Raw genomic sequence first — 126,659 nt, 5'->3', positions numbered from 1 at the left:
GTAGAACTGCGTAATTGGAAGAAAATTTCAGGAAACATATATACCCATAAGCATCAATGAACTCAATTGATCTTTGGAATAGATGTGCATTGATTTTTTTTTTACTTAATTTATTTTGATAGAAAATACACTGCTGATTTGTTCATTCTGATATATATTATTCCTGCTCGAATCATGGCAAGCCCAATATTAGGATTACAGATTTTTTTCTGCAATTCCTTATAGTAGCCCTACTTAAGCAATTAGGCATAAACTGCTAGTTTAGGTAATAAATTCTGATTGTTATTCATGGTTGTCCACTATTTGAAGAAAAAGATGCCGTTTGGGTGTTCCCTGATAAATAGATTGTAAAACTCCTTTGTTACGATCCTGTAATCCCTTAATTTGAGAGAGTTGGGGCGACTGAATGGACACAGCAGATATTTTTTCTTTGCATTCTAGTAAAGAAACATCTCTAGCTACCTAGGATTGAACCCTCAACTTTCCGAGTGGGAGGCAAACACTAGGCCCCCACACTGCTCTATAAACAGATGGCAAAACTTATTTTAATACAAATGCAGATAGCCATCGACTTACAATCACAATTGAGCCCAAAATTTATGTTGCTAAGTGAAACATTTGTTAAGTGATTTTTGCCTCATTTTACAACCTTTCTTTCCATAATTAAGTGAATCACTGCAGTTGTTAAATTAGTAACACAGGGTTGTTAAGTGAATCTGGTTTGCCCATTGCCTTTGCTTGTCAGATTGTAAAAGGTGATCACTTCAGTGCAACCATCATAAATATGAGTCAGTTGTCAAGCGTCTGAATTATGATCATGTGACCATGGGGATGCTGCAATGGTCGTAAGTGTGAAAAATGACCCTGTCACTTTTTCAGTGCCGTAACTTTGAACAGTTGCTAAATGAACTATTATAAATTGAGGACTATCTGTACTGATTCTGTGGAAAATATGTTTGTACACTACTTCTAAATCCAGCTTGGTGGTTCCTGCCAAGCACTTTTGAGACTGAAATATGACTCCTATTTCAGCTCACTGCACCAGCTTCTTGAATGTCAATATGGCAAGAATGGCTATCTGCTTTCTGTATATGGGTACTAACAGCATTTTCTCTCTGCTTGGTACAGGAGACATCTCTCATTTTTTAAAGTATACATTAATGTATCATAGTTAAAATATTTTCTAAAAGGAACTTACTATTTTTCCTATTTGTCCCTAGCTAAGACTGGGACAGTTGCTTAGCTGAAATATCTATCATAGGATGTAAAACTCAGTTATGTGATAGCTTACCTTTTTATTAGTTCATAATTTCTTATCACACCAATCTTCCAGATGGCAATCTCTTATAATCCTAAACAGAATCAAGCAGTATTCAGGACAAGAAATAAAAAGGGTAAAACAAGTTTCATTGTAGCAGAAATTGAAGATTTCTGGTGAAAATGAATTAGTCTTCCAAATAATATATAGAGTAAAAAAGTATGCAATCTTCAGTGACACGAAGACACATCCACATTTGACTTGGGTGAAACAAATTATGGAAAAGCCAGGGTCCCCCCTCCCACAGGTTTTGGACCAGTTTTCAGTGGGGAAGGAAAGTCAGTTCTGGAAATTTATAATGTTCATCCAAAGAACCATATTTCTAGATACTACCGTATAATATTGCTGTCTGTGATCAAAACTGTTGGATGAGTAGCAAACTATATATCTAAGGATATCTGTTTATAACATGAGAAAAGAAAGTATGATCTTCCCTATGGTAGCTCTTGGGGTGGGGGGTGGGGGGGCATGAAGTCCCAAACAATGAAAGTGAGTTGCAATGATCTCAGGGACAGTTCTGAGAGTCTGGAGGTGTTAATGGAGGTGTTCCAGGTTCTTTAACCTGGAAGTGTTTCAGGGGCAGCCTTTCTCTACCCATGAATCCTGGATGGATTGGATTGGATGGATGAGTGAAAAGTGATAACAATGCTGCCTCCTAGGAGTCAGTGGGGATGTTTAATGATTTACAGGGGAATGGTCTTGGTGGTTATTGATTCAGTAGATGGGATATTATCACTGGCTTTTGTGATCAGGATGGCCTGTAATAAAAATGTTGCTTATATCTGTCCAGATTGTGATAGGGAATATAGCCAAAAAGGCATATACAATGCAGAGGGAGTATGATAGATAAGGCCAGTATTCCTCTCTGCACAAGCAAGATCCTGATAGCTATCAGATCTTGGAAAAATATATTGTCCAAGCAATGTTGATGAGTTTGATAGGAGTTTCTGATGTTCTGAAAATATATGAAGATGGCAAGAAAAGATGATCAGGTTTGATACAAAGCAGAAGCTTGATACCTAAGTAGCCTACTAGATTCTGGAGAAAGCCCTGTTTGAAAGTAGCCAGTGGATTTCTACTTTAGATGTGGAATCTCTCCCTAGCTAATCATCTGTCATCTGATTCAGAAACTGAGAAGTGGTAGCAGGAGCAATTCCACTGGTATTAAGGTTTGCATTCCCACTACAAAATCTTGCATCTGAATTTCAGATATTACTAATTGGCTGGCATACTTGAACTAGGTGTATTTTCTCAATCTTTTTCCTTTTTTTCCCCTTGGGTGCATCTGCAGGAGCATCTAAGTTCCACTTTGACATCCATCTAGTTTTTCCAATCCATCTGCAGATAACTTGACTCACATTACATGGCAGTTCCAGGAAAGCCACGCAAGGCTAAATCTAATCTCAGGTTCTGTGTTGTTGCTACTTTCATTTGTGATATGTTCTCCTCAGAACCAAGAAGGAACAAAACTAATTGCATGTGCATCAGTGTTCAGGCAGTTAGCTGCTTTTAGGTCTGCTCCTAGAGCTCATGAGTGCAAAGCTTGTTTTTTCATGAGCCTGTATCATGAAAGCTTGACAAATGGGTAAGATTTTATTATAAGCTCCTTTCTTGGGTACACCAAGAGGCTGGATCATCAGATGAAGATTCCTCTCTCATCATCCCAGTATTTCCAGAACTGGGAATTTCTGGCATTCAGAGCCTTTCAATATCATACATGAAAATGATATTGCCAAAATGATATACTGTTTGTTCTAAAAATAAATGAAAAAAATTGAATATCAAATAGAAAGGAAACCAAACAAATGCAGGAAAAATCTTAATACTTTTTAAGAAATACAGATAGCACTTTGAAATTGAGCTGAAGAGAAATTGAGGGCATTAGCCAGAGCCGTGCCAAATCCTGTGCAACTTCTGAGGAGCTGCAATTCCTCCTCCTGATTGAAGTGCCACAGATACTCCAATTAGATCTCTCAAAGACTGGATGAAATTTTAGGCCCTTTTCAGAGAGCAAATGTATTAGGATAAGAATGGGAGCAGGCCTCTGGAAAGCATACTGCTATCATTCCCATCCAAAAACTTCCCCTCAAGCTCTCAAAACAGCTGAAATCGTGGCAGTAAAATTTTGTCACTTTTGTCATTGAATTCTGGCAGTAGGGGTTAAATTGTGGGGCTGGCCCCATGTGCATAATAATAATTAAAACCAAACTGAAGAATTTTTAGTAATGATTTGCACTGAATTTCTGTAAAGGCAGCACAGGAAGAGGCTAACATTAAGAGAAAGGATAACATTATAAATTTGATGACATTTTCCATGGTTTGGCATTTTGGAACAGTGTAGAAAAGAAAGCTCAGAATTGTGCAGTCATAAGGTTACCTGAATTCCTTTTTGGTTCTAATGAAAAATGTTCAGTATGATTTAATAGAGGTGAGTTTGTATCATGTTTCCATAATGAAAAGTATGCTGTCCTTTACTGAATAAACACAGTTGGTTTAACTTTGCATTAATTGTAGATAAGAGCCTTAATATATGAGGTGAGGTCCACACAATATATTAAATCTTCAATGGCAGTAATTTCCTGGTCCCCATGCTCTGTATTGCCATTGGTAAATTTGACCCTAAAGAGCTGGTGTAATAATTAGGATTAGCTACTGATAGAGAAATGGAGGAAAGTTACCCAAGCCTCTTTATTTTTTAATTTAACTCCATATTTTTGAGATGAGAAAAGTCAGCTCTAATAATGGAGATACTGCTTCAGGGGTATTTCCATTTATGTCTGCTCCTAACCTCCACCTCATTTTTGGGGTAGGGAAATGCTTAACAATAGGCTAACCCTTTGTGGTAGATTCACAACACATGGAGCCATATTTGACCAGATCAGCCAAAACCAAGAATGGCCACAACTCTAATATTAATATTCTGTCTTAAGAGTCTCAACTATTGGGTAGATACTAATGATATCCACTGCCCAGCTACAGAATAACTTGACATTTTTTTTTTTTGAATACATTGGGCCTTAAATTCCACTGACACGGTATAGCTAATCATATTTGTTCTATGATCTCTTACATTGTAACTATGTGATAAGTAATTTCTAGTGTCAGAAATATTGCCCTAAACAGATGTTGAAAAATGCTTCCTGTAACATAAAATAAGCATTACCATGTATTATTAAAAATTAAATATAAAAGGTACGTCTAGCTTCCTGTTTATGTTGATGTATAAAGTGTTTTATGCCATGTGATAGGAAGCTAAAAAGTGATAAACAGTTGTATTAATAAATAATATGGAACACTGTAGAGGAAAAGAGAATTCTCCATTAAATCCAGCCTAGAGTTTTATGAAACTCCAAAATGCCCTCTGCACCCTGAGAATTTTTTTTTTTTTGGGGGGGGGGGGATTAATTTTTTCAAAAGAAATATTCTTGCAGCAGTGAAACTTGGCTAGTCAACAAGATGGCCACTTTTCAATCAACTCAAAAGCTAAAAGACATCCTCGGCCACAACAGAGAAAAAAATATTATATTTTAATGGCAGGGCAGAACATTTCTACCTTGGTAATAAAAGGCTCAAACAGATCTGTAACATTTTACATAGGTTTATAATCCAATTCTAGCACAGAATACAGTACTTACCAACATGAGATGCAACTAGATTACTGTGTAGAATGCATGCTGAGTGCTAAAATTGGGCCTGCATGTATTTTTAACATAAAAATATAAATTATTCTTTTATATGAATGCATATAAATATGCAGTTTCCACAGTATTTTTCCCCAAAAGGAAGAGGAAAATGCTTGTTTTTAACAACAACAAAAGATAAAGACACTCATAAAGAAAGGACTTTTTCTTGTAAATTTATAAGGCAAACGTTTTATATAATAAATAGGATACAAGGGTAGGGAAGGATTTTGGTGGATTTCTTTTAAACATATACATGTACATTCAGACGGATTTTGTTATTTTCTTACTGAAATTATACAAATTTTCCTTTATTAAATTTCTTTTTTCTTCTTTTTTTTAAATATAGTCAGTGCTTTCAGTCTTTTTTTTTTTTTTTGGCTGTAGACAAAACCTACAAAAAGAGCAATCAATTTTTAAGTTTTATTAAACAATCTACTCAGAATTCTTAAAAGTAATTGTCCCAAAAATGCATCAAACAAATGCAAAGTGTGGTTAGGAAATATGGGTGGGGGTACACAATAAAGTATATATTTTTAAAATTCTTCAAAAGAGCCAAGGAAGCTCTACTTAACCTCAGTGGAAAGTTTCTTAATATTTATTTTCCTAAAATTAGAGATTTAGCATGGAAGGATAATTAATATGGATCAACTGTGATTTTTCAGCATTAAAAATATTAGTGGGGCAATCCAACGTAGACCCCAACTAATAGAGTGCTAATTATGATTTTTGGAGTTTCAATGCATTCTTCTTTAAAACACCTATGATGCTAGATCCTGATTTGCTACTTTATTCTTCTCCCCTTAATGGGTGTTCAATGATCTACAGAACCACTTTCCTTTTTTTCCTATATTGCCTTCTGGTGGTGGATTATTAAAAATGAAACTTTTATGAAGTTCCTCCTGGGTTTTGTTTTATGTTTTTACTATTGCATTCCTGCCAAATGAATGTTTCAATGAAGGAGTCTAAGCATATTCTAATTTCTTTGATACACTGACTTCTGGTAATAGATTATTAGAAATTGAAGCATACAAAATACCCTGGGAAGTTGTTAAAAAAATTGCCTAAACTACCCCCTTCTCCCTACTGCCAATGGTAAGACAAAAATAAAAGCATATATCTTTCCTCCCTTTTAAAATATATACATATATTTGACACTCACATTTGAAGCATTTGTGCCTGGAACAATTACTTTACAGAAATGTTCACGATACATACTCGTGGACCATTAAAATAAACACACACACACACACACACAAAAGGTTTTCATTGACATTCCTTTTTTCAGGGTGGGGAGATAAAACCCTACACACGACGAGTCTCAAATACCACAGTCCTTTTCTGTTACATCCCCCCTCTCAGAAGAAAAAAACACTATTTAAAAGAAAATAAAAAACAACTCCCACCCCAACCCCAAATTCTGTGTCTCTAGATTTTATTTTTTTTAAAGAAATGTCACTGGGTAGAGAGTTAGTTGGCTATGTGAGGATTAAGAGCTGTACAAGGTAGCAAGCACTCAGCATACATTTAATAACAGTCCTTGTAATATTTGGTCTTATAGTGATCACTACTGAATTGTGAAGCAGAAGGAAGTTGGTTTGTTCTTAGCGGCATGTTGATTTATGGAAGCAGGAGAAAGGATTTCCCACCATCCCTCTGCCTGTACAATAAAGGGAGGAAAACCTTTTTTTTTTTTTTTTGCACTCATAAAGAAAATCAATTGATCAATGTCCAACTCTTCTGCCACTTCATGCAGAGATAACACAACCACAGTAAGTACTGCTCATCTACATGGCTTGAAGAAGGAAAACCATAACTGGAAGAAAATTTTATGTATGTCAATTTATGGATTGAGAAATGTTCTTCCCCAACCTGTTAGGAAGAATATAGTAACACTGTCCCTCAGAGAAGTGTAATCTATGCTCTGTTTTTGCTTTTGGAAGAACGGCAATTTTAAGCTGCTACTCTTGAGCGGATATTGCTGATTTCCACAACTTGCAAGTGAAAACTGGCAGACAGGAAACTGTCATATTTGGTCCTCTTTCTAACGGTGCCTTTTGGGATATGATGAGAACTGTGTTAGTAAAATGCTAGCAAGCTATTTTTATGCTTAACGATCTGCTTCCAAACACATCAGCCTTTGATTTGGTGAATGTTACTTGAGCTGTAATGTCAAAGATGTCAACAAAATGAAAGTTTTAATACAAAATTATTAAGGGTGACACAAACTGAACATCTCAGCAATCACTCATGCAAGCATAAGCAACACTAAGAGGAGAAAGGGCAAAGTCCAATTTGAAAAACTTGATAATTCATTCTCTCTGAAAAATACTGTGAAACATGTTTGATCAGTAGGAAAAAGTAGTGCGAGTCAAATTCAATACTTCTGCCACCCAAATATTTGACATGTCCCTTTTTTGTTCACACTTTTTTCCTTTCTGGGATCCACATCTGGATGCAGTGTGACACTGACCCATGAAGGTAGAATATCAAATCCAGACATGATGTCTTTGGAAATCAGACCTAGATTTTTTTGCTAAACATGCAGGGAAGAGAGGCGAGAGAAGTAAAGATAAGGGGCAGGTTATCAGCTAAACAAGGGAACATGCTATCGTGGAGTGCTTCCAATTTATGCCAGATGGCATGCAATGCACAAAATGGAGTAGTAGGAGAAATATTAGCTTTAAAAACAGTAGAAGTGGGAGGATGAGAAGCCAGGTAAGAACTTTGCTATGAAGAAAATGAGGAAGAGCACTAAGAAGTTCTGTTTAGGACCAATAGCAGTTTTCCAAAAATTACACTACAGACTAATTGAAGTAGCCATAACCAATAGAGCTAAGTCATGCCAATAACATTAGTTAGGCTCTAGTTAAACTGAAAATATTTTTAGAGAGGTAAGTCACAATACAGACCAAATACTCCACATTTTCTTCATTTTATCTTCCTAGACCCAAGTCAATGCCCTTCCCCATAAGTAGATTTGAGTGCAAAAAAATAAAATGTTGACTATATGTGACCATCCTGTTATTTTTCAAACCCATTGAGCAAAAAGAAAAGAAGAAAAGAAAAGAAAATCCCCTTCCAAAAGTGTGAGACCAGCCCAACTGAATGTATCTTCTGTTCTGGCATTTACTGGCAGACAATTGTGAAGGATGTTTTCTTTTTCCTTGCTATGATACTGAAGATTAGGAGTAATAGTAAAGAAAACAACATGTAATAATTTCTCAACAGACCATACCATACCATTCCTTGCTTGTCAGTCTGTTATCCTTATTTGGTAGTGGTGCAATAAGCAGAAAAAAAGCTACCCCTCATTTATAATGCAATATACAGATATATAAAATTAGACAATTTTTTTCTGTGTCTACTTGGTGCCTTAAAAAAAAACACCACACACACACACAAAACAGAAATTAAATCCCAAACAAAAAAGATTTAGATCTAACGTTAAACTCTACACATTATTGGATAATAATTGAAACTGACAAGAAGTTTATTTTCACTTGACACAGAAACATCAGGTGGTTCACAATGCTAACAAGGTAAATCCCTCTTGCACAGTCTCTCAAACTCCAGGCACTATCCACATGTGTCTTCAGGATGAGCTGGGTGGAAGTGGGTAGAGCTAGGAGCAAAGATAGTCACTTTGTATCCCTGTAAATAAGCAGTTTGCCAGTGAAGCTACTACTGATGTAATGCACTCTGGAAAAGCAGCTAGTTCCAACAGCATCTTTAGAAGGAATGGTGGGAAGAGGCCAGACTTCTACTCCTGCTCTACTTTCTCAATCCTTTCTTTGGGTTGAACTAGATTTTGGTGGAAGACCCAGGTCTGTAATCAGCTGCAAAGCGGAGCAAGACGAATGCCATATGCAGCAAAGAAATGTTCATGTGCTGGGAGGAAGGCAGGGAGTCAGAAAAAAAGCAAGCAGAATTAAAACTTTTTGCTTGCCTGCTGCTTCTCTGGTGCAAAACTGCCTCTCTTACAATCACTTTGTAGCAATCAAGCAGCAATCCTGGTCTGCCTATAAGGATCTAGTTTGGCTCTTACTGACAAAATGAACCTTCAAGTTCCCACCCTACATCACAACTCAAGGAAGGGAAATAGTGTAAAAGTGTCACCTTTTGACTTGTTTGGAATGTCAAGACACATGAGATTTTTAAAAAAACCCTGTCATTTTACAAGTTTTTCAAATCCAGGTAACGATAGAGTAGACTAAGTACAATATGATCTTAGCTGATATATGGGTACTGGTATTCTAATTTGGATTTATGTTTCAAATTCCATACATGTTCATAGGTATGCTTAATTAAAGGTACCCCAAAATCTTAATGTTTGAAGCTTCTAATATCCCCATCTGACCCCATATTAAATTTAACCCATTCTTAAACTATTTGCAAGACATTGTTAAAACCATGTGATCTCAATGGGCTTGTGGCTCTACTGTCCACCCAAATTGGAAGAAAGCAAGAAAGAACATTCTTCTCTCTTGGCTTTAAAGTGCATTATTCTCCCCCATGAAAATGTTTTTTTTTTAAAGAGAGGGGGAGGTATTTCCATCATGAGGGCAACTATCTGCCTCAACAATGGGCATCAAGAAACAGCTGGGAAAGAACATGGCAAAGGGCTGCCACCTTTTTATATAAAGCAGTCACCTATATCTTTTGAAAGGTACATGGCTAGGGGAGTGCCAGAGCGCCTCTTATGGTAGCAAAAGCTACAATTTTAAATGATCTTTGCCAAATAAGTAGGAAGGCACAAGGCTTTCGATACTCTCAACAGTAAACTAAAGATCATCTGTCTATGGGTATATGTTAAGTTCAGAAGGTTCAAATGCTAAAAACTTCAAATGCTGAGCATACTTCCTGCAGAGCTACAGCCCCATTTGTAGTCTCAGCTATACACTACAGTATTATGAATCCTAAAAAGACATTGGAATGCAGCAATACCCTATATTATAGGGACAGGACTAAACTGACACAACACGCTTGCTTAGCCATAAGCTTGTTCTAATGTCTGAACTGGAAATGTGGTTCCCATGTTTTAGGGCATAAGTGCAGGCAGCTACATAAAGCAACGGTCTCCATGTCTGCTATTTCCTCCATCATCCTCTCCCGAAGGATTTTTTCCTGTCCAACCTAATTCCTCTTATTAGAATTCTTCTGAGAAGAATGTGTGTATGAATGAAAATGTTTGTGTCAGCAGGTAACCAGTCAGCTATTGGGGGAACAAAAGATGAAGGCATTGTTACACATTGTAACACAAGCTCCACTCATGTACAAGTATTGTGATATTGCACATATGAAAGGGGTGTAGCTTGCATTGTAACAGTGGCACTCTAAGCCCAGCTTGAGTATGCTTTTCATCCTGCAAACACCTATATATATCAGGCTGTAGGAATAAACTGCAGGAAATAGTATTTAATCTATCCTCTTCACATGATTTTTTAAAAAACTATAAACAGGTTGGTGACTACTACATCCAGTTTAGGGTTCAGTTATAACCCAAACTGATATTTTTTTAAAAAACCCCAATATTCCAATTGGAAAGATTGCTATCACTATTGTTTAATCTTGATGTGGCTGTATGTTTCAAGTTGGACAGGCTAAGGAGCTGTTTTACCATGATATTCTTCTGTGGAAACGTTCGTGATGTGTATCTAAACTTCGACTTCCAAGGATAAGTGCTCTGCAAAACTCACCCATGTCAAATTGTTATCTGTCACACTTTCAACTTTGACATATGTCTGTATATGTTTACTATTTTTACAAGAAGTCCCATCAGAAGTGACCCCAAAGTGGAATGAAATGTAAGGTTCTATTTCATTTACCAAAACAATCTCATAACTTAGAAAAATTAATACATGATAGGTTGTCTCTGCAAACTTAGAAGCTTGAGCAAGAGGGACAATAATTCACTCTAGATTTCTCAGTCAAGTGCAAAGCCTTAGAAATTCTCAAATGCATCCCCAAAGCGTACTGCATTTTTCCCATCTCTTTTCCACAGAGTAGGATATTTACTGTGGTTTGGAAAACTGTAGATGGGAGACCCCCCTCCCCTGCCAAAATAAATTTGTGCCTTTTTTAATATTGAGGAAAAGCCCTTAAAGAGTTTAAATTGTTGCAAAGTAATTTCCTTTTTTCCCTTGTGCGTGCTTCTTTACATTTTCTATCAGGTTTCCATATGTACTTCTCAGCACAGAGACATCATTCCAATAAATAATGAGCTAGTTTCAGATAGTTTATGCTTTCGGGTAGAAAGGGAATTCATCATTTAGCCACAGATTGTAGCCCAAATTCTAATGATTAAGAAAGAGGCTTGGTTTTTATTCTCAATAAAGAAAGAAGAGAAGCCAGCCCCAACCTTATTGCAAATCAAGGAGAAGAAAAAATATATCAAAATTTCGGTTCTGATTATGCTAAAGAAGGTAAGAAAAAAAATAAATCCGTGTTGCTGCAGGGCTAAATCTCATCAGTCTTCCCACAAATAAAACTAAATATTTTTCTTGTGAACAGAACATATTCTAAGGCTAATAACTTCACTTTGGCTGCTTATGCACAAAGAATTTTTATTCCAATGTCTGGTACATAGGCAAGAACAGAGAAAAGTCATTGTCTATGCTAACGAGGCTCTCCAAGGTCTCAAACAGACATGACTCCTGAGAGCCTATGTATGTATGTATGTACATATGTAATTGCAGGAACTCCAATTTTGCTAAGAAAAATATGTAATATTCCTCCCTCTCAAAATAATTTTCCTGTTGTAAATTTTGCCCTTCCCGCAAGCAAACTGCTATACTTGAAAGAGGAAAACAAATGCCATTATAGGAATCTCTATTTTTCTCCCAGTAACAACTAACAAGGGTCAGAGGGCACATATTTAAAAAGCTACTGCTCTGAATACTTTCTCACTTTTAGAGTGCAAACTTTTTGATGAAAAAAAATTATCATAGATATCAGGATGTATGTCTATTAGGGTCCTCAAAGACTTTAATGAAACAAGATGGGGCTTGTTTTATCATTTCACACCACTGGAGGAAAAAAAGATATTTAAGATAGCTACTTTCTGCCTAGACTTTGACTGAGACCCAGACATTCTTTCTTTCTTTCTTTCTTCTTCTTTGCTACAGTTCAGGAAAGGTAGGGAGAGACACTAGATTACCTCTGCTACATATTCACTTAAATAAAAATAAGCGGACTAGCATGGCCAATGTCCTGCCCCTTCTCCCACTGAGTGCTGTTTTCTGCTATTAGGAAGGAAAAAATAGACCTTAATTGCAGACATACACAATAAAACGCTACACTTCTGCTGAGCCCTGCTTTCCTGCGGAGAGAGGCGATATGTGCTCAACAGCCTTGGAAGAGCTTGGTTGCCAACTGTAGGGAAATTATTTGAAGCAACTAGGCTTCTCAATTCAGCCATTACCATGTACCAATCCCACAAAGAATTACAGGTAGTTTTACACACATTGGGCTACTTTCCTGAACAAAAAGTAAGGTGGAGAGGTGAGCCAGTGTTCAGTCCAATGCCCCATTTGATACACACAGGCACACACTGTACATCCTTCGCACCACTGCATCCCCCCCCAACAAATGGACAAAGGCCTCCATTAGTGCAAACAGTTTCCTAAGCTAACATCATTGACAGTAACTGGAAGAACTTCTCTTTTTAACGCTTAGCATGTGACAAGCTCACACACACATGCCATTCAGCACACTCAGATTGTTTCAACAAAATCAAAGGCCTCTCCTCTCAGGATTGACACAGGAAAGGAGGACATTAATACAAAGCTGCACCTAGTATCCCAGTGGTCTCTTAGCAGCAGAGCTATTCTTGGGGGGAGGGGGGGAGAGGTTATTCTTCCTAATTGCTGGCCTAAATGGCAGATGAGGGATATTAGTTCCCCAATATACCACAACCCTATTTCTCTCTCTCTCTCTCTTTCATGTGTACACATGTGCACACACCCTACTGAAAACTACAGAACTCCAACTAAGACTGGACAACTACATTACATGGCACTAGGGAGGTGGAGTGGAATACACACATGGGCCCCTCTCCACCTGATCTGTTGATGGGGCCTCTATAATATGGAGGGCAAACAGGATCAGGGCAACAAGCCAGAGTTTGAAGCTATTTCTCCCCCGCCAAACAGCTTGCCTTGTCAGTAGTATTCTCAGCAAAGCATGGCAGAAGGAGCCAGGCAGATGGGGAGAGGGAAGAGTGGGCCCCAGTTCTGTAGAAAAAGTGCAAAGTGGCTTCCAGCCCTGGGAGGCATGTTTCTGTACCCCACACTGTGCTTGTCTGTATTAAAAATGGGGGGAATGAGGGACACAGAGGGATAGTTTGGGGGTAAGCTGATTGATTGAAAGCCAGGGCATTGTGGGAAAAGAGAATTCTACCCGGCAGCTGCCTGGAGTCTCATTTGGGTGTGTGGGGCTGAGAGTGCCTGTTCCTCTCTTTGTTACCTCTGGCGCTCACTTGCTCATTCACCCCCCGCAAAGTCAGCTGACCCGCTCTGACACAGGTGTCCTGGTGTCCACGGCCTCGTCCCTGTTTGTAGGCCGGGACAAGGCCGTGGAGGACGACACAGTATCTTTGCGCTCATGTTTGTAGGACACAGCTGTGCCACCAGATTGAGTCTTAGGTGGCTCTTTAGGACAGCCATCACTTTCTGGAGCCCTCTCCTCTTTATAGCTCTTGCTGCTCAAGTCCTGGGGCTCAACTGGAAGGCTCTTGCTGTCCTTAGGGCTTTCAGGGGACTGAGCAGGGGAGGTGCCCTGGGGCTCCAAAGATGGCTGATGGGGAGGGAGGTGCTGATCCTTCTTGCCAGGAGAAGAGGAAGGGGCGGGGGTTGACACGGCATTGCCACCCCGCCCTTTAGGGCTGCTTTCTTTGCTGCGGCGCCCTGGGCTCTTGGCAGCCATTCGCTGTCCTTTGGAACTCCATTCCCCTGTGTTGCTTGGAGGAGGAGGAGTTGGCTTGGTGATCTCTATACTGACAGCCTCACGTGTCTTACGTTTCTTGATAGGCAATACTGTCTCCCGGACTGCCTGGATAACTGGCTCCTTGATTGTTTTCTTTTTAGCTTCGGCAATAGCTGCTACTGCACTGCTGCCTGGCTTTCGTCCCCGTTTCTTAGGTACAGCCTGGGGATCCGATTCAGGTTTCCGTTTACGTCCAGGACGCTTGATAACCATGACCTGTGCTGAGGTGGTAGCCCCACCTGTTCCTTCTGCCTTTGCTCCCATCGAAGATGACTGCAAAGGCATCTTGACTAGCAGCTTTCCCGAACTCTTCTCAATTACTCTTTTCACCTGTACACCTTCTGAAGCAGTTCCTCTAGGTTTCGTAGAGCCGCTACCTTTAGGTCGACCCCGTCCACGGCCTGTACCAGGAGATTTAGGGGCTTTAGTTTTCTTAGGAGGCTTCTGTTCTCGTCGTGAGGGGCTCCCACGTCCAGTCACCGTGAAATCAAAATCATTAGGATCCAGCGAAGTGTCTCCCACCTTCTCAAAGTAGGCGATGAGCTCAACTTTAGAACGAAAGGCTTTGCCTTGGGGGCTGCAGTTTTGGAACCAGAAATATGAGAAAGAACAAGGAGGGGGAGGGGGGCAGGAGAGAAAATTAGTGGTAATTCACCAGAGATACACAAGATAGATTATCACATTTTTTTAAAAAAACCCTCATCTTGGAAGAAGTTGAAAGAGTTCTGTGCAATGATTCTGTAATCTACAATATACTCTATGCATCAAACATCACATTGCAAATAACCACCAATAAGGGGAGGTTTTAAGATTTTGCTCTGGTGTGACAGCTAATAGAAACATAACGGAGAGCAATTAATAAATTGCTAATTCGGATTCCCCCTAATATTTTTAATCATAAGAGCTTTGAAAGATGGCTCCTAGAGCTAGCACTCAGAAGACATTATGCCACTGTTCTGCCTTTTCTTTTTAATGGGAAAATGAGTTACAAAGAGCAAATGAAAGGCATCTTAATATCTGAGCTTCCCTGTAAATTTCTGTGAAAAAAACAATGTGAACACATTATCAAAGTTTTGCCTAGAAGTACAAGTAGTCCTTGACTTACAACTTCTTGTTTAGTGACCATTCAACATTCCAATGGGGTGGGGGCTAGTTAACAACCCAACCCAAATTTGAAGTTACAAGAGTCACATGACTGAACCTTGGCCGCTCAGCAAAAAGGCCATATTTACAGACACGTGAAGTGCTTAACTTCATTTTATGACAGTTTTATCCAAAATCATCATTTACTTCCAATTTTCAGTAAAACTGAGTCCATTGTGAACCAGTGGCTTGCTTAACCACCTCAGCAGCTGCTTAATGATTGGTCATAAAATTGGGCTGGTCATGTGGCCAACCAATTTTACGACAATTACAACTTACAACTGTGATAGATAGGCTCCATTAAATCGAGGATTTCCTGTATTCTTGGTTCCTAGTCCTATATCTAAAATAGCATCATTTTCCTCAGAGACTGATCAGTGATGTTACAAAGAAAAAGATACACAAAATCTATCTTATGTTTTCAGAAAAAAATATAGAGGAAAAAGAAGCAGGTTCTTGTCATGTGATCTTGGCGAAAAACAGCATTATCGAGTCCCTGAATTTATAATGTGTTAATATATGTATTGACATGTATGTCATCACAGGTAAATTCCCTTCACCTACATGCTCCCATGCACAGTATGAAAATTCAGATAGGATGAGGTTGATAGAGCCCTTGCTAAATAATAACATTTTGTTATCCTTGTTCTGTATGAAGAAATTCCTTCAACACTGGTTTTATTTAGTTTCATTATTAAAAGTAAAGTGTTTTTTTTTTAAAAGTTCCTGTAATAATCTCTAGTTAGGGAGACAAAGCTCTAAGTCCACGCAGCAAAAGAGAAGTAGAATAATATATTTACCCTTTCCTGACTGTGGTGAAGTATAAATATTTAGCACTATTGAGGCATTTTTCCCCTCTGGAAGCATAACTATATATATACATACATACATACATACATACATACATACATACATACATATATATATATATATATATATATATATATATATATGGGAAATGGGCCATTTGCCAACTTCCGCTGGGACCAGAAGTCCCGTTTTTTGCTGTCCCCAGCCTCCAGAGCCTTTCTAGGAGTCTGGGGAGGGCGAAAATGGCCTCCCCCCCCCCCGGAGGCCCTCCAGAGGCTAGAAACAGCCCATTTGCCAACTTCCAGTGGGACCGGAAGCTGGCAAATGGGCTGTTTTTGGCCTCCAGAGGGCCTCCGGGAGCGGTGGTGGGGGAAGGCCGTTTTCACCCCCCCGCCAGGAGTGGGGGGGCAGGGGGGTCGCACGCACATGCGAGGGGGCACGGCACATAGAATTATGGGTGTGGGCACACCCACCCACCCCGCTCCTGGCACACGATGGCAAAAAGGTTAGCCATCACTGGCCTAGTGTATTGTTGTTCTATTTTCAGAAAATAGCATAAGGCCTGCTGTCTGAAATCAAAGAGAGGTCTAAAAATTAGAGTGAAATTGTGCACAAAAAAACATATACAGTACAATATATAAATAAAAATAAATAGGATAATTAATGTCAATATAATGATAAAATAAAAAGAGCATAGATTAGACCTTAACATGCAGAAAATCAGTGAGAGCTATGATCTCCTAAATCCCACAAAATTCAAAGGCTGGTTATAATTACACAAGAACATAGAACATACTCAAATATGTTCTCCCTCATATACTCCACTGCTGAATCCTGATCCAAATAAGCTCTTAGACCAGAATGTAGTAAGCAAGGGCCACTGTCACTCACTTGATAAGATAGACATCATACTTCCCCGCCGAGCGCCCAGATTTTCTCTGCTTGAGTTTGCGAGTCCAGCCCTCAGGCAAAGTGGGATCATCATACATGGGACCACGATCTCGGATGACAGAACGGCGTTGTTTTGGAGATGCAGAGGCTTCAGGTACAGCTGGAGCAGTTCCAGCTCCTTCCGACATTTCTGCCTTGCCTGCCTCAGCTGGCTCCACAGAGGGCTGAGCATGCTCATGTTGCTTTTCTTCTTTCCGCTCTTTCTTCACTTTTTTAGATTTGGAGGATTTGTCCTTTAGACCCTGTAAATCTTGGTCCTCAGATTTTTCTTCCCTGCAATAGAGAGAGAAAAAAAAGATCTTGAATGTGTAGCATATCGTACAATATATTATCAGGATAGATAGGTGGAATAAGAACTCACAAAGTCACATTCATAAACTCTCTTTAACATACATATATAGTATACCTTTCGAACTTTATTTTGGGACGATTTCAATAGGAAGAAGGAAAAGCAATGTGTGACTTTTGAAATTCTTTCCAACCCCTTAAATGATAGCTGTTTTGAGCCACGTGACAAAAAGGTGGAAGGGGTTTGAATGCAGCAGTTGCCTATCTCTCTTTGACACAAGGATGCAATAGAAGAACTTTTCTGGATTTTCTTGTCTACAGTCTCTGACTTCAGATGGTCACTTGAAATGTTTGTATTTTATTTTGTAGACTTCTCCTCTCATATAAATTTGGTCCCATTCCATTAAGTTTCTGAGGATCTATCCATAGGTAATAATTTTTTCCAATACTTTATTGGGCTGGGCAGAATTAAAAAAACAAGCGTGTTGCATACTTTTGGAGATAGCAGAGGAATACATTTGATTCAGTGGTGCCATAGGTATATCTATGTAGGACTACAATGATCTGTGGTGCTCTTTTTGTTAGTTAAACATCTCTCAGAGGTCACATACGAACATAACTATATTTTTCTATGTGCGTATTCCAGAAATATCTTCCCTGAAGAGCTCCAACTCACAGACAGGTTTTATAATTCTACAGCTGGTTTAATTAAACAGAGGAAGCCAGAAATTACTATTTTTGTCTGGTATGAAAAAGCAGGAGTTCTTGCTAATTTCATATGCAGCAATATCACAACACATAACCCAGTCAGTTTTTAGATTCTATATAAAAATACACTTTTTTCACTTCCATTCAATTATGTCTGATGCTCGGAGACTGCCTGGACTTGTCCACGCAGTTTTGTTGGCAATTTTTTTTTAGAAGTGATTTGCCCTTGCCTCCTTCCTAGAGCTGAGTGTGTGACTAGCCCAAGGTCACTTAGCTAGCTTTAGGAACACACAGCCTCCTGGTTTTTAATCTGATGCCTTAACCACTACACCAAACCGGCTCTCAAAGCACACGTTACTCAGTTTTTATTGAATATAGATTCGTGATATTTCTCAACGTTCTGTCTTCCAGCTGTGGCACAGATACTATTTATTGCCATTACAGTTTGTAATGAAAAAGAAAATAATACATTATATCAGCTTTCTCCAATGTAGGATGATAGGAAATGTGATATAATTCTGGAAATCATTATGTTCCTAGTCTGGTAATGATGAAGCTGACCTCAATTCCTGATGATTACAAGGACAAAAACTATGCAGCCACTGCTTTATTTCAAGATGCTTTTTGACAATGTAGAGTAACCTATTTATTAACATTTTTAAAACAACTGTGTTATTGGGTTTGTAATGTATATTAACTAAACAGCAATATAAGCAAATTATGCAGAATATTGCCGATCTTGTTTCTTCTTCAGTTCAAGAGCTGCAAGTTGACAAATTTTGTTAAGCCAACCTAATAAGCATTCTTAATGTTTAATATCCCACCTGCATTATTTTTATAAATAAGGTGGCAAAACATATGCAACACATCTTCCTTCTCCTATTTTCCCCACAACAACCCTATGAGGTGAGTTGGGTGGAGAAAATGATAGGCCCCAGCAGTGAAATCTACTTACCTTCACTACTGGTTCAGGAACGTACGAGAGCATGCACACACTACAAAAGAGGCGCTACATGTGTGTGTGCCTCTTCTGCACATGCACAGAGTGACAAAAACAGGACGTAATGATGTCCCGGCAGGTGGGCGGAGCCTCCCGCTGCCGGCACTACCAGTTCATGTGAGCCGGATAGTCCCGGCTGGATTTCACCGCTGATTGGCCCGTTTATTGAGCTGGCTTTCATGGATGAGGCAAAACTAGAACTCATACATTCCAGCTTTCTAACCTGGTACCTCAACTTTTTGGACACCAGGGACCAGTTCTCTGGAGAGAGGTTTTTCTGCACACCAGAGAGGGCATGGTTTTGTGTGCTGCCTGCATCCCGCAGGTGGGGCTTCGCTTGTTTGTGCCGACTGGTTTCTGGCATGCTGCAGATTAGTGGTGGTCGATATACCGGGATTGGGGGATCCCTGCTCTAGACCAGCATGTATTCTTTCATGAGCATTTATGGACTACTATGAAGAGCTTTCTGTCTCTAGTCTTTTAAGAAGAGATTAGATAACCTCCTCTCATATATGGTTTAAATGGTTTTCCAGCACACTGCAACATTTTGGACTTAAAAGTTTGGACCTTTGGTCCCTCCCAGCTTTATGATTCTATTATCTTTTTGCAACAATCCAAGCTTGATATATCCAATGTTCTTTATACATTTAAAAAATCCAGATATAGCTGAATAAAATATTAGTATCTTTCACCCTTAACTGCCTTCCAATAGCCCAATTCACCATAATGATAATCCAATTCTGATCCATCCAATAGGAATTATAAGTAGACACAGCTGTAACGTATATTACAAATTCTTAAAATTTATTAATGTCTCCAGCACAGAAAGCCAATCTGTTTTAAACTATCTTTTAATTGGTCCAATAGACTATAGAGATTTTATTTATAAGTTTTAGGTTGTAAGACACTTATCAATTTTTTTTTTAATCTGAAACTATTGCTTGGGCAATATCAAATATTCCAATTTTTAATAATTATATGATTGTAGGGCACTTTGAAACCAGTCTAAGTACGAACAGATTGCCAAGCATCTAGATCCTAATCACATGGCCATGATGAATTATTATGACTTCCTGTATTATACATGAAGAAATACTTTACCAAGTGTTAAGAATTTATCTTAACTGTAGATGAATGGTAATTAAACCGCTCATTGTTAATTGGACAAGGACTTTAATTAACCATGGCTTTTCAAATAATTTGAAGTTCCATTGTAGCAATTGTTTGACATGAAGCACAATTTGGATTGGAAACTACTGACCTTTCTGCTGGCAGATGTCTTAAGAAGAAATAAAACATAAAAAATACATATAAAATGTAAAACAAAGCCATACTCAGCCACACTTGCTATCCCAAACCAATGTTTATCCTGGCATCCCAACATCAATTGAAATACAACTTTTCTTCTTCCCATCTCATTATTTCACCATGTATAGGTGCTTTAAAGGAATTTGGCTAGTCACATAACTAGAGGATTTTGGATTAACTTCCTTGAATTTCTCCCTGAGTTACGGTAATGGTATCTTCCAAAGTGCTTACATTTTTTTACTTAAAAGAAAATGTGTGCATCAGGTGTGGAGTATGCCAGGTCTTTACAGTATTAACAAAAGAGGCCTGCCTTTGATAAATGATGGAAAATAACGCAAAAACAACAAAAACCCTTATGCAAACAAGAATATAAACTTTTTGGGAGAAATTACTAACTCCTTGATGTGACATGTATTTTTTTATTATTATTATTATTAAATTTATATTCCGCCCTTCTCCCCGAAGGGACTCAGGGCGGTGAACAGCCGAGAATTAAAATAACATACAATATAAAAGTTAAAATAATTAAAAATAAATTAAATTAAACGGCCGCCCCAATTTAAAACCCCTAGCAATACAATTAAAAACTAACCCATAAAACCTATTCAGGCCAGGCCGGCTTGCTGAAATAAAAACGTCTTCAGGGCTTTACGGAAAGTGCGGAGTTCCGGAATCAGCCGTATTCCGGGAGGTAGCTTGTTCCAGAGGGCGGGTGCTCCCACAGAGAAGGCTCTCCCCCTGGGGGCCGCCAGCCAACATTGCTTGACCGACGGCACCCTGAGGCGGCCCTCTCTGTGAGAGCATATTGGCTGGTGGGAGGTTATTGGTAGCAGCAGGAGGTCTCGTAAATACCCTGGCCCTAAGCCATGGAGTGCTTTAAAGGTGAGAACCAACACACCTTGAAGCGCACCCGGAAGACCACCAGGAGCCAATGCAGCTTGCGCAGGAGAGGTGTTATATGGGAGCGCCATGTCACTCCCGTGATCACCGGCACGGCCGCATTCTGGACCAGTTGGAGTCTCCGGGTGCTCCTCAAGGGGAGCCCCATGTAGAGAGCGTTAGCGTAGTCCAGGCTATTTATTTAGTCATGTACGCTTTGTCTTTCTTTCACATATATAACTCTTAACAGTTAGCAGCTTCTTGTTTGGCTGGATTACAGTCTCATTCTTCAGATTCCATCAAATGTGAAAGCCATTTTGTTTAATTACGTCAAAGATTTCAGGTCTATGAGTCTAAATTCTTAATGGAAGCTGATGGGAAAATCTGAGTATGTTGAAAATTGTTTCAGGAACAACAGCCATTTGTTTAAAAATAAGTTTTTTATAAAGTCTTTGGCAGAATTCAGATTCAAAGGGGTGGCAATGAACAAAATCTAAAAAGCAGTATGATTTTATGCTGCCCCAAAGAGTTTTGTTCCTCAGAAAACAAAAATGAGAAAATGCTTGAATTTGAGAAAGTTATTCTACCTTTGTTGATTTAGAGATACAGTTTCTCCTAATTTAGCAACTTTTGAATTGTAAACCGTCCAGAGTCATTGACTAAAATGGGTGGCTATAGGATTTGAATAAACAAACAAACAAACAAACTGCAATTCAATCATGTGACTGAGAGAAGCTGCAAAGATTGCTAGTTTAATAACACCTATAGAAAATTATTTATTAATTTATTTATATCAATGTAGAAAGCATAACAAATGACAATAACTTTATATATTAATTCAGCAGAGTTGTATTCTAGTATATAGTATACTAATAAATGTGAATAATAATGATGATGATGATGATGATAATGATGATGCTGTTCATTGGGAGTGACTCAAAAGCTTTCCCAAGCAGTTTTTCTTGGAGCAACTTTTGAAATAGTTGAAATATAAGTAGCTGAATTTATTACCAACTGTCAAAAAATATTTTTATTGCTTAATTAATAACAAAGAGTGCTTAAAAAGTAAAAAACATGACAAAGAAAAAAATGGTGATAAATGATTTCCACAGTAAACAATTATAATTGTATCTACACTTATGTACAGGGTGGATAAAAATTTATGATTTTTTTAAAAAAAAATCAGATTTTTTAAATTTAAATCGGATTTTTTTTATTTTTATAAAATTTATTGTAATAAAATGCTTTTGGACTAAAAATCTATCTAAAGTTAGTTTTCTATTTAAGATATATTAATAATTTAGTTTATTCAGCGTGAAATGGAGCTTAGTTATGTAGCATGAGGCTGTATATTCTGCAATACTGGGACTGTCAGTGAGTCAACAGTGGGTCAGAGGAGGAGCTGCTGCGGGGCAGAGATGACAGTTGCTCTTTAAAAAGTATGATTTAAATTGAGTTGATTTAAATCAAGCCTTTTTTACTAGTGATTTAAATCATGATTTAAATCATGATTTAAATCGACTTGACTTAAATCAAATCCGCCCTGCTTAATATGAATATTTTTTAAATATATATATATTAAACAATACACTGCACTGGCCCTTTAAAATTCTTAGTGGTAGATAAGTTTTTCTTAATTATCCATTATAAATTTTGTAAACTATACATTACATTTTAACAACCATTCCAATACACATACACATGCAATGTTGCCTGCTAACTCCCTCCTTAACTCTTTACAGGATGAGATGACTGATCAAGCTACACCTAGAAAGTAACCTCTCACCTCAGGATAGTTAAGTTGAATAAAGGACAGATTCAGTTATGGCTCAATATTATAAATCAAATGAGTTTATTACAGTTCTGGTACAATAAAATAGCTAACACTAGAACTGTTACATACCCACACAAAACAGAAAATCATATGTTTAATAGGATCTAATATGGATTAAGAAGAGATATAATAAAACAGAATAAAAATATTAGTATATAAAATTCCAAGCTTAATTAATGGTGTGGAATATTGTATAGATGGTAGCACACAAAAGGGATACTAGGGAAGATAATTTTGAGTTGTTGTCTGAAAGAAGTAACATTAAGTAGAAATCACATTCCCCGTGCAGAAGATTCTTCAACATTGGATAAATGAAATTCTGTCTAGAGTCCTTAAACAAGGAACAGCACAGTAGCATGTGGCTTAGTTTCTATTGAGCTATCACAACAGGGATGTAACCAAAGATAGGAGTACCCTTAAAATACCCAAAATGGTCTGCTGAGGGCAATGAATGCAGCTGGCTAATTGAAGGCCTTACGATATTTCAGAATTGTAATTGATGACAAATAGGAGGCTGGAGCAAACCCCTTTGGAAGAATATGATAAATATTGGAGTACTGCACAGGGTGGATAAAAATTGATGATTTAAAAAAAAATCAAAAAAATCAGATTAAAAAAATCAGATTTTTTTTATTTAAATTGGATTTTTTTTTATTTTTATCAAATTAATTTTAATAAAATGCTTTTGGAGTAAAATATATATCTAAAGATAGTTTTCTATTTAAGATACATTAATAATTTAGTTTATTCAGCATGAGATGGAGCTTAGTTGTGAGGCATGAAGCTGTATATTCTGCAATATTGGGACTGTCGGTGAGTCAATAGAGGGTCAGAGGAGGAACCGCTGTGGGACAGAGATGACAAGTATGATTTAAATCGAGTTGATTTAAATCAAGCCTTTTTACTAGTGATTTAAATCAACTTGATTTAAATAAAATCCACCCTGGTAGAGTATCTTGCTTAAATTTCTTTGGATTTTCTATATCTATAAAATTTGTTCTTTGAGGGCAATTCTAGCATTATCAGAATCCAATCTTATTATAATGTAAAGATATGTTGTGTGACAACTGTCCAGTAAATAAAAATAAATAAATACCAATATATCAACATTCCAGGATAGAGAAGCAAGGAACCACACTGCAAGATATGTGTGCATCTGTTCAATCTGAATCCCATTCATTTGCCATTGGTGAATTTGATGATAATATTGGGCAAATACTAAAACTTTGATTTTCTGATATTTATTGGAAGCTTTTCTAAAGTATAAAAAGAATGCCCTAAGACCTTTTCTCATTCCCAACTGTGAAGTACATATAAGTACCTCATTGGCCTACAGTAATGCTTAAGTTGCAGTCAGCTAAAATAGGTGGGCAAAGGGCTGAAAGAGCAAATGCTTAGATTATTGGATTTAAATACATATTAAAAAGTAAAAGAGCTAATATCCAACCTTATACCTCTATAAATTGGGACTACTTTAGATAAATGTCCTCAATTTTCAGTAAGATATTTGAGTAAAGAGAAGTAGCCTAAAGCACACACACTGCTAGAGAGGTTTCCTGAGGATGAGTTCCAGTTTCTGAGTCCGAAAGCTCGTAAGACTAAACCTCTGGTCCCATTGTCCAACCCAGATTGGATCCTACAACATTATCCTGGGACGCATATATTTGCTTTCATTTATGAGTTCACTTAGTGACCATTCGAAGTTACAATGGCACTGAAAAAAATGACATGATAATTTTTCACACTTATGACCATTGCAGCTTCCCCTTGATCATGTGGTCAAAATTCAGACGCTTGGCAACTGACTCATATTTATGACAGTTGCAGTGTCCTGGGGTCATACGATCACCTTTTGTGACAAGCAAAGTCAATAGGGAAGCCAGATTCATTTAACAACCGTGTTACTAACTGAACACCTGCAGTGATTAACTTAACAACTGTGGCAAGAAAGTCGTAAAATGGGGCAACATTAACTTAACAAATGAATCGCTTAGCTACAGAAATGTTGAGCTCAACTGTGGTCATAAGTTGAGGACTATCTGTACAGTAAATAAACACTGAAAAACCTTGCTAGTGAATGGGAAGAATCTTATTCTCGAAACGATATCCTTTTTCCTTAAATATCTGCACTTCACATTTTATACCACAAGATGGTACTGAAGTCATAAAGAAACAATTCTATCTTTTTCGTATCCAACATTATAGAATACATTCAGGCCCAAAATACAATGACGAAAGGGGTGGGGGGGAAAGGAGGTATCTTCTCCCATTCATTTTTAAGTGAATTATCAGGTCCATATGAAAACTATAAAGAGTAGAACACTTTTTCTTTCTTTTCCTTTTTTAAAATCATGACAGAGAGGGAGAGGGAGAGAGAAGAGAAGAGAAGAGAAGAGAAGAGAAGAGAAGAGAAGAGAAGAGAAGAGAAGAGAAGAGAAGAGAAGAGAGATTTATAAAATATAGGAACTGAGTTAAAAGAAGTGGTGGTTACACATTAGAGGAAGACATTCTTCCCAACTATACAGATTAAAAAGTCAGAAAAATAGGACCTAATTCACATGTTATCCTTCAAAAATGTGAAAAACCAGAAAAGGGGGGGGGGGGTTGTTTTATGTTTTCATTTAAAAAAAGTTCAAACAAGAAAAACTGCCACCAAAGCTGTGACTCTTACAATATAGTTGAAAGTCACTACCGTATTTTCCGGCGTATAAGACAACTTTTTAACACATGAAAATCTTCTCAAAAGTCGGGGGTCGTCTTATATGCCGGGTGTCGTTCTCCTGTAACCAGGCAGACTAGCCCGAAAGGCTCTGACGAGCCTTAAATGGCTCTGACGATCCAAGCCCTGACGATCTGCTAATCAGGCAACTCAGTTGGGATTGCCAGAGCCATGGAGAAGGAAAAAAGTTTTCCTCCTCCAGTTTGCTTACCTTAGCTGCTTGCCTTGCTTCGCTTGCCTGAGTCCATTCCATCAGCAAGCAACTCCCTGCCTGCAATCAAGCAGGCAGGGAGTTGTGGACTTCAACTCCCAGAATTCCTCAGCCAGCAAAGCAATGCTGGCTGAGGAATTCTGGGAGTTGAAGTCTACAAGTCTTAAAGTTGCCAAGGTTGGAGACCCCTGTTCTATTGGGTAAGTTTTTTCCCCTTTGGGATCTTTAAAAAAAATAGTTAATTGGGGTTTTTTTAGTTGTTCTTTTTTAGACCTAGCCATTTAAAGTTTAGGAAGTTTTAAATTTAGCTTTCATATAAAAATAAAAATAAAATAAAATAATATTTGTGCAGCTTTCTGAGATTTAGTATGTTTTTGTAGTGTTTCACTCTAACTACACAAACACACAAAATCTCACAAAGCTGTATGTGGAATTTTGTGTCTGTAAAGTGTAAAAGTTGTTTTTTTTGGGCTTTTTGTGGCTGTGTGAGGTTCCTGCTTGTTTCGAGGGCCATTTTGGGTCTAGCACAGCTGCTTTTACATTGTGGGTGAGCCAGTTGTGTTGTGTGTGTGTAAAGTGTGAAAGTTGTTTTTTTGGGCTTTTTGTGGCTGTGTGAGGTTCCTGCTTGTTGCAGGGGCCATTTTGGGTCTAGCACACCTGCTTTTACATTGTGGGTGAGCCAGTTGATATTTTTTAATTTTTATTTGGTGTGCGTTGGAAGAGGGGTAGTCTTATACGGCGAGTATAGCCCAAACCCTATATTTTAACAGGAAAAGTCGGGGGTCGTCTTATACGCCCAGTCGTCTTATACCTGTAAAGTATTGTTCAATATTACATGAACAAGCCATAGCAGCCTCATACCCATATGTTCCCATGTCTTCCTGGCAGTAGAGCTATAAAGATGAATCTGAAGTTTCTATGGTTCTTCCCAAAGGTGCTTTTTCAAAAGAAAACTGGACTTTGTTTTTCCTTGAAGACATTTCGCTTCTCAACCAAGAAGCTTCTTCAGGGAAAAACAAAGTCCTGTTGCGTTTTGAAAAAGCACCTTTGGGACAACCATGACCTGAATGACTGAAAATTTCCATAGACATTTCTATGGATCATTCTGCTGTATGAATCTGATTAACAGTGGTTTATCTTTCCAAACGATAGCTAAAATCAGAGTTTAAGACATATCAGAGTTCAATTTGCGATAGTGGAGTAAAACTGTAAAAGCAATTTCTTTATTACTTCACAACTATGCCTTAATGGCTGGAATAGATTTAGCCACAGGGTGATTACAGAGTAATCAGGATTTAATTGTAGATCTCTGTGTAATATGCACTATATTAAATTCCCATTTTTTAAATAATTGGATCATAATATTGACTTTTCCACCAAATTTCTGCTGATAAGGAAAAAAAGCTTAGGATAACAAGACTTTTTTATGAAAGGCTTGTAAGATGAGTCCTAGCACTGTAAACAAAATTCCTAATCTAATTCACAGACACTCTGCTCTTTTATTAATACGCCTTCTGCATCTTCTTCTTGTTTGTCAATCTGACGGTACTAATCCCTAAAAAATAAACATTTGCTGTTTTCATTAAGATTGTTAATGTTGCTCATCCATAATTGCTACCCAAGCGGGGGAAATGATTAGCAGTCAGATATTTATTTGATCAAACATACAGCATGGCAGTTTTATGAAAGCTTGCCTTTTAAAATTGTGTTCTTCTCTTAATTATTTTAAACATACTTACTTGACAGGCAAATTGTTCCTGATTGAAACAGGAGTATATTAATTGGAATAAACTGAGGTTAACAAGAATATCTTTCATTAGAGAATCAGGTACAACCATTGATTGGCGGCATTATATGCAAATAAAATCTAGATACAAGACAGATTTGGCACAATTTGGATTTCAAAAGGGAACATATGAATTAGATAAAATTCTTCATGGAACAGAGGATAAATTGATTAAAAAAAACCTATAACTATTTATTAAGATACAAATTGGAAGAAGAGGCAGTTAAAGAAAATATGATAATTTGGGCGAAACATTTTGGATACAGTATTGAATTAGATAAATGGGAGAAACTATGGAATATAAATTACAAACTAACAATGTCTGTACTCTATAAAGAAAATATGTATAAAATGTTTTATAGGTGGCATCTCCCACCTGCCAGATTGGCGAAGATGTTTCCAAATACCTCCCCGCTATGTTGGAAATGTAAACATCAAAAAGAAACTTATTATCACATGTGGTGGTCCTGCCATAAGGCAAAACAATTTTGGCAAACAATTAAAACACAAATAGAAGAAATCAGCAAATAGAAATGAGGCCAGAAACTTTCTTACTGGGAATAATTACCGGGTCATGTGAAAAAGAAATAAGATACTTAATTATTCACATAATTACAGCAGCACGAATAGTTTTCGCCCAAAACTGGAAAAACAATGACATACCATCAGAAGACAAGGTGATTAGAAAAATTTTGGAGTGTGCGGAAATGGATAAGCTCACAAAGGAGATACAAGAAAAAGATGAAACAGAATACTACTTAGTCTGGGAGAAATGGTATAAATGGTTGGAGGAGAAACAGGGAAAAAAAGGGAGGACACAAACAAAAACTAAACAATGGTTAAATTAGGTAGCGGAATATGGAAACAAATGGGAAGATATAAATTGTGGAAAGGAAATTAGGTACCAGTTTATGTTAAATATAAATAAAATATTTAGATTAAGAGAATATATAACAACGGTATATATATATATGATATACTAGAAATATATGTATAAAAGATATATTAAGAAAAGGAGAAAATGTATAAATATGGATTACTGATGTGAAGATGTTGAAAAGAAGATGTAAATATCTGTTTTTGTTTGTTTTTTGTTTGTTTTTTAAAATTGTTTAATAAAAATTGTTTTAAAAAAGAATATCTTTCATTCTGCAATATTTGAATGTGTTTCTGATTTCTCTTCTAATGATTGCAAAGACGGAATTTTGAGCGCTCTTTAATTTCTAAGTGAAAACAAGAAGTTCAATGTTTAAGGTAAACTGCTGATAATGATACAAAAGGATGATATTTGAGCACACTTCAATAAGTTTTAAGTAGTCTTTGTACATGAGTAACTTCTTCTATAGAGAACCATGCCCAAAGCTTTTCTCTGTATAGTAGATACAGATTCTGTCCACTTGCTAATATAATCCTTTTGTTATCTCCACTCCACTATTTGAGGTTCCACTCATTTATAGAAGTTGTGCTTTCTCACAGTGGCCCACCAAATATTTCTGCTCACAAATAAGTGACACTGTTAAACTCCAAATCTTTTTTTTGGAAAAATGGGCCCAAAAAAGCCTTGAAAACGGGCCAAAAAAGCCTCAAAAAGAGGCCCAAAAAAGCCTCGAAAACAGGCCAAAAAAAGCCGAAAAATTGAGCTGAAAAAAGCCTTGAAAACAGGCCGAAAAAAGCCTGAAAACAGGCCAAAAAAAGCCTTGAAAACGGGCCAAAAAAAGCCTTGAAAACGGGCCAAAAAAGTCTCAAAAATGGGCTAAAAAAAGGCCCAAAACTGAGGTGTGTGGAAGCCAAAAAAAATTTTTTTTTTTGTTTTCCACTTCTAAATTTAGGTGTGTCTTATAGTCCAAAAAATACGGTAATAATTTTTCCAGGTTAACTATATCATGCATGAAGAAGTGTTTCCTTTTATCTCTTAAAATATTTTCCAGTCAGCTTCAAAGGATGCCCCCCTCATCCCAATGTTTTGAAAAAGAGAGTTTTCTCAATCCACTTTCTCCATGCCATGCATTATTTAATATATGAGCCCCCACTGAGTTGCCTTCCTCCCACCAAAAAAATCCCTGGTTATTTTGGTTGCTCTCTGCTGAAGCTCAGATTAACTTCATTGAGGGAAAGAAATGGAGAAAAATGTGAAAAAAGAGACAGAAAATGTACAGTACAGAATAACAGAATTGGAAGGTCTTGGAAGTCTTTTTGAACAACCCCCTGCTCAAGCGGAAAACCTTATACCAGGGGTCCTCAAACTTTTTAAATAGGGGGCTAATTCATGGTCTCTCAGACTGTTGGGGGGGGGGGCAGACCGGCTGGGTGGGCGTGGCTAGGTGGTCATATGATTGGGTAGGTGTGGCCAATTTAACAGTCCATTAAATAATGCACACAGACTAAACTTTAATTTGTTTTGCTCCTGGGGTGTTTTATTTGCTTTTGTTTGCATGTTGCTCTTTTGGTTGACTTTTCTTTTTACTAGATCGTTTTTTCAGTTGTTTAGGAGTCTAGTGGTCCACTTCAGGAAACTCAGTTTTGCAGCAATTCTTCCCAGCCCAAAGGAGCTTACAATCAACAAGTCTGTGTGTGTGTGTGTGTGTGTGTGTGTGTGTGTGTGTGTGTGTGTGTCTTTCTGTCTCTCTTTCCCTCCTTCTGTCTCTCTGTCTCTCTCTGTATCTACCTATCTCTCTTTCTCTCCCTCTCTGTTTCCCTCTCTCTGTTTCTCTCTCTCTATTTATTTTCTGGAGGCGGGGGAGGTCAACAACGGGGGCGCGGACGTTCCAAGAGGCCTCTGGACACTTCATATTTGGCCTGCAGAGTGCTACTGGAGGCAGGGGAGGCCAAAAATGGACCTGTTTTTTGCCTCCTCCCCACCTCCAGTAGCACTCTGCAGGCCAAAAATGGACTAAAACGGGCGCATGCCCTGTCTTTTGCCTCCCCCACCTCCAGTAACACTCTGCAGGCCAAAAATGTTGGCCTTATCTTCCAGTTCCAGCCCGCAGGGCTCACAAAGGTAAGTCCTGTGCTCAGCCGATGGGTGGGGGCCAGTGGGTAGGTGGGGTGATGTGAGCGGGGCAGCCTCATAGTCCTGCATGGGCCAGATTAATGGCTTTGGTGGGTTGCATGTGGCACACAGACCATAGTTTGAGGACCCTTTCCCTATACCATTTCAGACAAATTGCTGTCCAATCTATTCAAGCTCTCCAGTGATTTAAGATGTTTTATATATGGTATATAACTCCATCAATAATTGACAATATAGACAAATCATATAGTAATAAATGTTGGAAATGCCATAAGATGGAACAATTTGCCGCATGTGACAAACATGTAAAAAACCCTTAAAAGTACTTGAAAAAAATACACAGTACTATTCAGAGAATTTTGGATTTTTTTCAAAAAAAAGCTGTAATAAAACCATTCTTTTTACTAGGCATATTTTTTTTAAAAAAAATCACCATGTGATACATGTTTACGGCAGCAATAATACATTTAGTACAACACTGGGAAAGAGATAAGTTGAAAACAGATCACACTAGGAACTTGGAGAATGGACATTGACTTACCTGAATGTCCTTTTTCGGAACGCTGCGTATACACTCCAGCATTGGGAAAATCCTCTTATCTGACAGCAACTGAGAGAACTTTTTTTACTTATCTACCTACTCTGTGCTCTCTCCACGCCCCCTTTTGCACCCGAATCCCCAGTCTTGAACGAAGACACCACAGGTGAACCACAACAAATTTTATTAACACAAAGAACAACCACAAGTCAACAGACAAAAAAAGGGGAGGGAAATGGAGTGTATACGCAGCGTTCCGAAAAAGGACATTCAGGTAAGTCAATGTCCATTTTCCAGAACGCTGCTACTACACTCCAGCATTGGGACATACCCAAGCCTAACTTCCAGGGTCGGGCAAAACACTAGTCACCTCAGGAGACCCAGACACCACTGCTTGCAAAACTCGTCGCCCAAAAGACGCCTCAGCCGAAGCGTAGGCATCAATCCGATAATGTCTTATGAAGGGCGACAAAGAAGTCCAAGTAGCCGCCCTACAGATGTCCAACACAGAAGCCTGGGTAGCCCAGGTGGCCGAAGTAGCCGCACTCCGCGTTGAATGAGGCAAAATGTTTCCAGGAACAGGACGACGCTGATTCTCATAAGCAGAAGCAATACAGGCCTTAATCCAACGACCAATAGTGGTCGACGACACCTTCTGACCCATGGATGCAGGATGGAACGAAACAAAGAGGGCTTCCGTCTTCCGAAACGCCGTCATCCTACGCATGTAACATCTCAACGCCCTGCACACATCCAGGGTGTGCCAAAGAACCTCATGGTGATGTCTCGGCGATGGACAGAAATCCGGAAGCACTAATTCCTGCGCCCGGTGAAACAACGAATTAACTTTGGGCATAAAGGCAGGATCCATCCTCAGGACCACAGTATTAGCATGAAAAATGCACAAGTCTTTCCTGACTGATAAAGCAGCGAGCTCCGAAATGCGTCTAGCCGACGTGATCGCCAGGAGAAATGCAACTTTGAACAACAAAAACTTAAGCGAGGTGGAACCCAGCGGCTCAAACGGAGACAATGTGAGAGCCTGCAAAACTAGAGATAAATCCCAAGAGGGATAACGATGAACTGTAGGCGGTCTCAGGTTCGTAGCTCCATGAAGGAACCCCTTCACCCACGGATGATGAGCCAAGGAATTGTACGGCGGACAGGATAACACAGTGGCCAGGGCCGCCACCTGACGTCTGAGAGTGGCAGGAGACAAACCCCGTTCCAAACCCGCCTGTAGAAAAATGAGGACATCCTGAATCGTCGCAGACGTAGGATCCACATGAGCAGTCGCACACCAACGGCAAAAGGCTCTCCACGAGGCTTCGTAGATCCTCGTCGTGGATGGTCGACGGGCCGACTGAATCGTACCAATCACCGTATCCGGCAAACGGCCTTTCTTCAAGAGAACGCGCTCAAATGCCAGACGGCCAACTGCAGCCACTGGGGCTCGGGATGACGAATGGCCCCCTGACACAGCACGATCCGATGTGGAGGAATCACCCACGGGTCTGACACTGAAAAGTCCACGAGATCCGCGAACCACGGCCTGCGGGGCCAATGTGGAGCCACCAGTAATATCTCCGCCCTCTCCGCTATCATCTTGCGAACCACTTGCTGAATCAGTGTGACGGGAGGGAAAGCGTATAACAGACCCGCTGGCCAACGACACCGTAGAGCGTTTGTGTCTTCCGCCGCTGGAGTCGGATACCGAGTGATGAACCGGGGAAGCTGGGCGTTGGTCGGACTGGCGAACAGGTCTACCAGAGGTCATCCGAAGCGAAGAGAAATCTCCTGAAATAGACTGGGAAGCAGCTGCCATTCGGCCTGGTCTATCACTTCCCTGCTGAGCCAATCCGCCCGTGTGTTGGCTTTCCCGGAAATGTGGTCTGCGAGGATGGACTCCAGATTTCTCTCCGCCCAGTTGAACAGACGTGACGACTCGAGCATCAACGTCTGTGACTTCGTCCCCCCTTCCCGGTTTATGTGCGCTTTGGCAGATGTATTGTCCGTGAGAATCAGGACGTGACGACCCCGAACCAGCGCCCGGAAATGCAGAAGGGCGAGACGAATGGCTCAAAATTCTAAGAGGTTGATGCTCTGTGCGCGTTCCTCTGGAGACCATTGTCCTTGGCCCACCTGGGCGCCCAGGTGGGCTCCCCAGCCATGGAGACTGGCATCGGTGGTGATCACGACCCGGTCTAGTTCCAGGAAACTGCATCCCTGCAGGATGGCCGGTGACCTCCACCAACTCAGTGACAGTCTGACTTGCGGAGGCACGAACACTGTCCTTGCGGAGTTGGAACTGCCTGTTCTCTGGAACGGAAGAAGCAGCCATTGCAGTGGACGAGAATGTCTGCGTGCCCACGGAACAATGCGGAAGCACGAGACCATCTTCCCCAACAATCGTGATAGTGTCAATAGAGGAGCCTTCCTCCGGGTCAGCACCTGGCCCACAAGCGACTTGATGTTTTTCGCCCTCTCTGAAGACAGGAAAACCTGACCCTTCTCAGAGTCTATCAGGGTCCCAAGGTGTAGAATAGAGGACGTGGGGACGAGCTGGCTCTTGTCCAAGTTGATGGAGAATCCGTGCTCTCGGAACGCCGATAGCACCCTGTCCCTGTCTTGCACTGCTTGTGCCCTGGACGAGGACAGGATTAGAATGTCGTCCAGGTAGCATAACACCCTCACTGGAACGGTACTGAGAGACCCGGCCACGACTGCCACCAGCTTGGTGAAAGTCCTGGGAGCCAAGGAAAGACCGAACGGCATCGCACAGTACTGGTAATGTCTGCCCGCATACTCGAATCGCAGAAACTGTCGATGTGAAGGAAGCACTGGAACATGCAGGTATGCCTCTCGCAAATCCACCGACTGCATCAGGTCCCCTTGGCGAATAGAAGCCAGAATGGACCGAAGAGAATGCATCTTGAAACGACGGTAACGTACCGCCCGGTTCAACTCCTTGAGGTTGAGAATGCCTCTGACCCCGCCGGAACTTTTGGGAACCAAAAACAGTCTCGAATAGAAGCCGGTCCCCAGTTGGTCCAACGGAACCGGTTCTATCGCGTTGATCTCCAGCAGGTGTGCTATCTCTTCCACCATCAGGCTGCGAGAATCTGTGGACAGGGGAGCTGGGCACCGGATGAACCGTCGTGGGGGCCGATCCGTGAATTCGATTGCGAGGCCCTCCGAAATTGTGCGATGCACCCACTCGTCCGGAGTGGTCCGGGCCCACTGATGACGAAAGGCCCGGAGACGTCCCCCCACCGGCCCCGGAGTCGGTGAGTCATTTGCCCCTTCTGAAGGGCCTAAAAGTGGACCCACGATAGGGGCGCTTGGAGGAGGACTGCCACGCTCTCTGAAACACTGTCTGTCGGAAAAGCGGTCTGGGGCTTGGAACGACTGCCGGTAAATTGAGGCGCCTCCCTGCCCCGAGTAGGAACGAAATGGCTGACGTTGCGTGTAAGGGGCGTAACGCCTGTCTTGTCTGCGAAAGGACGAGGGCATAATTTTGCGTTTGTCTTTGTCCTCCACAAGAACCGGCTCCAATGCCGTGCCAAACAGGTTCGGGGCTTTATACGGGGCCGCCGCCAACTTCCATTTGGTTTTCACATCGGCCTTCCACGGCCGTAGCCAGAAAAGGCGTCGCGACGTGACAGATGTCGCCAACGCCCACGATGCAAACTTGACAGAGTTCAACGAAGCATCCGCCGAATATTCTGTGGCTGCAATAATCTTAATATCGTGGCGCAAGCGGGTATCCTCTGGAGGGAGCCGTTCCCGAAGTTGGCGCAACCAGATCAAAGAGGCCCTATTGAAGAATGAAGTAGCCGTGGCCGTTCTAACAGTCCAGGCCACGGCTTGATGAGACCTGCGAAAGGCCAATTCAGTGCGCCTGTCCTCCGATTTGAGACCCTCCAGCGGATCAGACGAAACCATCGAATGAGAAGTGAGAGACGCCACTGGTGCATCCACTGTGGGCAAGTCCAACATGGCCTCAAGTTCGGGCGCCGCACAGAACAGTTTCTTATCTAAATTGCTTGGTGCAGTGGACGACCCTGGTTGGGCCCAAGGCGCTTGCAGAACATCCGCGAACAATTGAGGGCACGGAATAAAGTCCTTCTCTTGCTTGACTTGTTTAAATAAGGCATCATGAGGACCGGTCTCAGACGGGGTCGTCGGGGGTTGAGCTCCCACCGAACCCAAATTAGTAGTCAAGCGAGCCTTGTGAAGAAGGGACTTAAATAGTGCAGGACGAAATAAGCCCGTGAAGGCTGGGGTGTCAGGTACCAGACCTTCATCCTCAGAGAATTCGAGGTCGTCAGGGCCCTCCTCGTCATGGAACGAGCCCTCAGACGAAACAGACTCACGAGGCGAGGGGGAGCGAGCCCTGCGGGAGCTTGAAGAGGCCAACGTGCTTAAAGAAGTCCCCGCCGCCGATGTCTGGGCCGCTGACTGCGCTCCAGCCACCATAATAGAAGCCAACGCCGTAGACAACATCGTCTGGAAGTCGAACTGAGACGGAGGCGGAGGATTGTCCACCGCTCGGAGTCCCGCTGCTGTAGGCGTGAAAGTGGCCGAGGGTTGGCGCCGCGGGGGCGGAAAGGTTTCCAAACCCACTGAGGAAACATCAGGCATCGACTGGGACACGCCCTTCTGCCAAGCCAAGGAACCGGATTGGACCCCTCTCCGCTCCGAAACGTCAGGAACAGGAACAGACTGTTGGGCGGATCCCGCATCACCACGGAATAAAGAGGCTGACGCCTGCTTGGCCTTCTCCCATTGTTTTTCCAATGCCTTATGACGTCTGAGAGCATCCTTATCAGCCGCCGAGGAGGACTTAGAGTGGCGGGACTTGTGACCGCCAGACGCAGAGCGTTTGCCCAATTGTTTCTTGCGGGACTTAGATCTGACAGGGCTGACCTCCTGATCACTGTCAGAGGAGAACGAACAGTCCGCCATGGTGGGAATGCCCCAAGCTGAATAGTAATTATTAATTAATTGATTGACAGATTGATATAAATAAATTATTTATTATTTATTTATTTATTAATCAAATTTCTATACCGCCCTACTCCCGAAGGACTCAGGGCGGTGAACAGCCAGGATAAAATACAGACAATACAAATATTAAAAAATCCCTTAAAATTATTAAATATTTCGGCCGAAACACAGATTAAAACACCCAATTTATAAAATCACGAATTAAAAAAAATTTAAAAATTTAAGAATTTAAAAGAGGGGAGTTAGGCCAGGCCAGCTTGCTGAAATAGAAAAGTTTTGAGAGCACGGCGAAACGTGCGCAGGTCCGGGATCTTCCGTATCTCTGGGGGGAGCTCATTCCAGATGGTAGGTGCCCCCACAGAGAAGGCTCTCCCCCTGGGGGCCGCCAGTCGACACTGTTTGGCCGACGGCACCTGAGGAGCCCCTCTCTATGGGAGCGTACTGGTCGGTGAGAGGCTATTGGTAGCAGAAGGCGGTCTCGTAAGTACCCAGGTCCGATGCCATGGAGCGCTCTAAAGGTGGTAACCAAAACCTTGAAGCGCACCCGGAAGACCACCGGGAGCCAGTGCAGCTCGCGCAGGAGGGGGGTCACATGGGAGCGCCACGTTGCTCCCATAACCACCCGCGCGGCCGCATTCTGGACCAGCTGGAGCCTCCGGGTGCTCCTCAAGGGGAGCCCCATGTAGAGAGCATTGCAGTAGTCCAAGCGGGAAGTAACGAGAGCATGAGTGACCGTATTTAACGAGTCCCGATCCAGAAAGGGACGCAACTGGCGAATCAGGCGGACCTGATAAAAAGTCCCCCTGGCCACGGCCGTCATGTGCTCTTCTAAAGACAGCCGTGAGTCCAGGAGGACACCCAAGTTGCGAACCCTCTCCGTGGGGGCCAATGACTCGCCCCCAATAGTCAGTGATGGCGCCAACTGACTATATCGGGATGTCGGAAACCACAGCCACTCGGTCTTGGATGGGTTGAGCCTGAGTCTGTTTCTCCCCATCCAGATCCGCACGGCCTCCAGGCACCGGGACATCACTTCAAGGGCATCATTGGGGTGGTCCGGGGTGGAGATGTACAGCTGAGTATCATCAGCGTACTGGTGGTACTTCACCCCGAAACCACGGATGATCTCACCCAGCGGCTTCACATAAATGTTGAACAGAAGGGGCGAGAGGACCGACCCTTGTGGCACCCCACATACAAGGGGTCTCGGGGTCGACCTCTGCCCCCCTGTCAACACAGACTGCGACCGGTCAGAGAGAAAGGAGGAGAACCACCGTAGGACGGTGCCCCCCACCCCTAACTCCTCTAGCCGGTGCAGCATGATACCATGGTCGATGGTATCAAAAGCCGCTGAGAGGTCTAATAGGACCAGGACAGAGGAACAACCCCTGTCCCGAGCCCTCCAGAGATCATCAACCAACGCGACCAATGCCGTTTCCGTGCTGTACCCAGGCCTGAAGCCCGACTGGAACGGATCCAGATACGACGATTCATCCAGGTACTGAGGGAGCTGTCGCGCTACCACACTCTCAACAACCTTCGCAATGAAGCGAAGGTTGGAGACTGGACGATAATTTGCCAACACTGCCGGGTCCAGGGAAGGTTTCTTGAGGAGAGGCCTCACCACCGCCTCTTTCAAGGCGGCAGGGAAGACACCCTCACTCAAGGAAGCATTTATAATCCCCTGGAGCCAGCCTCGTGTAACCTCCCGAGAGGCCAGCACCAACCAGGAGGGACACGGGTCCAGTAAACATGTGGCTGCGCTCAGTCTGCCCAGTATCCTGTCCACGTCTTCGGGCGTCACAGAATCAAACTCTTCCCAGATAATACTCACAAGACCTGCCTCTGTCCTCCCCGCTGAATCTACCCAGTCAGAGTCCAGATGTTCCTGAATCTGAGCGATTTTGTCATACAGATACTGTACAAAATCCTCGGCTCTACCCTCCAAGGGGTCCTCCCGCGCTTCCTGGTGGAGCAGGGAGCGGGTCACCCTAAACAGGGCGGCCGGGCGATTATCTGATGACGCAATAAGAGTGGCAAAATAGTTATACTTCGCCACTTTTATTGCCACCAGGTAGGTCTTAATATGAGACCTTACCAGTGTTCGGTCAGATTCAGAATGGCTGGCCCTCCAACCACTCTCCAGGTGTCTTTTCCGGCGCTTCATCTCCCTCAGCTCCTCGGTAAACCAAGGAGCCAGGCGAGATCGACGCCGGGTCAGAGGCCGCAAAGGCACGACCCGATCCAAAGCTCCAGCGGCCGCCCTATCCCAGGCGGCCACCAGCTCCTCAGTCGAGCCGTGTGCCAGAGCCTCAGGAAATGGCCCAAGCTCCGTCTGGAACCTATCAGGATCCATCAGGCGCCTGGGGCGGTACCACCTCAATGGTTCCGCCTCCCTGCGGCGGGGTGCGGCGGTTCGAAGGTCAAAGCGAAGGAGGGAGTGATCTGACCATGACAAGGGCTCGATCACTATATCCCCTATCTCAAGATCACTCAACCACTGACCAGAGACAAAAACCAGGTCTAGCGTGTTTCCCCCCATGTGGGTAGGGCCATGAACTAACTGGGTCAGGTCCATGGCCGTCATGGAAGCCATGAACTCCCGAGCCACCTCAGACGCCTCACCGACGGATGGAAGGTTAAAATCCCCCATGACCATCAGCCTGGGGGTGTCAACCGCCACCGCGGCTATAACGTTGAGCAGCTCGGGCAGGGCTGCCGTCACGTGGCAGGGAGCCAGGTACATAACCAGCACACCCATCTGCACCCCATGACCCCACTTCACAAGGAGGGACTCACAACCAGCCGTCTGAGGAACAGTGACCTCCCTCGGACCAAGACCTTCTCTAATGACAACCGCCACCCCCCCCGCCCCTCCCCTGTGTCCTCGGCTGATGGAATGCGCGGAAACCGGGTGGGCACATCTCAATGAGGGGAACCCCCCCCTCCTGGCCCAACCAGGTCTCCGTAATACCCGCCAGGTCCGCTCCCCCCTCCTGAACAAGATCACAAATGAGGGGGGCTTTATTTACCACGGACCGGGCGTTGCACAGCATCAGCCGAAGGCCCAGGGCCTGAGGGTCTGTGCAACCTGGGGAACGAGGGGAGCATTGGAGGCCGGAGCGCGCCACCGCTTGGAGCCAGCGGGCGCGTGCTCCCACAACCTGATGTGGCCCCCTGCTCCCGCCATATCTGCCCCTCCCACCCACAGTACTGATATAATGACCATCCATAACACAAGCTCTAACCCCCTCCTTGACCCCGGTTCCCGCATCTCTAGTGCCGTGCTCTTCAGCCGGCTCTGGCCTCCTCCCCGACAGGTTCTCCCCCAAACCCACCGAACCCACCCCCCTCCCAGAAACCTTTAAAACCTTATCTAAAAATTTCCCCAAAAAACCCCACAACCCCCTCCTCGCCGCATGCCACCTCTCGGGATTCCAAAATCCGTCATCAAGGTAGGCCCTCGATAGTGAGGAGGGCCAAACCTGCGAGAGGGGGGAGTCTCGCAGCGCAAGCAGGTCAGCAGCCGTAAACATCGCACAAAAACAGAGATGGAGAGTCAACTGGTCAGGGCTTCACCAGATCGTCCAATAATACTGGGTCAAAGTAGATCTTCATATCAGGAGCTGGTTCACTGCCCTCTCACGACAGTGAAAGGGGCCAGTGACATCCCCCCACGTCTGGAGGATAATTATCCCAGTCACCCTCTCACAGTGACTGGGGCAGATGACACCGACAATAAAGTCACAATAGTCCATCCTTTCATCTGGCGGATGACAAACAGCCCCCTCAGCACCTGCACACCATTTTGCCCAGTTCTCCTCCAGTTTGGGGTTGCACAAGAAGCCAGCAATTTGTAAAGTTATTAAAAACAATGATGGTAATCCCACAGGCACAAGTTCTTCTCTGGGGCGAAAGTAGGGATAGCAGACAAAAAAACCCAGTCCAAGTCCAGGGTGGGTGGCCATCAAAGGCCAACACCCACACATACCTGGGGGAAGAAGGGGGGGGAGAAGCCACTCGAGGTGACCAATAGAGCCCTGGTCAGCCTCCCGCCTCTCCTGTCCCAAAACTCCCCAAATCCCCAGTCTCAGCTCTGATGACAAACAGACCCCGGATAACAGGGGTCAAAAAAGAGCAGATGGTAATCCTGAGGGCAAGGCAAGGCTGTCGTATTCCCCCATCCACCTGCTACAAGTTCTTTCCACAGCTGGATGATCCGTGGCTGCCATTGCCTTCCGCCGGCGCTGCCGCCACAACTGCCGCGGCCGGCTCGTAACCGGCACCCTGGGCTCCCCATGGCACCTCCAGGACCCCCGAAAAACGTCCGGAGAGCGTCCCAGAGATCCGTGAGGGGCGAGGGGATGAAGGGCACCTCCAAGCCGCCGCCGCCGCATAGTAACGCCGCCCGCCGCCGAACGCTCCGGCTTCCACTCCTCCCGGCACTAACAAGCCGGAAACAGCTGTTTTTGGCAGGCCGCCGCCCCATCTCCCGCGGCGGCTTCAAACAGGGCGTCCCGCCCTGCCCTGATATTCCGGAGGGCGAAAAAGCCCTCAGCAGGCAGGGTGGGCATTCCCCTCATTGGGACTGGAGCCGGAGATCGTTAAAGCGGCTCCCGAAAACCCCTAACACCAGCGACCTCTCCATCTCCTCGCGGAGTTCAGCCGACCGCCGCCATCTTGGGACACACCGGATATTTGAAATTTTGAAATGATTGATTGACAGATATCTGATTGCTTGGTTAATTGATTAATTGATTGGATGAATGCTTGTTTGATTAATTAATAGGTTGATTGAATGACTGGCTGCTTTGATTACTTAATTTATTAATAGATATCAGCTTGCTTGATTAATTATTTGAATGATTGGAGGAATGCTTGCTTAATTGATTAATTGATTTTATAAATTGATAGTCTGGCTACCACTCTGGGCAATGCCCTATGCCCAACAAGCAGTGCTGGCCCTCTTGCCACGCTAAGTACAAGGGCACCCCTGACTCTGCCCAGGTGTGTGGGAAAGCCTTGCACAAAAGGCTGCAAAAGGGGTGAGCGATAAACTGGAAACGCTCCCCCCCCCTTTTTCCTCCTCTGAGTCAATGCCCAGACCGGGACAGAGACTCAGCCAGCCAGACCTCAGAGTAAAGGCTGCGGCCCTCTAATTAGGTTCCGCACTGCCACGAGGTGATTCCAAAATGGCGGCCGCCCTAATGGCTCAAAATGGCGGCCGCAAGTTGGTGGCGTAGTTATGAAATGGCGGCCCGCCCAAGCTTCGAAGGATGGCGGAGCGCTTTCCCCCTGGCACCGCTCACACGCGGACGCCAAACAGGGATGGAGAACGGAGCGGCTTTGGTACAGCGGGAGGGTAGCGAGCCCCGACAGCCACGCCACACCCCCCCAGCGATCACTTACGGCCGAAGCCTCGAGGCCGAAGACGCCGCCAGTCACAGCACCGCCCGCAGAAGCCTGACGGGACGGCCGCTGGATGAGTCATGCCACCAAATACAGCGAGCCGGTAGCCGCTCCTGAAAATACCTCCGTTCCGGCTCGCTGGTCCACACGGGAGTCGGGGAGCGATCCACTCAGCCCCGACCTCCCCCGCAATAGAATAGCCTTACCGGATCCGCCCCGCAGGGACAGAAGCCGGCAGCAGCAGGCGCAGAGGCGCGAAAGCCGGCACGACCCAGTTCCCTGGGCACGAAACCGACGAGCAGCTGATTGACTCACAGGAAATCAGATAAGGACTAAACCTAACCAAAAAAGAGAGAAATAAAAAGGGGGCTAATCAAAAATAACCAAAAGGCCTAACGCAACACTCAGAGCACAGAGAAAATGCTCCCAGTGTGTCAGCAACTGAGAGAAAGACTGGGAATTCGGGTGCAAAAGGGGGCGTGGAGAGAGCACAGAGTAGGTAGATAAGTAAAAAAAGTTCTCTCAGTTGCTGTCAGATAAGAGGATTTTCCCAATGCTGGAGTGTAGTAGCAGCGTTCTGGAAAATATGCAGTAATGCTAAAATTAACAGCATATATTCTCAACAGAAGTCTAACCAAAACAGGATTGGCTTCCATATAGTACATATTATGGAGCAAGATAAATGTAGTAAGATCCTTAGACTATGGTTTTTAACCAAAGAACTGACTAAAGTGTGATTAAATACAAACAGACTTTTTTTTTTCAAATGTCTATAAAATTACTAGAGCAGCATTCCCCAACCTTTCTGGCTTTGTGGACTGGTGGAGTGGGAGGATGGTTCACACAAGTAATGGACAAGCATGCACAGCTCCATTCACACAAGTAGCAGGCATGCATGCCTGCCGCTTGTGCGAATGGAGCTGCACGAGCCTACACATGCTCACCACTTCTGCAACCCACTTCCAAACAGGCTATGGCTATGGTAGTGGGTTACAGCCCGGGGGTTGGGGACCCCTGCACTACTGAGAAGTAATCTTGAAGTTCGATAAAGGGGAAATTAGAAACTAATTTGTTTCTATGTTTCCATAATGTTTTTATGTTTTTTCCCTTTTTGTATTTTTAAACAGGTAGTAGAGATTTTGGCACTAAGCACACAGATTTAAATTCTTATGTACATTATTAAAACAATGTAATATACTTAAACACAACTTCAGGAATGTTCTGTAATCAAATATACACTGAGAATTTAGTGTATATTTGGTAAATTTTTGTCCACTTATAAATATTATATTTTTGTACCATTCTTTTCTTTCATTTTCCTTTAAAATTATTAATAAGAGTAATTCTTGCTTAATGACTAAAATTGGGACTGGCAACTCCATCACTAAATGAAGTGAACATTAAATGAAACAACATGTGACCACAAAGGACTTACAATTTCATTTCCATTATAGTCATTAAGTGAATCATCCACAGTTGTTAAGTGAAATATCATATGATCATGACTTTACTGCGAGCTTCTCCACTGACACTACTTTTCAGAAGCAGCTGAGAAGTATACAAATGGTGATCACGTGACTATGGGACAGTGCAATAGCCCCAAAGTGCCTGAATGTCGATCACATGACCACAGGGATATTGCAACAGCCATATGTGCAAAGACCACTTGTAACTTTTTCTGTGATATTGTAACTTTGAGCAGTTACTAAACAGACCAGTAGAGTTTGCCTATATAATTATTTTACAAAACAGAGACAAGAGTCAGCCTGAATCAATCTATTGAGTATCTGCTAACTTTTCCACAGCAGTTAAGCACGCACACCTCTCAAACATTTGAATGAATAGATTCCCTTATTTGACTCTATTTGGATCTTTTTTAATCAACTGCAACTATATATATATATCCCCCAAATATTTCGTAAATCATTTATCTTTCCAACTATTTTCCATTTAAATTTGCTACTGAAATGGGAGACAAGATAGGCCTAGTTTCTCCCACCTGTTTTTCTAAACAAAGATTTGATTGTTCTCCACCTGTCTGCAACACACCTGGAATCCTTACAATAGACAAGGAAGGAAGACACACAAATGGTTTAAATGTCAATGGAGATTCAGTTAGCCGGTTTAGATAAATATAGGCTCTCCATCTTTAACCCTATCCATATCAAGCCATAGCAACATCTCTCACCACTTAATAACTACCTATAAGTATAATTACCCTGTTTCCCCCAAAATAAGACATCCCCTGATAATAAGCCTAATCAGGCTTTTAAGCACATGGCAATAAGGCCAAGTGCTTATTTCAGGGTTCAAAAAAATATAAGACAGGGTCTTATTTTTGAGGAAACACGGTACAAAACAGCTACAATCCAAGCTTCTCATAAAAATATTTAAACTATTAATGTTTTATTCTTAACAATTGGTTAAAGCTAAATTGGAAGCTAAAAGAGTCTGCACTGTAATGGATTCAACGTTTGTAATTTCTCACCATGTTTGTCTCGTTGCTTTAAACTTATTTGCTCAGAAGGTGCAAAATAACTGACCCCCCCCCCATTGCAGCCTTGTACTCTTCTATATGAGAAGACATGGGAAGAGGTTTGTTTTTTAGAGAAAATGATAAGGTTCTATGTAAAGTAAGGAAGGGATTATGAAACTGATCTACTTGTTTAACATTTATACACACGTTCCTTCTGGTCGCTCGCAATGGATTTTTGCCAATTAAGATTAAATGATTAGGCTTTATTATTTGCTAACAGATGAAACATGATATATGGGATAACAAGACTTTTTATTCAAATGTTACTGAAGATATTAAGTTACTAAAATTGTATTTCTCTTGATGAAGGAAGAAGTCATTTCTATTTTTTCTGGCTTTTGATATATTTTTTAACATTTTTCTCCTTTCCCCCTTCCTCCCCCTTTTCTCCCTGCACTTTTTATCTTCCTTTTTATATATTTTTCTTAGTTTGTATTGGTTTCTTATCTTTGTATTTTTAAACTTCAATAAAAATATTATTAAAAAAATAAAAACCCACAAGTTCAGGTAGTCTTCAACTCACAACCACAATAGAGCCTGCCCATTACAGATACAAGTCATGATGGTGGTTCAGTGAAGCAACCCCAATCCTGCTCACCCTGATATGAACTTTAAGTGGAATATGGGGTGCCTTGGGTGGGGATGGGGGTGGGGGAGAGGCCTTGGGAGGCTAATGCAGGCCCACAGTAAACACATTCTGGGCCTTCCACAGGAGCAGAGTCACATGATTTTCAAAAAGAAATGTATACTGATTATAGATTAAATGTACACTATTTATGGATTAACGCTTAGATATCTGGGCATGTAATAATGTATAGGAATGATCCAGGGGTGGGTTCTACTTACCTTTACTACCGGTTCGCAACGGGGCCGTGCACGCATGCGCAGAAGCTTCCTGATGACGTCCGGGTCAGTGGGTGGAACCTCCCACCTGTTTTACTACTGGTTCTTGCGAACCAGGGGCAACCCACCATGGGAATGATCATGACACCAGTGAAATTTTTAGATTTGAGCATTTTAGTTATATTTATATGCAAACATACACACACAGTGAAAAGCCTAACTGATCTAGAAAGCTAACCCGTTTTGGGGGGGGGGGGTTGCTTTTGAGTCAACTCCTGGTGACTGCTTAGATAAGTTTATGCAGCTGACTGGGGTTAATATTTTGGGGGGGGGAGCATTACTAAAGAAGGCAATAACTAATTAATGTCCGTATTAAGCCAAAAAAACAGAATGCATGCACCCATCTAAGTCATCAATAAAATGAATTAGAAGGAAATGTTTCTCCACATACTGTATATCCATAAAATAATTGGACATACACCCCTTGCCAGTACAGTATATAAGAAAAGTGGGGGGCATTGGTCCTGGTCAGACCATACATTTGTTGACATAATGCTAGAATCATATTTTCCTTGTGTCATTCAAAACAATGACTTGGCCTATCTGAAATTTTTGACTGCTGACATTAAAAAAAAAAAATCTAGGCAAGTTGTGTTGTTATTATTTTTGTAAACTACAACACAGGGTTAAATTTCTTCATACTCCATTTCACCCCTATGCAGTCAGATTTGTACAGAAATCTATACACCTTCATGTAGCTTTGCTTCACTGGCAGCTTGGTTGTAACAGCTTCTACCCTGCTGCTGTATTTTAAAATCCATCCGGTCAATACTTGACCAGAATCAAGCAAGCCATGTTCATTTTATACATTTAGATAAATTTGCCAACTGATTTGGTCCAAATGGCTTCCCAGTTCAGAAAGTGAAATGCAAATTAACGTTAACTAGTTCTTAATTACAATTTTAACAGCTTTGTTTCTAGCAAGTGATGTGCAAAGGAATCAAATATGTGATTTAGTACACAAAAATGGAGCAAGAGGGCATTCTTGGCTTTGTCCGAAAACAAAGACAGTTACAATGTTTAATTTGGCACCCTATCATACAGTGCGTCAGATTTAGTACATCAATCAATTTGAAATCACTGGACAACAGGAAAAGAGAAATCTCAAAGGCGGCATAAGCACTCTATAATTTGTGTGTGCTGAAATTCAAGACAACCATGGCCTGGCCCACTCAAGCAAGAAACATCACACATAATCCTCCTTCATCAAAGGAACCAATTTGCTGAAAAGCAGTAATTAAAGTAGGTGCTGTTCACAAGGCCATGCTGGTTTCAATTACGGATGACAATAGCTTCTCTGTACTGAAAAAGAAAGTTGCTTCTTCCAATAAAAAGAAGTTCAATATAACTGCATAATTTTAATTATCCAGCAACTTGGACTTGGATTCTGTTCAAAAATTGCTTCTGTTCATGTGTGCACACTAAAAGATCAAGGTCCTAGAACATATAGCCTTAGGCATAATGGTATTAAGGCAGTAAACATATTAAATCCGTTACAAACTGTAATTGCTGTAATTGCAACTTTTTAAAAATCAAGGTTACAGTTGCCACAGGCATATCCCCCTTAAAAGTAAGGTAGAACAAAGACAAGCAGTGTATATGGCCAAGACAATTAAAAATTACTTTAAATTTAAAATAACATACAGTTAAAATGATGGTTCTAGTTTTCCTTTTTTTAAATAAAAATGATTACCTGAGTGGTAAGGTACGTTTCTGTGTCTTAAACAGTTCTGCTGTAGTAATTAAGCAAATTACCGTTGTTAAGCGAGACACCTCGAGACTGCAATTCGTGATTTTAAAAGCAGCTTCTCTGTTGACTCCGGCAGGCATCTGAAGGCAAAACGGAGGCCAGGGCGATGCGTGCGAGTGGTGGCCGCAAGCGGCCGCAGAAGGCGAGGCAGGTGTCGGGGTGTGCTAGGCCTGGTAAGTAGGGCAGCTCCACCCCCCACCCCACCCTAGCTTATTTTTTACCTGTGTGCCTCACCCCAACCTCTGCACCCTGGGGTGGGCGGGGTCTTAATTAGGGCTAATTTTATGGGTGGGGCTTAATTTGATTGCATGCGCTCAAAAACATGATAGGGCTTCTTTTCAAGGTGGCTCGTCTTTTTGGAGAAATACAATAGCAGCAGCATCACAAAGGGCCAAGGCAGGCACTCCTTGTCAGCAGTGAGTGCAAGAAAAGAGCAAAGGTCAGTTGGGGTTGCAGAGTGCAGGGCAGCAAGAGCAGATGGGCTGGGACAGCTTGGGCTTCCTGAGGTGGCAGCTTTGTGCCATGTTGCTTGGACATACTGGGAGAGCAGCTTCATGCTGTGGTGCTGGGACTTCTTGGGGCACCTGCTCTGCTTTGCCCTGCCCTGCCTGGCCCCCTGAGCCACAGTGTGGCAAGCAGCCCCAGGGTTGCAGGGATCTAGGGCTGCTTTCAGCCCTGCAAGACAGGGTGCGGGGTGGTCAAGGGGAGAGAGAGAGATAATTGAGGGAGTCAAAAGGGAGGCAGTCCCTTACCTTACCGAGGCTCAGAGATGGGAGGGACCAAGGCCAGAATAGTTTTGATAGGGATGAGGTGCCGCTTAACAATTCTTGGTTAAGGACAACAACATTAAATGCTGGGATTGCCATCATTAAACAATGCATCTATGTGGCATCGCAGTTTATGATGTCACTTAGTGATGGAAATTCCTATCCCAATTGTGGTCATAATTGGAGGACTACTTGTACTATAATATAATAATGAGCAACAAATTACTTATTTTAACCATACAGGAAGAAAAAAAGTGAGGGAAATAGATGGGCGAATTGCAAAATATAGATACTATAGGGAAATGAGCACAATAGCACTATGGCACTTCAAGAAAATTATCCAAAGAATAATGAATAATAGGAAAAGAAGGTAAAATTTCCATCAAAAACTTCTAAACCCTGGAAGTTTCCAAACAGGACAATGCACAGAGCTAAAACCAACAGGCATATATTGCAGACTCCAGTAAAGAAGAGATACAATAATACATTTAACCATGTTTTTAATTCAATATGTAAATTTGTTAAAAGTATTTTAAAGTGCTATTATGCAACCACTATTTGTTTTCTTTAAAAGGTAAACCAATTTTTTTTTTCAAATTTATTTCTGGGGAAGGGAGGAGAGACAAAAGGGGCATTGGTCCTACCTGATACGCTGCTTCTCGTTAAGTGGAATTAAGCATCTAGGAATTGGTTGTCCTCGTCTGCTAGCCATTAGGACTGAGTCTGTCAAAGCTGCGAGGACAGACCTACACCAATGGTCCCCAGCTTTTGGTGAAGGGGTAGAGACAGACCAGACGTGTCTTGTTCAGAGGTTTCACACCCCCCCCAATGGACTGAGGACCAGCTAATCGCAAGGGTGGGGCTGGATGCTGTCTCCACTCAACAAGAAGGAGCGTATCAGGTAGGACCAATGGCCCTTCTCCATTGTAGTGGAGACAACATCCAGGAATGGGACATACCGAAGTGGTCTTGTCCTTTTGGGTGGGTCGCAGCCTGGTCCAAGGTCCCCTCATCAGCATGTATCCTTTGGAGGACCCGCCTACCAAATGCCACCTCAGCCGAGGCATAGCTGTCCAGTTTATAGTGCTTGATGAAAAGGGACAGAGAGGACCATGTAGCCACACTCTTCCAGCGAGGCTTGCGTTGCCCACGCCACTGTTGTAGCCACACTCCTTGTGCAGTGTACCGTAATACTCTTGGGCAATGGAAGGGCCTGTATCTCGTATGATTTGGCGATACACGCCCTAATCCAGTGGCCCAGGGTCAATGGAGTGACCTTGGCTCCTAAAGAGGCTGGCTGGAACGATACAAAGAGCGACTCCGTCTTCCTGAAGGGGGAAGTTCGCTTGATATAAATTTGGAGTGCCCGTCTCACATCTAGCGTGTGCCACTTCTTTTCCAGGGTATGCACTGGATTGGGGCAGAAGTTGGGCAACACAAGCTCCTGGGCCCTGTGGAACCATTAGTTCACCTTCGGTATGAAGGAAGGGTCCAGCCATAATACTACCCTGTTAGGGTGGAAGGCGCAGAGATCACTCCTGACGAAGAGTGCCGCCAGCTCAGATATATGTCTAGCCAATGTTATGGTTACCAGGAAGGCTACCATGTAGGTTAGGAAGCGCAATGTGGCCAATCTCAGTGGTTCGAATTGGGCCTCAGTCAGTGCCTGCAGTATCTTAGTGAAGTCCCAAGTAGGGTACTGGAGGTCATAGTTTCATTGAGCCCCTAATGAACCTTTGGACAGTCGGGTACTGAGCCAGGGAGTCCAGTCCCCAGCAAGAAAGGACCGAAGACAGGGCAGCCACCTGGTGACGGAGTGTGTTGGGCGACAGAACCTTGTCAAGCCTCACCTGCAGAAATTCTAGTATCTGGGGCACAGATACAGATGTTCGGTCCAAGCGCAACCTGGAGCACCAGGAGCAAAATGCCTTCCAGGTCGTGTCATAGATTCTGTTTGTGGAAGCTCTCATTGAGGCTTGAATGGTGTCAATCACCTTGGGGGAGTAATTGTCCCAGCTCAGAGACCTCCACTCAATTGCCAGGCAATCAACTGGAGCCACTGTGGGTCCGGGTGGACCAAAGCCCCCTGGCTGAGAGAGACTCTGTCAAGCGGTATCCTCCAAGGACTGCCCACCGAGAGGGTGACTAAGTTGGCAAAATATGGTCGCCAGGGACAGTGTGGAGCCAGAAGGAGCACCTCTATCCATTCCACCAAAATCTTTCTTATCACCCTCAGGATGAGGGGAAGGGGTGGGAAGGCATAGAGGAGTTCTTGTGGCCAAGGGCTGAGAAGCACATCGACCCCTTCCACTCCCGGAACAGCAAACCACGCAAAAAATCTTGTCAGTTGTGTGTTGTCCGGGGTGGCAAAGAGGTCCATGGCTGGCCATCCGAAGCACTGTCAGCTCCTGAAATAAAGTCGGATGGAGGCGCCATTCTGCATGATCAATTGTGGCCCTGCTGAGCCAATCTGCCTGCACATTGGTGGCCCCTGCAATGTGCTCTGCCCTCAGCAACAAATGGAGCCCCTCTGCTCAGAGACAGAGTCTTTTAGCTTCTCTCATAAGGGACCTGGATTGGGTACCTGTCTGTTAATATGTGCCTTAGTGGCTACATTGTCGGTCAGAATCAGAACATGTCTGTCCGACACAATGTCCTGGAACTGTTTAAGGGTCAGATGGACTGCCCTGAGTTCCAACCAGTTTATATTGTGGCCCAGGTCTGCCTGTGACCATTGTCCTTGGGCCATCTTGTTTTGGAGATGTGCCCCCCCCACCCCCAGCCAAAGAGACTGGCATCTGTCGTCACCATCAGGTGCTCTAGCTCTTTGAAGTTCCTTAGTAATTGCCGGGGAAGCCTATCATGTTAGGGAGCGGATTACCTCCGCTGATAACCTAACCTTGGATGGGGAATTGCTCCTGCTTGTCCTCTGATAAGGGAGAAGGAACCACTGGGGAGCCCTGGCATGGAAGCATGCCCAAGGCACGATCGAAATGCAGGACACCATATTGCCCAGGAGTTGCAAAAGCGTGGCCAGGGCACTGTACGGTCCCCCTGGATCTGGCCCACCAATTCCCTTATACTCGCCTGCCGCTCCTGGGAGAGATGTATCTTGCACGCAATGGTGTCTAACTCCATTCCTAAGTGCAGCAACTGGTTAGTTGGTGTCAAATGGCTCTTGTTGGTGTTTATTGAAAACCCATGGTCCTGAAGCACCTGGATGGTGATTCTGAGATCCTCACACACCTGTGTTTTGGAGGTGGACTGGATCAGGATGTTGTCCAGGTAGCACTGGACATGCACGGGAAGAACCCGGAGATGCGCCAGCCACGGCAGCCAACAATTTCATGAATGCCCTGGGCGCTGATGACAGGCCGAAAGGCAAGGCCCTGTACTGATAGTGCTGGCCTGCATAATAAAAGCGGAGAAACTGCCTATGTCCCAGAAAAATGGGGACATGAAGATAAGCTTCAGTAAGATCAATAGAAGTGAGGAAGTCGCCCTCTCTGACGCCGTCCAAGATGGACTGAAATGAATGCATTTTGAATGGCTTGTAGATTATGCAACGGTTCAGTCTTTTGAGGTCCAGAATTGCTCTGTACCCCCCCGAGGATTTTGCAATTACAATTTGGATGGAATAAAATCCCATCTCCCTGCTGGTCCTCTGGAACCGGTTGGATCGCTTTAATATCCAACAGATATTGAATAGTGGTTTCCATGAGGCCACGCTTGATCCTGAAACAGGGCAGCGAATGAAAAACCTTGGGGGTGTGGAGAGCAATTCTAAGGAGAGGCCCAATCGGACCATCCCACAACCCATGCATCCGCAGTGATGTTCTCCCATTGCCTGGCAAACGTGGCCAGGCATCTCCCAATGGGAGACCTGGTGCTGTTATTATTTCTAGTGTCTGAAAGAACGGCTTTCTTCCCCTCAAAAGGGCCACCTAGGGGGAAATTGCTTGTACCTCTCCACCCTATCCTGCTGTTGGTCCTGCCGCTGTTGGAAGTGGCATTGTAGGTGAGGTGGCCCAAAGCCACTGTCTGACTCCCTGAAGGTCTGGCGGCAGAAGTACGGCTGCGGGTGGGAAACTACCCACTGGGAGAGAGATGGGAGGATCTTAATGTTTATCACATGATTCCACCAGGATTGGATCAAGGGAATCTCCAAAGAGTCGCTCCCCTGAGAACAGGGTAGAAGCCAGTCTCCACTTGTGTTTGGCAACTGCCTGCCACTGGTAGAGCCACAGGAGTTGTCTGGAGGCCACCGTACAGGCGAAGGCCTTTGAAGTGAACCGTGCTGTGTTGAGTGTGGCATCTGCGGAGAATTCCAAGGCGGCTGACAGCTTGTTAAGGTCTTGATGAAACTGTACATCTGTCACAAGGATTCTGTCCTGCAATTGTCTAAGCCACAATAAGGAGGCCCTATTTAAAAAATGATGCTGCCATGGACGCTTTCACAGCCCACGCTGCTGCTTGGTGTCCCTTCCTGAGAGACTATTCTGCCTGTCTGTCGTCAGGTCAGAGGGCATCCTGGGGTGAGTCTGCCAGTACGGATGGTGCAGTTAATGCCGCCACCGGTCCATCCACTACAGGCACTTGAAGTGCCTTGGACAAGTCAGGGCCCACATTGTAGAACCTCTTATCAAGGGTGCTGGGATTTGCTCCTGCCCCAGGTGCCACCCACCTCCTTTGCACAATGTCCAAAAACAATTGTGGCAAATGGACTACCTCTGCCTCCACCATCGGCTCAGAAAAAAGTGAGCTCATTGGTCATGATGTGTCTCGTGGTGGTTCTGGAGTTGGCAAATGGCCCGCTAGGTGTGCTGTATTCCTAGCCTTGTATAACGAAGTTTTGAATAATACTGGATGGAACAGACCAGTGAATGCTGGCTGATCAGGGGTTAAGCCCTCATCCTCTGACAGATCTAAGTCCCTGGGCAGTTTCTCCTCTGATTAGATTGATTAGATGAGACTGGGGAATAAGGGACCTGTGTGGGCAAAACATCCCCTGGAGCCTGGGCCATAATTGCCAGATCTAAAGGCCATGGACGTTCTGATCTCATTGAAGCAGCTCTATGGCTTTGCTGTAAGCCAGCTGCTATGCCTTGCTTAATGGCTTCTGAGATCAAGGCTTCCATGCCAGCAGGCATCTGCCTGTCCTGCCTTTCCCCTGAGCAGATTCCCGCTGCAGTCAGGGTAAATGTCGCCTCTGCAGGTGAGACATTAACTCTGACAGGTTGTTGCCATGCAGTTGAGGCAGAAAATGGATCTGGGAGGGAGCCATACAGGAATTCCTTGTTCCTGGGCAGATTAATCTCTGTTAAAAACTGCTCAGCAGCACCATCTGGTGATAGGGACCAGGGAGGTCAGCTGTCAGAAGCCTCAGGCAGAGCCACCTGCCATTCAGCATTATGGCGGGAATAATCCTTCCCAAAAATCTGAGGCAGTCCCCTGCTAGTCCCATCTTGTGTCCTGGCCAATGTGTGGTCAATCACATTCTGGCGCCTTCCTGCGTCCTGTTCAACTGCTTTTGAAGGCTTAGCAAGGGTCTTTGATCTTTTGGAGAACCACAGCCTTCCTGCTCACAGATCTCGATCCCAAGGTTCCTGCGATACTGTCTCCCCTCCTTTCGGAATTTGGAGTGTCCATTGGCAAAGTGGCCTCCCCGCTGAAGGCAGCTGCTGCATTCGCCATTTTAAGGCTGCCGCCAATCCATCGGAACTTAAAAGGGCTTTGCCGCCAAAAGCGGCGGTTTGCGGCTGCTTCCGAGTATGCCCCAAGTGATCAGAGGCTTGAGAATCGCAGCGGCGGTTGCTGGCGTCTCCTGAGTATGCCCGCAATCGGGCAGGGACTCACCAAATATGGGCCAAAATAGGCAGCAACGGCTGTCAAATGCGACAGTCCCAGCCTGGCCGCCTGTCAGCAAGGAGCGGAGTGTGAAGTTTCCCACCGAGCCGGAATGCGTTGGAGCCTTGACCCTACTCCAAAAGGCTCTTGGGTCAGCGCTGCGAGCTATGCTCGATTGGGCTGCCTTGGCAGAGTCACTCTCCAGTGATCTGACCCGCTGTTATGCAGTCCTCAGCGGGCTTGAGCTAAAAGCTCTTCTCACTGGAATAGTTAGTGGCACAGCTTTTAAGTTGGTGATATAGCTGCCACATTGGTAGTAAAGTAGTTAGAAGTGGAAAAATCCACTTAGTTCTCCTAATTCCTAAATCCAGGAATTAGGAGACCCGAGTAAAAAACACGTATGCCTTTAGCTAGGACTGAGTCAAAATCTGGGGACCGTTGGTGTAGGTGTGTCCTCACAGCTTTGACAGACTCAGTCCTATTGTCTCGCAGATGAAGACAACCCATTCCTGGATGCTGTCTCCACTACAATGGAGAAAGCAGTTACTCTAAAAAGCAAAATGCAAAAATATTGAATGTAGAGAAAAAGATGTTATTTTGTACAAATCAAACTAATAATAATAACTTCCTTAATTTATATATAGCACTAAGAAATGTAACCTGCGCTGTAGTGAACAAATTTCTTATTACTAAAAATAGAGTAAAAGTACCGCATTTTCCGACGTATAAGACGACTGGGCGTATAAGACGACCCCCGACTTTTCCTGTTAAAATATAGGGTTTGGGCTATACTCGCCGTATAAGACTACCCCTCTTCCAACACACACCAAATAAAAATTAAAAAACATCAACTGGCTCACCCACAATGTAAAAGCAGATATGCTAGACCCAAAATGGCCCCTGCAACAAGCAGGAACCTCACACAGCCACAAAAAGCCCAAAAACCCAACTTTCACACTTTACACATACAAAATTCCACGTACAGCTTTGTGAGATTTTGTGTGTTTGTGTAGTTAGAGTGAAACACTACAGAAACACACTATATCTCAGAAAGCTGCACAAATATTATTTTATTTTATTTTTATTTTTATATGAAAGCTAAATTTAAAACTTCCTAAACTTTAAATGGCTAGGTCTAAAAAAGAACAACTTAAAAAAACCCCAATTAACTATTTTTTTTTAAAGCTCCCAAAGGGGGGGAAAAACTTACCCAATAGAACAGGGGTCTCCAACCTTGGCAACTTTAAGACTTGTAGACTTCAACTCCCAGAATTCCTCAGCCAGCATTGCTTTGCTGGCTGAGGAATTCTGGGAGTTGAAGTCCACAACTCCCTGCCTGCTTGATTGCAGGCAGGGAGTGGCTTGCTGATGGAATGGATTCAGGCAAGCGAAGCAAGGCAAGCGTTGCGACTAGCAGCTAAGGTAAGCAAGCTGGAGGGGGAAAACTTTTTTCCTTTTACATGGCTCTGGCGATCCAAGCTGAGTTGCCTGATTAGCAGGCAACTCAGCTGGGATCGTCAGAACTTGGATTGCCAGAGCCATTTAAAAGGAAAAAACTTTTTTCCTTTTACATGGCTCTGGCGATCCCAGCTGAGTTGCCTGCTAATCAGGCAACTCAGCTGGGATGGTCAGAGCTTGGCTCGTCAGAGCCTTTCAGGCTGGTCTGCCTGGTTACAGGAGAACGACACCCGGCGTATAAGACGACCCCCGACGTTTAAGAAGATTTTCATGTGTTAAAAAGTCATCTTATACGCCGGAAAATACGGTAGCATAAGGAAAAATAAATATATTATTTCATGAATGCCCTGTAAAAAGTAAACAATTACATAGTAACTGTACAACAAGTAACATCTTTACACAAGTTATATCGCTATAGATCTCTCTTTGATGGATTCTGTTGTAAAACAAACAAAGAGTTGCATTATGAAAAGACCTGTAAGACATCCAGTGACTGTTCTTCATTCTTTACACTATATTGGAATAGAAAGATGTATCAAATGCTGGAACAATTGTCAGCGCTAATATTAAAAAGATACTGTCTTTTGCATGCATTTAAAAATGAAATTCTTTAAGGTATGTTGTGCTTGCTCTGTTATCATCCTGAAAAGAAACATGCAAATTGGACTGCACAAACCTTTGGGGACCCTTTGTGAGATCTATAGGTAAGCAATTTTGAGAAACATGCTGTGGCTGCAAAATTCTTCTCCAGCTAAGAGTTCTAACTGGACATCACAGGTTTTCCACATAAAAATTCCCTTGAGTCTTTTTAAAAAATGTACTAAAAATTCAATGCTCTAAAAAATAATATCTTTTTTTAGATCTAATATTATTCACAATTTTCTAATTTGAATGCTTGCCAATTCCAGATATTACTTAGAAAACTAGTGTGTGTGTGTGTGTGTGTGTGTGTGTGCGCATATATACACAACACACACACACATATAGTGGATTACAGACTCAATGACAACAGGTATGTCCAAATATAATTAATTTTTTATCAAGCCTTTTAGGCAAATTTCAAGACAGTTTGGAAAATCAGTACAACCATTTCTCTCCAATTACATCTGCCCATCCTATCAGATCTAATAGAAAAGGCATGGTTCCCACCTGTTAGGAATTACAGCTGGCAAACCTGAAGAGATGGGGTTTTTCTGCCGTGGTGCACACCTTATGGAACATTCTCTTTCTCCTTAGTCCTGAAGTGAGATCAACTCCATCCCTACTTATTTTATGCAAGTCCCTCAAGAGCTCGCTTTGTCAGCAGGCTTGGGGTCTTGGGATCAGTGAGATCTTCTTTTTTTTTCTTTTTTTTTGAAAAATTTTATACAAACATACATAATAACATAAAACCATATTCAATTACACACGGTGTGTCGGCTTGTTACAAGTCTTTTGTGCATCTTCACCATATACATAGTTTACAGTTTACCTAAATTCTTATATTATCGATCTAATATATATATATGTATTGTTGTCCTTATTAATCATTTATTTGACTATAGCTATTCTTCCCTCATTTTGTACAAAATATTCTAAGATTTGAGTTAACTTATATTATAACATACATTTCATCATCCTAAATAGATCCAATATTAATTCATCTTTGTTATATTTTATATAGTTCTACAATTCTTGTATTATAAAAATCTCTATCATATTTCATTTCCATATTTTTTATCTAACCATTGATAAAATAAATCCCATATCTTATAATATTGTTTATCTTCTTGTTCTCTAATTTCAAATGTCAATTTACTGATTTCAGCACATTCCATTATTTTCTTAATAACTTCATCTTGCATTGGTATTTTCTCATTTTTCCAATTTTTAGCAAACACAATTCTAGCCACTGTTAATACATTCACAATCAGATATCTCAATACTCTATTATATATTTCAGATACAATCCCCAATAAAAAAAACTGGTTTAAAATCTATGTGTTTTTTATCATTTTTTCCAACCATGTGTGGATTTTAGTCCAGTATCTTTTGGCTTCTGCACACGTCCACCACATATGGTAATATGAACCCGGTATCTGATGACATTTCCAACACTTTTCAGATTTATTCTTGAACATTCTGGATATTCTCGTCGGGGGTAAATGCCACCTATAAAACATCTTATACAAATTTTCTTTATATGCAATTGACATTGTCATTTTATAATTTTGCGACCACAATTTTTGCCATTTCTCTAAGTCAATCCCGTATCCAAAATTTTTCCCCCAAGCAATCATTGTTTCTTTAACTTGTTCTTCTTCCAATTTAACCTCCAATAAATATCCATATAGTTTTTTAATTACGTTTTCATCAGTACCTGTTAAAATTTTATCTAAATTAGTCAAATTATCATAAAAAACTTCTGTCTTAAAATCTTTATCGTATCTAGAATGTATTTGCAGATAGGAAAACCAATTCATCTTTATACCTTGTTCTTCTAATTCTTGCATAGATTTAAGTTCACCCTTTTCATTCAATAATTCAATAATTGGGAATTATACTATCAAGTGACAAATTTGATGTGGATCAAGGAATGGATAACGTTAAGAAATACTAGATTATTACTCTAGAAGGACATGATTTGTTGTTGGGGTAGCACACTTTTTTATGGTATAAGGGAACAAAAACACAGGGGTATTTTAGAAGACATTTTATACGAGAGGCTTTGCTATTAAATTGGGAGAAGATTAAAAGACAACATTATTTAAAAATTCCAGTCTGGTTATCAACTATCGAAGCATTCTCATATTCAATAACATTTAGAAAGGAACAAATTGTTAGATATAGTGAATTATTGAATGAAAAGGGATCAGTGAGATCTTGAGGTGGTTCCTTTGCTAATCTAATTATTTGTCCACCATAAATAAATAAATAAATAAATAAATAATTTTATTTCTATACCGCCCTTCTCCCGAAGGACTCAGGGCGGTGTACAGCCAATTTAAAAACACAAGACACAACAATAATTAAAAATTAAAATAATTACATAGATTTGGCCGATTTAAAACCCCAAACATTTAAAATACCCCAATTAAAATTATTAAGTTGATAGCCCGGCCTGGCGGAACAACAGGGTCTTCAGTGCGCAACGAAACACTCGGAGGTCGGAGATCTTGCGTATTTCCGGGGGCAGTTCATTCCACAGGGCTGGGGCTCCCACAGAAAAGGCCCTCCCCCTGGGTGTCGCCAGCCGACATAACTTGGCTGATGGCACCCTGAGGAGACCCTCTCTGTGGGAGCGGACTGGTCGGTGGGAGGCTATTGGTGGCAGAAGACGGTCTCGAAGGTACCCGGGTCCTATGCCATGGAGCGCTTTAAAGGTGGTAACCAACACCTTGAATCGCACCCGGAAGACCACTGGGAGCCAGTGCAGCTCGCGCAGGAGGGGTGTCACACGGGCGCAACGAGTTGCGCCCATAACCACCCGCGCGGCCGCATTCTGGACCAGTTGGAGCCTCCGAGTGCTCTTCAAGGGGAGCCCCATGTAGAGAGCATTACAATAGTCCAGCCGGGAGGTGACAAGGGCATGAGTGACCGTGCGCAAGGCGTCCCGGTCCAGAAAGGGCTGCAACTGGCGGATCAGGCGAACCTGATAAAAGGCCCCCCTGGCCACGGCCGTCATATGCTCTTCTAAAGACAGCCGTGCGTCCAGGAGGACACCCAGATTGCGAGCCCTCTCTGTGGGGGGCAAAGATTCACCCCCAATAGTCAGCGATGGCACCTGCTGACTATATCGGGACGCCGGCAGCCACAGCCACTCGGTCTTGGACGGGTTGAGTCTGAGCCTGTTCCTCCCCATCCAGACCCGCACGGCCTCCAGGCAGCGAGACATCACATCAAGGGCATCGTTGGGGTGGTCTGGGGTGGAGATGTACAGCTGAGTATCATCAGCGTACAGATGACACTTCACCCCAAAACCACGGATGATCTCACCCAGTGGCTTCACATAAATGTTGAACAGAAGGGGCGAGAGGACCGACCCTTGTGGCACTCCCCATGCGAGATGCCTCGAGGTCGACCTCTGCCCCCCTGCCAACACGAACTGCGAGCGGTCGGAGAGGAAGGAGGAGAACCACCGCAGAACGGTGCCCCCTATTCCTAACCCTCTTAACCGCCGCAGCATGATACCATGGTCGATGGTATCAAAAGCCGCTGAGAGATCTAATAGGACTAGGACAGAGGAGCAACCCCTGTCCCGAGCCCTCCAGAGATCATCCACCAACGCGACCAATGCCGTTTCTGTGCTGTGCCCCTGCCTGAAGCCCGACTGGCACGGGTCTAGATAGATATGCTTTTTAATTTTTTAAAATAAATTTTTTACATGTTTTATTGTTTTACAATAGATATATACCGCCTGGAACCACTTCTTGTGAGATGGGAGGCTATATAAATTTGATATGTAAACAAACAAACAAGCAAACAACTAAATGGATGGATGAGATGGATGAATTCCCTTGAAACTAATTCACCTAATATTCAACTAATATTTTAATATTACTAGAATATAGGGATTCTAGTGCACCACATGGAATGCATGTGGAGGGGAGTGCACCAGTACAAATAAATAATGACTGCCATAGTGGAAAAGTAATCTTCATTTATGTATTCATTTGTTGCCTTTATATCCTATGCATATGCACACATACACCTTCTACGTTTTTCCCCACAATCATCTTGAAAAGTACACTAGGCTGAGTGATTGTAATAGAATAAAGTCACCTAGTGAGCTTCCTGGTCAAAAGGAAACTTCAGCATGGGACTCCCCAGTACTTATTTAACCATCTAATCTCCTTGTGTGTTTTTGCTATTGATAGTGGGGCTAAAACAGATAATAAAAATAAGTAGCTGCATTTTTCTCCATTGGGGTCGAAAATAATATTTGGAGATAGCATGAACCAGAAAGAATTCCGGCCCACTGCCTGTTTTTGTTGAACCTAAACTAAGAATGGATTTGGGGGGGGGGGGGGGGATTGCTAATCCTAAACCTCAGTCAAGTTCCCAGGGTGAAGGGCGGGTCATCCTGGATAGCAAGGGTAGCCCATCTACAGCCTCCTTGCTGTTGTCTTTGTCCTGCAGATCTATCAGATGCAGATAGAATATAGATGTTGCAAAATAGGTAAATAATCAATCCCTTCTTGATGCCCTCATATAGTTATGTAGCTTTCTTCACCCAACTCCGCCTTTAAACTCAGATTTCTCTTATAAGACCATTATGTAGGCTGCAGTTCTTCCTACTGTCTTCCAAGGGTTATTTTCTCAGCCCAAACAAGATCATTCCTAAAATCCTCACATACATTTATTTCAGAGGAAAAACTGGATGTTCTAGAACCAGATCTCTCCAACACAGAACAGTGCATCCTTATTCATAATCCCTGGAATAGCTGCTAGCAATCGTAGAATTCGATCTCTTCTTAACATCCGTACTCTAACAAAAAATTAAGAAAATATTTAGTATATATACTATTCAGTATACACTTATGATTATTTTATAGTAGTAAGCAGCCATCTGCCTGTGTTTCACTAACATTTCTCCCATATCTGTAGGAACATTTCCTTATACTAAAGCAGTTTTCTTTCTGTATGTAAAAGAACATATTTCCTACTTGTAAATAACTAATGGACAGTTGCAAACAGCACACTGACTCAATATAAACAGTGTTCTCTTACTTCCTGAATATCTTTTGTATCAGATCTAATCCAATTATCATGATTATCTCCAACTACAAACATCTATGTTTCCGTTTTGACAATCTGAACTCAAGCTACTTATGTCATCTGAAAACCAATTGCATCATTTTGAAAGCACTACTACAAAATACAGAAAGAGAAAAGCTGCTGCCAGGAAAATCATATCATGGGTTTGGGAAAGAGCATCTTTATCCATAAAAACTGAGCTCACTTAATTTCAAATCATGCTGAAGAAAAAAGAGCAATGATTACCTAAGAAGACTATTGTTGTTGAGTCATATTCTGATTTAATATGTTTTGGTTTAAAATGAGGTTGACTTCCAGTCATTACCACAAATATAACAAATTACTGAAAAATGAAACTATCCTCAACATATTATCATAATTAAGCCTGAAATTAGTCAAAAGTCATTGTGGTCATTAAGCAAGAAGCTCACACAAAAACCATCTTGCTCAACAATCACAAACTCAGCTCTCCCTGTTGCAGTCTGTGATGACTCGGGGCACAGCACAAAGATAACACAGGCAGCTGGCAGTTCAAACTGCCCTTTTATTGCTTCAAATTTCCCCAAACGTTCCCACATTTCTGGCAAGTCCCAGAGCAAAGTGATCTCACACACACAAACACACACCTCCAGCAGCCTCTGGCTGCAAATAGTCCAGCCCAATGTTGTGAGCACCACAGCTGCAAAGCAAGAAATCCAGCAGGGCAAGTCAAGGAGCCCAGGAAGCAAAGGAGTGAGGCAATTAATCCAGAAATCCAGAAAGAATGCAAGGAATCCAGGAAAGTTCAAATGTGGGCACTCAACACCCCATGAATTCAGTGTTTGTTCCCAACAAATACCCCTCCCCATAGCATCTCCTTAAGACTCAGCCCCCAGGTGTGCCTTGTGAAGAGGGGCAGGGTGCTCTCCTCCCAAGTAGTCGGATCAGTCTGTGCTGTTTTTGCCTTCTCTCCACTCTCTGTGCTCAGGGATGGGGGGGGGGGGGGTCCTTGCTCATCACCTGTGCTCTGTCTCTCATTTTCACTGCTTAGCCTCTCTTGGTCATCCTGCCCCCCTTCCTCTCTGCCTACAAGCCGTCCCAATCCTGAAAGTCCCTGGCCTGACTGGGCCTGTTCCTCCGAAGCTACCCCCTTGATCTCCATTGGCTCCAGTTCCAGCTCATCTTCCACAACAAATTCAGGCTCCGACAGGGGCATGACACAGTCATTAAGTGACCATTTGAATTCTTAAACAGAAAACAGGTTGCTTCAGGGGTGGTGGAAGCCCTGGGAGGGCAGTTACAAGTCCGCACTGCAGCAAAAAAAGAAAACAGCTCACCCATGGCTGTGCCAGGCCTCTCAAGGCCTCCCCCACTCTGAGGCACCCCTTGTACAGCTTCCCTCTCTGCTTGGCCCTGCTTCCTGCTCTGCTGAGTCCCATAGTCCTTGGGCTTGCTTCCTGCCCCACCGAATCCCTCAGCCTTGAACCTTGTCTAACCCTTCCTTGTCATATTTTACTCCTGTTACATCTTCTGAATATCATCTTTCCAAAAGACCATCGAGTCAATGCAACGCATAGGCTTCCTACAGCGACCACCTTGCACCATCCTGGAAGTGAGCATAGTTCTGGAAGTAGGAACCATTCATAGAATCTCTCAGATGGGTGCAATTTGGAGAAAATGCAAGAATGATTGTCTGGGAACTCTTTTGGAAAGGTGATTCCCAAAGATTGCCTTTCTGAAAGAGCACCCAGCCAATGTGCCACACAGCCTTCATACAGAGCCACTTTACGCTGTCCTAGAGCTGGGCACCATTCTCATGACTTCCCAGAATAATGGGATTTTCAGAAACGTAAAAATTGAAAAATTGAGTCCTTCTGAGAAATCACCAAATGGCGGCTGCTTCCAGAATGGAAGCAGCCTGGTGGCACAGCAGACTAATAGCCTGTCATTAACATCCAGCTGCCTGCAATTACTGCATGTTCGAATCTCCCCAGACTCAAGATTGACTCAGCCTTCCATCCTTTCTAAGGTAGGTAAATTGAGGACCCAGTTTGCGGGGACAATAAGCTGACTTTGTATAAATATACAAAAGTATGAAGGCTATTGCTTAACGCATTGTAAGCCGCCCTGAGTCTCCGGAGAAGGGCGGCATATAAATCAAATTTTTTTTAAAAAAATGGCATCTGGGATGGTGTGAATTGGTTGTACAGGAAGGTCGCATGTTGCATTTTCAGAAGAGGTAAGTGAAGCAAGGCATGACAGGGCAGGGAGGAGGCCCAAGGCCTCTGGGACTTAGAAGGATGGGAAGATATATAGGTGGGTGGAACAGTTACTGCATCCTTGTGGTTGGTTTTAAGGGCGGGCAGATTGCCAAGTGCCCAAATTTTCATCAAGTGATCATGGGGATGCTGCAATGGCTATAACTTCAAATTCAGGTCATATGTTCCATTGTTCAGAACCATTGTAATTTTGAATGATTACGGCACAAATGTCATAAATTTAGGACTACCTAGAGGAGTATTCTGTGCCATGAATTTACATTTTAATTCAATCTGAAATGATACACAAACACATAAGTATTTCTATCCTGAATATATAAAGAGGCAGAAATATAGAATATTATTTAGATCGGACGTTGCTTACCTGAACATCCCTTCTCGACGCGCAGCTGGAGAATCCAAAGCTTCGGGTTGTTCAGTAGTTGATAGCCTACACTGAGTGTGTTCCTTTAAGAGATTTCTCTTCAGACACGCCCACTTGCTCAACAGAGTCCCAGTTTTGTTCACGAAGGAAGGAGCAGTAGAGCGTCAGGAAGGAATGTCCAGCAGCCCAGCTGGGTGGGTTGGATTCTCCAGCTGCGTGTCGAGAAGGGACGTTCAGGTAAGCAACGTCCGTTCTCCAACGCGCAGCTTGGAGAATCCAAAGCTTCGGGATTTACCCAAGCAAGTTCAGACAGGGAGGGAACCCGGCTGCTGTACGTCGTCTGAAGAGTTGCACACAGCTTGGAGCACCCAGCGGCCGAAGGATGCCTCAGCCGAGGCAAAGGAATCCACCTTGTAGTGCCTGATGAAGGGGTTCAAGGATGACCAGGTAGCCGCCCTGCATATGTCGGAAATGGAGGCATTAGTGGCCCAGGCGGCCGTAGTGGCGGCGCTCCTGGTGGAGTGTGGAAGAATTCTCTGCGGAACCGGTCTGTTCCGAGCCGAATAAGCCCTAGAGATGCAGGATTTAATCCATCTACCAATTGTCGTGGAAGAAACCTTCCGGCCCATGGAAGCAGGCAGAAAGGAGATGAAGAGCGATTCAGATTTCCGGAAATGCTCAGTCCGTTTAATATACCGGCGCAGAGCTCGCCGGACATCTAGCAGGTGCCAGTCTGCTTCTCGAGGATGTCGAGGATCGGGGCAGAAGTCCGGTAGGATTAATTCCTGGCTTCGATGGAATGAGGAATTTATCTTAGGCAGAAATGAGGGGTCAAGTCTCAGTACCACGCGATTGGTGTGAAAGATACAGAGATCGCTTCTCACCGATAGGGCCGCAAGTTCGGAAATTCGGCGAGCCGACGTGATCGCGACCAGAAACGCTACCTTTAGTGACAGAAAACGGAGGCTGATGGAGGCGAGAGGCTCAAATGGAGGATGCATGAGGGCCTGAAGGACCAGAGTCAAATCCCAGGTCGGGTAGCGATGTATAACAGGTGGGCGCAGATTGGTCGCGCCTCGAAGAAAGTCCCGAATCGTAGGGTCCTGCGAGAGAGGCAGCATTGCAGAAAACGAGAGGACCGTACTGAGAGCAGCAACCTGGCGACGAAGAGTGTTAGGTGCAAGGTGCTTGTCCATGCCCTCCTGAAGGAATCCCAACACTTCAGGAACGGAAGCAGACGTTGGATCCAGGTGGGATTTAGCACACCAGGAACAAAAGGAATTCCAAGTTGCGTTGTAAATGCGGCACGTAGACGGTCGCCTGGATGCCTGAATCATGGGGATCGCATTGCTAGGAACGTTGACTCTCCTTAGCAAGATCCGTTCAAGCGCCAGGCGGTCAACTGCAACCACTGCGGATCTGGGTGCAGAATGACCCCCTGGCTGAGGATGACCCTGTCCCCTGGAATCCTCCACGGCCGTGCCACCGACAGGTCCATCAGATCTGCAAACCAGGACCTCCGAGGCCAGTGGGGTGCGATCAGAACGACGTCTGCCTCGTCTGATATTATCCTGCGGATCAGACGAGGAAGGAGCGGTAGAGGGGGAAAGGCATAGAGGAGGCCCCTGGGCCAGGGAGAGGCGAGGGCGTCGACTCCCTCCGCCTGTGGACACTGGTACCGGGTGAAGAACCTGGGGAGGTGAGTGTTGTCGCGGCTGGCAAATAGGTCGACTAGAGGCATGCCGAATCTGCGGACGATCTCGGCGAACAGATCTGGGTGAAGTCGCCACTCGGCGTGGTCCAGGTGTTGTCTGCTGAGCCAGTCCGCTGTGATGTTTGTGGTCCCGGCAATGTGCTCCGCCACAAGGGACAAGACATGAGTCCGCCCAGATCAGCAGTAGGGTCGTTTCCTCCATCAATGGACCCGAGCGAGTCCCCCCCGGCGGTTCACATGCGCCTTTGCGGTCACATTGTCCGTGCGTATCAGGACATGGTGCCCCGACACAATCTGTTGGAACCGTTGGAGGGAGAGACGGATAGCCCGGAGTTCCAACCAGTTGATCCCGTTGCGACTCTCCTCTGCTGACCACGTTCCCTGGGCAACGTGGGATAGAAGATGACCTCCCCATCCCGTCAGGCTGGCGTCCGTTGTCACTACCAGGCGCTGTAGATTCTGGAAGTAGCTGCCCTGATGAAGGCTCTGGGAGGACCACCAGAGGAGAGACCCTGAGACCTCTGGCGGGAGGGATACTCGTGCGGAAGAGTTGCTTCTCCTGGCTCTCTGAAAGGGGAGGAGGAACCATTGGAGCTGGCGGGAATGGAACCTCGCCCAAGGGACTACAGACAGGCAGGAAATCATTTTGCCGAGCAGTCGGGACAGGAGCAGCAAGGTCACCTTCCGAGAGGAGAGGACCTGGGACGTTAAAGACTGGAGACTGGAGCACCGGTCCGTTGACAGGAACACCTGGCCCCTTACAGAGTCTATTAATGTCCCGAGATGAAGAATGCGAGTAGTGGGCTGCAATTGGCTTTTCGGGATGTTGAGGGAGAAGCCATGATGACGAAGGCAGCGACACACCACTGCTAGGTCCCAGGATGCTCGGGCCGGAGAAGGGGAGAGCACTAGGATATCGTCCAAGTAGCAGTGGAGGCGGACCGGATGTTGACGTAGATGGGCCGCCACTGCTGCCAGGAGCTTTGTAAAGGTCCTTGGGGCGGAGGAGAGGCCGAAGGGCATTGCCCTGTATTGGTAATGCCTGTTGTTGTAGGCGAAGCGAAGAAAACGACGATGGGACAGCCGTATGGGTACGTGAAGGTACGCTTCTTTCAAATCGATAGATGTCATCCAGTCCGTTGGTCGAATGGAAGCCAGAATCGAACGGAGGGACTCCATCTTGAACTGATGGTACACTATAAATTCGTTCAGCTTCTTGAGGTCCAAGATGCCCCTGTGGCCCCCGGACGCCTTGGGGACCAGGAAGAAAATTGAATAGAAGCCGGTCCCGCGATGATGGTGGGGAACCGGTTCGATGGCTTGAATTTGAAGCAGGTGATGGATCTCTGCCTCCATTAGCTGGCGCTTGTCCAAGTTGGGGGAAATAGGGCATTGTACGAAGTGAGAGGGAGGTCTGGAACGAAACTCCAGAGTAAGTCCCAGACGAATTGTCTGGAGCACCCAGGCGTCCGACGTCGAGATCTCCCATTGGGGAAGAAAATGAGTCAGATGGCCGCCAATGGGAAACTGGATGTAGTCACTTCCCTCTTCGAAAGGTACGGGATCCCGTACCTCGAAATGGTCGTTTGGGTGCTGGGGCCTTTCGACCACGGTCTCTGAAGGAGGATCTATCGAGGAGACGGTCGAAACCTTGAGAATAGGGCCTTGAGGAGAAGGATCCCGAGGGACCGGAGTCGTTCCGAAAGGGCTGCCTGGTGAAGTAGGACAAAGGTCTACGATCTGCCCTCTTATACGATGATGGCATCACCTTCCGTTTATCCTTGTCCTCGACAAGGATGGGGTCTAAGGCTTCTCCAAAAAGACGGGAACCCTTATATGGAGTTGAAGCGAGGCGCCACCTAGACTTGGCATCAGCTCTCCAATTTTTAAGCCATAATAAACGGCGAGATGTGACGGACGACACCAGGGCGTGCGAAGCGAACTTCGCGGCGTTGAGCGAGGCGTCTGCTGTATATTCGGTAGCCGCCACCAGTTTGTTGACATCTTGGTGGAGGCGTGAATCCGCAGGGGGAAGGCGCTCGTGGAGTTGACGGAGCCAAATTAACGGCTGAAGAAAGAAGCAGAGGTGGCTGCCCTAACCGCCCATGCGGCCGCATTGTGCGTACGTCGGAAGTTAAACTCAGCTTTTCGGTCCTCTGAGCGCAAACCGTCGGCGACGTCGTTGGAGATTACAGAGGAAGCCGTCTGATTGGCCACTGGCACATCTACAGTTGGTAACTGAAGGAGATCTTGGAGACTAGGCGCCGAACAATAAAGTTTTTTGTCTAGCCCCGAAGGAGCGGGCAAGGAGGAAGGCGTGGACCAGGATCGTTGGACCACCTCAGAAAAAAGCTGTGGACACGGAATAAAGTCCGCCTGCGCCTTAGGCGCCGTGAACAAGGCCTCATGTTGTTGAGAGGTACCGGGCTGATCAACTTGAGAGACTGGGTCAGCCATATTTGTGGCCAACTTGGCCTTGCGCAGGAGCGATTTGAATAACGAGGGTCTAAAGAGCCCAGAGAAGGCTGGCTTTTCGGGTGGCATATCTGCATCATCAGATAAGTCCATATCCGACGGGTCGCACTCTCCCTCCTCCGAAGACGACTCCTCGTGGTGACCATGGTCCAGATACAGCTCGGACCCATGCGTCATAGCCTGATACTGGGTAGGGACCTGTTGAGGGTCCCGGGCCAGAGGAGGAGGAGGAAAACGTGGCTGAGGCCAGGCTCCATATGGTGCAGCCTGTTGAGAAGTCGCTGCCAGTGTCCTGGTAACCGTGTCAGAGATGATCCGCTGAATATCATACTGAGAAGGTGGAGGAGCTGCCTCCGTGGCGCGCAAGCCTGCCGCCGTGGGAGTAAAGGTTGCCTCCAGCTGAGACCGTCGAGGAAGAATGGCAGTGCACGAGAGGTCCACCGGCTCCATGCAGTGAGTCGATAACGTCTCAGGGAAAACTTCCATGTTTGGCGATGGAAACAACGGTTGTAAAGATTGTTGAGGAGCCTGATGGACGGGCTGGACCGTAGCTTCGACAACGGGCGAGAGTGGCGTAGGTAAGTGTGCGAAAGCAGCTTGTGTCGACTGGTTGCGCGCTTTCTCGAACTGGCGCTCCAGAGCCTTGTGTTTCCTGGAGGCGTCCTTGTCTGCAGCTGATGAGTGTTTTGTCTTTTTAGAGCGTGGAGCAGCCAATGAAGATGAATGTGAAGCGCGTTTACGGGACCGTTTACGTTGCTTGGCCTGGTCGTGAGTGCGCTCGGGAGAGCTGTTGTCCTCCAGATCGGATGAGAGAGCACGTTCAGCCATGTTGTAACCTTTGTTTCCTTTTTCCTTTATTTTTTGGAAAGGAGGAAGATGAAGATCCAGTAGGTATTTAATTTATGTGGTTATATAGAAAGATACAGAGGAATAGTTGTTGATTATTATCCTTTTTTTTTTTTTTTTTTTTAAACAGGAAAAAGTTGAAGAACTACGGAGTAAATGAAGATAGCCCAGGGCTAGCAGGTAAGTCTTTTTTTTTTTTTATTTTATTTTAGGAGTAGAGGCTGGGGGGAGGAATTGGGGGGGGGTATGGAAGCAGTGCAACTAGCCGAAATTTGCCCCAAAGAGACAGGCTAGTAGGTCTCCCAATGCTTGTAAGCAGAAGAGTGGCCTCTGCGACTCACTGCGCCTGCGTGAGGCTGTCACCAGGCAGAATTTGACAGCCGTTAGAAATCATCTCTTTTCAGGCAAGGGAAAATGGCGCCGAGCAGGGCTTGCAGAGCGAGGGCGACAGAAGGAACGGGGGAGGGCTGTTCTCCTTTGAAAGACCAGAACGGGCGATAAAAGTGAGCCCAGAGCAGAGTCCCAGCGTCAGGAAGAGTCCTTGTGGGGGGAGGAGGAAGGCCGAGGGGCGCGAGCTGCGCTGACCACAGCTCCCAGCACTGAGGCGAATAGGAGGAAAAGGCGCGCGCTTTGAAAGGCAGTCCAAGCGACGACGCCTAGAGCCCTCAGAAAAGTTGCAAGCCGAGGGAGAAAACAGGCTCAGAAGCGCTTCCCCGGCTGTCTAGATTGAGAGGAGAGTGCTCCGGCGATGAAGGGGCGCACGTGGGGCGCTCCGGCGCTCGAGGATCGCTCCGGCGGTGAGGCGTCCGTGGGGGAGGAGGCTGCAGCGATCCCTGCGATGGCGACGGCGTGCGATCACTCAGAAGTGATCCAAACGCCAGGAAGCCCTCAGGACGATTAAGGGAGAGGGAGAGAGACGCCGCTGAGCATAGGGCGTCAATCTCCAGCCACCAAGGTGAAGCTTAGTCCAGACGGTGAGGGCGGCAGTTTAAAGAGGGCAGTCAATAGGGCAAGCGTCAGGAAGATGGGAAGATACTGACAGCTTGCCTGAAGCAGCAGGCAGACTCACCACCGGCAATTATAGACGGGAAGAGGACTGAGTTGGAAAATCCAAAGTTTCTGGAACAGTTCTAGATAGCAATCAGAGAAATTTTCAGACAGTGTCACAGGCTCAACTGAGTGAACTAAACTGGGACTCTGTTGAGCAAGTGGGCGTGTCTGAAGAGAAATCTCTTAAAGGAACACACTCAGTGTAGGCTATCAACTACTGAACAACCCGAAGCTTTGGATTCTCCAAGCTGCGCGTTGGAGAAACATTATGTCTAGTGGCTAATTTAATAAAAATTTTGATTCCACCAAGGCTACTCTGGGAGAATATCTACATATGCTATCTCTGTAATTTCTTCTTCTGTTCCATCCTTCCAAAGTCAGTTTAACTGCATTTCACCTGGTTAATTGCAGGTTTTCTTTCCTTTTTCTTCTTTTTGAATGGAAATGCTATGTTTCTATTTCATGTATATATTTGTGGAGATTTGTATCTATATTACTATCATACATTCTGAGGGTGTAGATCTTTCAAAAGGGATATAAAGGGCAGCTCCACAGAAATATAGTCAGAGAGCCAATCTGACCTTGATTAACCCCAACTATTCTGGCATTAGAGGTTGGGGGAGAGGAAAGATGATATGCACATCTGGATATAGAATCAAAATCTTTAAAAAGTACCAAAACTACTTTGAAAGTAAAGGAATCAGCACAACAAAGCATAAGCAAATAAAAGATAATGTTATCTAAATTTCCTGCTTAAGGAATTTATAGCTAAATTCACACTTCTGCAATACATTGCAAGTATCACAACGGTTAAGTTAATGTCTAGAATCCAAAATACTAAGGCATCCCAAAAATACAAGACGTAAGAATTTAATTTCTTCCACCTCCATATTACAGACTACTTTTTTAAACTACTCTGCTTAAAAAGTACAGACTACTGTTCATGTATCACAAATTTAAAGTCCCTGTCAGTACATTATGAAATGAATACCTTCTGGATAGCTATTCTTGGGTATAAAACTGTCTAAGAGATAAGAAATTCCACAAATAGGCTTGTGCCCAACTCACAAATTAATGTAGATATTCTAATGATTGTTGGAAAAACACCACAAAATGGGAGTTTTGGGCTCTGCAAAAAGATTTTTGCTTCAAAAAGACATGATCATAATGAAATTCAGTCTATAATGTTCAATGCCATCACAATTCATTGTCATCAAACTATGTAGAACATATTTTTTGTGGGCAGCCTGCAGGAGATTTATAGGAAACCTGGTGGTTTCCCACAAATTGTAAAGGGCCAAAGCTTCACAGCAACTGGTAGCAACTCAGCACCTGTGCATATACTTAGAATAAACAAACAAAAACATCTGCACTGGCTGTTACATCAGTAGAAGATAAAATATAGCTTGATTTTTTTTTTCACCTTTCAGATTAAAAGTACATTTCCATCATCACCAAGCCCATTCAAAATTCTCATTCCATACATATCCCTCCTTTCTAGTATCATGTCATTTCCAGAAAATCTTATTCTACTTACTCAATACCATTACAGTTAAATTATGACCAAATTTTTTTAAGTTTTTTACACAGGAATATTTTACAACTGCAAAATCCAAATTGAAATCCAATGAAAATATTGCTAGAAAAAAGTGTTCCTTAGTAGGACTGACTCTTTTGCCATTTGCCAAAACCCAGAAGATGTTGGGTTTTGATGCTTCTTATAGAATATACATCATTAATTATACTGATGATTTGTTTTGAAAAATTACTGCAGCTTGTAAGCCCGCAAGAAATATACCAGAGATGCAGCTTTCCATTCAAATTGGGTTTAATTCCCCTCTAGCCAGAGAACATGATCAAATGATCAAATACTGGCCTAAGCATGTCACTTAAATTTTCTATTTCATCACCAATACTTTTTAATATTTGTTAATGCAACATGGCCATTTTGTTTATAAACCATATATGTAATAATCAACAATGATGAATAATATATTATATTGCTTATAAAGCAAATGTATTTGCATATTTTTCAGCTATTATTAACAACAAAGATTTACAAATGAAGTTCTAGTTCTAAATACTGCAAAATGCATGCTTAATATAGCATCCACATGCATTATTATTAATACAAGATGACAGAGTGTACTTTTTGACTCGTGATTTATAAGCTGAATTCATGATTGCTGAATGCCTGGAGTGATTAGTGCAACAGAGGCCCTGCTAGTCCTTTGAAACTGCTGAATGGTTTGATAGCATTACTGTATAGGCAGAGAGGGAGAGAGAGAAAGGGAGAGTGGGAGCCCAATTAGTTGCTCAAGTGCAATTCACACTCAAACACACATACACACACACACACTATTGAATTCATGCTATAAAACAAAGGAGAAAAATACACTCTACTTTTTATGTCCTTTCTCTTAAAATTCAAGACTGAGAGAATAAAGAAAGCAGTTTCATTTCACTGCTGTGAGAGCTGAAAAATTTCAAAATTAGAGCAAGTGCATACTTTAGTAATTAGGACATCTCCAACCTCAGTTATGGCCCATGTATAATCACATTTTGTTTTTAAAAAAACAAAGATGTAAAGACAGCATTGACTAAATATCTTCAAATTTCACTGAAATGATAAGTAGTCATAATAGGAAGAAACACTGTAGAATATACCAAATGCTTTCTAAACATAAAAGTACTCCACTTGTCATATTGTCCCCATCGTTAATCAAAACAGAAGAAAGGACATTGGAATTAAGATTTAATTCAGTTTTGAAAGTGAACACAATTAAGATCTGACCTGGTCTTGAACAAATATTATATTAATTTGTTATACTAATATGTATTTTATTTATCAAATTTGCATTTTGTATGAAAGTTAAATTAGATTGTGCACTACAAATATATAATATAAACTACATAAAGTACACCATAAAAATTAACAGTCCTTACTTCAATATTGTGACAATGAAAAATTGCTGAAGGTATTGTGTGATAACAAATCATCAAGCATTGTAAAGAAAAGTTCGTGAATAATGGTTTCTTTCCCATTTTCTACTAGACAGAAGGGACGTGGTGGTACAGTGGCAAAGACGCTGAGCTTGTTGATTGAAAGGTCGGCAGTTCAGCAGTTCGAATCCCTAGTGCTGCATAACGGGGTGAGCTCCCATTATTTGTCCCAGCTTCTGTCAACCTAGCAGTTCGAAAGCACATAAAAAATACAAGTAGAAAAATAGGGACCACCTTTGGCGGGAAGGTAACAGGGTTCCGTGCACCTTTGGCGTTTAGTCATGCCGGCCACATGACCACGGAGACATCTTTGGACAGCGCTGGCTCTTCAGCTTTGAAACGGAGATGACCACCGCCCTCTAGAGTCGGGAACTAGCACATATGTGTGAGGGGAACCTTTACCTTTACCTTACAGAACCAAAATTAAAATATTTTCAAGATTGATTATTAATAATATTCAATTTCACCAAAGTATGTGTTACCACGAAACAAAAAATGATAAATCCGTTACTGAAATAAAATGAATTGGGGTTATAGTTATATGTTTTATTTTTCTTCCATAATACTTTTCTGATCAAAATGGTTATCCTCAGGCATTACTGTATGCAAATTGTCCAGGGTAAATTATTTAGATTGGCAAAAACCCAGGAGGCAGGTTATAGTTAATACCATATCATCTTGGATTTGACTGAATTCTGGCACAGTAGAAACACATACAAATCTTACATATCGATCTTAGGTCCTACCTGGCTTATTTAAAATTTTAAATCATATAGCAAGGAAACCAGAACTAGCAATGTACAATTATTATATACATACAGAGACAAGGAAATGGGAGCCTCAAATTGAGAGAGGGGGTAAAAAGAAGAGGGGGCGCTGATTTTGCCACCCACCCCCACTTCCATCTCTGCAGTTAAATCCTACCGTACTTACTGGAGTGACAAAATGTGGATATGTGCAGATTTACCTACATATTCATGGGCAAGAGATGTGGGAATAAGAATTGTATTTACAATACTACAGGTAGTCCTTAATTTACAACCTTTCAGGTGCGAACAATCAGATCCACACATGAAGATTTCAATTAGCTATCTTATTGTTTGTGTCTATAACATAGGAATCTTCTAACTGGCAGTTTGCACCTGGGCCAGATTAGATAAAGTTCAACAAATTCAAGGGCTTTGGACTTTGTCCTCTTGCACCTACAGAGAGATTCCAAATTAATTCTCTGCTTAACCCACTGCCTCAGACATTCTCTGACAAAATCACAATTGGGAATTTTAAACATAAGTCGTTGCAATTGTATGTTGAGACACTCATGTGACTGGACCCAATTTTTCAATTGCTTTTATGGTGGTTATTAAGCAAATCAAATGGTCGTTAAGTGAATGCATTCCCTGGAAACTAACAAAAATTGTCCCGAATTGCAGTCACATGACCATGGAACACTGCAACCAATGAACAAAAGAAGCTTCTTGAATGAGAAGTGAAACATTTTCAAAGAAAAAAAACCAAGAAAACCCAGTTACTCTTTGAACAAACCATGACCTGGATGATTTGACACTGCAACAAATTACAAATATGAGTAACTTTCCAAAGCTGACATAACTTTGAATAGTTGTTGAATGAGCAGTAAAGGACTACCTGGAGACTAGCTGGATATTTTGAAATACAGTTTATAGTATAAATGTTTGGTGCAGCTTATGGCAAAATACCAAAGTTGACTACAGTATGAATATCCACTACAAATGATAGCTGAAAATATCAATTCCAAATCTATGAGAAGTCTTGAGTACTTCAGTTCTATTTCCATTTTGTGCTTTTATTTTTAGGAACAGTAAATACCATGTTTCTCCGAAAATAAAACAGGGTCTTATTTTCTCTTGGGCTTCAAAATCAGAATTTGGGCTTATTTTCGGGGGGATCTTACTTTTTTAAAGTGCTACCACTGGCCCCGCTCCATCATACTGTCTGCTCTCCAGAAGCAGCAATGGAAGGGAAAGACCGGGGGGCGGCGGGGGGGGGGGGAGAATGGACGTCGACTCACCTGAACTTCCCTTTTCAGCTCGCTGCGACGACAATCCACGCATGGGTAATAACTTCCTGCTTTGTTAGAGACTGAGTGTAGAGTGTTTTTCCACCCCCTCTTGTCTTTCTTACGAAAGCGTGTGCAGTAGAGCGCGTAGAAACATCATCCAAAGAACCTGCAACCGGCCTGGCACCGTCATAAAAGTATAGCCTCCAGAACCTGTAGAAGAAGCACAAAGAACCACCCCGGCCCCAGAGCAGACAGGCCACAGGGAGGGTTGGATTGTCGTCGCAGCGAGCTGAAAAGGGACGTTCAGGTGAGTCAACGTCCATTTTCCAGACTCGCTGCTCCAATAATCCACGCATGGGATATATCCAAGGTTACAGACACCGGGCGGGGTCCTGACTGCTCCCCTGGCCCTGGATAGAGATTACACCTTGTAAAACCCTTCTCCCAAACGATGCATCAGCAGAGGCATAAGCATCTAATTTATACTGTCTCACAAAAGAAGATAAGGACAACCAAGAGGCTGCCCTGCAAATGTCCTCCACCAACGCCTGGTTAGCCCAAGTGGCTGTAGTGGCTGCACTTCGAGTAGAATGCGGTAAAATCTTCCCCGGCAAGGGCTTGGCTGCCAGATCATAAGTTTTAGATACAAGCCCTCAACCACTTGCCGACAGTAGAGGCTGAAATCTTCAGACCCATAGAAGACGTATTAAATGAAACTAACAATGCCTCCATTCGCCGGAAGGAAGCCGTTCGTGCGATATAGCGCCAAAGTGCTCTGCGAACATCCAGTGTGTGCTATCTTGCTCTGGCCGGATTGCGAGGATCAGGGCAAAAGTCCGGTAAGATGAGCTCTTGAGCCTAGTGGAAATATGAATTGACTTTAGGCAAAAATGCCGGGTCCAAACGAAGTACGACACGATTAGTATGAAAGATGCAAAGGTCTTTCCGAATTGAAAGCGCTGCCAGTTCAGAAACCAGGCACACAGATGTCACCGCCAAGAGAAATACAAGTTGTAAATTCGAGTTGTTGAAGATCTTCTGGAAGCCTGGATGGTATCAATAACAGTCCTGAAAGATTGTCCCTCCTCAAAAGGACCCTCTCAAATGCCAGACTGTCAACCGTAGCCACTCAGGGTCCGGATGACAGACGTAGACCTTTTCCGGAGGGATCTTCCAGGGCCGTGACACCAATAGATTTATTAGAACAGCGAACCACAGCTGATGCGGCCAGTGAGGTGCTACCAGAAGAATCTCCGTGTTCTCGGCACGCAGTTTCCGAAGAAAATGAGAGGAATTGGTGGATATGCATATAGGAGGTCTCGCGGCCATGCGCAGCGAAGGGTGTCACAATCTTCTGCTCCCGGAGATGGGAATCTCAAGAAAAAACTTGGTAGTTACGCATTTTCTGGTTGAGCGAACAGGTCGAGAACCGGGTTACTGAATACCAGAGATAACTCTAGAAACAGTTGAGGATGAAGCCTCCACTCGGATCGATCGAGCTGGCTCCTGCTCAGCCAGTCCGCTTGAAGATTTGACGACCCAGAAATGTGCTCTGTCGTCACTGACAGAGTATGTGTCTCTGCCCAGTTTAGCAACCGTTCCGCTTCCTCTATCAGCTGTATGAACCGGGTTCCCCCCTCTCGGTTTATATGGGCCTTCGTGGCCATATTGTCTGTTAGAATCAAGACATGATGACCCGACACCTGGTCCTAAAAATGACGCAGTGCGAGTCTCACCGCCCACAGTTCCAACCAATTGATACTTTGGTGACGTTCCGCTGGAGACCACTGACCTTGTGCCACCTGTGATAGCAGGTGTGCCCCCCAGCCATAAAAGCTCGCATCAGACATCAGAGTGATGTGTTTGGGTTCCAGGAATAGGCACCCTTTCAGTAAGGCCAACGATGTCCACCAGCGGAGAGACAGACGGACATGCACTGGTATCTGCACATTGGACAGGGAGGTGCTGCGTCTCCGTCTCTGGAATGGTAACAGGAACCCCTGTAGCGGGCGAGAATGTCAACGAGCCCATGGCACGATTGATAGACAGGAGATCATCTTCCCCAACAATTGGGGAAGGAGGAGTAGCGGAAGGAGTCTTTGCGCTAAGATCGACGACACCATCTCCTGAATACTGCACCTGCAGTCCGGTGAGAGGAACACCTGGCCTTTGACCAAATCTATTACCGCTCCTAGGTGGATGATGCGGGTGGTGGGCTGCAGGTGACTCTTCTCCAGGTTTATCGTGAACCCATGGCGCTGAAGGGTACGAAGCACCGTGTCGGCATCGGTCACTGCCTGCGATGGACTGGACAACAGAATTAAGATGTCATCCAGATAACAAAGAATCCGAACTGGAACAAGGTGGACGGTCGCTGCCACCACCGACATCAATTTTGTGAATGTCCTTGGTGCCGATGAGAGTCCGAACAGCATAGCCTGGTATTGGTAATGATGATTTGCATACGCAAATCGAATGAATTTCCGATGTCCCGGGTGACCTGGCACATGCAAATATGCCTCCTTTAAATCCACTGACTGCATCAGGTCGCCCTTTCGTACTGATGCCAGAATTGATCTGAGCGATTGTATCCTGAATTGCCTGTACAATATAAATTGATTTAATTGTTTGAAATTTAATATCCCTCTCCAACCCCCCGACTTTTTGGAACTAAGAACAGGATGGAGTAAAACCCCATCCCTTCCTCGTTCTGTGGCACCGGTTCGATAGCCCTGATATGTAAAAGATATCGAATCTTGTCCTCCATCAGATGTTTCTTTACATGGAGACGAGGAACAGGGCATTGAATATATCGGTTTGGGAGTTTGGAGAGGAATTCCAAAGTCAGACCGAATTCCACAGTTCGTTGAATCCAAGCATCCGCTGTTGCTGAGTCCCATTGATGGTAAAAAAAGTTGAAGTTGGCCGCCAATTGGGAATTGTGGCTGAAAGTCACTTGCCACGATGAAAGGGCCTGTTATCGGCACCTCGAAAGAATCTCTTGGACTGGGCTTGGCACCTGCCCCCATCTTAGAACGTTGCACGATCAGATTGTTGGTTGAACCCCTGAGAATAAGATCATTGGTAATAGGACCCTCTAGGTCCGGAGTCATAACGAAAGGGCTGACGCTGTGAATAGGGGATATATCTGCGGTCCGGTCTCCTTTGGGAGGAAGAGAGAACCTTCCATTTGTCACGACCCTCTACTAACGCCAGATCCAATGCCTCCCTGAAGAGGTGAGAACCCTTGTACGGTACAGACGCAAGCTTCCATTTTGACTTGGTATCAGCTTTCCAATGGTGGAGTCATAAAAGTCTTCAAGAAGTTACAGCAGATGCCAAAGCCCTGGAGGCAAACTTCACAGCATCTCATGATGCATCTGCCGAATATTCAGTGGCAGCCACCACCTTATTAATGTCTTGGTGGAGGCACGCTGCCTCAGGAGGCAGATGGCTTTGCAATTGGCAAAGCCAAATGGGAGATGCTCTATTGAAAAATGATGCAGATGAAGCCGCCCAAATAGCCCAAGCGGCCGCTTGGTGAGATTTCCTGAGAGACAACTCTGATTTCCTATTTTCCATCCTAAGACCCTCCATAATGTCATTAGACAAATTAGCTGAAGAGGTCAGACTAGCGACCAGAGCATCCACTGCCGGCAATTGCAATAGATTGTCCAGATTAGGAGCGGCACAATACATCTTTTTATCATGGGCGTTAGGCCCCGCTAGGGAACCAGGTTGATTCCACGGTTTCTGAATTACATCAGAAAACAGAGGTGGACAAGGTATAAAGTCTTGGTCAGCTTTGGGTAACCTAAAGAGACCACCATGGGGATTGGAAGAGTCTGGTTCGTAGGGAGAAGCGCCCTGATCCTTGCACATGTTGGTAGCTAACTTAGCCTTATAGAGTAATGATCGAAATAGCCAGACTGCTGTTCTAGCACTTTGAGAAGTCAATTGCTTCACTTTATGAACTGGGGGGGTGGCCTCACATTCAATGTCCGATGACAGTGCAGAATCTGCCGTAACTTCGTGGACCCAGAGGCAGTACAATTAAGTAGAAGAATTTAATCAGAATTCAAGTCACTAGTCCTGATAAAGGACTCCAATTCTTGAAGGATTTAATAATGTCCAACCCCCAATTGCAGTAGAATCACAATCAAATCAAGTGAATCGTTTAAATTCAAACCTGTCCTGCGACTCAACAAAATGGCGGCAGTAGTGGATACAGAAGAAATAGCGGCAGCAGCAGCAGCAGCAGCAGCAGAGCAGCAGCAGCAGCAGCAGCAGCAGCAGCAGCAGCAGGAACCCAAGGCAGGAGGGACAGAGCCCTCTAAGCACTCTGCTTTGGCTGGCTCGGCTTTAGAATAAGTCCCTGAGCCAGTAGCAGTAAAGGGAGTGTGGCTGGAAAGTTTAAACTCCTTACAATTTTGCCGCCGCGGCTTGACTAATCAACAAAATGGCAGGCGTAAGCGGTAAACCGCTCCTCAGCGGCGGCGCAGCTTGCCGCTCTGACAGAAAATGACGCGAAGGCTGAAATCACCTTTCCCAACGCCCCAAAGCTGGTTCCTGGAAACGGAGTGTAACCTGAGTCTTCAGGCAGTGACTCCGATGCCGCTGTCAAATATAGGGCTGCGGGGTGGCGGCAGTTAAGCCGGCAAGCCGGGGACCAGCACACCACCAGCGGCAATGAGCTGCCTCAAGAAGCAGACCTCCGGCAAGCTGCTTCAGTAAAAGTTCCAGGCAGTGGAAGCAGTCTGGAGCCCCAGACATGCTAAGAACACCGCCAGCAGCTGAGGGGAGCGCTCCTTGTCCCCTAAACCAACTCGTTGCGCAGCCCTACCTGAAATTACTAAAACAGACTAATAAACAGTCCAAATGAGTCAAAAATTGAAAGAAACTACAGACCAACAGAAAACAATCCTAATTAATTCTCTGAAATTGGCAGAGAAATCCAACACCAGTCTCTTCAGCAAGACTGAGTGAAAAAGACTGAAGAGGGCATGGCCAGACCAACGGAAAAACTCTCTACACTAGTCTCTAGCAAAGCAGGAAGTGATTACCCATGCATGGATTGTTGGAGCAGCGAGTCTGGAAAAGGGAAAGAAGCGATCCCAGCTGCCTTCCAGGCAGCTTGCACGGTCACACCTGCAGCAGATGAAGGCAGAGGCATGGGGGAGGCAGGAAATCTAGACACTCTGTGGTGTTGCTTGTTCGGCATGGCTGCAGGCAAGCCAAGAGACAGAGGGATGGAGTGGGCAGCGGGTTGGGATTGCTTCTGCCTCCACCTGCTGCCAGTGCCTCCCACAAGTGCCCCATGGGGAAAAAGAAAAGTAGCTGGTGGCGTTCTCCATCGCCCCTCAGCTGTGGAGCCCAGCCAGGAAGACGAAAGCCCAGCCAGGAAGATGGAGGGCAGAGCAGTGTGCTGCACCCACAAACTTTCCAACCTCCTGCCAGGATAACGTGCGGCTCCTCGCCTTCGCTCTCCCCTCACCGCCCCCTCCCACCAGGCCCTCTTTAAACTCTTTGGCTCTTCTACAGCCGGAAAGGAGATCTCTCTCTCTCTTCCCCCCACCCCAGCGGCAGTGACAGAGCTTCAGTGCCTGGCCGGCGGGAAGCTTCTCACCCACCCTACCTGCTGGCCCAGCTGCTGCTGGGACACTTCTCGGCTGCGGCAAGCCCCATGCTGCTGGCGTCGCGGGTGGAGCCATGCTGCCTCTGCCACCTCGCACAGCCGGTAAGAAAGCTGCAGCGCCCACCAGGGTCCGAAGACTATTGGGCTCAGCGTAGATGTACGGAAAGCCTGATGTCTGCAGCACCAAATAGGCGTGTAGGATGGCACTCAGCAACCCAAAGGCGGCGGCGGGTGAGGCAACACAGGCAGCCGCTCCCAATAAAACATCAGCATCTCCACTTTTGTTCCTGCGCCAAGCCTTTTTTTTTTTTTGCTTTAATTTATATGCCGCCCTTCTCCGGAGACTCAGGGCGGCTTACAATGCATTAAGCAATAGCCTTCATACTTTTGTATATTTATACAAAGTCAGCTTATTGCCCCCACAATCTGGGTCCTCATTTCACCTACCTTTGAAAGGATGGAAGGCTGAGTCAACCTTGAACCTGGTGAGATTTGAAATTGAAGTAATTGCAAGCAGCAGATGTTTGTTGCTATGCCAGTTAGTTAAAAGTTTATTAATCATTGTATTTCTTCTTTCTTTATAAAGTCATTAAACGACAGAATAGGAATCTCCAAAGTTCAAAAAGTCATAGTTTTTTTTTCAAAGTAATCCACAATATAACAAGACAATTAGGTTCTTTTCAAGAAAAAACAAGTTTCCACAATCCACACTTTCACTTAGTCCCAGCTTCAATCGCCATTTTAAAACATTTGTGTAGCAATCCGTTTAATCTCTTTGTCTGGCTTTTAAAGGTGGCAAGTCCTTAATTATCGCTTTTCTCTTTTCAAGTTCATTTCAGTTTTAGCAAAAAAGTTCAAATATCCAGCTCTATTTAGTTAATAAGCAGTTCCCTCCAATCAATCAGTGGCGGAATAAAGTTCTTAAAGGGTTTAAAACTTCTTTCCTTTTTTTTTTTTTCAAAATCTTCAAGCCCCTCAGGTCTTCAGCCGCTAGGTAAGGCTGGGGGTCTTATTTATAAATATCCTCATTAACGCGTTATTTCTCGCCTGGGCTGGTGTCACTCACCCGGCTCCGAAGCACATCATCCTTTCTTCCTTCCTCCTGCACTTTGCTTATCCCGATTTGTCGCAGTCTCGAGGCAGCCGCCATGGCTGCCGTCCCCCACCGCTGACCTAGAGGATTGCCTCCAGCCTCCGAGGAACTTGCCCATTCCTCTCGGCTGCCCAAGGGGTTCCTCTCTTTCCCCTGTCCCTTAAGGACAGGGTAGAACCGCAGACCTGTCAGCGCCGGTTAGCCAGTCGGGGTTTTCAGCCCCGCCATTTCCCTGACTGCATCCCCGCGATGCCAAACCGGAAGTCCAGGCAGCTGCTCCCGAAAGGGCCCTGGCAGGCTGGTGGCACTCAGGACTTTTTCAGAAGTTTTTAATCTGGCATGATTCAATCCAGCCAGGAGGAGCAGTCCCACATCGCTGCCAGGAGGACAAAGAGGCCAGCAGCAGCATGGGCAGCCACCTGGCCATTTAAAGACTTGTGGATTTCAACTCCCAGAACTTCCCACAGCCCCATCAGCTCCTTCCCCTTCCTGGATTGGCATAGCTCGCCCCCATTGGATCCCTTGGTGTTGGAAGTTCGATCACACCCCACAAGGAAGCCTCCAGCTGAGCCAGCATGGGCTGAGAGCTGCCTCTCATTCTGTCTCTTGTGGAGGCCTCCCAGTGCAATGCTCTACCACAGCTTCGGAGCAAACCTCCACCTTCCCTGTAGAGGATTGCAAGGCTGGAAGCTTCGCCTTGCTCCGATCAGCAGAAAAATCCCCCGCTCATTTCCTTGCTGATCGTTCTATCCTTGGGGAGCTCTGCACAGACACACATCCCAAAAATGCTCCCTCTGAAGCCTTCAGCCTTACACTCCTGCGCAGGGAAGGTTTGTTCTGAAGTTGTGGCAGAACACTTCACTGGGAGGCCTCCACAGAGAGACAGCTCCAGGCCCTTGCTGGCTCAGCTGATCCGCAGGTCGCAATTAAGGTGACGAGCTTCCATAAGGTAACCAGCAAAGGGAAGGCCTGCCTCCTATGCTGCCCATGCCCACCCCTTCACTAGGGCTTATTTTTGGGGAGGGTGTATATTTATGCCCACCCCAAAAATCAGGCTTGGCCTTATTTTCAGGACATGTCGTATTTTGGGGGGGAAATGGTATCTGAAATCTAAAAAGGAAGAAAAATTATAGCACTAAACAAATGGAAATCATCTAGAAATGCTGAAGCATTGGGACAGAGAAATATAGGGGAAATTAGAGAAAAGCAAACATATTGGGTTTTTTAAAAGCCCCCTTTATAGATATAAATGAAACAATGTTGTTTCCAACATATTGTACATCCCATCCCATTCACTGAATTCCAATGCGTTGAAGTATAAGGGAGCAGAGAAAGAGATCTACTAATTTTGAAAGGAAACAAGAGGAATAAACTCCATTGGTGAATAAGGTCCATGTCTTTCCTTCTCTTTGAAACCCAGTGTCAATCTCTCTTAGAAGGATCAATCTATTACTGTCTTTACAAACATGACTGTACTTATAGCTTACCTTCTGTATTATAGGAGGTGTAATGAGCTGCTTCTATAAATGAAACATTTTTTCCTACATATTTTTAGAAATCTTTTTGGTGGGCAACCATTTTCCTGATTATTTTCTATGTTGCAGAAAAAGAAAATAGTTAGGAATTCTAAATATCTTTTCTAATTAACTTTTTTGGACAGCAAAACATGGCCCATTTTTATTTTTCTTCCCTTTTATATTTCTATAGAACTCAAATATCACTAGATGATTTTTAAAGCAGCTATGTCTAATTTCCCATTAACTTCATGTTTAAAACTTTTTTTTTCAGCAAATAAATTGGTCTTAAAACTCAAGCTATAGTTTCCTGACTAGAGTCACATTTTGTTTTCTGGTTTATAATGTTCTCTGAAGGTATGCCTTATAAGTTGAAGATCATAATATTTAGTGCTTTCTAAACAAATTCATTTTTATTCCACACAAATTACTATGCTTAACTAAATACTGCACTTCTTTATGCTTGAATAAAAAGGATTATCCATTATTTAATTTAAAAATAGTGCACTTACTCATATGCAAAAATCAATGCTATTCTCACATATATTTTTTCATTCCTTTTCAGAAAGATTTATTCTGGGTATGATTAAATCTACAAGTTTAAAACCCATTATTTCATACTGGGATAATGAGACATAGCTACTGCAGATTGAGATGTACAGTAGGTTGAAGCTAAATGCAGGCATGCGCCTTAATCATTTCACTTCACATTTAAAAAAGTACAGATATAGGAAAAGACACACACATAGTATTTCATATAATTGCTCAGTAAGCAATACATTTGTTCTGATTTTCCAATGACCAGCCAATGAGTACAAAAAATTACAGGAAGGACCATACAAAGTGTCAGAAAGAAAGATCAACCTGATATAAGCGCCTGTTTACAGCTCTATGTTTTGTCCTCAGCTGTGGTTCTGTGCCAACCCAGGACTCTGTGACAGGTTCCCAAGTTTCTTGGGAAAACTTGATTTTTTTTAAAAAAAAAAAAAAAGCTTCCAACCTCCAATACAGAGTTGGCCTACCAGAGTGTGCACAGAACCTAGGAAGGATTGCTGAAGAGTGAGGAGCAGCAGGTGGTGAGAGCAGGTGCACGAGAGCCACCGGGCCTATGTGCCATGGTCATCCTTGCCAGCGCATACCTGCTTTACTGCAGGTGCAGTGGTCTAGAGGGCCTCCATCAGTAGCAACAGTAGTAACAGAAGCCACCCACAAAGTAGTGGGGAGGCAGTGGGGAAAGGAAAAGTAGTGGTGTTGGAAGAAGCTTTGGCATCAGGGTACCAGGAGAAGTTGAAGAGTTCAAATATCAGTGGAGGGGTGTTGGAGGTTGCAACACATCAACCTTACCATAGTTTTGCAAAGGGGTCCTTGAGAGAGGAGATGGAAAGGGTGGCAAAAAAGGAAAAGATGGATCTGGGGAAAAAAGTGAATGAAACAAATATGATTTGAAACTTCTGACTTATATTTGAGCTTGAATGTGCATGGGTCCCCAAGGACCTTAAAAATATTTCAAGGGTTTCTCCAGGCTCAAAAAGTTAAAGAAAGGCTCCTAGATCATCATATTAATCTTCATTCCTCTTCAATTAAAAATTTATCTTCTCTTCCTCATATATGTGCCTTGTCATTTAAGCAATTGCTGTAATTGCTGTAATTTCTTACCATTCTTCATATGCTTAGGATCCTAAGGTTTATAGTTAGAAGGTTTGGGAATCAACTTTCTCAAAATGTTTCCCGTTGTTGATATAACAGTGTGTGAAGTGCAAAATAAATAGTATTTCGTTAATGACACATTTTATTTTGGTTTGAAATTAAGATGATGAAAATTACAGGAATGATCAGTCACAAAAATACTTGTTCATTTGCTGGCTATGTGACTTGATTAGCAGAAATCTATGTTGAAAAATGACAAAAAAATGGAGGAAATATTAACCTACACATACATATAATATTTCAGAATGTACCAGAATTACACAGAAATATCTGCATTTTAACTGACTCTGAAATTGTCTGAAATACTGCTGGCATTTTTTTAAAAAAAACCTCTTTCCCTTTTTAATGTAACTGAATGTTAATATTTTATTCATCTGGTAAATGTTGTCAGTGTATTCATAAACTGTACACATCCCACTCTAATTTTTAGACATGATACTTCTGACACAATTAATTGGTTTCTTTTACGGTTATCAACTGTAGGAAAATGGAACTGATTGACAAAATGAAATCCTGTAATTCAGGAAGGGAAAATGAAACTGCTGTATTTTCACTGGGAAATCAAAGTAACACTATGACTAAGAAGGAAACACATTTCAAAGATTGATTTATATAAAAAGGTAATGTGTATGATGTGTACATATATGTATATTCTGTGTACATGTAGAAAAGCCCAGAAATTTCCTGTGAACCATTATCACTTTTCTTAAAAACCAAGCTACCAAGTAGAACTGTGATGACAGGTTTCACTGTATTATATAATGCTTGCTAAACTGTCCAAAACCAGAAGTGCTTCAGTATGATTTTGAGTGGCCTGAAAATAAGTCTGCAGCATCCTAAATCACCCATTCTTTTACTCCAGTGTGTGCTGAGGAGAATCCAAGGAATGGGTTAACTTTGCCTTTCTGCTGAGTCTGTCAATCTTCTGTGGTCACGCCTCTCTTGACTGTGTGCCCAGTTTTGACTCAGTTTTGGCTCAGATAGATGTTTGACCTTGGAGCCCACTCTTGTGGAGACCAAGGAAAGGAGAAAGGTCCTGCCCTGTCTATACAGGCTGACCGCCATCCCTTGCCTTATTTTCGTAGGCCTTCATTTAGGCTAATAAACACCAAATTTTACTCCCATCACCCACAGAGGGCACACTTCCCAAGGCAGGATCACCAACCGGACAGAACCGGATATAGAGATAGGAACAGGTAGCAATTCCAGGCCAAATGGCCATTTCATGGCTCAGGAAGTTGATCCTTTCACTGCTCCAGATGACTGCAAGTCCAACGCTCCCATTGATGTCCGCCTAAGCCTATTCGCGGATCAATGGGAGACAACCATGACAGATACTTGGATATTGAACACAGTGCGACACCTCAAATTTCTCTCCACGCCCCCAAGATTCTTCATCCGTTGCCCCATCTCAAAAAAACAACACAGAGGCCTCATGGAGGCCACAATCCAACACCTGTTCGACATTCAAGCTATCCAACCAGTCCCAGAGGACCAGCTGGGGCAGGGATTCGACTCATCCTATTTGTAGTCCCGAAGGCCTCGGAGTATGGTGGTGGAGAGCAATTCTGGACCTGAAAAAATTAAACAACCATCTGGTTTATAGGAGGTTCAAGATGCAGTCCCTCCAGTCCATAATGGAGAGCATCTGAGAAGGCAATTTTCTAACATCCATAGATCTGATGGAGGCATACCTCCACGTGCCTATCCTGGAATTCCTTCAGGAAGGGCTGGACAAAGGTCTGTCACACAATATGATACGCAGGCAGGTGGCAGTTCTGTCCTCAGTGTTATCATGTGGGGATCTGGAGTCCTTCGCTCAACATCCTATTGTGTGCAGCTTCATCAGAGGCACAACTAATTTAAAGCCTCCAATGGTACATAGGTACCCCACCTGGGACCTGCCCAGGGTCCTACAAGCACTCTCCTCTGTGCCCTTCAAGCTGTTATGGTCAGCCAGTCTGCGTTTCCTCACTTACAAGGTATCCTTCCTTGTGGCCATCACTTCAGCCAGACGAATATCTGAACTGGTGGCCCTTTCTATAAGAGAGGACCTGTGTGTATTTCATTCAAACAGGGTGGTTCTGCGATTGGATCCCTCCTTCCTTCCCAAGATTAATTCCTTGTTCCACAGATCACAGGAAATAATCTTGCCAGACTTTTGCCCGGGCCCAACCCATGCCTTAAGAGAAGAAATGGCACACCTTGGATGGTAGGAGGGCTCTCTGCATCTACATTAAGAAAATAGTCTCTCTTAGAAAGATTAAGTCCCTTTTTGTGTCCTTTCAATCAGCTACACTGGGTAACAAGGTTACGGCATCGACCGTAGGCCAGTGGATATGGGCCTGCATCGCCAAAGCATACGAGCTTCATGCTCTTCCATTGCCTAGGCGAGTGGCAGCCCACTCCACTAGAAGCACAGCCACAATGGCTGCATGGGCCACGTAGGCCTCCATCGATGAAGTCTGTAGAGCAGTGACATGGTCATCTTTATCCCCGTTTATAAGATACTACAAACTGGACGCCTTCGCTTCGACTGAAGCGGCCTTCGGCAGGCAAGTTCTCCAGACGGTGCACACAGACTCGGGGACTCGGGACCAGACCACTGCCCACCCTTAGGACAAGCCGGCTTTGGTATGTCCCATTCCTTGGATTCTCCTCAGCACACTGGAGAAGGGGCATTGGTCTTACCTCATATGCTCCTCGGTCTGCTGAGAGAGAATCCAACCCCATCCTGGCGACTATCTGGTCCAGAGTCCAGGAGTGGCCAAAGCAGAACAGAAATATGTCAAGTCAATTACTATGACTTCATCAAAACTGTGCACACAGTCAAGAGAGGCGTGACCACAGAAGATTGACAGACTCAGTCTCAGAGCAGAAAGGCAGAGTTAACCCATTCCTTGGATTCTCTCTCAGCACACTGAGAAGGAGCGTATGAGGTAAGACCAACTATGTCCATCACTAAGCAATCTGGACATAAAGTGCAATAGTCAGGTTTCCACATCATTTTGTGAGGACAATACCAGCACTCCCCACTGCCATCATTAGGCAAAGTCCACTGATCATTAGGTGAGGATCCACCTCAAGCCAAGCCATTCGGACTTAATCCTTCCCAGTTCAGGGTCTTGGTTCTTTTAAGGTAGGAGACTGCCTCTCCTCCAATGCCTCCCAACTGCCTATTCCCCCAATCTCTTTTTGGTCACCCTGTACCCTTTCCTGTGAGGCAGCAAGCAGCTCTAGAACCTTGCAGCTGAGGCGCTTCTTGGTACACCACAGTACTTGGGGCTGTAAACAGCCCTTGAGCAACAGAGCAAAACTACAGCCTCCCCAAAAGCCTCAGCTTCCCCAGCATAACCCAGAGCATGGTGCAAACCTGCCTCAGCCCAGGAACCTCCAATAGTGCAGCACAAAGCTGCAGCATCTCAGGAAGCCCTAACAGCAGAAAGCTACCACATTCCGGAAGCTCTAACATTGTGATACAAAGCTACAGAGTCCCAGGAAGCACTCCAGCTCAGTCCTGTCTTTTACTGATGAGGTAAGAAAAATTAGCCTCAAGCTATAGAATTCTACCTGTGCTTTTGTGTACAAAAATTCTTGCAAATCGATGTTACTCTTTTTTTTAAAAAAGGAAAAATACCTCTTTTTATAATGTAATGCTAAAGTTATTTTGTACCAATATTCTTTATATGTTCTGTCTTTCTATTATTTATTTTACAGAAAAGTGAGCTATGCGATTCTCTTTCAGAACAAAATAGGAGTTTCTAAATTGGGAGAGAGGTAAATAAATATCAGAAGTGCAAAGGGAAATGTCCTCCCAACAGCTTCCTAAATAAATAAATAAATAAAAGGTTTTCATGACAGTGATACCAAATTCATCCATAAACCCAATTGGATGAATGTTCTGACTTCATCGGCCTCAATGATTCAATCAGACAACAATTCTGCTATAACCATTTCCTAGATATCTATATAGGGAAAAGTTTGGATTCCCTTATGCAACTTGAAAACATCAGTTTGAAGCACAACAGATACACAAAAAAGAAAATTTATCATAACAAAACAAAGAATAACTTCTTGAACAATATACTTCCAATGGGCAACAGAACCTTCCCTTGATAAACTTGCAGTGAAGAAAGCCACCTCTACATACTGACAGTAGCATCGTCCTGGAATGCGAATAGGTAACCTTTTTATGCTGAGAAAACATTTGACATTTTTAGAGTTCTGCAAATTGTGAGTGTGTTTGCCAAATAATTTCCCAAATCACAAAATGGCTGCCAGGGTGAGCATAGCCAGTCAGAAAACACCCACTTGTTAGAAAGCAAGCTAATCTCTAAGAACACTCTCCATCACTTCAATGAAGAATTAGAAGGCTGGTCTTTTCCTGCTATCCCTAAAAAGGAAATATCCTTGTTATCTTTTAGTATGCTCAAAATAGACAATTGTATCAGAAGGGGCGTTGGTCTTACCTGATATGCCCTTTCTAATGGAGATCGACCATGAAAACTCTCCTGAGTCCAGGATGGGTTTCTCTAGCCTTGTAGCTCTATGGACTGAGTTGAATTTCTGAGGACACGCCTCCCTGGTAATGTTCCCCAGTTGAAAACGAAGATGAAGTGAATCTTGTAGTCCGGCTCCAATCCAAGCATATCTCCTCCAGGAATCTGGACCAGACAGTCCACCAGGTGGGGCTGGACTCTCCTGTCAATCACCATGAGAAAGGGTGTATCAGGTAAGACCAACACCGCTTCTCCGTAGTATCGACAGGAGAGTCCAGGACGGGATATACCAAAGCTTGGCAGTCCTATGGGCGGGCACTGCTCTGGTCCGGAGCCCTGCCTCCTCATGCACTCGCTGCAGGACACGCCGTTCAAAGGCCGCCTCAGCGGAAGCAAAAGTGTCTAGTCTATAGTGGCGGATGAACAGCGACGGAGACATCCATGTCGCCACCCGACAAATTTCTTTGACAGAAGCCTGGGTTGCCCAGGCTGCCGTTCTGGCCGCACTCCTAGTTGAATGCGCCGTGATCCCTCAAGGCACCTGAAGAGTCTGAAGCTCATAGGCACAGGCAATACATGCCTGCAGCCAACGATCCACCATGAAAGGCGTCACCCTGTGGCCCAGAGTTGATGGCTGAAAGGAGACAAACAGGGACTCAGTCTTTCTGATGGAAGCAATCCCTGAGATGTAAATGCAGAGGGCCCTCCTAACATCCAAAGTATGCCATTTCTGCTCCAAGGGGTGTTGAGGCCCTGGGCAGAAATCAGGCAAGATCAACTCCTGTGATCAGTGAAACAAGGAGTTCACCTTTGGAAGAAGGGTAGGGTCCAACCGTAGGACCACCCTGTTTGGATGAAAAACACAGAGGTTCTTTCTCACTAATAATGCCACCAACTCTGAGATCCGCCTGGCAGATGTGACAGCCACTAGGAAAGCCACCTTACATGAGAGGAGACTCAGGCTGGCCTCTCCCAAGGGTTCAAATGGAGTCTTGGTAAGGGCCTGTAACACCCTGGTCAAGTCCCAGGTGGGATAGCGGTGCACAATTGGGGGGTGCAAATTGGAGGCACCCCAAAGGAAGACTCGCACCCTAGGGTGGTGAGCAAGGGAGCCTAAATCCCCAAACCATAAAAAGGAATCCAGGGGTGCGACCTGTCGTCGTAAAGTGTTTGGGAATAGCCCCTTCTCCAGGCTCTCCTGCAAAAACTCCAAAGCATTTGCCACTGAGACTAAGGTCCATATGGCCCTTGGTACACCAGTCATTGAAAATCCTCCAAGTCACATTGTAAATGCACGTGGTAGAAGGCTGTCTGGCCGCCTGGATCATCCATATGACTCTATTGGAGAACTTCTCCTGTTTCAGAAGTCTCTGCTCAACTGCCAAACGGTCAACTGGAGCCACTGAGGCTCTGGATGGATGATGGGACCTTGGCAGAGGGAGACTCTCTCTGGGGGAATACTCCAGGGTCTGGCGACAGACAGGCCAATCAGATCGGCAAACCACGTCATCTGGGCCAGTGGGGAGCTACCAACAGGACCTCCGCCCTCACCGACAGCACCCTCCTGGTTACTGCAGGAATCAGGGAAAGGAGGAAAGGCATACAATAGACCCCTGGGTCAAGGGCATTGTAGTGCATCTACCCCTTCTGCCCCTGGTGCTTGGAACCTTGCACATAATCTGGGAATGTGAGTGTTCACTGGAGATGCAAAGAGATCCAGAATCAGGCGGCCAAATCATTCTGTTAGTTCTGCGAACAGACTGGGATGTAGTTGCCACTCCAACTGATCGACAGTGGCCCGGCTCAAACAGTCTGCCCGCATGTTGGATACTCCCGCAATGTGTTCTGCCCTGAGCAATAATAGATGAGTCTCTGTTCACCGGCACAATGTCTCTGCTTCCTTCATGAGGGACTTTGACCAAGTCTTCACACACACCCCCCCGCTAATTGATGTGGGCTTTTATTGCGATATTGTCTGTTAGGAGGAGGACATGATGTCCCACAAGCCCCTGCTGAAATGCCCTGAGGGCCAAGCAGGCCACCCTGAGCTCCAGCCAATTTATGTTGTGGCTGAGCTCCTGCTTTGTCCACTGTCCCTGGACAACCTGGGAGCCGAAGTGGGCCCCCCAGCCGAAGAAGCTGGCATCAGACGTTATCATCAGTTTGTCCGTTTCCTTGTAGAAAGAGCCCCTTGTGATGGCTCTGGACCCCCACCAACAGAACGAACGAAGCAACCCCAGTGGTACTCGAACTGCCAAAAAGTGACCAGCGAAAGCTCTGAGAACTAAGCTAAGGCTCTGTCTGTGACAGGTGAAGTTTGAGCAGCTCCAGGCTCGTATCTGCTGCTGCGTAGAACCACTGCTCACCAACTGATGGGCACAGTGTGCCAAAACCTCGATGTCAGTTTTGGAAGACAATTTTCTTTTTGCTTCTAAACTGCCACATATTTTAGCTGGGGAAGTTGGGAGGGGGTTGTTGTTGGAGCGGTAGAAAGTTAGTCATAACAACATTCCGTATTCAAAGACTTTTGCCTGTGTCTGATGGAGACTGCCTGAAGATTGTATCCGGTGGAGTGTGAAGAGTTGATTGGACAATGTGATGAACTTGTGGGTGTGGGGTAGGGCTGTGAACTCTTAGCTGGGTGAGGGAAACCTGGAAGCTTTCCGATTCGGGTTTTCCCAGATGTGCCAACATGACATCTCTAATAAATTGGAACTTTGAGGAACCTCAGGCCTCGGAGCTTTATTTTGTTGGGGGTGTTCCTTGGAACCCTGAAATGTGCCCAACTACTCGCCGCGATGGCGGAGCAGCAGGCTGAGGTGGGCAGCAAACCCAGGCTTCTATCCGCCGCCGCAGAGAGCCACCGCCTACCAGCTGTGTTGTAAAAGTCCAAACAGTTCTGCTAAAAAACTTTTTTTAAAAAAACCAGGGATTTCCCTAAACGTCAGATTCAAATTCACCTCAGAAGCTCTCTGGAGCTGAAAAAATAGCATCCATAATCATAATCATTAGTTTATTTGTCAAGCATATATAAGATAACAGGTAAAAGTATAAACATAATTTGAATACATGAAAAGAGTAAGTAAAAAGAAATATTAGGACGGGGCAGTAGGCACGCTGGTGCACTTATGCACCCCCCTTACATACCTCTTAGGAATGGGGTGAGGTCAACAGTAGACGGTTTAAAATTAAAGTTTTGGGGTTTTGGGGAAGAAACTATAGAGTCAGGTAGTGCATTCCAGACATTGACCACTCTGTTACTGAAGTCATATTTTCTGCAATCGCGTTTGGAGCGGTTTACCTTGAGTTTGTATCTATTATTTGCTCGTGTATTGTTGTGGTTGAAGCTGTAGTAGTCATTGACAGGTAAGACATTGTGGCAGATAATTTTATGTACTATGCTTAGGTCAGACTGAAATCGGCATAGTTCTAAATTGTCTAAGCCCAAAATTTAGGCTTAGACAACTTAGACCAATAAACCGGACGTTGTCTTACCTGAACGTCCCTTTTAGGAGTGCTGCGACCACTGTCCATGGCTGGGTAATGCAGTTCAGTTCTTGACAGTAACTGAGTGAGAGCTGTTAAACTCTCCCTGATAGGACACGCCTCCAGTCCCATGATCCTCCAGTCTATCACGAAGACACAGCAAGACTCCAATGGAAAGGTCCAACAACGAATCCAAACACAGGAACTGGAAACACGGCAGACAGTCTGAAAGAAACTGCAACAGCAGAATAACACACAAACAAGGGAGGGAATGGACAGTGGTCGCAGCACTCCTAAAAGGGACGTTCAGGTAAGACAACGTCCGTTTTCCAGAGTGCTGCTCCCACTGTCCATGGCTGGGACATACCCAAGCTCAATCACTAGGGCGGGAGACTGGATGCCCCGAACCCGTGTCCATAGCTACTCTCTGTAGAACTCGTCGCCCAAAGGCGGCGTCCGAAGAAGCGTATGAGTCAACCCTATAGTGACGAATAAACTGCGACACTGAAGACCATGTGGCCGCCCGGCAGATCTCCTCCACCGAGGCCTGAGTCGCCCACGCAGCGGAGGTAGCCGCGCTGCGAGTGGAGTGCGGCAGAATTCGTCCCGGCACGGGCTTCCCCGACAACTCATACGCTAAAGAGATACACGCCTTAAGCCACCTGCCCACCGTGGCCGCGGATATCTTCTGCCCCATCGAGGTTGGGTGAAATGAGATCAGTAGAGCCTCTGTCCGTCGAAAGGAAGCAGTCCGACGAATATAGATGCGCAAAGCCCTTTTTACATCTAGTTTATGCCAGCGTCGTTCCGTAGAGTTCCCCGGAGATGGGCAGAAATCTGGCAAGGAAAGTTCCTGCGCCCGGTGAAAGGGAGTATTGACTTTCGGTAGGAATGCTGGGTCAAGCCTGAGCACTACCATGTTTTCCCGGAATAGACAGAGGTCCTCCCGAATCGAGAGAGCCGAAAGTTCCGACACTCTACGCGCCGAAGTGATAGCCAAGAGGAACGTTATCTTAAACGATAGATGTTTCAGCGTAGCCGTCCTAATAGGCTCAAAGGGAGGAAGTGTCAGAGCCCGAAGCACCAGAGAGAGGTCCCAAGACGGATATCTGTGGACTTGTGGTGGACAGAGATTGGTCGCTCCGTGAAGGAAGCCTCTGATGAGGGGGTGTCGTGAAAGGGAGTCGTAGGGGGGACACTTCAGAACTGTTGACAAGGCCGCAGTTTGTCGCCTCAGAGTCGCCGGGGCGAGACCCTTCTGCAGACCGGAATGCAGGAATTCTAAGACCTCCTCCACCGATGCCGAGGTGGGATCCACATGCCTGGAAGCCCCCCAAGCGCAGAAAGCTCTCCATGAGGCTTCGTAGATGCGGCAAGTAGAAGGTCGTCTAGCGGCTTGAATGATCTTGACAACGCCGTCTGATAGATGTGACTTTTTTAGGAGCACGCGCTCAAACGCCAAACGGCCAAGTGGAGCCATTGGGGTTCCGGGTGACGGACGGCCCCTTGGAGCAGGACTACTTGAGGGGGCGGAATCACCCAGGGCGGAGACACGGATAGAGAGAAAAGGTCTGCGTACCAGGCCCTGCGGGGCCAATTGGGCGCCACCAGGATCAGATCTGCCTGCTCCCTCAGCAACTTCCTCACGACCCTTGACAACAGAGGAATGGGGGGGAATGCATATAGGAGACCTTCCGGCCACCGGCACCTCAGGGCGTCGCAGTCCTCTGCCGACGGTTCTGGATACCGGGATATGAAGCGAGGCAGTTGGGCGTTCTTTTGTGAAGCAAACAGGTCGATCACCGGAGTACCGAACCTCTGGCAGATCTCTTGAAATAAGCGAGGGTGGAGACTCCACTCCGCTGGGTCTATCTGTTCCCTGCTCAGCCAGTCGGCTCGAACATTGTCCACCCCTGAGATGTGGTCTGCCTTTATCGACCTTAGATGCCGCTCCGCCCAGTTGAACAGATGTTCCGCCTCGAACATTAGCGACTTTGATCTTGTGCCGCCCTCCTTGTTGATGTGCGCTTTTGCCGTGGTGTTGTCGGTAAGGATCAAGACATGTCGACCCTCCACCGTCGTCTTGAAGTGACAAAGCGCCAGCCTCACCGCCCTCAGCTCTAGCAGATTTATACTGCAGCGGCTCTCTGATGTCGACCACTGCCCCTGGGTCACAAGGCTGCCCAGATGAGCCCCCCAACCTCGTAGACTGGCGTCCGACGTTAGGGTCAGCCTGTCCGGCTCCGTGAAGTCGCAGCCCTGGAGAATCGCCGGTGACAGCCACCAAGACATCGACAGGCGGGTCTGAGGGGGCAAGGACACCCGGTGACTGGAATTGGCACGGCCCGATTTCTGGAAGGGAAGGAGGAACCACTGCAATGCTCTGGAGTGTCTGCGTGCCCACGGAACGATGTTGTAGCAGGACACCATTTTCCCCAGCAGTTGTGATAAGAGCACGAGCGGCACCTTCTCCCGTTGCAGGATTTGTCGAATCAGGTCGGTGATGCTTTGAGCTCTGTCCGGCGAAAGAAAGACCTGACCTTTGACTGAGTCGATCAGGGCGCCTAGGTGAAGCAGTCTTGTAACTGGAACCAGGTGGCTCTTTTCCAGATTTATCGAGAATCCGTGGCGTTGGAATGTGTCCAGTACCAGGGCCCGGTCGCACGATGCTTGGTCCGGAGAGGAAGATAGTATCAAGACATCGTCGAGATAGCACATCAGCCGTACTGACTGAATGCGGAGGGAGGCAGCCACCACCGCCACAAGCTTGGTGAACGTGCGTGGGGCGGAGGAGAGGCCGAACGGCATCGCCTTGTACTGGAAGTGCCTCCCGTCGTACTCGAACCTCAGGAAGCATCTGTGGAGATGGTGAACCGGAACATGCAGGTAGGCTTCTTTCAGGTCCACCGATTGAAGCAGGTCTCCAGACCGAACCCCCGCTAGTATCGACCGAAGTGAATGCATCTTGAACCTGCGGTACTCCACCGACAGGTTCAATAGCTTTAAGTTCAGGATACCGCGCCAGCCCCCAGAGTTTTTGGGGACAAGAAAGAAGGTCGAATAAAAACCCGCTCCCCGGTCCAAAGGGGGAACTGGTTCTATTGCCTCTATGCTCAACAGATGGGCAATCTCTTGCAGCATCAGATGGTGTCGCTCTACAGATGCTGGAACAGGGCAGGAGGTGAAGCGTCTGGGCGGAGTTCCGATAAAATCGATAGAGAGACCAGAGGAAATGGTGCGCAGCACCCAAGAGTCTTTGGTGGAAAGGGCCCACTGTTGATGGAACAATTGAAGTCTCCCGCCTATGGGCCCCGTGAGAGGCGAGTCATTTGCCCCTGCGGGGCTGCCTGAAGTTGGAGCCACGGAAGGGGCGTTTAGATTGTGGCTGGAACTTGCCACGGTCACGAAAGGAATCCCTTCCCTGCGCCCGGTCAGGGCCGGTGAAGGAGGGCCTGCGGGAGAAGGAACCGCCTGAACCTTGAAAGGGGCGAAAGGATGGGCGCTGGCTGTAAGGAGTGTACCTCCTCTCTGTGCGTCGGTAAGCCGTCGGGAGGATCTTACGCTTGTCACGGTCCTCCACCAGGAGCGGGTCCAAGGCAGGTCCAAACAAATTCGGCGCCTTATAGGAAGCAGATGCTAGCCTCCACTTAGCCTTGAGGTCCGCCTTCCAATGTCGAAGCCAGAACAAGCGTCTGGAGGAGACAGATGATGCCAAGCCCCTGGACGCAAACTTCACCGAGTTAAGTGAGGCATCTGCCGAGTACTCGGTTGCAGCCACGATCTTATTTATGTCCTGGTGCTGCCTGGTCTCTTCCGGGGGTAGCCTCTGTTGAAGTTGTTTCAGCCAAATCAGAGTGGCCCTATTGAAGAAAGAGGTAGCAGTCGCTGTCCTGATTGCCCAGGCGACTGCTTGATGAGACCTCCGGAAGGCTAGCTCCGCTCTGCGGTCTTCCGACTTGAGACCATCCAGAGAGTCAGTAGACACTAGGGAATTGGAAGCCAAGGATGCCACAGGTGGGTCTACGGCAGGAAGCGCCAAGAGATCCTCTAATTCAGGAGCGGAACAGTACAACTTCCTGTCGAGGGTGCTGGGTGATGTCAGAGATCCGGGTTGACCCCAAGGTGACTGAAGAACGTCGAGGAACAGGCGGGGGCACGGAATCACCTCCTTATCCGGTTTAGCAGACATAAACAGGGCGTCGTGGGGCCCCGCGGATGTAGAAGCTCCAGACGGGTCTACTCCAGGAGTGGTAAAATTGGTAGTAAGACGAGCTTTGTGCAGAAGAGACTTAAACATTGACGGACGGAACAACCCCGTAAAAGCTGGTGAATCCGGTGGTAAGTCCTCATCATCCGAGAATTCGATATCCTCCGGGCATTCTTCACCCTGGTCAGAGTCAGCTCTGTAGGACGATGCGGGTTGTCTCCTACCGGCTCGAGAGGCGGGTTGATGGCTTAGTTGAGCGGGCTGAGCTGAGGTTGAGACTGATGACGGTTGTGACGCTTGCTGCATTCCTGCAGCCAAGAAAGAGGAAAAGGCCGATGCGAAAAAGGCCTGCATGTCGACAGGTGTCTGGGCAAGCGCCCCATCGGGACCTCGAAGGCCAGCCGCAGTGGGGGTAAACGTGGCCTCAGGAGGGTGGCAGGCAGGACCCCGGGAGGGGTTGATCCCTGCCCTAGACACATCAGGCAGCGACTGAGAGACACCCTTGGCAAGGTGTAACTGTCGAGCTTGTTGAGAAGCCGCGATGGCGTCCCTCTCTGGAGATGAGGCCGGGGAAGCCGAAGACGAATCGTCCCGGACAACAGCTTCCTGTTGAGTAGCACTTGTGCCCAGGCCCACTTCTGCCACAGCCGCCAACCTCGCCTTGTCCCATTGTTTTTCCAGCGCATTGTGACGGCGTTGAGCGTCTCTGTCCAAGCCCTTAGAAGGTTTCGACTTCCTAGAGGTGTGGCTGGAAGACGTGGAGCGTTTCTTAGATGTCTTTTTGGCCCGCTTAGCTGGGCTGTGTGGTGGGCTATGGTCAGGCTCAAAGTCAGATGATAGAGCGAGGTCAGCCATGTTGGTAATCGCTCAGGCCGACCAAAGAGGCACGGGACTGGCAGGAGAGGAGAAGGGGCCAAATGCAGTCAACAGCGCCAACTGTCCTCTTTATGAACTTGAAATATAAAATTTTTGTATATATATATATATATATATATATTTTTTTTTTATAAAAATTAATAAGCGAAAGGTATGATAAAAGCCAAAAACATCAAGTCTCTCTTCTTTTTTTTTTTTTTTTTTTTTTTTTTGGTAAAGGATGCAACTATATACAATAAAAGAGAAGAAGTCCTGATCACTTCAGGCCTGGGCTGAAACGTAGGAGTATCCTTAAGGGCCAAGATACAAACTGCCTAACAACAGAGGGAAAGGGCTTCCAAGTCCAAACTCCTCCCCTTGCTGCTGACAAAATGGCGGCCCAAGCCTAGGGGAGATGGCGGCGCTCCAAGGAGATCCAAAATGGCGCCCGCTGCCCTCCTCAGGCCCAAGCCAAGCAGCCTGCAGGGTCCACAGATTCCTACCGGAACGTCGTTGACCCGTCCGGTGGAATCGCAGCCGAGCGGAGGGCGCACCTTGATGATGACGCTCCTCCGAACACCAGGAAAAGCGGCGATATGTTAAAACGGCGGCAAGCCTGCACGCCGAAACCTTGACTCACGTCGCTGTCGGAAGGCCAGGGAAACGGGGAGCGCACTGTCAGCGTGACGCTGCCCCGAAGCCGCCGCCGGTGATTAGAAGTCAGCGGGGAGAGCGACAAGCCTGCACGCTCTTCCCCTCGCTAGCGGCCAACAGTAGCTTGCCGGATCCGCCCCGAAGAGTCGGAATCCGGCGGCTGCGACGCTCCAGGCGTGGGCGGCCCGAAAGGACTCACCGCACGCAGCAGCAGCCAGGAAGTATATCACAGGAGCCCGAAAACAAGAAATACTCAAAAATAAAGAAAACTAAAGCCAAAACGAGAGGAAAAAATTCAGGGAGAGAAGTAAAAGTTAAGGAGCAAAGGCCTAATCGGCACAGCTCTGAGAATCACTTCAGTTCTTGTCAATAACTGAGTGATAGACTGGAGGATCATGGGACTGGAGGCGTGTCCTATCAGGGAGAGTTTAACAGCTCTCACTCAGTTACTGTCAAGAACTGAACTGCATTACCCAGCCATGGACAGTGGGAGCAGCACTCTGGAAAATAAGACAATTTAGACGCGTGATGGTGAAACCTGTGGCATGTGGAGCCATATTAGTGGGCACACCAGCTCAGCTCTGGGCGCATGCGCGTGCCGGCCAGCTGATTTTCGGGCCTTCTGGGCCTACCAGAAGTAGGGAAGCAGGCTGTTTCCTGGCTCTGGAGGGCCTGGGGGGGTGGGGAAGGCCCGTTTTCCTTTCTTACCAGGCTCCAGATCCTCTCTTTGCATCTGGGAAGGGCTAAAACAGCCTTTCCCACTCCCTTGGAGGCCCTACGGAACCTGAAAGAGCCCATTTCCTGACTCCCGGTGGGACAGGAAGTGATTTTTTTTCCTGTCCCCAACCTCCAGAGACTCCTAGAGAGGCTCCTAGAGGCTCCTAGAGACTCCTAGAGAGGTTCTGGAGGCTGGGGACAGCAAAAAATGTAACTTCCTGTCCCACCGAGAGTTGGGAAATGGGCCCTTTCAGCCTCCGTAGGGCCTCCAAGGGAGTGGGAAAGGCTGTTTTCTCCCTTTCCAGATGCATAGAGAGGATCTGGAACCAGGTAAGAAAGAAAAACGGCCTACCAGGCCATCATGTGCCAGGAGCGGGGGTGGGTGGGGTTGCATGCGCATGTGCGTGGGCACGTGTGCGTGCGACCCTCCCCCACCCCCCCTCTCCTGGCACACGATGGCAAAAAGGTTAGCCGTCACTGATTTAGACAAATAAGCTGAGACAGAGTTGAAAAACTGGAGTACGTTACCAGGGAGTCGTGTCCTCAGAAATTCAACTCAGTCCATAGAACTACAAGGCTACAGAAACCCATCCTGGACTCTCCCATTGATACTATGGAGGATAAAACTTCCTGAGTCTTAAAAGGAATCCCTTAGCTACAAAAGAAGAAATGAAACAAACTCACTGTGGCATATTAAATCATTTCCAAGATACAGTGATAAAGGACAAAGTAAAAGTATGTAAGAGGAGTTCAAGCCAGTGGGAACTATTCACATATACGGAGCTTGAAATTCAAATTCAGTAAATAATTCTTCAAGAAAATAATAATAGATACAAACAAGTTCGAACAGGTGAAAGAAAATAAGCTGAAGATGAAGACCAAAGTATACTATATCTGATCAAGAAGTACCAACTAGAGACAAGGAAGATTAAGGGAGCATTGGAAATAATAAAGCAGCAAATAATAGCCATAGCCAGAAAAATCAGCAGACACGAAGCTTGAATTGCACGCTACAGGCAGAATCTCCAATTTCAGTCAAACCAGAAACTTTTTTACCAATCCATCAATGGAGATACAATGAACCTGATAGGGAAGAAATAATGCAGTTATGGAACAACCCAAAGAAACACACAAAAATGCATTTTGGATATAGGAAGCACAGAAGGAAAAAAAAGAAACTGAAATGAAATGGTGGAGAAAAGGGCAAGGAAGATTAAGAATTGGTAAGTGTCAGTGAAGATGAACTGCATGGGTTTTGGTTGTTTGCCATTGTTGTTCTGTCTTATATTGGTTTATTTTTTTATTTTTCCTGTTGTTCTTTGTTTCTAAATGTTTTAACGACTGTAATTCACCAAAGTTGCTGGGAGTTGGCTGGCATAGAAATTGTAATACATTACTTTGGTTGGTCACACAGTCAGCTAACCTTGCAATTCCACAAGATTCATTGCTCATTCTACACATCGTTTTCATCCACCCACCTTTTAACATAACTGCCTGCAGACTGGCATATTCAAGGCATCGTTGGTAATCATGGTTACTGGCTGTGAAGAGTGCTTCCTGCCTGGTCTGCACAGAGTAGGAAATAAAATTAATCTTGTCTATGCTTTGGGAAGATGAGAGACAGCAATGAGCTTTTGCCACGTGCAGCAGCATTTGGGCCTGAACATTCAGAAAACTTTACAAAGAATGGAGGAAATGATGTGACCTGAGAACTCAGACCTCACCATTCATTGGGAATAGAAAAGGCTACTCTGACTGGGTTTGTAATGAAAGAGTATGGGTGCTGTATGGGTGCTGTGGTCATGACCATGGGCTCCTCAACATTCAACCAGCAGTGCCTAGACTTGAAAACCGTTAGCTCATCCACCTGTTCTTTGTTCTGCATGGTCTCAGAACAGAATGTTAGAGTAATGCAGTTCAAGCAAATGACAAGATTCACTTCTGACCAAAACAAGAGCGGAACTAGGTCATGAAAAGTCATGAGAGTTGTCTGCAATAGCAGATACTATATTCTATATTCCTTCAAGAATCAAACATTTCTTATTTTTCTTTTCCCTCAAAAGCCAAATATTGCAAGATCTTCAGAATCAAAGTATTCTGAAAAATCTAGTTTCATACTCAAATAATTTCAGACTTGGAAAATTATGTATCTCCCTTCCTCAACAATTTTAAAATCTTATTTAAAGGGACAAGGAAAGAGATTCTGGGCAAAGTATCATTGATTCCTGTATTTGCCTTTATTTTTCTGCATATTCTGTTCAAATTTGTCTCTATTGTTGGAGACAAACAGAATTTGGAGATCTTGTGCATTTGTGTCTGTAATCCCAAGGCATTAGAGCCAGTGCTTAAGGCTATAAACTGGGAGATGGCGAGTTCTAATCCCTCCTTGGAGAGGTAACCAGCTGGGTGAACGTAGGCCAGTCACTGTGTCAGGACTAGGAAGATGGCAATGGCAAACCACTTCCCAAAAACCTTGCCAAGAAAAACTGCAGGGAATACTCCGGGCAGTCACCAACTAGTCAAAAATTGACTCAAAAGTACAAAAATAAACCAAAAAAAAGTTATTTCTTTTTATTTTATTTATCAAATTTAGGCACTGCCAGCCTCATTAATTATTACTAGTTATTTAGCTATTAGATATTACTAGTTATCTGTTAGCAAAGTACTCATATTCCAAGGAAGTTATAAATCTCTGGACAGGTTTCCCACTCCCACAAAAAGATGTTCAATTGTCCTTTAACTCTTTTAACCATGCCAAAGCTCACTTTTATGAATTGCAACTTGCAAAATATGCACATTCATGTCGCAGGCCAACTCAGTCTCCCCCATGTGTGGGTTATATAATGATCATAATGCGATGTGATTGGTTACTGAATTATAATTTCTACTATTTCCCATCATCTCTATGAAGATGGAATAGTTTACATGGGTTCAATTTTTAAAAATCCCTTTAAGCTAGTGAGAGAATGGACATTGACTTACCTGAATGTCCTTTTTCGGAACGCTGCGTATACACTCCAGCATTGGGAAAATCCTCTTATCTGACAGCAACTGAGAGAACTTTTTTTTTTTTTTTTTTTTTTTTTTTTACTTATCTACCTACTCTGTGCTCTCTCCACGCCCCCTTTTGCACCCGAATCCCCAGTCTTGAACGAAGACACCACAGGTAAATCACAACAAAATTTATTAATACCAAACCAAACACAAGTCAACATCCAAAAGAAGGGGAGGGAAATGGAGTGTATACGCAGCGTTCCGAAAAAGGACATTCAGGTAAGTCAATGTCCATTTTCCAGAACGCTGCTACTACACTCCAGCATTGGGACATACCCAAGCCTAACTTCCAGGGTCGGGCAAAACACTAGCCACCTCAGGGGACCCAGACACCACTGCTTGCAAAACCCGTCGCCCAAAAGACGCCTCAGCCGAAGCGTAGGCATCAATCCTATAATGTCTTATGAAGGGCGACAAAGAAGTCCAAGTCGCCGCCCTACAAATGTCCAACACAGAAGCCTGGGTAGCCCAGGCGGCCGAAGTGGCCGCACTCCGCGTTGAATGAGGCAAAATGTTCCCAGGAACAGGACGACGTTGATTCTCATAAGCAGACGCAATACAGGCCTTAATCCAACGACCAATAGTGGTCGACGACACTTTCTGTCCCATGGATGCAGGATGGAACGAAACAAAGAGGGCTTCCGTCTTTCGAAACGCCGCCGTCCGTCGTATGTAACGTCGCAACGCCCTACGCACGTCCAGGGTGTGCCAAAGAACCTCACGGTGATGACTCGGCGATGGACAGAAATCCGGAAGCACCAATTCTTGCGCCCGGTGAAACCACGAATTGACTTTGGGCATAAAGGCAGGATCCATCCTCAGAACCACAGTATTAGCATGAAAGATGCACAAGTCTTTCCTAACTGATAAAGCAGCGAGCTCAGAAATGCGTCTAGCCGACGTGATCGCCAGGAGAAATGCAACCTTGAACGACAAAAACTTGAGCGAGGTGGAACCCAGCGGCTCAAACGGAGACAAAGTGAGAGCCTGTAAAACTAGAGATAAATCCCAAGAGGGATAACGATGAACCGTAGGCTGTCTCAGGTTCGTGGCTCCATGAAGGAACCCCTTCATCCACGGATGATGAGCCAAAGAAGTGTACGGCGGACAGGATAACACCGTGGCCAGGGCCGCCACCTGACGTCTGAGAGTGGCAGGAGACAAACCCCGTTCCAAACCCGCCTGTAGAAAAATGAGGACATCCTGAATCGTCGCAGACGTAGGATCCACATGAGCAGTCGCACACCAACGGCAAAAGGCTCTCCACGAAGCCTCGTAGATCCTCGTCGTAGATGGTCGACGGGCCGACTGCATCGTACCAATCACTGTATCCGGCAAACGGCCCTTCTTCAAGAGAACGCGCTCAAATGCCAAACGGCCAACTGCAGCCACTGGGGCTCGGGATGACGAATGGCCCCCTGACACAGCACGATCCGATGTGGAGGAATCACCCACGGGTCTGTCACCGAAAATTCCACAAGATCCGCGAACCACGGCCTGCGGGGCCAATGTGGAGCCACCAGTAATATTTCCGCTCTCTCCGCTATCATCTTGCGAACCACTTGCTGAATCAGTGTGACGGGAGGGAAAGCGTATAACAGACCCGCTGGCCAACGACACCGCAGAGCGTTTGTGTCTTCCGCCGCTGGAGTCGGATATCGAGTGATAAACCGGGGAAGCTGGGCGTTGGTCGGACTGGCGAACAGGTCTACCAGAGGTCGCCCGAAGCGAAGAGAGATCTCCTGAAATAGACTGGGAAGCAGCTGCCATTCGGCCTGGTCTATCACTTCCCTGCTGAGCCAATCCGCCCGTGTGTTGGCCTTCCCGGAAATGTGGTCTGCGAGGATGGACTCCAGATTTCTCTCCGCCCAGTTGAACAGACGGGCCGACTCGAGCATCAATGTCTGCGACTTCGTCCCCCCTTCCCGGTTTATGTGCGCTTTGGCAGATGTATTGTCCGTGAGAATCAGGACGTGATGACCCTGAACCAGCGCCCGGAAATGCAGAAGGGCGAGACGAATCGCCCGAAGTTCTAACAGGTTGATGCTCTGTGCACGTTCCTCTGGAGACCATTGTCCTTGGCCCACTTGGGCGCCCAGGTGAGCTCCCCAGCCATGGAGACTGGCATCGGTGGTGATCACGACCCGGTCTAGTTCCAGGAAACTGCAACCCTGCAAGATGGCCGGTGACCTCCGCCAACTCAGTGACAGTCTGACTTGCGGCGTCACGAACACTGTCCTTGCGGAGTTGGAACTGCCTGTTCTCTGGAACGGAAGAAGCAGCCATTGCAGCGGACGAGAATGTCTGCGTGCCCACGGAACAATGCGGAAGCACGAGACCATCTTCCCCAACAATCGTGATAGTGTCAATAGAGGAGCCTTCCTCCGGGTTAGCACCTGTCCCACAAGCGACTTGATGTTCTTCGCCCTTTCTGAAGACAGGAAAACCTGACCCTTCTCGGAGTCTATCAGGGTCCCGAGGTGTAGAATAGAGGTCGTGGGGACGAGCTGGCTCTTGTCCAAATTGATGGAGAATCCGTGCTCTCGGAATGCCGAGAGCACCCTGTCCCTGTCTTGCGTTGCTTGTGCCCTGGACGAGGACAGGATTAAAATGTCGTCCAGGTAACATAACACCCTCACCGGAACCGTACTGAGAGACGCGGCCACGACCGCCACCAGCTTGGTGAAAGTCCTGGGAGCCGAGGAAAGACCGAACGGCATCGCACAGTACTGGTAATGTCTGCCCGCATACTCGAATCGCAGAAACTGTCGATGCGAAGGGAGCACTGGAACATGCAGATATGCCTCTCGCAAATCCACCGACTGCATCAGATCCCCTTGGCGAATAGAAGCCAGGATGGACCGAAGAGAATGCATCTTGAAACGACGGTAACGTACCGCCCGGTTCAACTCCTTGAGGTTGAGAATGCCTCTGACCCCGCCGGAACTTTTGGGAACCAAAAACAGTCTCGAATAGAAGCCGGTCCCCAGTTGGTCCAGCGGAACCGGTTCTATCGCGTTGATCTCCAGCAGGTGTGCTATCTCCTCCACCATCAGGTTGCGAGAATCTGTGGACAGGGGAACTGGGCACCGGATGAACCGTCGTGGGGGCCGATCCGTGAATTCGATTGCGAGGCCCTCCGAAATTGTGCGACTCACCCACTCGTCCGGAGTGGACCGGGCCCACTGATGACGAAAGGCCCGGAGACGTCCCCCCACCGGCCCCGGAGTCAGTGAGTCATTTGCCCCTTCTGAAGGGTCTGGACGTGGACCCACGATAGGGGCGCTTGGAGGAAGACTGCGATCTGCCCCGCTCTCTAAAACGCTGTCTGTCGGAAAAGCGGTCTGGGGCTTGGAACGACTGCCGGTAAGCTGAGGGGCCTCCCTGCCCCGCGTGGGGACGAAATGGCTGACGTTGCGCGTAAGGAGCGTAACGCCTGTCTTGTCTGCGAAAAGACGTGGGCATAATTTTGCGTTTGTCTTTGTCCTCCACTAGGACCGGCTCCAATGCCGCGCCAAACAGGTTCGGGGCTTTATACGGGGCCGCCGCCAACTTCCATTTGGTTTTCACATCGGCCTTCCACGGCCGTAGCCAGAAAAGGCGTCGCGACGTGACAGAAGTCGCCAACGCCCGCGATGCAAACTTGACAGAGTTCAACGAAGCATCTGCCGAATATTCTGTGGCTGCAATAATTTTGTTAATGTCGTGACGCAAGCGGGTATCCTCTGGAGGGAGCCGTTCACGAAGTTGGCGCAACCAGATTAAAGAGGCCCTATTGAAGAATGAAGTAGCCGTGGCAGTTCTAACAGTCCAGGCGACGGCTTGATGAGACCTACGAAAGGCCAATTCAGTGCGCCTGTCCTCCGATTTGAGACCCTCCAGCGGATCAGACGAAACCATCGAGTGAGAAGTAAGAGACGCCACTGGTGCATCCACTGAGGGCAGGTCCAACATGGCCTCAAGTTCGGGCGCCGCACAGAACAGTTTCTTATCTAAATTGCTTGGAGCCGTGGACGACCCAGGCTGGGCCCAAGGCGCTTGCAGAACATCCGCAAACAATTGAGGGCACGGAATAAAGTCCTTCTCTTGCTTGACTTGTTTAAATAAGGCATCGTGAGGACCGGTCTCAGAAGGGGTCGTCGGGGGTTGAGCTCCCACCGAACCCAAATTAGTAGTCAAGCGAGCCTTGTGAAGAAGGGACTTAAATATCGCGGGCCGAAACAAGCCCGTGAAGGCTGGAGTGTCAGGTACCAGACCTTCATCCTCAGAGAATTCGAGGTCGTCAGGGCCCTCCTCGTCATGGCATGAGCCCTCAGACGAAACCGACTCACTAGGCGAGGGAGAGCGAGCCCTGCGGGAGCTAGAGGAGGCCAACGTGCGCGAAGAAGTCCCCGCCGCCGATGTCTGGGCTGCTGACTGCGCTCCAGCCGTCATAATAGAAGCCAACGCCGTAGACAACATCGTCTGGAAGTCGAATTGAGACGGAGGCGGGGTGTTGTCCACCGCTCGGAGACCCGCTGCTGTAGGCGTGAAAGTGGCCGAGGGTTGGCGCCGAGGGGGCGGAAAGGTTTCCAAACCCGCTGAGGAAACATCGGGCATCGACTGGGACACGCCCTTCTGCCAAGCCAAGGAACCGGATTGGACCCCTCTCCGCTCCGAAACGTCAGGAACAGGAACAGACTGTTGGGCGGATCCCGCATCACCACAGAATAAAGAAGCTGACGCCTGCCTGGCCTTCTCCCATTGTTTTTCCAACGCCTTATGACGTCTGAGAGCGTCCTTATCAGCGGCAGAGGAGGACTTAGAGTGGCGGGACTTGTGGCCGCCAGACGCAGAGCGCTTGCCCGAGTGTTTCTTGCGGGATTTAGATCTAACAGGGCTGACCTCCTGATCGCTATCAGAGGAGAACGAACTGTCCGCCATGGTGGGCAAGCCCCAAGTTGAATAGTGATTATTGATAAATTAATTGCCAAATTGATTTGCAATAATAAATAGTGATGAATCAAAATTGAATGATTGATTAATAGATATTTGATTGCTGGGTTAATTGATTGCTTGATTGTTTGATTAATTAATAGGTTGATTGAATGACTGGCTGCTTAGATTACTTGATTAATTAATAGAAATCAGCTCGCTTGATTAATTAATTGAATGATTGGAGGAAAGCTTGCTTAATTGATTTATTGATTGATAAATTGATAGTCTGGGTATCACTCTGGGCAATGCACTATGCCCAACAAGCAGTGCTGGCACCCCTGCCACGCTAAGTACCACTGACACTGCCCAGGTGTGCGGGAAAGCCTTGCACCAAAGGCTGTAAAGGGGTGAGCGATAAACTGTAACCGCTCCCCCCCCCCTTTTTTTTTTTTTTTTTTTTTTTTTCCTCCTCTGAGTCAATGCCCAGACCGGGACAGAGACTCAGCTAGCCAGATCTCCGACTAAAGGCTGCGGCCCTCAATTAGGGTCCGCGCTGCCACGAGGAGATTCCAAAATGGCGGCCGCCCTAATAGCTCAAAATGGCGGCCGCAAGTTGGTGGCGTAGTTATGAAATGGCGGCTCGCCCAAGCTCCGACGGATGGCGGCGCGCTTTCCCCCTGGCGCCACTCACACGCGGACGCCAAACAGGGACGAAGAACGGAGCGGCTTTGATACGGCGGGAGGGTAGCGAGCCCCGACAGCCACGCCACACCCCCCCCCCTGCAGCGATCACTCACAGCTGAAGTCTCGAAGCCGAAGACGCCGCTAGGCACAGCGCCGCCCGCAGAAGCCTGACGGGACGGTCGCTGGAAGAATTACGCCACCAAATACAGCGAGCCGGTAAGCGCTCCTAAAAATACCTCCGATCCGGCTCGCTGGTCCACACGGGAGTCGGGGAGCGATCCACTCAGCCCCGACCTCCCCCGCAATAGAATAAGCTTACCGGATCCGCCCCGCAGGGACAGAAGCCGGCAGCAGCAGGCGCAGAAGCGCAAAAGTCGGCACGACCCAGCTCCCTGGGCACGAAACCGACGAACAGCTGATTGACTCCAGGAAATCAAATAAATCCTAAACTAAACCGAAAGAGAGCAGAAACAAAAAAAGGGGGCTAATCAAAAATAACTAAAAGGCCTAACGCAACACTCAGAGCACAGAGAAAATCCTCCCAGTGTGTCAGCAACTGAGAGAAAGACTGGGGATTCGGGTGCAAAAGGGGGCGTGGAGAGAGCACAGAGTAGGTAGATAAGTAAAAAAAAAAAAAAAAAAAAAAAAAAAAGTTCTCTCAGTTGCTGTCAGATAAGAGGATTTTCCCAATGCTGGAGTGTAGTAGCAGCGTTCTGGAAAAAGACATTTTTTGTACTAGACACAAAGCAAATATAGCATGGTTTCAGAAAAAGCAGAGCATAATACAGACACTATGGAGAGTGCTTCTCCACTAAACTCCACTAAGAAAATATATGACACAAACAGTATTCTTATGAGTTTGGTACAGAATAAAATCCTTGCATCTTTACATCAGAACTGAGTGGGTTGGATTCCACCAGAATGAAATACCGGTTATTCTGCAAGTTCTGTCATAGGAAATAATGAGAATTTGAAATAATACTTTCTGTCGCTTCTGCCTGCATTTGCAGCCGTAGAAGTAAGCCTAGGAAAGAAACAATAGATTCACAACCCATGAACGTTGTAACAAAAGCAAAAATACACTTTTTCAGCTACATTGGTTTGAGGGTTTTATTTGTTCCCATATGCACAATGTGCACTTTAATTTTTAAGCATATGTCTGCAAAATTTTACAAAGCAATCTAGGTTTTTTATATAGAAATCTGAAACATCCTTAGCACAATAAACCTATTTGTAAAGCACCTGCCCTGCCCATACTTTTGAAATCTGGCGAACTGTCTGTAAAGTAATTGTGACACACATACACATAAGGATAATAGTATTACTTTACAACTAATAAACTTTAACCTTAAAATCAGTACAGTAATATACATACCTTTATTTTTGTTGGGAAAGTATTGTGAACTCTCAGCATACCAGAGATCTGTCGAATCCTACTGTTCCTCAGCCAAGGAAGTAAAGTATAGAATTGATTCCAAATTACTTTAAAAAATCAAGAATAATTACTCTACAAAGAGTGTCTTCAGAACATAGTTACTGCTTCAAAAGATGAAGATGAAGCCCTTAATTCCTGACCCACATCACAGAAATGTCAAACCCTTTTAATACAATACAGTTTAATTTGAGGTACAATTTTGTTCCACTGAGGAAAGCTAAGTTATTCTGTAAATCACTCCAACAGTTCCAACTATAATGTGTCTACTCATTAAAAAGACAGATTTAAGATAGAAAGAGTAGACCAGCTCAACACTACTTAATTGACTAAATTCAAAGTATAGCATATTGAATTGACATGTGTTTTACAGCAACTTATTAATTGAAGCCAGACAATCTGCAGTTTTCACTGACGTTGAAAATAGGCTATTTTCTCTCAGACAATCCCCAAATTGATAATAGTTGCATTTCTTCTAGTTTTTTAATTCTTGTAATTATAGAGATTTTGTTAATATCTTGATAGTTGTTCAAGCTCTATAATGGTACCTACACTATTCAACTTATAAATAGCAGATATGCCAGCAACTAGGGGACATGAATTTGGATTCACTGATGATTTGTCCATAGCAATACAAGAAAAACACATGGAGGTGGCTGACAGTCTTCTGTCCAAAGATCTTATAATCTTGGGAAAATTCTTCACTGACTGGAGGCTCATTCCTAGCATCAGCAAAACAATAACTACCATATTTTTCGGAGTATAAGACGCAGCTTAGTTTTTGGGGAGGAAAATGGGGCGGGAGGGAAATCTGCCTACCAGGCATTCTCCGACTAGCATCCTTAGTCTGGTCAGCTTCAGCACATTAGTTTGCTGCTTTTTTATCCCTTGCTTGGGGATAAAAAAACAGTTTCTAAGGCACAGTTGAGAGGAAGCAGCAATGAGAAAATCAGGCAAAGCACGGGGACATTGCTTCACTCGGCTAGCGCCTAGTTATGGCTGAAAAAAAACTTCTAAAGAACAGCTGAGAGTCGGATCACTTCACTCGCTAGCACCTCATTAAAGCATAGCGGAGAGTCGAGGGAGCAGGCAAAGCTGGGAAGATCGCTAGTGCCTTGTTAGCGCCTCGTTAGGGCTGAAAAAAAGCTTCGAAAAAGCTACATTCGGAGTACAAGACGCACCCCAAGTTTCAGCCTCTTTTAGGGGGGGAAAAAGGTATGTCTTATACTCCGAAAAATACGGTATGTGTTTCCACCTTAACAGCAAGCTAGCATATGAAGCCCCAAAACTCTACTTAAATAACAATTTACTCCCCTATGATTCCCATCCAAAGTACCTTGGAGCAGGGGTGATTCTAATTTTTTTTACTACCGGTTTTGTGGGCGTGGCTTATTTTGTGGGTGTGGCTTAAAGGTCATGTGACTAGGTGGGCATGGCTAGCTGGTCAGAGTCATTTCTGGAAGGTTCTCGCACTTACGACCAGTCCTCGCACTTACAACCCGACTCATTTGTTTGCTTTTAACACTGATCAGCTGTAGGACGGCCCTTTGAAGCCCCGCGGCAAGAGTTTAAACAGTTTTTTTCCCTCTAGTCATCAGCTGGGACTCAGGAGGCAGCAATAGATTGGGGGTGGGACCAAATAAAAGGTAAGAATAACGTGGAGGGGTGGGGGGTGGGAGATTGGGGGTGGGACCAAATAAAAGGTAAGAATAACGTGGAGGGGTGGGGGGTGGGAGGATGGGGAGGAGAACCGGTTCGGTGATGTCATATCGTCACCGCTACCGGCTCGGCCGAACCGGACCGAACCCACCACTGCCTTGGAGTAACATTGAACCAAACACTCTCCTACAACAGGAGTCCCCAATCCCTGGGCCACAGCCCGCTATGGATTACCTGAAGCAGCAAGCAAAGGTGTGCATTCCCCCTTGCATGAGCAGCAGGTGAACGCATGCACACACGCTCCATTTGTGCAAATGGCAGGAGCACGCCCCAACCACTCACACAGAACCATCCCCTTCCCCACCCCCCACCCCCCACCCCCCACCCCCGGTGCCAGTCTGTAAAGCCAGAAAGGTTGGGGCACTCTGTTCCTAGAGAATACAGTGACAAAAATCAATACTAGAAACAACATATTCCAGAAATTATGTAGAACTAAATGGGAAGCTTCAGCTGCCACTCTCTGGTCATCACCATTTGGGTTGGTCTACTCCGCAGGAGAATACTGTGCCCCTATATGGCTTAATAGCTGCCATACTAATAAGACAGACACAAGACTCAATGACACCATGGGGATTATAAGTGGCTGTATTAAAACCATTTTGACTTGCTGGCTTCCTGTTCTGAGCCATAGAGCACCATCAGTTTTATAAAGACAAGATGCATTAGTGAGAGAATATAGAAAAGTTATGAACCACTCGCTCCTACCAGTGCATGTCGACCTTCCTCATTTATCAACTGGAAGACTCAAATCCAGGAAGCCCCCACTGGCACTCACACAATATCTGCTCAACAACTTTAACATTGATTCCCAGTGTAAAGCCAAATGGGTTGCTGAATGCCCAGAGGTAGGCATATAAATGACCCCACAAAAAAGGTGCCAGGCTTTGAATTACCATATCAGCAATGGACAATTCTGAACAGGATTCTCATCTTACATGGCATCTACCAGGACCCCCTGTATAAATGGGGCATAGTATCCTCCCTCCCTTAGTGTGACTACAGATCCCCATGTCAAACTGTAGATCACATCGTGACTGACTGTAAATTGAGGGTATATACTGGTCCAGGATCTGATTTTTTAAATATAAACGATGCTGCGCTTCAATGGTTAGATGACCTAGACATTGGTATTTGAACATAGATCTTTTTAACATTTATATTTTATTGTGTTCTACTAACCTAGGTGAAAGATTAACATATATTGCTGGTCCATATATGATAGATAGATAGATAGATAGATAGATAGATAGATAGATAGATAGATAGATAGATAGATAGATAGATAGATAGATAGATAGATAGATAGATGGATTAAGTAAGTAAGTAAGTAAGTAAGTAAGTAAGTAAGTAAGTAAGTAAGTAAGTAAGTAAGTAAGTAAGTAAGTAGTTATTCAGATGCAAGGTTAAGATTTCCAACTTGCACTTTTTATAGGGTATTACTGTAATGAATGGATCTCTTACACACTCATTTATAACACTGGGTATTCAGAAAGAAAGGATGCAAAAGAAGGTGGGGAAACAGAGAGATAAAGATTGCACAATAATATGATCCTTTCAGTAAACAGACACCAAGATTGAAAGCTTGGTACACATTACAGAGGAGAAATTGTTAAGGATCTAGTCAGCTTGTAAAAATACAATCCACACTATGCTGCCAAAACCAACTGAAAGCCTGATTTATCAAGCACTCTTGCACAGCCAGCTTTACAATTTCCTTTTAAGCATTTCTTCCTTCTCTCCCAACCTCAATAACAACTATTAGCTACTATTCTAGTGATTCAAAGGATGCACTACAAAAATATAACGGCAGTGACAGAAACCATTGATAAAGGTTTCTTCTGACCAACTACACTCAAGAAAACAGCACTACTATGTTCACCGTAAGCAAAATGTATGACAAACATTGAAAGCATACATCATTATTCACGTCAAAACACACCATCCGTGTCAAATGAACTTCCAGTAGAGCCTTTTATGCAGATGCTTGCAAATATGAGCTTAAGAAAAAAACACAAAAGCTGATCCTATGCAAAGGAAGCATGCCACTGTAATCTCTGCAACATTATGGACTTCAAATAAGAAATATTCAGTAAAATAAGCGCCTATATGATCTTTAGGTTACACTGCCCTGTAGTATATATGGATCCTTTGATCCATCCAAGTTACCATTTTTGTGGCTCCAAGTTCTTACTCACGACTTTGGAAATTGCCCTTATTAAGCAGAGAAAAACTCTTTGCAGAGCTGAGTAAATGCCTTTAACACTGGATAGTCAATCACCATATCATATTTTTACATATATTTATTACAGTTTTATACTACCAGACTCAAAACACAAATCTACAATAATACAATAGGCACAATGGTGATTATTCACTTCCCAAAGGCCTTCTCAAACAGCTCGGTCTTTAATAGCTTCCAGAAAACCAACAATGATGCTCTTAATATGATTTCTATAGGGAGGTACTCTATAATATGGGGGCTGCAACTGAAAACAGTTTGTGAGCCCTCACCCTTTCCACTTCATGTATTTTGGAGACCATTAAGAGATGCTGGTAACATGTGTGCACTGGGTCATTCAGGTGGGCTGCTTCTATGCAGAAAAAGCGTCCCTGTAAGTATGTCAGTGCTAAGCCATGTAGATCTTTATAAATCAAACCCAGCAAACTGCATCTAGAAATCTACTGATAGTCAATGAAGAGACTGTAAAAGAGAAATTATATGATTATAGTCCCTTTGTTTGCTGATATAATGACTCACCATTTTTATATAAGTTGCCATACAGTCTTTAGAGGTAGCTCTATGTAGCGTACATGTAGTAATCCAAACCTATAGTAATAAAAGCATGAATCACTGTGGCTAGAAAGTTTGATGTAAATATAAAGATAAGGGATAACCATGATAACAGATAAATCTAGCCCTGGCTTTGCTTTCTTCTGTTTGAACTTTCAACTCTACATTGTTAAAATGGCACGCTGATTCAGTATTGCATCCCCACTACTCATTTTTGCAAGTATAAGTTTTTTCTACTATAGTATTTAGTCCCAGATAGGAAACTAATTTCTATCCAAACATTCCAAAGGGAATGCTTTTTTTAAAAAACAAATGTATGCTCACCATAAATAATGTTACATAAGCTTAGTATTACAGGCTCACTTGAGAACAGCATCTATTATTTGAACAATCATTCCAAAATATCCTGGTCAATGTTATTCTGATATTACTATTTTTGGACCAAGCCAAGAAATGTTAATGGTTACCTAGTACATCGGTAACTGATGTAAGTAGTTCCCAGAACTTACGTTTCTCAAGTCCATACTGTGGGCCCAATGTGGCTTCAGAACACTTTAGCAGCTTCAAATGGCTTTTTAACTTCAGGCTTTCCTGGACATGAACAGCCTGACTGCAATGATCCATGCTATGCTCATGTTCTGTGCTGTCACTAGATAGTCCTTTAACTTCACAGAATTCAGCTACTGCAATTCTTGTCAATTTGTCTATACAAAGCTTTATTAGAATCCTGAAGCATATACTGTACCCTGGTTCTTGCAGCCATGTTCAGTTCAAAATATTTGTATGTATTTACAAAAGACAGGGTATCCCACCCCTGCATTTGAATACAGGTAGAACTTGAGACTATTCAAAGTCCAAAGTTTCAAAGTTACAACGAACCAGCAAAAGCTACTTATGACACAGATTCAAAATTCCAATGTTATATGACTGCATTTTAGGCACTCAGCAACCAGCTCATTTACAGTCATTTGCAGTGTTCCAGTCATGTGACCACAATTTAGGGCATTTTTGCTGGAAACTGGTATTTACTTTTGGTTTCTAGAAAAAAGCACCTCATAATGAACATAGCTTAACAACCACTACAAGAGGTTATAAAATTGGGCATGATCATGTGGTGATTCCATGCTCAATGACTGTCGTAAGTGAAGGACTGTCTGTATCTTCCCAGATAGCACAACTGAATTACAGATTTTTTTAAAAAAACAGTTAATTTTTATATGCCTAAACAGTCTAAATTGTTTAGTAGGACAGTTATGCCCATCAATGTTATTATTCGCTTACTTGAGAGAGTACATTGCACTTTAAAAATAAAATAAAATAAAAATAGATGGAAAAACTCTCATTTAAACACCAAATGCTGGTAGTTCTTACTTATTGACTGCATATTAAGCAACTGTTGTTTTTTTTTAAAGTTACAATGGTACTGAAGAAAAGAGAATTACAACCAATCCTCAAAGATGCAGCCATCACAGTGTCCCAATGGTCATGTATTTGTGATTCAGGCTTTTGGCAACTGATACGCTCTTACAATAATTGCCAAGTTCTACGGTCACATGATCGTCTTTTGCAACTTCCACAAGTATCTGAAAAGCAGAGTCAATGGGAAACCTGGGAGGAAGTTGCAAATAATGGTCACATGATGCAATGCTTAACAATCCAGAGATTCGCTTAATGGCCACAGCCAGAACGGGTGCAAGTCAGCATGACCTTACAGCATTTCACTTTATGATTGTGTTGCTTAGCAAAGGAGTTGCTCATAGATAAGTGAGCACTACCTGTAATCTGAATCCCGTAGAAAATGTGATTTTAAAAAGAGCATGTTGAAAATGCAAGTCCCTTATGGTAGATATTAGTTCTCCCAACCAAAAGAAGTCTAGTAATTCAAATATTTGATGAAAGTGTTAAATGAAAGTAAAAACAAAGAATTAAGGAAATTTCTTAAAAAGAAATTTCTAACTTTTTAAATAGTGCATTCATACTATTTCCACGCAAAATTTTCTATCTCATATCTAGTTTGGCTGTTACAATGACACCATACTAATTCTCAGTAAGCACCAGAATCAATGTTTACATTTCACACCTGCCCAAGCTGGCAGGAAAGAAAGTCTACATTTTCTTGTGTTTGTGGCCAAGATCAAAATTTTAGACACATGGAATATTTCCCAGCAATAACCTAAAACCATTTTCTCAGTTGCAATCTCTTAAAGTCCCCAGTTCCAAAAGAACAATCTTCTAAATGTTAATATGCCCTTCTTGAGCTTAGCATTATAGAAGTGAACACAAGAAACATGCGTCACACATGCAAGCAGAGGTGTCAAAACAACCCAGTAGGACTGTTCTAAATTAGAAATCAAATCTACCACCTACTTCCATTTGAACCTTTCAGGGACAAGCAATAACATTTAAATGACCTTCTCTTCACATCACAATTAAGCTGTCCAGTATAAACACAGACTGCTACAAATTATTATTTTAAATACATTTCAAGTACAAAGGCAATGAGGAAATGATGATGTAAGGAAAAGAAACAACAGGTAAAAGAGGCAAGTGGAATTTGCAGAAAGATTGATCACAAAATGTGTATCAGCCAGATGTAGTAGCCACAAATTACACTGCTAACAAATTATTTCAGTCCAGGTAACTTCACTTGCATTACCCAAAGAAAACATGTATTTTGCTACCCTCTCCCCCTCTCTCAATAATTAAGGCATTTTATTGTTACTTTAAGCCTTGCAGGGTTTTTTGGTCTAAAAAGCATTAAGGCATCATAGTGTAAACAAATAGATAAAGCAGTAAGCAAACAAACATAGGTGTATTAGAACGGATCCCTGAAGTAAAATCAATAAAGTCTCAGCTGAATTATGCACACGTGTGCCTTCAGCAGAATACTAGAGACATCTAGCACCTAGCTATCGTTTTAATCAGTATGTCACTATTTATTTTAGTAAATTCCAACTGAACTATTATAATATTCTAGAATAGATGGAGCTATCCTGAAAAGGAACACAAAATTTTGTACACCACGTCCCACAAGCAACCCACAAATGCTAAAATGCTTTTAAGAAATAAAACCCTAAATTAAAAAATTTACTAAATAAAGCATTATATTCACATTCCTTGCTGAATATCATAGTTTTATTCAGAACCCAATCAGTCCCCATTCATTTTTAAATTAGTAAAGGTCAGTAGTTTGAAATATGCCCTTTCATTAATCATTTCCTCTCACTTATTAACTGCTAACCCTTTAATTACCTGTTTCCTCTTTGCAATCAAAAGAAATCCAACCATTTCAATATTCATTAAGTGTCTTTTCTTTTTTTATGCAACTGCATATTTATAGGGGGGGGGAATAAAAGCACTAGTGTACAAATAAGTGGGACCTCACCAATTATTCACAGATCATAACATTAATCAGATGGATCAATATTTTACTCTCCATACTTGATAAATTGGTGTTGCATTTAATAAAAAAAACCACTCAAATGTAAATCTTTCCCTACCCACAACGTTCAAAGAGGCAATATAACATAGCAATATAACATAGCCATATGACATATGACACATAAAGACATCCTAAAAACTAAATAAATTACTGCCTTTTTGATAAAATGATCCCATTTTATGAAATAAGTTATACCTTAAATGCATCTATAATACTTCATTTACTTCTGAGCCATGTTAATAAAGATTAAATTAAAATCTCAGATATCCTTTTTTTGACTTTAAAGTTCTTTGAAAACTATGAAATAAGCTTTCCTATATTCCTCCTAAATATAATGAGATGTGCATGGTTTTTTATTCACTTGAATAAAATACTGGAAATATAAAATAGGGCCATTTTTTTAATAAAACAAACTTTGAAATTCCCATCCTAAAGGTAACCCACTTAATTTTAATTAGCAGGTGTAAGGTTTCTTTCGGACACTTGTTAAGCTAAAGCACTTACCTTAACATCTTAAATTTCCACATAAATTTACCGATGTCTAGTAAGAATTCTCAAGATTTATCTTTAATTTGGTATTGGAAGCCTTTAACTTATTAAACAAACATTTGGTGTATAATTATGGCTGAAAATAAGCCTGAAATATATGCAGATGTAAGATAATATTTTAGTATTAATGATACATCAAAACTATATTATTCAGCAGTTCAGAAATGTCTCAGGTTATGTAGTTAATTGGGCTAAACTCTTAAGATATTAACTCCCAAAGGCTTTACTCTCTGTTGAAACATAATAAAAGTGGTTTTAAGTGAATTCCTTTAAATTTTGGCAAATAATCATTTCAAAGAAACTTTTTTCATTCACAATGTATACTTACTAAAAAAAATTTAAAAAATCACATGTGGTAATCAGTACAGACAGATTGTTAAGACTCCCTATGAATTTATACAAAAATGTATTTTAATTAAAATGAATATTGCTTCCAGGCTGCATTTACTTGGTGGTACTTTCTATGTCAATACTTCTAAACTTTTATAACAGATTCATGAAATATTAAGAATTTATTTATGGCAAGAATATGCCTCTTAGTTTTTTTAAACCTAAATTACAGTTATCGTGAAGCAAAAGGGATTTATTTTTTCAGATTTTCAATTTTATACTGGGCAGAATGTGTCTTGATTTCCCTTTGGAATGCAGGTGATCAAATACAAAATCCATTACATGCACAATAAGAAAATAATTAAGTGATTCCAGTAATGTCATAATAGGAGCTCAATTCCAATTTTAGGTATAGTGATATAGTGAATTAAAAGCTAGAAGGTATATTTAGAAAATGTTGGAATGAAAGTATAATTTCATACCACAATTCATACAACATATTTACACTCTGGAGTAACCCCAGTCTGAAAATAGTTATTTTGCTGGAATGTGGGAGAGGGAATTAGAAGACATGGGCTGCTAACAGTAGCACTGCTCTAAATCAATTTATTACACAAATCAAAATTTCAAGCTATTTGAGTTATTACTTGAGGAATTTAGACTATGTAAAACAGAAAATAGCAATGTATTCAATTAAAATACCTCTTAAATTCAGTTTGGTGTGATGCAGTGGCTGCACTTAAATTCCAGAACCAGTACCTGCATTCAAACCTTCCTAAAATTTTTATAAACTTGTAAAGTTTATTACTAAAATGGCTATTATTTTTAAGAACAATGGAATAAAGGAACTAAAATAGCCTACATTATCAATGACAAAACATTTGAAAAAATATTAATTATACCCCATATGATTTTAAGAAGACAATTTCAACAAAAGCTTTTTTTCTGTATCTATTATATTCTTCAGAAAATGTTCAAAAAAGACTAGCTTCCAATTACAATATTCTATCTATGGATAAGGGAATACTTACCCATATCATATAGTCTTACTCAATTAATACTCTATTTTAATATCACAAGTTAATATAATATTACAATGTTCATTCTAGTTTAAGGATGTGAATGTGCTTTTGAAGTGTATAATATTTTATATGAATTATGAATTTATTGTGTATGAGAGGTAGCTAGGAAATATTTAATACTGACAGGACAGATTTACTTCAGTTTACAGTCATGGGTTATAGATCTAGTCTCATTTCTTTTTGTGAACTGGTATTCTACCAACAAAATGGAAAGAGTGATAAAATTATTTTGCATCGATAAAATTTAATGTTTTAAGAATTAGGTGACATATTTTTGCATGTAATGAAATCTTTTTCACTTATATTTTTCTTGCTTATCCTTTTTTGCATAAGAAATCAAAAGGAATTTTAAATATTTAACAGTTTAAATGAATCGAAGTATTGTTTGTAATCTGATCTGTGCAAAAACAGGGAACGTGAAGTCAACACTGAGCTGTTAAGTCTGCTCTGGAGTAATCTGCAAGTCCATTTACTGAAATCATGTCACTATCTTTGGAAAAAAAGGGTGCATATGCATATTCACCTATAAACATAAACATCACCTTGCTACTAGGTCTGCTTTAAGAGTACATCACTCTTTGAAGACAACCCTACTATATTAAAATCTATTCATGAAGTGCAGAAATGTGAAAAATACAAATTCTGATATGTTAATTACAGTTTTGATACTTGAGTCCTTAGCAAATATAATCATGATTAAGAGTGGGTAGTGAAGGCCATAATACTATATATCAGGAATAGGCAATGTACAAGACAGCATATATTGAATCACACCTTTATTATACAAAAGCAGAGTTTAGTTGCCAAATTACATTTGGGATCTTAATAGTTTTTTATTTTTACAACTATCTCAAGGAGGCAAACGTACCAATAACCTTCCTCCTATTTTCTTCACAACTCTTTGAGATGGGTTGGGCTGAGAGAGAATGACTAGCCTAAGGTCACCCAACTGGCTTTCATGGCTAAGATCTCCTAGTTTCTAGCCTAGTGCCTCAGCCACTAGACCAAATTGGCATACATTTATACAATTCTATCAATTATATTATTTAGTATTACATGTGCATTGGGCCATTATTTCACTTAATGCTTCATTTCAATATGCCCAGCAATCCTTCCAGTTATTATAGTTATAAGCTATTCAGCAAGTTCATGTCTGAGGTTCACAATCTGGATGTTTCCATTTTGCCTAATCACAAGCATTCTGAAATTGCAGGTACTTAATCCATAGAGGACTGTCCTGAAATATCAACTAAGATGCCAAAAACCATATGGCTTAGGACCCAGATATCTACAAAGCTATCTACTCCCAATTCATTCTGCCTATGCAATAAGGTTCACTCCACGTCCTTTCACTTAATCATCAATAGAGACCAATGAGTTGAGCCTTTTCTATTATAGCTCCAGTTCTTTGGAAGCTTTAAGATGAAAGTTATAATGCTGTTGCTTGTTTTTATTATTTTATTTTACCATAAGAATAGAATGTAAGACCCCTGCTGGATTGAAGAAGCACATAAAATTCAATAAATTAATATATAAGTAACACTTGGTAACATTTCCATTAGGAAAATGTACATGATAATTAGTAACATGTATTAACAGGTAGGTCACTTAGCAAGAGATGACTAGATTCGAACTACACCAGAAAATGAATTAAGCAATATATTCTGTTTAACGTGCTGGGAGTTTCAGATTCTTGATATGGATGAGTGATATAAACAAAGATGGATAAATGTATATAAACAGAAATATCATTCTTTATAAAAATAAATCAACCCAAAATCTTCTAAACGTTATTTAGGATTGAGCATTGGTAGAGTTGGTGTAAAAGTATTGGTTTAGTAACACCCTTAATGCATAGTTTAGGGCACTGCTGTTCCTAACACAAAGCATACATCATCAAGCACTCAATACTGTCCTAAATAATTCTCACCTTAATGACCACAACTATGACTACATTATTAAAGCTTCACTATTTCTAGTTATTATCCATATTAGCTTACTTTAAAAAAATCAAAATATAAACACAAAAAACAATTGGTTTGACTTTTTAGGAAATACACATCCTTCCAGATGGAATAGAGTCTAACTATATCCAAAGGAACATTATACTAAATTGATTTAAATATAACGTTAAATGATTAAATATTTAACCATAATTGACTAAAGTCCTAAAAGCAAGGTTGACATGGTATACTTAGCATGATGTGTAAATTCAGTCAAAACTTAGGTTATATTTTATCCTGGCTCTGCTCAGACACAGTTTTATTAAAGTCAGAACAATATTTCTATGCCAATGATGAATACTTGTATGGATTAATTTAAAATGAATGCAATTCATTTGGTATATTTCAAATCTCCATCAATATATTCTGTGTTCTGTCCCAATCTGCTATAGTGGAATGGCAAAAAAGATTATTCATATAGCACTTGAACCTATGAAAAGATGTAACAACCCCACAAAAGAACAATGTATCTCATTTTGAAACAAGGCACTAAGGAAAAAACTAGTGAGACTGGTCTGTTAATTCACACTAACTCATAAGAAGTACTCCCTAACATCATAGTCAAATTGTTGACTAATTTGTTTTTTTACTGTAAATAAGCAGCTCTTCCGGTAAAAGGCATATACATAGCTTTCATAACTAAGTATAAACTAAGTGAGCAACAAAGTAATTTTTACAGCATGTTATCGCAGGAAATGTTATATCTGGATTACACTACTGTATATATAAGATTTCTAAGGATTAGGATCTATATAAGAACAGTGGCTCTAGACCCATGATGTCGAATCTATGGCATGTGAGCCACAGGTGGCACGTGTAGCCATATCAGTGGGCATGCCAGCTCAGCTCTGGCATGCATGTGCATGCCGGCCAGCTGATTTTCGGGCCTTCTGGGCCCACCAGAAGTACGGAAACAGGCTGTTTCCTGCCTCCGGAGGGCCTGGGGTGGGGGGAAGGCCCGTTTTTCTTTCTTATATGGCTCCAGATCCTCTCTATGCATCTGCGGAGGGCGAAAACAGCCTTTCCCACTCCCTTGGAGGCCCTCTGGAGACCTGAAAGGGCCCATTTCCCAACTCCCGGTGGGACAGCAAAAAACATCACTTCCTGTCCCACTGGGAGTTGGGAAATGGGCCCCTTCAGGCCTCCGGAGGGCCTCCAAGGGAGTGGGAAAGGCTGTTTTCGCCCTTCCCAGATGCATAGAGAGGATCTAGAGCCAGGTAAGAAAGAAAAATGGGCCTACCAGGCCATCGCGTGCCAGGAGCAGGAGGGAAGGGGGGTTGCGCGTGCATGTGCACAGGGGGCGCATAGAATTATGGGTGTGGGCATGCGCAAACCTCCCCCACCCACCCCCTCCTTGCACACGATGGCAAAAAGGTTAGCCATCACTGCTCTAGACCCTGGACTAGGACAAAGAACATGAAAGACATAGCAGCTCACTGGCTGACACTATCTCACAGCCCAATCTACCTCAAGGAAGAGCTTTTGTTGGGGTAAATTTTTGGAAGTGGCTGAAGGTGGCAATGATGTTACTTTAATAACCCAGACCAGGATTTTCAGAGGCTAGTTTTGGAAAAAATTTAGAGGTTAATCCCACTTTTTAGCATTTTCCTGTTGAAAATGGGAGGGGAATTACTTCCCTGTTTCATAACAATGTAATGTCTAAATTCAAAAGCATGATTTCTGAGCATTCCAAGAAATATGCCATAGATTATAAACATGCAATAATTTGGCCGTTTTTCAGATAAATGATTAACTGTGTGATTGAATCAATAGTCTATTTTTCCATGGATCAGGATATTTTTAAAAAGTAAATAAAATTAAGTAAAAATTTAGCATCATTAAATGTTTTAGTTTAAAATGCATGACTTTTAACAGCACTATTGCAAACTTTAGTTGATGAAAACCTACTCTATTCTTGCTGAAACAAATTAATATCACTCTAAAATATCTATAAACTGCCACTTTTTTCAAAGTAAACTATATATTGTATTATGTTTACTGTACTCCATTTTAAAAGTTGGTCACCCAGAGTTATTTATGAAATGGCTAGTTTATTTATGAATTAAATAAATAATTAAATAAATATCAGACACCTAATAGTTACCGGTATCTGGGTGGTGGCATCCAAAATTTAGAATGTCCTTACAAGTGATATTTTATTTCACCATGGTTCCTTTTGTTTTGAGCCAAATTGAAATACTGTTTCCTGAGACATTTTAAATATTTTATTTGTTATCAGATTGCTGTTTTCCTAGCTGCATAATTTCTATAGTTTGTTATAATTCTAATGTTACTATACTAAGTTTAGATTTTAATAATTTTCTGTAAACCTCTTATTACTTCGCCATTGTCACATGCTGAAAATTAGCAACTTTCTCAAATATTAAGCAGATGAAGCATAAATTGATAGCTAACATGTTTGATAAATAACCACAACACATAGCACAAGGACTACAATTTTTAGAATGCTCCATAGTTCTTAATGCCACCTAAGACCACAACTAAAGGTGGCAAACATTTTAATACTATTCCAGGAACTCACATAAACTCACCCATATTGGCATAAAATTGTCAAAAATACATTTTTGCTGAAGTAGTAAAAGTTGTAAAACAAGAATACAATAAGCGCTCGAAACCGATGTTTATGATAAGGAAGATATAGGTAAGATAGTACTTGATTTTGTGTGCTGATGGCTAGGATTCTGAAATTAAATTCTAGTTTGGGTAGCGGGATAAGAAGGGGTAGATCATACATGCATTAGAATCACAGAAGACTATCAAATAAGCAAGATAACATTAAACACATTTAGTGTTATAGGTTACTTAGGACAGAAGCCTTACAATATAGTAAACAATTGTAACTGATAAGATAGTACTAGGATCACAGAAAATAGTTGGTAGCAGAAAATTAAATAACTGGTGAAAATGCCACAACTTTAATTTTCCAGACAGAACTCTTTAGATATGATCAATTACAATTCTCATATTTTGCTAGCATTTCCTATGCTGAGATAATGGTAATTTAGTCCAAAGATCATCAACATAGGGCTCATAGGCATGACATCTACAACATCACTAGATGGCACTCAGGTACCTTCAAATTATATAAATAACAGAATTAGCTAAAATAAGGTATTGTTATGATTTGGGGAATTTTTATTAAAACTTTTAAAACAAAACGCATTTGGCAGTTTAAACAATGCACAAAATTTCATGATGATAACCACTACATAACAAGGTTACTGATCCCTAATGTTGTTTTGAAAATATCAGATTGAAGAAAGTGCATTAGAAGATTAATAACAACAAAGCTCAAATGAAAGTGGAAAGTGAGCATCAAGGGAGAACTGCAGAAAAATTGATACAAATAGATGAGAGCAAAGGTATGTAATTAAGTATCAGATCATCCTACTGTAACTCTCCAGACAGAAAAAGGAAGGGGAAAAAAGTTGGTGTTGACTAGTTTTTTGTTCATTGATGGATTCTGATCTAATCCTCCACATTGAAATAACCAAAAAGCAGTAGAAGAGTAAAAACAGGTTCTTTAACGTGAACACTAGATATTAATCAGAATAGTTATTGTTATTTCTAACTATCACATATTTAATTATTCTTGCCAAGTAAAGGAGTGACTGGAAAGGAACTGAATGCATGAATACTGCTCCTTCAAGGTGCAGTACCATCTTCCCTTTCTTACCGTTTTTTATTAAGATGGAAGGTGTGTATCTCTGATAATTCAATATAGGTAGTCCTTGACTTACAACCATTTATTTATTGACTATTTGAAGTTACAATGGAACTGAAAAAAGTGACTTATGACCGTTTTTCACACTTACAACTGTTGCAGTATCTCCATAGTCACATGGCCAAAATTCAGAAGCTTGGCAACTGGCTCATATTTATGACGGTTGCAGTGTCCTAGGGTCATGCGATCATCTATTGCGACCTTCTGACAAGCAAAGTCAATGAAGAAGCTAGATTCACTTTACAACCGTGTTACTAACTTAACAACCTCAGTGATTCACTTAACAACTGTGGCAAGAAAGGTCATTAAATGGGGCAAAATTAACTTAACAAATGTCTCACTTAACAATAGAAATTTTGGGAACAATTGTCGTTGTAAGTCGAGGACTATCTATAAATCTTAAGAAGAGATGGAAGCTACTTTCCCTACTCTCTTTATCTATCAGGATTGGACAAGTGACAATTGCAAAAAGTGAAGGTTGCTACTCCCATTTAGTTACCTACCTAGTTGAATGGTCTGCATGCCCAACATTTCTTCTTGCGCCCAAAGACTCAAAACAAATGAGTTTCCATCTCTGCCTCTTTGCCTCACCTTCTGCTATTTACACTAGCTAACTTTCGTCCTATTGTGACTGTATCAAATGGGCAGGCAAAAGGTTGCTGTCCATGCACAAACAGCCACTTTGGCTCATTTGCCTGTATCCTTAAATCTATTAGATGCCACGATAGCTAGGAATGAGGCCCAATTTTTCCTGCTGCATTACCTGGAAAAAGAAGGGCAAAGACAGCACTTTCCACTCACAGGGGAGCACAATGGAACCCAATCCTCCCTGCAGTGCAGCCCATGGAGAATACTATACTAACTTTGTCCAGTTTCTTGCCTTTTGTGTGCATTCAGTATAATGGGGCTGCCTGGAAGGAGAAGAATCTTCCCCCCAAAAGCACATTAACCAAATGTTCCCGATATCCAGGAATAAATCTTGAGAAAAGGACACCCAAGGAAGTTGGTGGGATCAGCTGCAGGAAGGTAAAGCCTGCATGGACCACACATAGCTTGGGGCCTAGAGGCTGGAGAAGATGGTCAGCACCACGAAGAGTAAACCCGGGGGGCTGACATCAGCGAGAGAGCATCAAGGAACAGCAAGTCACCTCTGACCTTAAGCCCACCCACCCCTCTCTTCAGGGGGCACGCCCATGTCTTCCTCACCCACTCCTCCTCCCCTCTTAGGCAGGAGCAGCAGCCCCTCCCATTGCTGGGCAGAGGGGATTGCTGTGACGCACTCAGGGGCCCTGGGCGCGCAGGAGAAAAGGGGAGGGGAACCCACGAGCGGAAAGAAACCAACGGCCGCATCACGGTCGCGCATCCTCTCCACCCTCGGAACTGCTTCAAATGGTCCCGTCTAGGGCCCCCATGCAAGGGATTTCGTGGTCCGGCCCAGGTCTTCCCCACCCCCTTTCCTCGGGTCACTCACAGTCTCTCTTCATCTCCGCTCGGCGCCGCCGCCATTTTCTTCGCAGCGAAGAACCCGCGGGGGGGGGAGGGGGAAAACCGAGCCGGAGAGGAAACCCGGACAGCCAGGCTCCGCCCACCTCGCTGCAATTGGATGTTGGTGCCCATCACTCAGGTCTCCATCACAAAATGATTGGTCGGTGTTTCTCTACACGGGCGAGGCTGCCTTGCTCTTGGCGGCCGTTAGAATTGGCGGGAAGCGCTGTCAGTTACAACGATACGAAGTGGGCAGGGGACAAATTCTCACTCTGTTTCTGATTGGACTGTGCAGGTTGTTTGTCTATCGATAGGCCCGTTGGCTTATCAGTCACTGGACAAAAAGGTGGTACGGAATCGCGGGCTTAAGGATTTTGAAATGTAACGGGTCTAACGTTTTTTTAAAAACTGCTTCAGTAGTTTCTCCGCTGTGAGCTCCTAAAGTTCTTTGTTTTTTACCGTACAAAGGAAATACTTTATACCGAGAAGGCAGTCCCATCAGTGCAGCGTATCCAAGGTCATGATTCTCAAATGACTACCTAATTGAGTACAAAATAACTAAAGACTTCCAGTTCAGAATGACTCCGGACGACTTTATATGAAGGGATAAAGCAGCTTTCTTGGTTTGGTACAAAAGTGGTTTTTCATTCCATTGTAAGATATTTTTTTTTTTTACATCAATGCGAGGCTACCTAATACATCACACTGTCACATGAAGGTTATCTTA

General features: G+C 43.9%; 1 protein-coding gene across 2 annotated transcripts; it reads right to left on the bottom strand.

The window, feature by feature from the left end:
- Positions 1-5,161: 5,161 nt before the first annotated feature.
- MECP2 (methyl-CpG binding protein 2) lies at positions 5,162-126,058 on the bottom strand. 2 transcript variants are annotated; one of them, XM_034434238.3, is made up of 3 exons: positions 125,919-126,058; positions 16,828-17,160; positions 5,162-14,560 (listed from the first exon to the last, which is right to left on the bottom strand). In XM_034434238.3, exons 1-3 carry the CDS (start codon positions 125,951-125,953, stop codon positions 13,501-13,503), a joined length of 1,428 nt encoding a protein of 475 aa, XP_034290129.2. In that variant the 5' UTR covers positions 125,954-126,058; the 3' UTR covers positions 5,162-13,500. The 2 variants fall into 2 exon arrangements, with proteins under 2 accessions (XP_034290129.2, XP_060539419.2); XM_060683436.2 differs by lacking the exon at positions 125,919-126,058 and adding an exon at positions 124,951-125,885.
- Between the last annotated feature and the right edge of the window lie 601 nt (positions 126,059-126,659).

The sequence above is a fragment of the Pantherophis guttatus genome, chromosome 2 (assembly GCF_059756535.1).
Source record: "Pantherophis guttatus breed Tessera chromosome 2, ASM5975653v1, whole genome shotgun sequence".
Lineage (NCBI taxonomy): Eukaryota > Metazoa > Chordata > Lepidosauria > Squamata > Colubridae > Pantherophis > Pantherophis guttatus.
The sequence above is the reverse complement of the archived record's forward strand: the minus strand, read 5'-3'. Positions and strand labels throughout refer to the sequence as shown.

Bases quoted from the DNA above. Each gene is read 5' to 3' on its own strand.
- MECP2 (XM_034434238.3), bottom strand. From the start codon at position 125,953: ATGGCGGCGGCGCCGAGCGGAGATGAAGAGAGACT. The intron at 17,161-125,918 runs GTGAGTGACCCG...TCTCTATTGCAG, and splicing joins AGCGGAGATGAAGAGAGACT to GGAAGAAAAATCTGAGGACC. The intron at 14,561-16,827 runs GTGAGTGACAGT...CCAAAACTGCAG, and splicing joins TATGATGTCTATCTTATCAA to CCCCCAAGGCAAAGCCTTTC.